At 42.9% G+C, this 144,179-nt stretch overlaps 2 long non-coding RNA genes and 1 other non-coding gene across 9 annotated transcripts; 2 read left to right on the top strand and 1 right to left on the bottom strand.

The window, feature by feature from the left end:
- Window positions 1-29,366: 29,366 nt before the first annotated feature.
- On the top strand, window positions 29,367-40,029 carry LOC140456941 (uncharacterized). 3 transcript variants are annotated; one of them, XR_011953240.1, is made up of 5 exons: window positions 29,367-29,435; window positions 30,074-30,180; window positions 32,922-33,004; window positions 36,113-36,199; window positions 39,928-40,029. It is a non-coding gene; the product is annotated as an uncharacterized lncRNA (long non-coding RNA). The 3 variants fall into 3 exon arrangements; XR_011953241.1 differs by lacking the exon at window positions 39,928-40,029 and adding an exon at window positions 37,214-37,443; XR_011953239.1 differs by lacking the exons at window positions 36,113-36,199; window positions 39,928-40,029 and adding an exon at window positions 35,086-35,217.
- A 3,544-nt stretch (window positions 40,030-43,573) lies between these two features.
- LOC140456940 (uncharacterized) lies at window positions 43,574-85,542 on the top strand. 5 transcript variants are annotated; one of them, XR_011953236.1, is made up of 5 exons: window positions 43,574-45,112; window positions 47,834-47,916; window positions 57,393-57,499; window positions 77,956-78,025; window positions 80,229-85,542. It is a non-coding gene; the product is annotated as an uncharacterized lncRNA (long non-coding RNA). The 5 variants fall into 5 exon arrangements; XR_011953234.1 differs by having other exon boundaries at window positions 43,575-45,064; XR_011953237.1 differs by lacking the exon at window positions 47,834-47,916 and having other exon boundaries at window positions 43,581-45,064.
- An 8,609-nt stretch (window positions 85,543-94,151) lies between these two features.
- LOC140457245 (U2 spliceosomal RNA) lies at window positions 94,152-94,342 on the bottom strand. Its single transcript, XR_011953349.1, has one exon. It is a non-coding gene; the product is annotated as a U2 spliceosomal RNA (small nuclear RNA).
- Window positions 94,343-144,179: the final 49,837 nt, after the last annotated feature.

The raw sequence follows: 144,179 nt of genomic DNA on the forward strand, positions 1-144,179 counted from the left end.
ATTAAGAGGGGGCACACACACACAGCGAAAGAGGACATGCACAGACACGGCAAGGGTGGGACACACACAGCAAGGGGGGACATGCACTCACACAGTGAGGGGAGATGCGCACACGCAGTGACGGGGATATACACAAAGAGCAAGGGAGGGACACACATACACACACACACACACACACACACACACACAAGGGACGGACACACACACACACAGCGAGGGAGTGACGTGCACACACAGCAAGAGGGTCTCACACACACAAAGCAAGGGAGGGACACACACACATACACACAGTTAAGGGGATACACCCAGACACACAGTGAGGCAGGGACACACACACACACTCACACAGCGTGAGAAGGACACACAGATCCACCGTGAGGGAGTGACACACACATACACAGCGAGGGAGGGACACTCACATACACTGCAAGAGGGACACACATACTCACAGCAAGAGGGGGACATGTGCATGCACAAGCACACAAATACAGGCACACAGCGAGAGAAGGACACACAAATACACGGCAAGGGAGGGACGCGCGCGCGGACACACACACACACAGCGAGGGTGGGACACACACACATATACACATAGCGAGGGGGCAACACATGCACACACAGCGAGGGAGGGCCACACACACACACACATACAGTTAAGGGGATACACGCAGACACACAGCGAGGGAGGGACACCCAGACACACAGTGACGAGTGAGACTCACATACATATCAAGAGAGACACACACTCACAGCAGGAGGGGGACACGCGCACACACACACAGAGCAAGGGAGAGAAGGACATGTACACACAGCATGGGAGGGACACGCACACACAGCAAGGGGGGACATGTACTTACACACGCACAACAAGAGACACACACACACAGGGGTTACTGACACATACACAGTGAGGGACATGCACACACACACACAGCGAGGGAGGACACACACATACACAGAAAGGGAGGCACACGCACACACACAGACAACGAGGGATGGACAGACACACACACACACACACACACACACACACACACACACACAGCGAGGGAGGGAGACACACACACAGCGAGGGAGGGACACACACACACACACACACACACACACACACACACACACACACAGCGAGGGAGGGGACACACACACACACACACAGCGAGGGAGGGGACACACACACACACACACACACAGCGAGGGAGGGGACACACACACAGCGAGGGAGGGGACACACACACACACCCACACACACAGCGAGGGAGGGACACACACACACACACACACAGCGAGGGAGAGGCACATACACACACAGAGCGAGGGAGAGGCACATACACACACAGAGCGAGGGAGGGACACACACAGACACAGCGACGGGAGGGACACACACAGACACAGCGACGGGAGGGACACGCACACACACGATGAGGGAGGGACACGCACACACACGATGAGGGAGGGACACGCACACACACGATGAGGGAGGGACACGCACACACACAGAGCAAGAGAGAGAGAGTGACACAAACACACAACGCGAGGGAGTGACACACACACACAAACAGCGAGTGAGGAACACGCAGTGAAGTGGGGACACACAAACACATACTGTGATGGTGTGACTCGTACACACATACAACGAGGAAGGGACATGCGCGCGCGCACACACACACACACAGCGAGCGAGAGACACGCAGCAAGGGAGGGCCACGCATACACACAGCGAGAGAGGGCCATTCACACACGAGTGGGGGACACGCACACACTGCAAGAGTGAGAGACATGCTCACACAACACAACGAGGGAGGGACACACACTCACAGCGAGGGAGGGACACGCGCACTCACAGCGAGGGAGGGACACACAAAAATACACTCACAGTGAGGGACACACGGACACGTGCACTCACAGCGAGGGAGGGACACGCGCACGCACAGCGAGGGAGGGACACGCGCACTCACAGCGAGGGAGGGACACACAAAAATACACTCACAGTGAGGGACACACGGACACGCGCACGCACAGCGAGGGAGGGACACGCGCACGCACAGCGAGGGAGGGACACGCGCACTCACAGCGAGGGAGGGACACACAAAAATACACTCACAGTGAGGGACACACGGACACGCGCACGCACTGCGAGGGAGGGACACGCGCACTCACAGCGAGGGAGGGACACGCGCACTCACAGCGAGGGAGGGACACGCGCACTCACAGCGAGGGAGGGACACGCGCACTCACAGCGAGGGAGGGACACGCGCACTCACAGCGAGGGAGGGACACGCGCACTCACAGCGAGGGAGGGACACGCGCACTCACAGCGAGGGAGGGACACGCTCACACACAGCGAGGGAATGACACGCTCACACACAGCGAGGGAATGACACGCTCACACACAGCGAGGGAGGGACACGCTCACACACAGCGAGGGAGGGACACGCTCACACACAGCGAGGGAGGGACACGCTCACACACAGCGAGGGAGGGACACGCGCACGCACAGCGAGGGAGGGACACGCGCACGCACAGCGAGGGAGGGACACACAAAAATACACTCACTGTGAGGGACACACGGACACGCGCACGCACAGCGAGGGAGGGACACGCGCACGCACAGCGAGGGAGGGACACGCGCACTCACAGCGAGGGAGGGACACGCGCACTCACAGCGAGGGAGGGACACGCGCACTCACAGCGAGGGAGGGACACGCGCACTCACAGCGAGGGAGGGACACGCGCACTCACAGCGAGGGAGGGACACGCGCACTCACAGCGAGGGAGGGACACGCGCACTCACAGCGAGGGAGGGACACGCGCACTCACAGCGAGGGAGGGACACGCGCACTCACAGCGAGGGAGGGACACGCACACTCACAGCGAGGGAGGGACACGCACACTCACAGCGAGGGAGGGACACGCATACTCACAGCGAGGGAGGGACACGCACACTCACAGCGAGGGAGGGACACGCACACTCACAGCGAGGGAGGGACACGCACACTCACAGCGAGGGAGGGACACGCACACTCACACAGCGAGGGAGGGACACGCACACTCACACAGCGAGGGAGGGACACGCACACTCACACAGCGAGGGAGGGAGCAGCACACACAGCAAGAGCGACGCGCAGACAGTGAGAGAGGGACACGCACACAAACGCTCACACAGCAAGGGAGGGACACACAGACACACAGTGAGTGAGTGATACGCATACAGACACCCTCACACACTGCAAGAGGGACACGCACACACACAGCGAGGGTGGGACACGCACACACACAGCGAGGGAATGACACGCTCACACACAGCGAGGGTGGGACATGTGCTCAGAAAGCGAGTGGGGACACACACACACACACACACACACACACATACAGCAAGGGGACAAACACACACACAAAGTGAGGGAGGGTGACACGCAGATATAAGCACACACAAACACACACACACACAGTGAGGGAGGGACACGCACACACACAGCGAGGGAGGGACACACACACACACACACACAGTGAGGGAGGGACACGCACACACACAGCGAGGGAGGGACACGCACACACACAGCGAGGGAGGGACAAACACACACACTGAGAAGAGTTACACACACACACAGCGAGGGAAGTGGACATACACACAAACACACACAAACACAGAACAATGGAGGTACACGTGCACACACAGTAATGTGTCTCCTCGGACGTGTAATCATCCAGCTCTCACTCCAGTCTGCTCCCTCACAGGGTCACCGTCTCTGTGACTCCCAGGTACAACTAGGCCTCGATCCTCAGTGCGGATTTATATTCTCCCAGGTGGGGGTCAGCCTCAAGCTCCTGCTCCAAGTTGCTCCCTCACACAGTCACTCCGTCTGTGACTCGGTGCTGATTTTGAGCCTCCTGCTCTGCTTTTTATCCAAATCCAAGTCCCATTCGGCCTTGACCCTCCCTACTGATTTATATTCTCCCGTTTTGTGCTGCTCTCTCTCAGGTTCCCTCCCTTTGTGACTCTCAAGTAATGGTAGGCCTCAAGCCTCAGCTGAGATTTATAACACCCCATTCCGCACTGCTCTCTTACAGGATCGCCGTTGTGCCTGGAAGACAGTGGGAAAGAGGAGGATGAGACAGAGCAGAGGGTGTTACAGTGATTGAGGGAGCTGTAGGGGATGGAACAGGTTATCGGGGGAGCGACGCAGACCTGCAGTAACTAAAGAACGTTACTGAAAGATACAGAGAGTGTTGCAGACACTGAAGAGGGCAAAGGAAATAGAGAGATGGTGGCTTGTTCATGACGGAGCTTTGTAGAGTCTAAAGGGCTTCAAAGTTTGTGAGAAGATTTGTAGCTCGGGTGCTCGTTGTTGTGGTTCTGTTCACCGAGCTGGGAATTTGTGTTACAGACGTTTCGTCCCCTGTCTAGGTGACATCCTCAGTGCTTGGGAGCCTCCTGTGAAGCGCTTCTGTGATCTTTCCTCTGGCATTTATAGTGGTTTGTATCTACCGCTTCTGACTGTCAGTTCCAGCTGTCCGCTGCAGTGGCCGGTATATTGGGTCCAGGTCAATGTGCTTATTGATTGAATCTGTGGATGAGTGCCGTGCCTCTAGGAATTCTCTGGTTGTTCTCTGTTTGCCTTGGCCTATAATAGTAGTGTTGTCCCAGTCGAACTCACGTTGCTTGTCATCTGCGTGTGTGGCTACTAAGGATAGCTGGTCGTGTCGTTTCGTGGCGAGTTGGTGTTCATGGATGCGGATCGGTAGCTGTCTTCCTGTTTGTCCTATGTAGTGTTTTGTGCTGTCCTTGCATGGGATTTTGTACACTACGTTGGTTTTGCTCATGTTGGGTATCGGGTCCTTCGTTCTGGTGAGTTGTTGTCTGAGTGTGGCTGTTGGTTTGTGTGCTGTTATGAGTCCTAGTGGTCACAGTAGTCTGGCTGTCAGTTCTGAAATGTTCTTGATGTATGGTAATGTGGCTAGTCCTTTGGGTCGTGGCATGTCTTCATTCCGTTGTCTTTCCCTGAAGCATCTGTGGATGAAATTGCGTGGAGTTTGACCCCACCCCGCAGCTCACCAATAGGATAAACAACACACTGAGAAACCTCCAAAAAATAAACGGGCAGATAACCAGGTTTGACCTACAGAGAATGAAACCTGAAAGCAACAACACCCCCAGATTCTATGGACTACCTAAAGTGCACAAACCAGACATCCCACTCAGACCCAGAGTATCACTACCAGGGACACCATCACACAAACTGGATAAAGAACTACATCAGAAACTGAAACACCTGATGGGCGGATCCAGACACTCTGTAGAGTCAACACAGGAATTCTTGGACATCATCAGAAATATACACATAGACAAGGAAGAAAATATGGTCTCATTCGATGTAACAGCACTGTTCGCCTCTATCGACAAAACCCTAGCCAGAGAAACAATAGCCACCCTGCTGGACATACAGAACAGACAACAGGACGGTGAACCTATCAACAAAGACGGCATACTCAAACTACTGGACATGTGCCTCACAACACACTTCACATTCAACAACCAAATATATGAACAAATCAACGGAACACCCATGGGCTCACCCATCTCTGGACTCATAGCAGAAGCGGTAATGCAAAGATTAGAACAAACAGTCTTACCGCAAATTCAACCCAAACTCTGGGTCAGATATGTGGATGACACCTTTGTAATCATTAAAAACACAGAAATAGAGAACACACACCGGATCATCAACGCCACACTCACAGGAATCCGATTCACGAGAGAGGAAAAAAAGGACAACCAACTCCCATTCTTAGACGTGACTGTACAGAGAACACCAAATGGAGAATTCACCACAAAGGTTTACAGGAAAGACACACACACAGACCAAGTCCTAAACTACGAAAGCGACCACCCCAACACACACAAAAGAAGTTGCATCAAGACACTGTTCAAAAGGGCCACAACACACTGCAGTACACCAGAACTGCAAAAAGAGGAAGAAGAACACCTATACAATGTATTCGCCAAAAACGGATACCCCCGCAATTTCATTAGGGATTGTCTGTATGGATTTGCGAGACGACTGTCCTCTGATATTGATGAGGGCAGTGCAGATGGTGTGGTTTATATGGAGTTCATTAAGGTCTTTGACAAGATCCCACACGGAAGGCTGGTCCCAAAGGGAAGATCCCATGGGATCCAAGGTAAGTTGGTAAATTGGGTCCACAATTGGTGGAGGGTTGGTTTTGTGATTGAAAGCCTTTGCCCAGCAGGTGTACCACAGGGATCTGTGCAGGAGCCATTGCTGTTCCTTATGGACATTAATCACTCGGATGTGTAAGCAGAAGGTAACATTAGTAGGTTTGCAGATAACATGAAAGGTGAGGGTATTGTCCACAGTGAGCGGGGTGGTCTCAGGCTGCAGTCTGATATCGATCAGATGATAAACTGAGCAGGGTAATGGGAGACAGAGTTTACTTCTGATCACTGTGAGGTCATGCACTGTGGGAAGTCTAATAAACAAATGATATCCATCATGAATGGTAGGTCCTCCTGGTGTAGTGAGGAATACAGGGACCTTGGTGAGCAAGTCCCTGGATGTCTGAAGGTGTCAGCACAGGTAGACAGGGTGGGGAATACACCTGAACTGGGAGCAGGAGGGGGACCCACATCCTGGTGGGGAACGTTGCTGGAGCTGCTCGAGGGGATTTAAACTCATCTGGCAGGGCTGTGTGACCCCAAAGATTCGTAAGGCCAGAAAGAAAGTTGAGGCTGGTACAAATGTTCGAGAGAGCAATGCAAGTAGACAAGGCAGGCAAGAACATAGCAGACAATTAGGGAAAACTGGTGGATTAAACTGAAGTTATTTCAATGCAAAGGGCCAGATAGATAAGGCAGATGAACCCAGAGTATGGATGGGAACATGGGATTGGGATCCCATAGATATTACAGAAACACAGCTGAGGGAGCAACAGGAGCAGCAGCTCAATGTTCTGGAGACAGATACTACAGGAAGGATAGAACAGGAGGCAAAACAGGAGGAGAGCTGGTGGGTTTGATTGGGGGAAACATCCCAGCAGTACCTAGAGGGAGGATTCATGTAGGATCGCCCAGTTAAACGATATTAGTGGAACTGAGAAATAAAAATTGGTCATTAGTTTTCTACGGTCGTACTACAGCGATAGGCAATGGGAGATGGAGGAGCAAATATGTCAGGAGATTTCAGATATCTCTGAGAATAATAGGGGATCTTAACTGTTCCAAACCTGGACTGGGATTGTTACTGTGTTAAGCATTTGGAAGGAAGGAATTTGTTAAGTGTGTTCCGAAAACTCCCAGTCATTATGTAAGTGGCCCAACTGGAGAATGGGGCTAAACCTGACCTCCCCTTGGGAAACAAGGTCGGGAACGGGACTGAGGTGTTAGTGGCAGAGCCCTTTGGAAAGTTACCACAATTGTATTAGTTTGAAAATAGCGATGGAAAAGGACAGGCCTGGTCCACAAGTTAAAGTTATTCAATGGAGCAAGATAGTATTAGACAGGAATTTTTAAAGTAGATCTGGGGAGGCTATTTGCAGGTAAAGGGAAGTCTGGGCAAGTAGGAATATTTTAAAACCGAGATAAAAGGAGCGTTCAGCGCCAGCATGTTCCTGTTAGTGTGCAGCTCAATGCTGACTGAATTAGGAAACACTGGCTGAGTTTCTGGGCTGTGGTCAAGAAAAAAAGGGGTCACATGTCAGATATAACTGGCTGACTCAAGGGAATCCCTTCAGGAGGATCGGGGCTGTAGGAATACACTTAGGATGGAAATCAGGAATGTAAAAAGGGAACATGAGATCACTTTGGCAGAGAAAGTTAAGGAGAATCCAAAGAGACTCTACAAGTGTATTAAGAGCAAAAGAAGAGCTCGGGACAAACCCGGTCTCCTTAATAATCAATGAAGGCAACAATGTGTGAAACTGCAAGATCCAAAACAAATATTTCACTTTGGAACTTACTGTGGATAAAGACTGGGGCGCTCAGGGAACTAAACAGTGTTTGGCCTGACTACTATTGGAATACTGTGTGCAATTCTGGTCTCAATGCCATTGGAAGGATGTCGTGGAACCTGAAAGGGTTCAGAAGAAATGACCAAAGATGTTGCCAGGGTTGGAGGGTTTGCGCTTCAGGGAAAAGCCTGAATAGGCTGGGGCTGTTTTCACTTGAACATGGGAAGCTGAGGAGTTAACCGATAAAGGGTGTTTAAAATCATGGTGGGCATCGATAGGGTCAATAGACAAGGTCATTTCCCCAGGCGAGGGAAACTTTTCAAAGGGAACTAAAGGACAATGGTCTCCCGCAGAGTGAATGGAATAAGCTGCCAGAGCAAATAGTGGAGGCTGATAGAAATACATTTAAAAGGCATGTGGATGGGTGTATGAATAGGAAGAGTTTAGAGGGATATTGGCAAAATTCTGGCAAATGTGACGAGAAACGTCATGCAGGAGTTGGTCTGAAGGGCCTGTTTCTGTGCTGTACATCTCTATGACTCAATGTCTTGAAATGAGTCCACATTATAGAAAAGGAGGTGCTGGAGGTTTTAAAACACAAAGGTAGAGAAATCCCCAGGACCTGATCAAATGGATCTCAGGACATTGTGGGAAGCCGGTGAAGAAATTGAAGGGCCCCGAACAGAGACATTTGTACCATAGAGAGCTAGGTGTGATAGGCTGTTAGACTGGAGGGTGGCATTGTGGACAGTGAAGAAGGTTTTCTGGGATTACAAAGGGATCCTGATGAAAGGTGTGAATGAATGGCTGAAAAACTGTCGATGGAGTTCAATCTGAATAAATGCGAGGTAATGCATTTTGTGCAACAAACCCGGGTAGGGCTTATAAAATTAATAGCAAGACCTTCGGTAGTGTTGTAGAACAGAGGGACCTCAGGGTTCAGCTACATAATTCTTTGAAGTTTGTAACATGGAGAGACAGGATAGTTTAAAAAAAGGTGCTTGTCTCACTTGCTTTCATTGCTCAGTCCTTTGGATATAGGAGTTGGGAAGGCGCATTGAGATTATACAGGCCATTGGTGAGTCCTCTTCTGGAATACTGTGTCCAGTTCTGGTCTCCCAGTTATAGGAAGGATATTATTAAGCTGGAAAGGGTTGGGAGGAGATTTACTGGGATGTGGCTGGGTACGAAAGGCTTCAGTATAAAGAAAGGCTGAATAGGTTGGTATTTTTCACTGAAACCTGAATGTTGACAGATGACCTCATAGAAGTTTATAAAATCATGAGGGGGATCGATAGAGTTAATGGGAGTTGTCTTTTCCCATGGACAGGGGAGTTTCAAGACAAGGCACTACATTTTTAAGTTTAGAGGAGAGACATTTTAAAAAAAAGACTTGAGAGGCACATTGTTACACAGAGGGTGGGTTGTGTGTGAAATGAACTTCCCAAGAACATGGGGACAATTACAATGTTTAACAGACATTTAGATTAGTACAGGAATAGGAACAGTTTGAAGGGATATGATCCAGAAACAGGCAGGTGGGATGAGATCTGTTTTAGAGTATGGTTAGCGTTAACTGAACAGTGCGGAGTGCGGTATGCCTCCAACTATGATTATAATGTTGTGTCATTAATTAAGAAAGGCTGCAAGAGAAAGCCAGGGAACTACAGACTGATGAGCGAGACATCAGGGTGGGTCAGTTGTTGGAGGTCATTCTAAGAGGTAGGCCTTACATGCATTTGGAAAGATAAGGCCTGATTACATACAGCCAGCATGGCTTTGTGCATGGGAAAACGTGTCCCACAAACTTCACTGGAGTTTGCTCAAGATGTTTCCAAAATGATAGACGAAGGGGCCAAGGAATGAAAGATGGAGTTTAATTCAGTTGTTGGATTTAGTTCAGACAAACCAAGGAGGACTAACACGGGTAATGGTTGGGCCCTGAACAGTGTTGTAGAAAAGAGAGAGACCAAGGGGTGCAGTTACATTGTTCCTTTGACTGGCATCACAGGGTGACAGGTTGTTGAAAGCGGCAATTGGCACACTTGTGAGAGCATTGGTGAGAGCATTGAGTACATGAGTTGGAGATATTGGTAACACTGTCGTCAATATTTTTCCTGGGCAGAGGAGGCCACGGGGTGACCTTATACAAGTTTATGAAACCATGTATGGTCTAAGTAAGGTGAATTGCCAAGGGTAGGTGTGTCCAAAGCTAGAGGCATAAACGTGACGTGAGACAGCAAGGATTTAAAGAGGGAGCTGAGGGGCAACATTATCCACAGAGGATGGTGCATAGACGGAATGGACTGCCAGAGGAAATGGTAAAAACAAGTACAATTACAACATGGAAAAGACACTCGGGCAGGTACATGGAGAGGAGAAGGTTTGAAGGGATATGAGCCAAACACAGGCAAACCCGACTCATTCCATTTAGGAAATCTCAGCCAAAGAGTCATGCAGCACAGAAACAGACCCGATGTCTCCAGTTATTGGAGGAGGAGACTATCGAGACAAGGCATGTTGTAGAGACTGAAGCAAGTTACAGCGATACGGATGGTCATCTGGACTGGAGGTTTCAAATATGTGAAATAATTGGAGAGAGGGGAGGAGATGACAGAGATAGGAACTGTTATAGGAGTTAGAATGATTGAAGACACTGGTCCTCAATACAAGCCATAGATACAATGTTGGAGAGGGAATAGGGAACAGAAAGATCCCAGGCTACATTACCACCCTCTCGTGGGAGGCCTGCTTTCCCCTCAGTTGTTCTGATGCTCCCTAAGAAAGCACAAGCCTGGACTGATAACTGGGAACTCCCGATGCTGTCTCATTGCAACAAAACTTGCAGCAGGCGTGGTGATTATTACTTTCTGCTCTGTGCACTGGAATGATCTTACCTGGCAGCAGGATTTATTGAAGACTCCCGACCTCCCTGACTTTGTCTTTCTGGCTGACCAACCATCATCCCAACCAGCAGTTGGCAAGTCTATTGAGTCTGGAACTTCATGAGTACCTGTAGAGGACACAGAAATGGGCAGAATGGGCAATTAGATGAATGCTTTGAGGGTTACACATATAGAATGGCACTGAGCCCACAGAGATCTGGAAAATCCTGACCTGTGTTGCCTCATCTCTCTGGAGTGGAGAATTCTGTTGGCTCACGATCTGGAGTAGCTTCAAAAGTGAGAGACGCTGACAGAGGCAGCAATTAGACCCACACAGTGAGGGATACCACATGGAGAGGTACCGAGTCACATCATCAGAGTGCCGGGTCAAACAATTGTGCTGGAAGAAAGAGTTTTGATTCATGTTGCACTGTGATATACAAACTGTGAGCAGGCGAAGTGATGGCCTAGAGGCATTATTGTGTGACAATTTATCCAGAAACTCAGCAAGTGTTCTCTGGACACAGGTTCAAATCCCACCATTGCAAATGATTGAATGTGAAGTAAATGCTTCAAAAACGATGTAATTAAAAACCTGTAAGTGAGTATTGAACAATTGCTGATGTTAAGAAAAGTCCATCGGGTGCACTCCTGTCTTTAGTGAAGTAATCTAAGGTGGGACTGGGATATCACAGGTATTACAGAAACAACAGCTGAGGGAGGGACAGGACAGGCAGCTCAATGTTCCAGGGGACAGATGCTGCAGGAAGGACAGAAGGGGAGCTGAGAGTGGAGGAGAGCTGCTGGTTCTGATGGGGTGAAACATCCCAGCAGGACTGAGAGAGGATATTCCTGCAGGACCGCCCAGTGAAGCTGTGTTCGTGGAATTAATCAATAACAATGGGGCTTCCCTTTCCTCTGATTGTTCTACAGACCCCGAGAGCCCCGCCCTCCTGCACCTTGACCTTCTCAAGATGGCGGCCCGGAGCACCGCGCTCCCTCTTCCCTCAAACAAATGGCGGCCGTGACTCTGGGCCACTTCCCTGATCAGAGACCGCCGCCTCCTTACCCGGGCCTGGAGGGTCTTTTTCGAGTTATTTTTAACCTGATTCCAGGACTTGTGAAATCTCTCCGCTCCTTTCTCCCAGCTTGGCTCCCACACAACAACTCTGAGCGCCGCTCTCTGAAGCTGATCGCAGCCGCTGCCGGAGAAAGCAGCTCCATGTCTATCTTTCTCAGTGACCTGATCAATGTGACAGTGCGCATGCTCTGTATGGAAACCAAACTGCGCGTGCGTCTGAGATTGCCAGTGAGTTTATCGACAATATTCATAACTGCACAGGATTATGGGTGAAATAATAGTCATTAACAAATGCTCTGTCGAGTTGCAATCATTGAGTGGTTTATATGCAAATAGATTGATCGATCCAATTTAACCATGCTAGCCAGATATGTAAATTACCAATTGTTCTGGGAGTTTCAAAATAAGTTTCTTACTCGACTTGTGTAAACCGACCTGTGAATTATTCTCAGCTTGTCCCCCTACACTATTTCAAAATCACCCATGTGTTTCTCTCAGGATTGTTTAAATCTCCCTAATGTACGTTATCAGATTCACATCTCAACTATTTCTTAAAAATCTCACATTGATTCATGGGAGAGGTGTCATGCTCCACTGTGTCGTGAGGATGATCAATTCTGCAAAATAGTTTGCTTTCTGACCAATCCTGAAGCGTTCAACCCCGAGAATGCTTTGGTCCCGCTCCTCACTCACTCTGGTTGGCGGACCGGCCGCTGCTCGGTCCTCCAGTCCAGCCCCTTCCTCCCAATTGCAGAGTTGATTCAGGCGTGACTCAGCAGGCTCAGGGACAAGGGAAGTTAGAGTCGATGCCTTGTGATATCTTGAAACTATCCCGAATCTTGGATCGAGAGGCCTGAGAGGTGCAGGTGTCCCGAAGATATTCCCTAAAGTGCTCTGCTCGGAGGTGTCCAGTCTCCCCAATGTAGAGGAGACCGCATCGGGAGCAACGGATACAATAAATGATATTACTGGATGTGCAGGCAAAACTTTGAGGTAATTGGAAGGCTCCTTTAGGGCCTTGGATAGAGGTGAGGGAGGTAGTGTGGGCGCAGGTTTTGCAATTCTTGCAGTGGCAGGGGAAGGTGCCAGATTGGGAGTGTGGGTAGTGGGGGGGCGTGGACCTGACCAGGTAGTCATGGAGGGAACGGTCTTTGCGGAAGTCAGAAAGGGGTGGGGAGGGAAATATATCCCTGGTGGTGGAGTCTGTTTTGAGGTGGCAGAAATGTCGGCGGATGATTTCGTTTATGCGAAGGTTGGTAGGGTGGAAGGTGAGCACCAGGGGCGTTTTGTCCTTGTTATGTTTGAAGGGGTGGGGTCTGAGTGCAGAGGTGTGGGTTGTGGACGAGATGCATTGGAGGGCATCTTTAACCATGTGGGAAGGGAAATTGTGGTCTCTAAAGAAGGAGGCCACCTGGTGTGTTGTGTGGTGAAACTGATCCTCCTGGGAGCAGATACAGCAGAGGCGGAGGAATTGGGAATACCGGATGGCATTTTTGCAAGAGGTAGGGTGGGAACAGGTGTAATCCAGGTAGCTGTGGGAGTCGGTGGGTTTGTAAAAAATATCAGTGTCAAGTCGATCATTATTAATGGAGATGGAGAGGTGTAGGAAGGGGAGGGTGGTGTCAGAGATGGTCCAGGTAAATTTAAGGTCAGGGTGGAATGTGTTGGTGAAGTTGATGAATTGCTCAACCTCCTCGCAGGAACACGAGGTGGCACCAATGCGGTCATCAATGTAGCGGAGGAAGAGGTGGGGAGTGGTACTGGTGTAACTATGGAAGATCAACTGTTCTACATAGCCAACAAAGAGACAGGCATAGCTGGGGACCTTACGTGTGCCCATGGCTACTCTCTTGTTCTGGATGAAGTGAGAGAATTCAAAGGAGAACTTGTTAAGGGTGAGGACCAGTTCAGCCAAATGAATGAGAGTGTTGGTGTAAGGGTACTGTTGGGGAAGTCGGGAGAGGAAAAAATGGAGGGCTTGGAGGCCCTGGTCATGGCGGATCGAGGTGTAGAGGGACTGAATATCCATGGTGAAGATGAGGCATTAGGGGCCGGGGGAACTGAAGTCTTGGAGGAGGTGGAGGGCGTGGGTGGTGTCTCGAATGTATGTGGGGAGTTCCTAGACTAGGGGGGATAGGACAGTGTCGTGGTAGGTAGAGATGAGTTCAGTGGGGCAGGAGCATGTTGAGACAATGGGTCGGCCAGGGTGGTCAGGCTTGTGGATCTTGGGAAGGAGGTGGAACCGGGCAGTGCGGGGTTCCTGGACTGTGAGGTTGGAAGCTGTGGCTGGGAGATTTCCTGAGGCGATAAGGTTCTGCATGGTCTGGGAGATGATGGTTTGGTGATGGGGGTGTGGGGTCATGGTCGAGGGGGCAGGAGGAAGAGGTGTCCTCGAGTTGGCGTTTGGCTTCAGCGGTGTAAAGGTTAGTGTGCCAGACTACCACTGCGCCCCCTTTATCTGCTGGCTTGATGGTGAGGTTGGGATTAGAGCAAAAGGATTGGAGGGCTGTGCATTGTGAGAGTGAGAGGTTTTAGTGGGGAAGGGGGGACAACAGGTTGAGGCGGTTAATGTCCCGGCGGCAGTTGGAAATGAAGAGGTCGAGGGCAGGTAATAGGCCAGCGCGAGGTGTCCAGGTGGATGCAGTGTGTTGGACATGGGCAAAGGGGTCCTCGGAAGGTGGGCCGGAGTCTTGATTGTGAAAGTAAGCTCGGAGACGGAGGCAACAGAAGAATTGTTCGACGTCACGGCATGTATTAAATTCATTGATGAGTGGACGGAGGGGGATGAAGATGAGTCCTTTGCTAAGATCTGATCGTTCGTCCCCAGTGAGGGGAAGGTCTGGAGGGATGGTGAAAACTCGGCAGGTCTGGGAGCTGGGATCTGGTGTGAGTGTGGAGCTGGGAGTAGGGGCGGAGCCTGTAAATGGAGTGGGGGAAATGGAGGTGGAGTCATGAGCAGGGTTCCACCCCCATTCCCCCCATGCTGACGTCATCATCCTAGGAAAAATACCTCCATTGTCTACCTTTCTAATCCTCTGATCATCTTGTATATCTCTATCAAATCCCCTCTCGCCTTGTTCTTGCCAATGAGAAGAGTTTCAAGTCTCTCAGCCTTTCCTCACAAGACCTTCTCTCCAGACCAGGCAATGTTCTGGTAAATCTCCTCTGCACATTTTCTAATGTTTCCAGATCCTTCCCGAAATATGGGCACCAGAACTGAACACAATATTCCAAGTGTAGCTGCACCAGCATTTTGTATAGTTGCAGTATGGTATTTCAACTTCGGAACTCAATCCCTCCACGAATGAAGCCGAACACACCGTTTACCGCCTTAACAGCGCTATCAACCTGGGTGGCAACTTTCAGGGATCTATGTACATGGACTCAAAGATCCCTCTGCACACCACACTACCAAGATTTTTTCCATTGACCCAGTATTCAGCCTTCCTGATATTCTTCTCAAAGTGCATCACCTCACATTTAGTTGCATTGAACTCTATATTTGCCACCTCTCAGCCCAATTCTGCAGTTTATCCAAGTCCGCTTGCAACCTGTAACATTCTTCCACATTGTCCACTACTACACTGACTTTAGTGTCATCTGCAAATTTCCTAATCCATTCACCTATACCTGCAGTGGTCCCAAAACAGATCCTGGTGGCACATGACCAGTAACTGGACTCATCACGTTTGCCTCATACGCGAAAGGTCCCCAGTTTGAAACTGGGCAGAAACTGCTTTGTTATTCAACTGCAGAATTTTACATGGACAAGAACGGAGCTTTCTTGCTTGCTTTCCCATCTGCAAACCTGCCTTCGAATTTGCTTGAACAAATCTGCTCTCGTAGTGAGACTTGTTTCTATGCCTCTGCATTTTCTCCAACAGCCTACCATGTGGAACCTTGTCAAAGGCTTTACTTTTGTCCATGTATACCACGTCAAATGCCCTACCCTTATCTACAAGCTTGGTGACCGTCTCAAAAAACTCAGGGGTTTGTGAGACATGACCTGCCCTTGACAAAACCAAGTTGACTATCTGAAATCAAATTGATGTTTGCCAGATGATTTTAAATCTTATAATCCTTTCCTAAACCTTTCCTACAACAGAAGTAAGGCTCACTGGTCTATAATTACCTGGATCATCTCTCCTGACCTTCTTGAACAAGGACACAACATTTGCAATCTTCCACTGCTCTGGTACGAAATCTGCAGACAATGACAACTCAAATATCCAAGCCAAAGGCTATGCTACCTTCTCCCTAGCTTTTCAGAGAATCGTCGGATAAATCCCATCCAGCCCAGAGGACTTGTCTATTTTCACTCCTTCCATCATTGATAACACCTGTTTGTAACTAACCTTGATAATTTCTAGTCTAATATCTCACACCTCATTCTCCTCCTCTACAATATTCTCCTTTTCCTGAGTGAAAACTGATGAGAAATGTTCATTTAGCATCTCTCCGATCTCCACAGGGTCAACACTCACCTTCCCATTCTGTCTGTGATTGGCCCTATTCCTACCCTAATCATCTTTTTATTCCTCATATACCTATAGAAAGCTCTAGGGTTCTCCTTTATTCTATGTGTTAAAGACTGGTTGTGTCCTCTCTTTGCTCTTTTTAACTCTCTCTTTAAATCCTTCTCAGCTGATCTGTAATTCTCCATCTCCTCATCTGAACCATCTTGCCTCATCAACACTTAAAAGCTTCCTTCTTCTTCGTAACAAGAGATGCAGTTTCCACAGTAAACCAAGGTTCCCTTACCTTATCACTTCCTCCTGCCTGACAGGGACATACCTATCAAGGACACGCAATATCTGTTCCTTAAACCAACTCCACATTTCCATTGTCTGAATTCCCTGCATTTTGCTACCCCATTCTGTGCATCTAATTCTTGCCTAATAGCATTATAATTGCCCTTGCCCGATCAATAACTCTTGACCTGTGGCATGTACTAATTCCTTTCCATCACTAAACTAAACTTAACTGAATTATGGTCACTCTTTCCAAAGTGCTCACCTACAACTAAATCAAACACCTAGTCTGGTTCATTACCAAGGACCAGATCCAATGTGGCCTCCCCTCTTGTCGGCCCTTCAACATACTGTGTCAGGAAACCCTCCTGTACACATTAGATAAAAACCGATCCATCCAACGTATTAGATTAATAACATGTCCAGTCAATTTTGGGGAAGTTAAAGTCCCTCATGTTGACCACCCTGTTACTTTCACTCCTATCCAGAATAATTTTGCTAATCCTCTCTTCCACCTCCCTGGAACTCTGCAGAGGCCTATATATAAAATAAATTCCAAGCAGTGTGACCTCTCCTCTTCTGTTTCTAACCTCAGCCCACACTACCTCAGGAGACTAATCCTCATCAAAAGTTCTCTCAGCCACCGTTATACACTCCTCGACTAACGTGACATGTATGGACCCATTGCAGTGCTTCAAACTCCATGAGGCAGCCATACTCTCTGACAGACAGACTCAGTCTGGAATCTCCTCTGTCCTTAAGACATTATGCTCTGTCTGTGCTCCTCCATTTCCCCTTTGCACATTCCCTTTCCAACCCATCCCACTTGCATCACTCCACGAATGGTGCTGTCAAGGGCAGAAGTCTATGGAATACCCTCCCTCACCTTCTCTATCCTCCTTTTAAGATGTATTTTAAAATCATTCTCTTTAATCAATATTTTGATCATCCATGAAGCACCTTGGGAGATTTGCCATTGTAAAAGATTCCATTCAATGCAAATAGTTGTTGTTATTGCTGTACATTCGGAGAAACTGGAATGATGCATTCAAAATTCCAACAAGAAAGTCACTGACAGATGTTGTGTGCAGGCCACCAAATAATAACATCACATTGGGATGGGCAATAAACAAAGAAATAACTATTGCCGGTAAAATGGTACAGCTATTATCATGGGTGATTTTAATCTACATGTAGTTTGGTCGAACCAGCTCAGTCAGGGTAGCCTTGAGTTTATTAAGTGTATCCATGATAGTTTTCTTGAACAGTATGAAATGGAACTGACAAGGGAGCAATCTATCCAGCATCTGGCCCTGTGCAATGAGACAGGAATAATTAATGACCTCAGAGTTAGGGATCCTCTTGAAAGAAGTGATCACTGTATGGTTGAATTTAGAATACATATGGAGAGTGTGAAGATAAAATCTAACACCTGGGTCCTGTGCTTCAAAACAGGGAACTACAATAGAATGAGGGAGAACCTGGATAAAGTAGACTGGAAACAAAGATTTTATGGTGGGACAGTTGATGAGCAGTGGAAGATTTTCAGAGGCACTTTACAAAGTGCTCAGCAATGATATATTTCAGTGAAAAGGAAGGACTGTAAGAAAAGGCATACTCTGTGATGGGTATCTACGGAAAGCAATCAAATTGAAAGAGAAGGCATGCAAAATGGCCAAAAACAGCCTGAAACTAGAACTGGGAAAACTATAAAGGTCAACAGAAAGCCACAGAAGAGCTATAAAGAAAAGTAAGATAGAACATGAGAAAAAAAACTAGCACAGACTATAAAGACAGAAAACAAAATTTTATATTGAATGAGAAAAGAGTGGCTAAAGTAAATGTTGGTCCTTTGGAAAATGAGAAGGAGCATTAAGTTATGAGATATCACAGTGGAGAATACTAATAGCTTGCCAATAGTTAGCAAAGAGATAAAGGTAGATGAGGATTTGGAAACTGTCATTATTACGGAACAGCTAGTGTTGGACTGTTGGAGTTAATTGAGCTAATGACAGAAAAGTCTTCTGACCCTGATGGAATGCATCCCAGGGTACTAAAGGAGATGCCAGGAGAAATAGCAAATGCACTGGCAGTAATTTTCCAAAATTGACTGGACTCTGTGGCAGTCCCAGCAGATTGGAAAGCAGCAAAAGTGACGGCACGTTTTTAAAAAGGAGGTGGACAAAAGGTGGGGAATTATACACAAGTTAGCTTATTCTCTGTAGTGGGAAAGATGCTTGGGTCTATTATCAAGGAAGAAATAACAGGGAATCTTAATAGCAATTGTCCCATTGGACAACAGAGCGTGGGTTCATGTAGGGCAGGTCATGCTTCACAAATCTTTTGGAATTCTATGAAGACATTTCGAGCAAGGTGGACAACAAGGACCCAGTGGATGCGGTGTACCCAGATTTCCAAAAGGCCTTCAACAAGGTGCTGTGCAAGAGGCAGTTGCATAATATAAAGGTGCATGGTGTTAGGAGTAGAGTATTAGCATGGATAGAAGATTGGTTGACTAACAGGAAGCAAAGTGTGGGGATAAATGAGTACTATTCCGGCTGGCAATCAGTGACTAATAGTGTGCCTCAGGGATCAGTGTTGGGACTGCGATTATTTAGAATTGATACCGATGATTTGGAGTCGGCGACCACATGTAGGGTGTCAAAGTTTGCAAATGACACTAAGATGAGTAGCAGAACAAAGTGTGCAGAGGACTGTGAAACCTTGCAGAGGAACATAGATACATTGAGTGAGTGGGCAATGGTCTGGCATTTGGAATAGAATGTGCATAAATGTAAAGTCATACTGTTTGGTTGGAGTAACATTAAAAAAGAGATTATTACTTGAGTTTTAAAAAGTTGCATCATTTGCTATGCAGGGGCACCTGAGTAACCTTCTGAATGAAGGTTGGTTACCAGGTACAACAATCAATTCAGAAAGCAAATGGAATTTTAGCCTTCATTGCTGAAGGAATTGTGTTTAAAAGCAGAGGTTATGTTCCAGCTGTATTGGGTGCTGGTGAGGCCACACCTGGAGTACTGCATGCAGTTTTTGTCTCCTTACTTGCTCAAGGATGTACCGGCACTAGAGGGGGTGCAGAGGAGGTTAACTAGGTTGATTCCGGAGTTGAGGGGGTTAGCTTAACAGAGACTGAGTAGATTGGGATTATATTCATTGGAAATCAGAAGAATGGGAAACATATAAAATAATGAATGGAATGGATAAAATAGAAGTAGAGGGAATGTTTCCACTGGCAGGTGAAGCTAGGACAAGAGGGCATCACTATAAGACTAGAGGCAGCAAATTTAGGACTGAATTGAGAAGAACTTCTTGACCTCTGTGGAATTCATTGCCCAGGGAAGTAGTTGATGCTAGTTCAGTAAACGTTTTTAAAGCTAAGGTAGCTTTTTAAAAAAGAATTAATTAATTAATTAAGGGATATGGTGAGAACATTTGTAAATGGTTCTGCGTCCACAAAATGATCAGCCATGATCTTAATGAATGGCAGAGCAAGCTCAAAGGGCAGGACGGCCTTCTCCTGTTCCTAGTTCTTTTGTTGTTATATTTTGCATTCTTCCCGCACTCTTGACTTTCAGGTGCTGGTGTTAGATTAGGATGGACAAAATTAAAATTCACAGAACACCAGGTTATAGTCCAACAGGTTTATTTGGAAGGACTAGCTTTGCAGCTTCTTCATCAGGTGGTTGTGTGATTTTTAACTTTGTGTCTCACTCTTGTAACTGATAAACAGCAACAAAAGCCACGAAGCAGTGCGCATGCTCCAAGCAACAATGGGCCCCTGGTAGTTGATGTCAGCGGAAGACCAATGGAAAGGCAGGGGCACAGCTGGAGGACCTGGCGGGGCATTTGGTGCTCCGACCAATCAGAGTAAATGAGGGACGGGACTAGACTATACCACGTGATCATCCTCACGGTGGGCGCGGATGTGCGGGACATGTGGATGGAGAGCTGTTGGTAAGGAAAGAAATAAACAGCAGGAAGCGGGAGGGAAATGGTATTGGTATGGGCTAAGAGGTTTTACAAACATTTGGTGCACATCGGAAAATACAAATTTGAAACTTACAGTCCTGTTTTTGCAGTAAACTGGAAAATAACCTCATTGTGTGATCACCGCCATCTTTATTCGGGGCAAAGATTCACTGGACACGTGCGCGGCCGCCAGCTTTGTTGGGGGCAAGGTTCAGAGTTATGTATGTGCAGCCCTCCCTGGTAGAGATTCATAGGGCAGGATTTACACAGACCACATTCAAACCCAGAGAAATGGATGGTTTTTTTTTCTTGGATTTGTTTCTTCATCCATTTAAATGATTTGATTGTGAATAGAGCCGGTACTGTTCGTAAGTTTGCAGATGACACCAAAATTGGAGGTATTGTGGACAGTGATAAAAGTTGTCTCAGAATACAATGGGATATTGATCAGATGGGCCAATGGGCTGCGGAGTGGCAGATAGGGTTTAATTTAGGTAAATGTGAGGTGCTGCATTTTAGTAAAGCAAATCAGAGCAGGACTCCCACTGAATTGTCAGGTCTTGGAGAGTCTTGCTGAACAAAGTGACCTTGGAATGCAGGTTCATAGTTCCTTGAAAGTAGAGTCACAGGTAGATAGGACAGTGAAGAAATTGTTTGGGATTCTTCCCTTCGTTGGTCAGAGCATTGAGTAAAGGAGCTGTACAGGACATTGGTTAGGCCACTTTTGGAATATTGTGTGGAATTCTGGTCTCCCTCTTATCAGAAAGAGGCACTGAAACATGGAAGGTTTGAGAATTGATTTTTTAAGGATGTTGCCAGGGTTAGAGGATTTGAGTTACAGGGAGAGGCATAATAGGCTGGGGCCATTTTCCCTGGAGTGTCATAGGCTGAGGTGTGATGTTGAAGAGGTGTATAAAATCGTGAGGGGCATGGATCGCATAAATAGACAAGGTGTTTACCCTGGGGAGGTGGAGCCCAGAACTCGAGGATATAGGTTTAGGGTGAGAGGGGAAAATTCAAAAGGAGCCTAAAGGTCAACCAAAATTGTAACATTTAAAAGGCATTTGAATAGGAAGGGTTCAGAGGGATGTCAGTCAAGTGCTGGCAAATGGGAATAGTTTAGGTTAGAATATCTGGTTTGCATACATGGGTTGGACTGAAGAGTCTGTTTTTGTGCTAGACATCTCTGACTGTGGGATCATAAAAGTGAACAGTGCTCTGATTCACCTCTGGGCTCCTTGATGTCCACTTGTTCATTATCTCGCTTCCTCAGTCTCACATGAGTGTATTTTTGCCATGTTTAGTATTTTACTACTGCGTTCACAGACCTTTTCATAAATGGATTGTCCACTGCTGCCCGACTCCTGACTGTATGCTGCTCCATTATCAGGTTATTTTTTCCACAATATCTTTGACAGTCAAGAATTCTTGTTTTCCAATAGGGAGTGGATTTTCCTTCCATTTCTGACAGTCAAATTCTGCACCATTTTCATTCCCTATAATTCATATTGCACTCCCTGAAACATCATGTGTATTTCTCCTTCCACAGAAACCAGTGATCATTGGCAAAGCCCTGTTGCCTGTGGAGAGGGTGATGTTTGACTTCCTTGTACAGCTGCAGTTTGAATGGTGAAGGCGTTCCCACAATGTGGTTGGGTAAGAGACATTACAGACTAATCACTCAGCGATAGTGAAAAGTAGAATATACCTGTACAAATCAACATGTTTTTAATTTCACAAAAATATTGAGAACTTTTGACATAAGGCCACAGCTGGAGAATATTATGTCCAGTGACCAAACCCATTGCCAAATAGGCAATTTTTCAGGAATGCCTTAAAGGAAGAAAGCAGATCTTAGAGGGTGGGAATTCCAGACCGTGTTGCCTTGGAATCTATAGAAAGAGTCACACAGCTGAACTCACAAATAAACACATCATTGGGAGTCTAACTAAAATAAGTTATTGAGATATGAAAGGGTGTGTGGTGCAGGAAGATAGGAATGATTACAGCCAGGAATTAAATAAAGTGTGTGAAAGTAAATTGCTGTTGCTTATAAATGGGAGCCTTTTGATGGATCAGCAAGTTCTGGTACAAGTGAGCTTTTGGGCGGTAGAGTTTTCAATATTCTGGAGATTAAAGGGAGGATGATTGTGGGATGCTGGCCAGGACTGGGTTTAGATAATGAAATCTAGAGTTAACAAAATAAATGAATGAGAGTTTCAGTAAATGAGCTGAGACTGTGGTGAGGTCAGGTGATATCACTGAAGTCGAAATAGTGGCCTTGGAGTGGGACTGGGCTGTCACCCTCACCTCACCTCTGGAATTCAGCTGTTTGTCAGTTTGTGAACGGAGGAACGGAGTGGCCCTGGCAGAACCCAAACTGGGTGTCACAGAAGGTTATTGCTGAGCAGCTGCGTGACAGCACTGTTGATGACACCTTCCGTCACTTCACTGCTGAGTGAGTGTCGACTGATGGAGGGAAATTGGCTGGGTTGGCTCTGTCCTGCGTTTTTGTGTTGAACATCCCTGAGAAATGTTCCACAATGTCAGGAGGTGACAGTGCTGGACTTGTCTTGGTGAGCAGCAATTACTGGAGCACAGCCATCAGTATTATTGCCACAATGTTGGTAGGGCTGACAGCCTTTACACTACTTCTCCATTTCTTGATCTGATTTGAAATAAGTTTTCAACCAAGTTGATTCACGTGTGTGATGTCAGGGACCAATGTAGAAGGCTCATCATTTGGCACTGCTGGCTGAAGATTGTTGCAAATCTGTTGTCTTGTCTGTTGCACGGATGTGTGAGACCCCTCCATCGGTAAGGGTGGGGATATCTGTGATGCTTCCTGCAGTGAGTTGTTTAATTGTCCATCACCATTCCTGTCTCGGTGTGGCAGAACTGCAGAGCTCAGAGCTGATCCATTGGTTGTTGGATCACATAGTTCTATTTGGTTTGCTTGCACTGTTTGGCATGCAGGTTGGGTAGCTTCACCAGGTTGGCACCACCTTTTTCGGTATGCCTGGTATTGCTCCTGTGGAACTCTCCATTGAACTAGGGTTGATCCCCTGGCTTGATGTGAATGGTTGAATGGGGATATACCAGGCCATGAAATTTCAGATTGGGCTGGAGTACAGTTCTGCTGCTGCTGTTGGCCCACAGTGAGGCGGAAGTTGCAGGGTCAAGAGGGCTGATTGTGTTGTTGTATTTTCCAGTGCATTAGTAGATGTAATGTGGTCCATCCAGTTTCATTCCTTTGTTGAGACTGTGCAGTGATTAATACAATGAGTGATTTGATGGGCCACTGTCAGGAATGCAACTTTTGAAAAAAGGTTTTGTGATTTACACATGAAAGAAGTGAAACTATCATGGTATTCGAACAGATGAAAGACTCAACAGACAATCAAGGTATTTTTCAATGGATAATTTCAGTTACATCACACTAAATTTTTGCTATAAATTCTGTGCCTTAGAATTGTGCCCTCCACAATCACCTGATGGAGCGGTGCTCCGAAAGCTAGTGTGCTTCCAATTAAACCTGTTGGACTGTAACCTGGTGTTGTGTGATTATTAACTGAGAATATTACAGCACTACTAACAGGGCAGCATGTAAACAGGCTCAGTCCAGTTAATCAATACATTCGGAAGGATTTCCTCCAAGTTTGAAGATGCAATATTCGTCAAAACCGTCAACTTCAACCTGCAAGGTTGTTATTAACAAAAACTTCAGGCTGACACAAATCTCCTCACCCCACTGCAATGTGGTACCCTGGGCCTGGCCCAGGAATTGGAACTGGGACATTTGTGGACTGTGATCTCAAAGGAAGGGAGCAAACACAATTCTGACAGATTAGTCCTCAAAAATGAGTAGCAAGTTTGAGACAAGGCAGGTGGTATACCATCTTGCACTTAGCTTAATCGCATTTCTTATTTACAGTCATTGTTTGCAAAGTATAAAGAACTATGTGTTTGTTTTCCATGGTTGGGGAGTTTTATCCAAATTGATCACAGTTGCTGCCTCTCGCTCCCCAAGTCAAATCATAGGATTGATAACAAAACAATAAACTGCAGGTGCTGGAGATCTGAATCCCAGAAACAAAGTGCTGGAGAAACTCAGCAGTTGTGAAGGCATTGGTGAAGAGAAAAATAATGTTACATTTCAATTTCAGTGACTCTTTGTCTGAACGGACAAATGATCATGAGACTTGGAGCTTCCAATGTTTTATTCCCCTCAGAGATGCTGCTGGACCTGCAGTTCTCCAGCACTGTGCTTTCTATAGTGAACGTTATTTACAAAACCGATCGGAAAAATACTAATCTCTGAAAGTGAAAGGTTCATTGCAAACATGAGCATAGTTTCCACACTTGAGTTACACAAGCACATCTCAGTTTAAAAACAAGATTTAACTCAAAATAATATTCCATCTCAAAATTAGCCAAGTTACACCAGTAATAAAGCTCCTCCACCCAATGAGGCACTTCAGCACAACATCCTGCAGTGTTTCACACAGCCACCTTTACCAAAGAATGATCACATGTCACAAAATTGAAGGCCAAGAGCATGTCTCTTCCAAGGAGCTGAAGTCAAACTCAATTTTTGGAAGGATTTTTATTAAACCTGATTTAAATCTCAGAGCATAATATTTGTTTAAAAAAGCAAAGTGTGTGGGAAATATCCCACATCTTGCTAAAGATTCAGTTCGGCCTGATACATAGAGCCAAAGGTCAAGCAAACATCACACTTTCCATTCACTTCTACAAAGGGCTGACATCACATTTCTTCAGGATTTAAAGTATTTTATAAATTGTTTGTGAAATCAATTGTCACATTAAAGAACTGGACAATAAATGCCATTGTATACAATCAGAGTGAAGCCTGTGACAGCAGATTTATCTTTGGAGGGCAGTGTGTGTGCTTTCTAAATTCTGGGAGCACTTTGGGAGACTGCTCCCAGATGGTGATCGTGAGCATATCTGGAATGCACTGTTTAGATTTGGGGATCCATGGGAATCAATCTGTGGTTTCACTAATACTTGGCTTGTGTTGTTGGTGTACAGTAAGCAATTCATAAAGTTACTTATGTATTGTTGTTGACTACCCGAATGGTATTCAAATTGACCAGATTGCCTTCAACAGTGTGAATGCATCTATTGTAAATATTTGGAATATTCCAGAACTGCCCAGTGCTTGGCAAATTCAGGAGGGACAAAAAATCACATTGAGTAATTTGAAATTAAGAGTCCAAGAGGACGTAACCACTGAAGTATTCAATTCAAATAGTTAAATGGAGTGCTCACATTTAAAATACCTGTTATCCATAGGAATGGATGGACTGACAGAATTGGGATCAAATTCCTAGCTGGGGAGTGTGAAATGTGCTTTGATAAAGTCACCTGCATTTACCAACAATAATTTGGCAAGCTCGGAAATTTAAAAAACAATACGAGCTTCATTGCTGCTCCAGTCGGGTCACAAACTCTGTGAAAAAAATAACAATGTTCAGGTTTATTGCATACACTCTGAAACACGTGTTTCTTCGACAGATCCTGCAAGTTTCCCTAATGTGCATAATCCATCCAAATGATGTTGCTAACTTTGGCCAACTCATTTCTTTCTGAGCCTCTATAACCTGAAGACTGACCAGAAGCAATTACTCCACATACGTGGGAACATTACCGACGAGGATTTTTTCCTTCAGAATTGACTTCCATATAGTCTGTGCCCAGAACAGATAAAAAGCTTGTTACCTTTTATAGAGCAATGATTCAGTGGGAGTAAAACGCCAACCTTTTCTTGCTTAACAATCATGCTGCCTAAGTTTTAAACATGAACACTTCTTAATAGTCCACCAGATCCTAACAAAATATTTTGTGTGAAACAAATCACATGATACATAGTTATTCAGATAATAAAACAAGTTTGTTCATTGAAGAACTCAGAGGAAAAGGTCATGAAACAATGTGATATACCTCAATCATCATTTCAAGTGCATTCTCTGCATAAATCCTCCTTTTCCTCCTCGAAGTATTCAACTTCTTGAATAATTGAGAGAATGAAGTCACAGTTGTACAACACAAAATCAGATCCTTCAGTCCAACTTGCCCATGCTGACCAGATCTCCAAAATTAATCTAGTCCCATTTGCCAGCATTTGATCCATGTCCATCTTTAACCCTTTCTACTGATTATCAGTTTATTTTACTTTAACAGCAGTTGAAATACTGACTTTTTTTTCTCCCAACATTGGTTAAAGAAATCATAAGTTCATTCATCCAAGTTAATTTTGTAATCTTTCACAAAGAAACAAGTGAGAACAACATATAGCTGAGTGCAAAACAAAATACTGCAGCTGTGCGATATCTGGGAACACTGTAAAGGTGAGGCACTGATACTGCACAGGTTTGTCAGCACGGTTTCAATTACTGACAATAATTTACTCATGTCTTAGCCTTCAGACAGTTAACGTACATGTGAGATATCTGAATTTCATGAATTGGTTCGTATTGCACTTTGAGAAGATTAAACCAAGAATAATTTTTGTTGATCAAAGGAAAAAGTGATGACCAAAGAAGTGGACATCAGAGTCGAAAAGTGTCATGCTGGAAAAGCACAGCAACTCAGGCAGCATCCGAGAAGCAGGAGAGTTGATGTTTCGTGCATAAGCCCTTCATCAGGAATCACAGGCTTCAGAAAAATAACTGGCATAGACTTATGCCAATACATATGTAGAAGGGTCAGAGCATGTTACTATCAGATTAGAGACTAATTTCAGATTTGGTACCATTCAGTGCAACATTTCAGTATGATATTTACATATGTACCTAAAAGAGAAGTTGTCTAAACTTACAAGCTCTAGAATGATTATACAAGTAAACCTGGAAATAAAGCTGGTGAACAAGAATGGCAAAGTGAAGTCCCATCAGTATCGCCTTGGGCAGTGTCAAGTAAGAATTTGACAACAGAGTTGCCACTTTGCTGCAATTTGGCCAGACTGCAGGTTACACCAAAGATCAGTTCAGTTTTATCTGCAACCGATTGAATGCAAAATCCTCCTTGCACAATAATGAGGCAGCATTTTGGCATGTCATTTTTAAAATATATTATTTTCAAAGTTACTCACAATTAAGAGTGATCGCTTGGTGCTGTCTGCATAACACAGTACGAAAAGGAATTAACAAAAAAAAACATTATAACCCAAATTCAGAGTCACTAATTTATTGATATTGCATGGGTCCAGCATTTATAAGTAATCAATTTTTAAAAATAAATACAGATACATTTATTACCTATATTGGAGTACAGTCAAGTTTCTTACTGAACAGTGACAGGATTGGACAGAGTCCGCATGGATTTAAGAGAGGGGAATTATACTTTGCAAATCTACTGAAAGAATCTACAGAGTCGAATATTAAAGAAAGAAATTGCAGGACATTTGGAAAAGCTTATCATTAAACATGGTAGACTGGGTTTTGTGAAAGAGAAACTATATTTGACAAATTTAGCGACAGTTCATTGAGGAGATAACAAGCAGGGCTGATAAAGGGTAATCGAATGATGTTCTGGATTTGGATTTTAAAAGTGTAAATGATAAGGTGCTACATAAAAGTTAATTGCACAATTTAGGAGCTTGTGGTATCGGGGTAATGTATTAGCATGGACTGAGGATTGGTTAACCACACTGGCTGTTGCTGAGTCTTCACTTGGAGTACTGTATACAATGTTAGCTCCCATATTTAATAAAGGATAAACTAACATCGGACACCATTCAAAAAAGATTCACTTAGCTGCTTTGAGGACAAAAGGGTTGACCGAACAAGAATTGATAAGCAGGGGTGATCTAATGGAAACAAGATTCTGAGGAGCTTGACAGGGTAGATGTTGACTAGATCTTCTAGCACCAGTGAAGTCTCAAACCAGGGGACATTACATAAGGGAACATTCATTTTAGAAAAAGGAATGTATTTTTTCTCTCAGTGAATGGCTAGAATTTTCTCGCCCAAACAATTGTGAAAGTTAAATGTGGGAGGGGAATGGTTGGGTTACTCTTCGGAGGGTTGTTCTGGCTTGTTGGACTAAGAGCTTGTTTCCACATAGTAGGGAATCCGTGACTCTGTCTCAAATTATTTTAAAAGAGGGCAGATAGATTTTTGAAATATTGAGCAGTTGAGGGCTATGCGGATCAAGCATAAAAGAGGTGTTGAGGTCTGGATTGGCCAAGCCATGATCTGATAGAATGGGGAACAAGCTGAAGGCGATGAATGCCCTACTCCTGCTCCGTTTCCTTGAGGCTCCGTTTCATGTGTTTTTGTTTCTAAAGAAGAGCGTGATACAATGTGCTAAAGATCTCAGATGTTGTGAAAATGGGGTGTTTATGTACTGATTCAGATGGCATTGACTCATCAATCACAGCTATACAGACATGAGCAGGAAGGCAATTCCCTCCATGAATAAAGGAAATCTACTGCAGAGCTCACACAAAGGGATCCTTCCCCTCAGTGAACTCTCCCATCACATTATCCAACATATCTGCAAAAGCAGGACACACTGCGCATGCTCTAGCCAACAAAGTGACCCGAGGGTGATTGATGTCAGCACCGGACCAATGAAAGGACGGTGGGCGGATCTGGATGACCTAGCGGGATGTTGGTCCTTCAACCAATCAAAGAGAATGAAGGGCGGTGCTAAACTAAACCATGTGATCACCCTCGCGCGCGGTGCAGAGTCGCTGGAATGAATGCTCGCGAAGTTATGGAGAGAAAGGATACGGTAAGGAAAGAAATAAACAGGGAAACGGGAGAAAAACTGTGCTGCTATGAGCGGAGAAGTTTTACAAACAAATTGTGCACGTCGGAAAACACAAATTTGAACGTCCCAGTCCCGTGTTTGCAGTAAATGAGGAATGGCCTCAGTGCGGCTGCAGACCTGAGTGAGCGCCGCCATCTTTATTCGGGACAACGATTCACTGGACACGTGCGGAGCCGCCATCTTTGTAGGGGGCAAGGTGCAGCAAGGCGCATGTGCAGCCTTTCTCTCGTATAATGTCTTTGGGACCATAGCAGCCAATACTGCTCTGATTCACCTCTGGGCTCCCTCATAACCACTTTGTCAATATCTAGTTTCCTCAATCTCGAACCATGGGTGTATTTTTGGTCTGTTTACTCCTGTATTATTACTTTTATAGACCCTTTGTAAATGAGTTTTTCACTGCAGCCCAGCCCCTGACCATGTACTACTCTATTATCAGATTACTTTTTTCTTGAATATTTTTGACAGTCAAGAATTCTTTTTTCCAACAAGCAAGTGTATTTTCCTTCCATTTCTGAATATCAGATTCTGCACCATTTTCATTCCCTGTAATCCATTTTGCACTCCCTGAAACATCAACTGTGTTTCTCCTTCCACAGATACCAGTGATTAATGCCAAAGCCCTGTTGCTTGTGGAGAGGGTGATGTTTGACTTTCATGTACAGCTGCAGTTTGTGTGGTGAAGGTGCTCCTACAATGTGGTTGGGTAAGTGGTATTATAGATTATTCATTCAGCAACAGTGATAATTTGAAAATAATGTCCAAATCAACAACAGTTTGTATTTTTATTATCATGCTAATAATTTCACAAAAGTACGATTGAGAACTTTAGACATAAGGTCATAGATGGAGATATTAGGTCAAGTGACCAAAAGCATTGCCAAAAAGCAGGTTTTGAGGGATGTCTTAAAGGTGGAAAGCAGACCTGTGAGGTTTTGGCTGCAAATTTCAGACCAAGCTGCTTCAGGAACTGTAGAAACAGCCACACAGGTGAAGTAATGAATTATCAAATGGTTGGGAGTCTCGAAGAAAATGGGTTGTCGAGGTCTCAAAGTGTGTGTGGTGCAGGGAGCTAGGGATTATCACAGCCAGGAATTAAATAAAGTGTGAGAATTTTAATTTGAGGGATATTGGCCAGGTGCTGACAGGTGAGACTAGATTGGGTTGGGGTATCTGGTCGGCATGGACGGGTTGGACCGAAGGGTCTGTTTCCTTGCTGTACATCTCTCTGGCTGTATGCTGTTGATTATAATTAGGAGCCTTTTGATGAATCAACAAGCAGAGATTTAGACTTTCTTGAGATTACAGGGAGATTGAATGTGGGAAGCTGGCCCTGAGTGTGTTGGGAAAATGAAATCTGGAGATAATACAAGGTGGATGAGAGTATATGAGCTGATACAAGGGTAGAATCAGCTAGAAATAGTGGTCTTGGAGTGGGACTGGGCTGTCACTCTCACCTCACCTCACCTCTGGGATTCAGCTGGTTGCCTGATTGTGAATCAGGGCAGTAACACAATCAGGAGCTGAGTGGCCCTGGTGGAGCCTAAAATGAGTGTCGCTGAGCTGACTGTTGCTGAGCAGTTGCTGCTTGGTAGCCCTGTCAATGACATCTTCCATCACTTTACTGCTGGTCGAGTGTGCACTGATAGATGGAACTTGCCTGGGTTGGATTGCCCAGTGTTTTTGTGTTGAACATCCCTGGACAATGTTCCACATTGTCGGTAGATGCCAGTGCTGGAGCGGTACTTGGATTGGTGGGTGGCAAGTTCTGGAGCACAAGATATCAGTATTATTGCCAGAATATTGGCAGGGCCCGTAGCCTTTGCACTACTTAACCATTTCTTGATGTTATTCAAACTGCATCAAACTGGCTTAAAACTCGCATCTGTGATGTTGGAAACCACTGGAGAAGGCTGAGATGGATCATCCCGCTTTGCACTTCTGGCTGAAGATTGCTGCAAATGCTGTCGTCTTATCTGGTGCATGGGTGTGTGAGGCCCCTCCATCAGTAAGGGTGGGGATTTCTGTGATACTTCCTCCAGTGAGTTGTTTAATTGTCCATCACCGTTCACAACTGGGTGTAGCAGAACTGCAGAGCTCCGATCTGTTCCATTGGATGTAGGATCACTTAGCTCTGTTGCTTGCTGCTGATGCTGTTTGATATGCTGGTAGTTCTGTTTTATGGCTTCACCAGGTTGGCACTTCAGTTTTAAGTCTGCCTGGTGCTGCTCATGGCATGCCCTCCTTTCCTGTCCATTGTGATGGGTGCGAGCAGGATTTGCAAACCCATGAGAATACAGATTGTGCTGGAGTACAGTTCTGCTGCTGTTGATGTCCCACAGTGCCTCAGAGAGATCCAGTTTGAGATCCTACATCTTTTCAAAGTCTGTCCCATTTAGAACGGTGATAGTGTCACTCAACACAATGGAGGTTTTTCTCAACTTTAAGGCAAGTCTTTGTCTCCAAAATGAATGTGTGATGGTCGCTCGTACTGATACTGTCATGGACAGATGTATCTGCATCTGGTCAATTCATAACAATGAGATCACTCTTGTTTTTCCCTCTTGTTGGTTCCCTCACCACCCGCTGTAGACTCAGTTGAGCAGCTATACCCTTTAGGACCTGACCACCTCAGTCAGTAATTCTATTACAGAGCTAGTCTCAATTGTGGACATTGAAATCCTGTACCCAGAGTACAATTGACACCATTTTATTGCCTCGATGCTTCCTCCAAATGTTATTCAACATGAAGGAGAAGTGATTCATCAGCCAAGCAAGGACAGGATGTGGTAATCAGCAGGAGCCATGAGACTTCCTGGTCTCCGGAGCCAATGCTGTGTACTCCCAGGGCAAATCTTCCCTATCTGTACACCACTGTGCCACCACCTCTACCTGGTATGTCATATCCAGAGATTTCAGGAGAAAGTGAAGACTGCAGATGCTGGAGATCAGAGTCAAGAGTCTGGTGCTGGAAAAGCACAGCAGGTCACGCTGATGAAGGGCTTAGGCTCGAAACATCGATTCTCCTGCTCCTCGGATGCTGCCTGACCTGTTGTGCTTTTCCAGCACAACACTCTCGATATCTATTGGTGGTGATGGTGGTGTCTGGTCATTGTCTGTAAGGGAAGATTCCGTGAGTTTGACTATGTCAGGCTGTTCCTTGACTAGTCTGTGAGACAGCTCTGCACATTTTGGCACCAAAATCCATATGTTAGTCTGGAGGACGTTGCACCATCGAGAGGGCTGATTCTGTGGTTGTAATTTCTGGTGCCGTGTTAGTTGCCAACTGGTCCATCCAGTTTCATTCCTGTGTTGAGACTTTGCAGTGATTAGTACAGTGAGTAGCTGGCTGGGCCGCTATCAGGTTGGCAGGATTTTTTTCGCCATTGACAATGGTTTCATGGAGATCAGGAGATTCCTAATACGTTGTTTTTTTCTTGAATTCAGATTCCACCATCTGCCAAGATGGGATTCGAACCAGGACTTCAGTCGTTTGTTTTAATATTCTGGATAAAAGCTAAATACATCAGGTTTGATCAGTCATTTTAAATATCACTAACCCTGGTTTTGTTTCTTTGTAAAACACTGTCCATCATCCTGTCTCCTCCATCCTCCCCTCCAACAACGAGTGAGGAGCACATGGAGTTTCTCTGTCACTAAGACTGAGATAATCCGATCAGCTGCTTCTCTCCCTCCCACTAGCCCACTGAGCCAAACTGCCTCACGTGGTGTTCCTGGTTTTTGTCCTAAACCTACATCTTTCTCCAGTGTCTTTTCAAGCCTTATCAGAGCTCACCTTGACCCTTTACCCTAATCTCACTAAACTCACTTTCCAACTCTCTTTCCTCCACTGCTGCCTCATCACTCCCCCTCGCCAATTCATAGATATTGTTCCTTGTTCTGTCTGTTGGTCTTTTCTGGTTATGTCCTTCTCTCCCATTCTGTGAAAAACTAATATTTGACCTCACCGTTGTTGGAAAATCCTGCTCCATCTCCACTCTCCCTTTCCTTTCTGAATTCCTTGCATTTGGTGTCCCTCAACGATCTATCCTTGGTCTCTCCTGTATCTCACGTACACAGTGCCAGGAGGTGATATCATCCAAAAACACTGTTAGGTTTGACATGTACACTGACGATGCCCAGCTCTCCCTCCCCATCATCCCTCTCCATTACTCCACTGTTACTCAGTTATCAAACTGCTTATCACATTCTCACTCGTCGATTAGCTGCAATTTCCTCCAATGAAACATTGTCAAGGTTAAACCCATTGCCTTACTGCTGAGCCCCTCCCTCCCACTGGGAACTCTGAGGCAGAACGACACTCAACAATATTGCTGTTATATCTGACCCCAAGGTGACCTTTTGATCAGACATCCACACAATCACAGCACCAGGAAATCCAATCTTTTAAAAGTTGCTTTTCTCCACCTCACCCCAGCTCCATTGCTACTGAAACCCCTTACCCACGTCGGTGTTCCCTTATACTTGAATCCAAAACAGAACTCTTGATTCCGTAACTCAGAATCTGGTTTCAGACTCCCCTCTCAGTATTTACCCTCGGACACATCCTCTCAGTATTTATCCTGTCAAACCCCTTAAGAATCCCATCTGTATCAATGAGATCACCTCTCTTTCTCCAAAATCCAGTGAGTAGAGTTCCAAACTTTTCAGCCTTTATTTAAAAGATAATCCCTCCAAACCAGGGATCATCTCATTGAATCTTCCCTGAAATGCCTCCAATAAAGTGACATATTTCCTTCTCTAAAGGGACCAAAACTGCTCTCATTACTGCAGATATGGTGGTCTCACCAGCACTTCCACACGTTACTCTCAGGTATATACTCCAAACTCTAATACTGAAAACTTTTGAAACAAACATTCGATTCCCCTTCCTGATTCCCTGGTGTAACTGTGTGGTAGCTTTCTGTGTTTACTGAACAATTACCCCAGGTCCCTTTGTGGTGCAGCTTTCTACAGTTTCCACCATTTAAATAGTACTTTGTTCTTTTATTATCTCCTCCAAAATGAGCAACTTCCCATTTTTCCCAAGTTACACCCCATCTGGCAACTTGTTGCCTCCTTCTCCTGTGCATCTCTCTCTTTTCATAATCCTCTTAGACCTTTACAGTTATGCCTTTTCTAGGAGATATCCCCCCTTCCCATTCTTCCAAACATTTACTGGGAGCACTGGGCAGTGGGAAGCAGACAGAGTTGCTATCTTTTTAGGGATACGCTTTGGAGTGATTGGGAGGATCTTCCTACCCATTGGTCAGGATGGAGACAACGTGCCCATCGTTAGGCATTAGCCTTTCACACCCGTGTCTTATTGATGAGGCAGAGCGGCAGGACGGAATGAAAGAAAAGAAAGTCATTCTTGTTCCCCATAACTCACTGACGCTTGGATCATTTTCTCCAATGTGTCAAAGAACAGCTGTGTTCAGTCACATGAGATCTCAAGTTGGAATCTCCTAGAAACCCACAGATTTCCCTCTGAGTTGACTGCTGATGTCCTCAAGGGTAATATGTACAGTAATCCTGGGCCATAAGGAGGGGATGGTGTGAGCTTCTAACTTGAACTGATAGTGACAGATTTTATAAACTTGTATTACAGAATATTACAGGTGGACATTCAGATGGTAATCTCAGTAAATATTCTGCTAAACTCTGATTGAATTACTCAGTATATCAGGATCTGGATATTCGCATTGTGTGTGTGAGTATTGTGTTCCAGATCAATCCCATTTGCTGCTTAAAAATTCTCCTTTGAATCGTCGCATTCTCTCAAAAGGTCTCCCCAAACCTTCAATGTGTCCTGTAATCCTTTTATGATGACCTGATGAGTGTATGGTTTATTATTCGAATGTGTAATTTTTGTATAAGGATGTCTCAGAGAGGGAGCAGAATATTCTTAAAGGGGAGAATAACCATTTTGAGGGGAGGCTGTTGTTTATTGGTATCAATGACATGGGAATAGAAGAGTTCACATTATCGGATCATTGGAATCTCTTGTGGGGTAGAATTGACCTCCATCAGAAGGATGGATTGTACTGGCACTGGAAGGGAACAATTGCTAGTGCTATTAAGGAGGCATTAAACCAGTGAAGGAATGTGGGTAAACCCAGAGAGAGAGTGAGCGAAGAGCTAAGTCTGATGCTTGTACAGTTCAGACATCAAACAGTCAAGGCAAACAAGGGCAAGGAACAGAATGAGCAGTTACACTGCATATGTTTCAATGCAGGGGGCAGAGGAGCTCAGGGTATGGTTTTGAACATCGCACTGGAATATTATAGCAATTACAGAGGCATAACTTAATGATGGATAGGACCAGCACCTTAATGTTCCAGTGTATAGATGCTATAGCAAAGATAGAAAGGGGGCAACAGAGCAGGGGAAGAGGTATTTTTGATTAGGGATAACATTACAGCTGGGCTTCAAGAGGGTATTCCTGGGAGTACATCCAGGCAGAACTGAGAAATAAGAAAGGGATGATCCCCTTATTGGGATGGTACTATTGACCGCCTCTCCACTTCCCCAATAGTCAGCAGGGAGTTGAGAAGCAAATTTACTGAGAGATCACTTATCTGTAAGAACAGTATGGTTGTGTACAAGACTTGACTTTCTTTGTTATTCATTCACAGGATGAGGGTGTCACTGACTGGGCCCAAAGGGCAGTAAAGAGTCAACTTCATTGCTGTGGGTCTGGAGTCACATGTAGGCCAGACCAGGTAAGGATGGCAGATTCCTTCCCTGAAGGATATTAGTGAATCTGATGAGTTTTTTTTTCGCAATATTCAACAATGGATTCATGGTCTTTTAATAGATTCTTAATTCCAAATTTTTATTGAACTCACATTCCACTGTCTGCAGTGACGGGATCCAAACCCTGGGCCCCAGAACATTATCTGGGTGTCTGGATTATCCATCTAGTGATAATCTCACTCGGCCATTTGGCAGGGTGAGTGACTGAAGTATCCGTGGGGCAGCACATCAGCACCAAAGATCCCATGGTCTCTGCAGAAGATAGAAAGGGCTGGGGAGGGAGATATATCCCTCGTGGTGGGGTCTGACTGTAGGTAGCAGAAATGGCAGAGGTTAATGGAGATTAATGGGTGGCAGGTGAGGACCGGAGGATTATATTCTTATTGTGGTTGGAGGGGTGGGGGGAAGGCGGAGGTACAAGAAGTGGAGGATATGCGTTGGAGTGCATTGTTGATCAAGTGGGAGGGAAATGCGGTCCTTGAAAGAGGAAACCTTTCTGGGATGTCCTGGAGTGGAATTGCTTCTTCTGGGAGCAGATATGGCAGAGGCGGAGGAATTGGGAGTACAGGATCACGTTTTTACAGGAATGTACTCGAGGGTAATCAGGAGAGCAAAAAGGGGACTTGAAATATCTCCAGGACATAGTTTAAGGAGAATCCAAAGAGATTCTACAAATACTTTAAGCATAAAATAATAACCAGACAGAGAATAGGACCCCTTAAAGATCAACAAGGCCATTTATGGAACAACAGGATGTGGGAGAAATACTATGCTATTCTATTCTAGAGAGTTTGGAGAAATAAATAGTGATAACTTGAAAAGTGTCTATGTTACAGAGGAGGAAGTACTGGATGTCTTAAACAGTAGCAAGGTGGATAAATCCCTGGGACCTGATCAGGTGTATTCCAGAAATTTGTGGAAAGCTAGGAAGGTGTTGGCAGTGCCCCTCCCTAAGGTATTTATATCATTGTTTGTGACAGGTGAGGTGCTGGAAGATGGGTGCCATTATTTTAAAAAGGTGGGAAGGAAAGGCCAGGGAACAAGAGAACAGTCAACCTAACGTCAGTGGTAGGTAAGTTGTTGGAAGGGATTCTGAGGGACAGGATTTACATGTATTTGGAAAGACGAGGATTGATTAGGGATAGTCAACATGGCTTTGTGTGTGGGAAATTCTCTCTCTCTAACTTAATTGAGTTTTTTTGAAGATGTGACAAAGATGATTAATGAAGGCAGACTGTGGACGTTGTCTATATGGACACTGAACGATGTTCCACATAGCAGACTCGTTAGCAAGGTTAGATAACATGGAATGTTGGGAGAACTAGCCATTTGGATACAAAACTGGCTTGAAGGTAGGAGGCAGAGGGTGGTGATGGAGGCTTGCTTTGCGGACTGGAGGCCTGTGAGCAGCATTGTCCTGGAGGAATGGGTATTAGGTCCTTAAATAAATGACTTGGATGTGAATGTATGAGATATGATCAGTGGGTTTACAGAAGACACCAAAATTGGAGGTGTAGTGGACAATGAAGAAGGTTAGTTCAGAATGCAACAGTATCTTGACCAGATGGGCCATTGGAGCGAGGAATGGCAGACTGGGCTCAATTTAGACAAATGTAAGCTGTTGGAATTTGGAAAGGCAAATCAGAGCAGGTCTTGTACACTTAATGGTAAAGTCCTTGGGAATGTTGCTGAACATAGAGACCATGGAGTGCAGGTTCATTGTTCCTTGAAAGTAGAGTCGAAGGTAGACAGACTAGTGAAGGTGGTGTTTGTTATGCTTATATTTATTGGTCAATGCATTGAGTTCAGAAGCTGGGACGTCAAATTCTGGTTGGACAGGACATTGATTAAGCCATTTCAGGAATTATGTTTTAAGTTCGAAATTCCCTGTTCTGGAAAGGATGTTGTGAATCTTGAAAGAGTTCAGACAAGATTTTCAAAGACTTTGCTCGGGTTGGAGGATTTGGGCTACAGGGAGAGGGTGAATAGGCCAGGGTTAATTTCCCTGGAGAGGCAAAGACTGAGAGGTGACTTCATGGAGATCGATAAAGTCATGAAGGGCATGGATAAGGTGAACAGCCAGGGTCATTTCCCCCCAGTTAGTTGGGTTCAAAACAAGATCACATGGACTAAAGTTGAGAGGGCAAGGACTTAAAATGGATCTAAGGGGCAAAGTTTTCAAGCTGTGTGGTGTATGTGTGGAATGAGCTGCCGGATGAAGTAGTGGAGGCTGATACAATTACAACATTTGAAAGGCATCCGATTGGGTACGTGAATAGGAAGAGTTTCCAATGATACGGACCAATAGCTGGCAAATGGGACTCCGTTTGTTGAGGATTCCTCGTTGTCATGGACAAATTGGACCAAAGGTCTGTTTCTGTGCTGTACATCTCTATGACACTAATAAATGAAAATAAGATGTGTTCCTCTTTTGTGGAGAGCTAGCAGAAGCACAGATAATTGTCCTTGGAGCTGAGAAGGTTAAGCAGTGATTTTGACCAGGTGCAAATTTGTTTCTAGGATATCTAATCTGCAGAGTGAGGGGAATTGTTAACAAAGTCACAATTTTAGTAACTATTTTCAGGTAATTGGCAAATAATGTGAATATGTGAACATTATTTTATTCAGTAAGTTCTGAGTATCTGGAACAGTCTGAATGGCAGCTGGACACAGACTCAGCAGTTATTCATAATCAGATTTAGAATTTTACTTTTTAAGGGAAGATTTGGGGGGCTATGGGCAAAGGGGAAGGGAATTGGGACAGATTTGCAGCATCTCCAGAGGAAGAGGGTACATCCCAAATGGGCTGAATAGCCCCAGCCTCTGTGCTCTGTGATACTGCCCCCATTGACTGTGAATGTTGAAGCTCATCCCAGGGCAGAGAGAGGGAGGATCCCACCACTCACCTCACAATGGGCCCCGAATGATTGATATCAGCGCAGGCCAATAGGGGGCAGAGGGCAGTACTGGAGGACCAGGTTGTACCAGTTTGTCCTCCAACCAATCGGAGTGAATGAGGGCATCCTCAAGGCTGGAACTAAAGAAAGGCACATATCGCAGAGATCTGAGAAACTGGAGGACATGAGATAGGGAGCTTTCTGTGGCTGGTGAGGAATTATATAAATCAGGAAGAGTTGTGAGGCTGGATGAAGTGACAGTGATCGGGAGAGTTGTGAGGATGGAGGAATTTAGAGTTAGTGAGGATTAGAGTCATAATGTTATACAGCAAGGAAACAGGCCCTGTGGTCCAACCAGTCCATGCCAACCATAATTCCAAACTGAACTAATTGTACCTGCCTCCGCTTGGTCCACATCCATCCAAATATTTCCTAGTTATGTACTTATCTGAATGTCTTTTAAATATTGTAATTGTATTCACAGCTACCACTTCCTCTGGAAGTTCATTTCACATGTATAATTTTTTAAAAAACCCTAATGTCTTTTCTGAAATCTTTCTAATTTCTTCTCAAAATGAATGCAACACAGTTTTGAATCCCCCCCCCCTCCCCCCCCCAGCAAAACACTTTCTGATTTTGTAAACCTGTAATAAGGTGACCCCTCAACCTCGTGCACGCCAGTGAAAAAAATTCCCAGCCTATCCAGCCTCTCCTTAGAACACAATCCCTCCATTCATGGCAACATCCTGGTAAATCTCTTCTGAACCTGCTCCAATTTAATATCCTTCCTATAACAGTACAACCAGAACTGGACAGCGTATTCCAGAAGAGGCCTCCCCAACGTCCTGTACATCCTCAACATAACGTCCCAACTCCTGGACTCAAAGGTCTGAATAATGAAGGTAAGTGTGCTAAGCACTTTCTTAACCACCCTGTCTACATGTAACACAAATTTCAAAGACCTGAAGCCCTCGGTCGCTTTGTTCCCATATCACTACTCAAGGCTCTACTTTTATTGAGTGTAAGTCCTGCCCTCGTTTGTTTTGTCAAGATGTTATATTTTGCATTTATTCCAATCAAAAAAATTTTTTGAGTATAAAGGCAGTAGGAGTATAATTAAAAGAGAAATCAGGAGTCAAAAAAGGGCCGTGAGATAGCTTTGGCAAATAGGGTTAAGGATAATCCGAAGGGCTTTTGTAAATACATGGAAAAAAAAAGGCTAACTAGGGAGAAAATAGAGACCCTCAAAGATCAGCAAGGCAGCCATTGTGTGGAGCTGCAGGCGATGGGTGAGATAGGAAACAAGTATTTTGCATTAGTGTTTACTGTGAAGAAGTACATGGGAGATATAGAATGTGGGGAAATAAATGGTGTCATCTTGAAAAATGTCCATATTACAGAGGAGGAGGTGGTGCTGGATCGGTGGCTAAGGAGCTGGTGCAGGGGAAAAGGATTCACGTTTTTTGGATCATTATGATCTCCTCTGGAGTAGAGTTGACCTGCATAAGAAGGATGGATTGTACCTCAATTGGAAGGTGTCTAATATCTAGGCAGGGAGACTGGCTGGTGATACTCGGGAGGCATTAAACCAGTGAGGGAGTGGGTATAAACCCAAGAAGGTAGTGAGAATAGAGGTATGTCTGAGGCTGGTACAGTTCAGAAGTCAAATAGTCAAGGCAGGCAAGGGCAAGGAACAGAATGAAGACGGACTGAGCAGTTGCACTGCATTTACTTCAATAGAAGATGCCTGACAGGGAAAGCAGATGAGCTCAGGGTGTGGTTTTGAACATGGCACTGGGATATTATAGCAATTACAGAGGCATCACTCAGGGATGGATAGGCCTGGCAGCTTAATGTTCCAAGGTATAGATGCTATAGCAAGGATAGGAAGGGGGACAAGAGAGGAGGGGGAGTGGCATTTTTGATTCGAAATAGCATTATGTTTTTGCTTAGGGAGGATATTCCTGGGAGTATGGTCAGTGAAGTTATTTAGGTGGAACTGGGAAATGAGAATGGGATGATCACCTTATTGGGGTTTTCTGCATGGATTTCGTCTGGGCCCTCTGGTTTCCTCCCACAGTCCAAAGATGTGCAGGTTGGGTGGATTATCCAGGCTGAATTGCCCGTAATGTTCAGGGATGTGCAGGCTCTGGGAAATGCAATGTTACAGGGGCAGGTTAAGAGGCTTTCAGGGTCAGTATCAATGTGATGGGCTGAATGACCTGTTTCCACACTGTTGGGATTCTCTGATAATTCTATTTTTAAAATATTTACAGAAAATAATAGACCAGATCGAAAAGTTAAGGTTCTGAATTGGACAAAGGCCAATTTTGATGGCACAAGGCAAGAACGTTCATCTGGCCCCTCAAGCCTGCTCTACCATTCAATAAGATCAGGGCTGAGCTTTTCATGGCCTCAGCTCCACATTCCTGCTCTCTCACCATAACCCTTAATTCCTTTCCTGTTCACAAATCTACATTTTGCCTTAAAAGCATTCAAGTTGATAACGTCAAATGCTGCACTCGGCAGGGAATTCCACAGATTCACAACCCTTTAGCTGAAGAAGCTCCTCCTGAACTCAGTCCTAAATCTGCTCCCCCTTATTTTGAGGTAATGCTCTGTAGTTTGAACCGACCCCAGTGGAAATAGCCTCCCTGCTTCTATCTTATCTACTCCCTTCATAATTTTATTTTTTCCTATCCAACCTCCCATTCCTCTAAATTACAATGATTATAGAACCAGTTTTCTCAATCTCTCCACATACACCAACCCTCTCAACTCCCAACTCAAACTAGTGAACCTCCTGTGCCAGTGCATCCTTGCTAATGTAAGGGGACCAAACCTGGACACAGTACTCCAGGTGTGGCCTCACCAGCATCCTGTACAGCTGCAACATAACCATACCTCTAGCAATGAAGGACAATATTCCCTTCACTGCCATAATTACCTGCTGCACCTGCAAACCAACTTCCTGAGATTCATGCACAAGGCCACCCAGCTCTCTCTGCACAGCAGAATGCTGCAAGATTTCACCATTTCATCATCCAGTTTTCTGTTCGTACGACCAAAATGGATGACCTCACATTTCCCAACATTGAACTCCATCTGCCAGATCATTCACTTAACCTATCTGTATCCCTGTGCAGACTGACAGTGGCCTCTGCAGACATTGCTCTACCTCATCTTTGTATCAAATGTGAACTCTGACACCGGACACTTGGTCCTCAACTCCAAAACATTTGTGTAAATTGCAAACAGTTGTAGTGCCAACACTAATCCAAACACCCATTTATCCCCATTCTTTATTTTTTGCTGGTTAACCGATCCTGTATCTATGATAATACATTACCAATAATGCTGTGCATCTTTACCTTATTCAGCAGCTTTTTGTGTGGCAACTTATCGGATACCTTCTGGAAATCCAGGTACACCACATCCACCGAGTCCACCTTGTCCAACGCACTCGTCGTATCCTCAAATAATTCCAGTAAATGTGTTCTACATGACCTGTCTTTCCTGAATCCATGCTGTGTCTGCTCAATGAGACAATTTCTACCCAGATATCTCACCACTACTTCCTTGAGAGGTTCAAGCATTTTCTCCACTACAGATGTTAAGCTAACGGGTCCTTTTGAAAAATAGTGGCACCACATTTGCAGCTTCCAGTCTGTCAAAACCATTCCAGAATCCACCAACTTTTAGTGAATTTTCACGAGTCTATTTGTTATTCTCCACCCCCCCCCCCACCCCCCCAGCCCCCCCCCCCCCCCCCCCCCCCCATCTCCTTTATTCCCTGGGATGCAATCCATCAGAGCCTGGATACCCATCTACCTTTAGGCTGTTATCTTTCCCAACATTACCTCTTTACTGGGAATGATTGCTTCTGTATCCTCATCTGCCATTGCCTCCATTGGCCTGCGACAATGAGAGTACACAGACAGTATGTTCCTGTTAAGGCCAAGGCTGGTAGGTGTACAGAATGCCGCCTGTTGAAAGAAATTGAGAGCCTGGTCAAGAAAATGAAGCAGGCGTATGGCAGGTATAGAGAGCTGTGTTTGTGTGAATCCCTAGAGGAGTATAGGGGCAGTAGGAGTATACTCGAGGTAAACCAGGAGGGCAAAAAGGGGACATGAGATAGCTTTAGGAAATAGGTTTAAGGAGAATCAAAGGTGATTGTACAAATACACTAAGGACAAATGAGTAACCAGACAGATAATAGGTAACCGCAAATCAAGGCTGTCTGTGGAACCGCAGGAGGTGAGAGAGATTCTGTATGAGCGGAGAGGTTTTACAAACAAAATGTGCACATCGGAAAACACAAATTTGAACATCACAGTCTTGTGTTTTCAGTAAACGGGGATTTTGCCTCTGTGTGGCTGCAGGCATGGGTGCGCGCCACCATCTTTATTTGGGGCAAGAATTCACTGGAAACATGCGGAGCCACCAGTTTTGTAGGGGGCAAGGTGCAGCCAGGCGCATGTGCAGCCTTTCTCTGGTACAGAGTCATTGGGCAGGATTTACACAGAGCACATTCAATCTCAGAGAAATGGATGTTTATTTCTGGATTTGTTTCGTCATTCATTTAAATGATTTGGTATCGTAAATGAGTTTGCAGGTCATACAAAATTGGAGGTGTTGTGGATAATCAAGAACGTTACCTCAGATTACAATGAGATATTGGTCAGATGGGGTATAATTTAGATAAATGTGAGGTGCTGCATTTTGGAAAACCAAATCAGGGCAGGACTTATACACTGAATGACAAGGCCCTGGAGATGTTTGCGGAACAAAGAGACCTTGGACTGAAGGTTCATAGTCCTTGCAAGTCAAGGATAGGATGCTGAAGAAGGTGTTTAGTATATTTTCCTTTATTGATTCGAGCATTGAGTATAGGATGTGGGAGGTCATGTTACTATACAGGACATTCGTTAGGTCACTTTTGGAATATTGTGTGCAATTCTGGCCTACCTCCTATCAGAAGGGTGCTGTGAAACTTGAAAGGTTTCATAAAAGACTTACAAGGATGTTGTTAGGGTTGGAGGATTTGAGCTACAGGGTGAGGCATAAAAGGCTGGGGCTGTTTTCCCTGGAGTGCCATAGGCTGAGCAGTGATGTTATAGAGATTTATACAATCATGAGGGGCATGAATAGAGTAAATGAACAAGGTGTTTTCCCTGGAGTGGTGGTGTCCAGAATTAGAGGGCATTGCTTTAGGGTGAACGGAGAAAATTTCAAAGGGGCCTAAAGGACAACTCTTTCATGCAGTGGGTGGAATGAGCTGCCAGAGGAAGTGATGGAGGCTAGTACAATTAAAACATGTTAAAGGCATCTAACTAGACATATGATATGTTTAGGAAGCGTTTACAGGGATATAGGCCAAGTGCTGGCAAATGGGAATAGACTAGGTTCGGATACCTGTTTGGCAAGGATGAGTTAGACCGAAGGGTCTGTGTCGGTGCAATACGTCTCTATGACTGTGGGATCATAACAGCTTATACTGCTCTGCTTCATCTCTGGGTTCCCTCATGACCACTTTGTCAATATCTAGCTTCCTCAATCTTGAACAATGGGTGTATTTTTGGTCTGTTTGGTTTTTTACTATTATTGTTACAGACATTTTTGTAAGTTAATTTTTCACTGCCGCCCAGCCCCTGACCATGTGCTGCTTATCAATATTTTCCGGAAAATCTTTAATGGTCGAGAATTCCTTTTTCCAATAAGCAAGTGTATCTTCCTTCCATTTCTGACTATCTCATTCTGCACCGTTTTCATTCCCTGTAATCCATTTTGCACTCCTTGAAACATCAACTGTGTTTCTCCTTCCACAGATACTAGTGATAAATGCCAAATCCCTGTTGCCTGGGAGAGGGTGATGTTTGACTTTCTTGTACAGCTGCAGTTTGTGTGGTGAAGGTGCTCCCACAATGTGGTTGGGTAAGAGACATTACAGAGTATTCATTCAGCAACAGTAAAGATCTGAAGGTAATGTCCAAATCAACAACAGTTCATATTTTTATTGTCATGCTTATAATTCCACAAAAATATTATTTAGAATTTTAAACATAAGGCCAGAGATGGTGATATTAGGTCAGGTGACCAAAAGCATTGCCAAATAAGCAGGTTTTGAGAAATGTCTTAAAGGAGGAAAGCACACCTGAGAGGTTTTGGCTGTGAATTTCAGAACGTGTTGCTTTGGCAACTGTGAAAGCAGCCACACTGGTGAAGTAATGAATTAACAGATCATTGGGAGTCTCGAACAGAATGGGTTGTCGAGGTCTCAAAGGGTGTGTGACGCAGTGAGCTAGGGATGATCACAACCAGGAATTAAATCAAGGGTGAGAATTTTAAATTGAGGGATGTGGGCCGGATGCTGGCAGGTGAGACTAGATTGGGTTGGAATATCTGGTCGGCATGGACGGGTTGGATTGAAGGGTCTGTTTCCAAGCTATACATCGCTGTAGCTCTATGTTCTTGATTATGAATAGCAGCCTTTTGATGGATCAACAAGTTCTGGTACAAGGGAGTACTTGGGCAATAGAGATTTAGTTTTTCTTGAGATTACAGGGAGGTTGAATGTGGGAAGCTGGCCAGGAGTGTGTTTGGATAATGAAGTCTGGAGATATGACAAGATGGATGAGAGTATATGAGCTGAGACAAGGGTGGAATCAGCTTAGTGGCCTTAGAGTGGGACTGGGCTGTCACCCTCACCTCGCCTCTGGGATTCAGCTGGTTGTCAGGTTGTGAATCAGGGCGGTAACACAATCAGGAGCTGAGTGGTCCTGGTGGAGCCTAAAATGAGTGTCACTCAGCTGGCTGTTGCTGAGCAGCTGCTGCTTGATAGCCCTATTGATAACATTTTCCATCACTTTACTGCTGATCGAGTGTGGACTGATAGATGGAAATTGGCTGGGTTGTATTGCCCTGTGTTTTTGTGTTGAACATCCCTGGGCAATGTTCCACATTGTTGGTCGATGCCAGTGCTGGAGCGGTACTTGGCTTGGTGGGTGGCAAGTTCAGGAGCACAAACCATCAGTGTTATTGCCAGAATATTTGCAGGGCCCATAGCCTTTGCACGACTTAACCATTTCTTGATGTTATTCAAACTCAACCGAACTGGCTTAAACTCACATCTGTGATGTTAGAAACCACTGGAGAAGGCTGAGATGGATCATCCCACTTTGCACTTCTGGATGCAGATTGCTGCAAATGCTGTTGTCTTATCTGGTGCATGGGTGTGTGAGGCCCCTCCATCAGTCAGGGTGGGGATATCTGTGATGCTTCCTTCAGTGAGTTGTTTAATTGTCCATCACCGTTCACAACTGGGTGTGGCAGAACTGCAGAGCTCCGATCGGTTCCACTGGATGTAGGATCACTTAGCTCTGTTGCTTGCTGCTGATGCTGTTTGAAATGCAGATGGTCCTGTTTGGTAGATTCACCAGGTTGGCACTTCATTTTTAAGTCTGCCTGGTGCTGCTCATGGCATGCCCTCCTTTCCTGTCCATTGTGATGGGTGAGAGCGGGATTTGCAAACCCATGAGATTACAGATTGTGCTGGAGTACAGTTCTGCTGCTGTTGATGTCCCACAGTGCCTCAGAGATACCGAGTTTGAGATCCTACATCTCTTCAGAGTCTGTCCCATTTAGAACGGTGATAGTGCCACTCAACGCGATGGAGGTTTTTCTCAACCTTAAGCTAAGACTTGTGTTTCCAAAAGGAATGTGTGATGGTCGCTCGTACTGATACTGTCATGGACAGATGGATCTGCAGCTGGTCAATTCATAACAATGAGATCACTCTTGTTTTTCCCTCTTGTTGGTTCCCTCACCACCCGCTGTAGACTCAGTTGAGCAGCTATACCCTTTAGGACCTGACCACCTCAGTCAGTAATTCTGTTGCAGAGCTCGTCTCGATAGTGGACATTGAAATCCTGTACCCAGAGTACGTTTGACACCATTTTACTTCCTCAGTGCTTCCTTCAAATGTTGTTCAACATGAAGAAGAACTGATCCATCAGCCAAGGAAGGACAGTACGTGGTAATCAGCAGGAGCCATGAGACTTCCTGGTGTCCGGAGTCCATGCTGAGTACTCCAAGGGCAAATCCTCCCTGTCTTGTGCCATGACCTCTGCCTGGTCTGTCCTGCTGGTGGGGCAGGACATATCCAGAGATTTCAGGAGAAAGTGAAGACTGCAGATGCTGGAGGTCAGAGTCAAGAGTCTGGTGCTGGAAAAGCACAGCAGGTCAGGCTGATAACTGGCTTAGGCTCGAAACATCGATTCTCCTTCTCCTCGGATGTTGCCTGACCTGTTGTGTTTTTCCATCACTACAATCTCAATCTCTTGGGATGGTGATGGTGGTGTCTGGTCATTGTCTGTAAGGGTTGATTTCATGAGTATGAGTATGTCAGGCTGTTCCTTGATTGGTCTGTGAGACAGCTCGGCACAATTTGGCACCAAACTCCAGATGTTAGTCTGGAGGACATTGCACCATTGAGAGGGCTGATTCTGTGGTTGTATTTTCTAGTGCCTTCTTAGATGACGAGTGGTCCATCCAGTTTCATTCCTTTGTTAAGACTTTGCAGTGATTAATACAGTGAGTAGCTGGCTGGGCCACTGTCAGGTTGGGAGGGTTTTTTCTGCCATTGACAATGTTTCCATGGAGATCAGGAGATTCCTAATTCCAGTTATCTTTTCTTGAATTCAGATTCCACCATCTGCCAAGATGGGATTCGAACCAGGACTTCAGTCGTTTGTTTTAATATTTTGGATAAAATTTAAATACATTAGGTTTGTTCACTCACTTTAAATATCACTTACCCAGGTTTGGTTTCTTTGTGAAACACTGTCCATCATCCTGTCTCCTCCATCCTTCTCTCCAACAGCAAGAGTTTGGAGCACATGGAGGTTCTCTGTCACTAAGACTGAGATAATCCGATCTGGAGCTTCCGCCCCCCCCCCCCTCCCCCCTCACGTGGTGTTCCTGGTTTTTGTCCAAACCTACATTTTTCTCCAATCTCATCTCCTGTCAAGCCTTATCAGAGCTCCTCTTGACCCTTTACCCTAATCTCACTAAACCATAGACTTTCCAACTCTCTTTTCTCCTCCACCTCATCAGTCCCCTTCACCTATTCACAGACATTGTTCCTTGTTCTGTCTTTTCTGGTTATGGTCCTTCTCTCCCATTCTGTGAAAAACTGATATTTGACCTCACGTTTGTTGGAAAATCCTGCTCCATCTCCACACTCCCTTTCCTTTCTGAATTCCATGCATTTGGTGTCCCTCATGGATCTATCCTTGGCCCCTCCTGTATCTTGCCTACATACTGTCAGGAGGTGATATTGTGCAAAAGCACCATGTTGGGTTTAACATGTACACTGATGTTGCCCAACTCTCCCTCCCCATCATCCCTCTCCATTACTCCACTGTTACTCAGTTATCAAATTACTTACCACATTCCCACTACTTGATTAGGTGCAATTTCCTCCAATGAAACATTGTCACAGTTAAACCCATTGCCTTACAAATTCCTTTTCCTAACTGCTGAACCTCTCCCTCTCACTGGGAATTATGCAGCAGAACTAGACTCTTCACAATGTTGCTGTTATATCTGACGCGAAGCTGACCTTCTTATTAGACATCTACACAATCCCAAACACCAGGAATTCCAATCTCTAAACCGTTGCTTATCTCCTCTTCACCCTAGCTCCATTGCTACTAAAAACCCTTACCCATGTCTGTGTTACCTTTAAACTTGACGAATCCAAAGCAGAACCCTTGATTCTGTGACTGGCTCAGAATCTGGTTTCAGACTCCCCTTTCAGTATTTACCCTCAGACACATCAGTATTTATTCTGTCAAACCCCTTAAGAATCTGGTGGTGCGGTCTGATTGTTGCTGGTGGAAATGGCAGAGGATGATGTGTTGTATCTGGGTGGAAGGTAAGGACTTGGGGTGGGGGGGGGGGGGGGTGTTCTATCCTTGTTGCAATTGGAGGTGTGGGTTTCAAAGGCAGAGGTGCAGGAAGTGGAGGAGATATAGTGGATGGTATTGACCACATGGGAGGGGAAATTGCACTCCTTGAAATATGGGGCCATTTGGTATGTTCTGGCCTCACTGGAACACTGCAGTAAGCATGAGACAGAGATGTTGGCCAGGGAACAGGCTCGTGTGTTAAAGTGGCAGGCAGCTGGAAGCTCGGGGTCTGTTTTTGCAGCAGAACGTAGATCATCAGTCGCCATTTCCGCCACCTCCACTGAGATGCTGCCAGACACAGGTTCCTGTCCCCTCCATTAACAGCTATGCACCCCCCCCCCCCCCCAAGCCAGATGGTAATCCACTCCTTTGTCTTTCCAAATGTTCGAGTCTCTCTTTGGGTTATGTCCCTGCCTATTATTTACTCTTTAACCCCTATGATCTGCAGGTTAGTTGAATTGGCCAAGCTAAATTTCCCATAATGCTCAGGGATGTGTAGGTTAGTTGCATTAGTCAGGAGAAATATACAGTAATAGGGTAGGTGAATGGGTCTGGGTGGGATACCCTTCGGAGGGATGCTGTGGACCTTTTGGGCCAAATGGCCTGTTTCCACAGCGTCAGAATTCTAATTTTCCCAGCTCCATCGGTTCTGAGGAAGGGCCACTGGACAGATTTGTTCCCAGATGCTGCCAGACCTGCTGAGCTTTCCCAGCACCATCTGCTTGTTGTTCCTGATTGACACCATCCATACACCTTCTGGATTTGATTCAGACAGGGGGAGGATCCCACCACTGACCTCACAATGGGGTCCAGCTGATTGATGGCAGCTTCGGACCAATAGGAAAAGGTGGTGGGACTGGTGGACCAAGTGCAACTAGTTGGTCATCCAAACAATGGGAGTGAATGAGGGGCGTGGCCAGTGGGATGACACGTCACCAGTAACTCTGCTGATGCAGTGCCACGTAACTCGGCCGTCGGTGAATGTGGGAGACACAAACAGGGAAGGGGAGAGTGGCCTTGGAGACGGAGATAATGAGTCACTTTCGACTGGAAAGTTTTAATTACACTCTGTGCGGTTTGAAAGTCTGAACTAGAAACTCTTAATCCCCCGTTTGCAGCAGATGGGAAAGTGGCTGCGGCCCTCAGGCTGTGAAAGGTCCTGGGATATGGCCGCCATTTTTATTGGGGGTAAGGTATAGTGAGGCGCATGTGCATGTCACCTTCCTCGGGTGGTGGGGGGGGGGCGTGCAACTTGAAAAGAGGCATTTACACATCAAGCACATACCAAGAAAAAAGTGTGTCTTTATATTCTTCCTGTACTGACTGAGTTTTGTTTTGTGAATTCATTTCATAGGATATTAAATCAGAATAATTGGGGCTGGGATCTCAAAAGCAAGTTTTTACAGTCAATGGGGTCAGCAGGATCTGAATGTTATTGGCATTTAACTGTGGAAGGAGAAAGGTTTCTCTGCTCTGTTTGTGGGAAGATATCTCCAATATTTTTGTTAAGCAGAAAGATGTACAAATTCATGATTGGGTCACCCTTTGGGTATCTGCTGTGTTCTGGGCCCTACAGCTGAGGAAGGAGATATAAGCCTGAGAGGGAGCACAGATTTATCCAAATTACACCTCGTCTCTTTGTAAGAACACTCAGATTTAGACCCAATCACCCACTTCATGATGTTAACCTGTAAACTTCATATTTTTAATTACCTGTAAACTTCCCATTAAAAATCCTTTTGGACTAAAATTCCATTACCTTTTCAGGTGGAATGTTCCAGCTTCTGACAACTGTCTGTTCATTCCGAAACTGCTGAGGTCCATGTTGACTCTGGGGTTACAAAGGGCTGAATTGAAAGATGAGGTGCTGTCCCTGAGCTCCCATTGAGATGCATTGGAACAGTACAGGAGGCTGAGGGCAGTGTAGGTGTGAGCAGACAATGAAAATGACAGGGCTGCACTGTGAGGGCTGCTTGGCTCAATGAGAGTGTTTTGGAGTTGGGTGTAAACAGAGTGGGGTGAGACAGGGAGAAGGTGAAGCTGAAACTCAGTTTTAGTTCAGGCCTTTCAGAAATTCACAGTCCCAATGGGAACAGCCAGTTTTTAAGTGATACCTGCGGAGTATTTTTTTAACAGTTTTTAAAGTATTTTTTTCCTGAGGGCAGTTGAGAGTTAACCACATTGCTGTGGGTCTGGAGTCACATGTAGGCCAGACCAGGTGAGAATGACCGTTTCCTTCCCTACAGGACATTAGTAAACCAGATGGGTTACTAACAATCAACAATAGTTTCATGGTCATCATTCGCCTTTTCATTCTAGATTGTATTGAATTCCGATGCTGCCATCAGCCATGTTGGGATTCTATCCCTAATCCTCGGAACACTGTACATATCACTCATCTGGCAGGAATACCATTAAGCCATTGCCTCCCTTTTTAGCAATGTTTAAAATAAAGTTCCATCATTCTACGTGTACAATGTGAGATAAAATACTGCAACGTCCATGTGTCAGCCTCTCCAAAAGGTCAATCAACAGAAATTTGTTTGAGGGCGAAATATTTCACTTATTTTTCGGGGGGGGGGTGGGTTATTAAACAAAAATGAATCCAAATAAAAACCTTAAGCCACGGCCATGTAATTTCTGAAGCCGGAGGGAGATTACAGAGACAGGGAGGGTGGTGAGGCTGGAGGGGGATTACAGAGACAGGGAGGGTTGTGGGGCCAGAGGGGGATTGTTGTCCAAACATCACTGTGGTGTACATGGACTGCAGCATTTCAGGGAGGCGGTTAACCACCACTTTCTCCAAGACAAGTAAAGGTGGCCAATAAATACTGGTCTGGGCAGCAAGGGCAACCCCCAGTGAATAAAACCAAGCAGTGACCTCTCTGAGCTGACTTGTTGTGAAGTTAAAAACCTCTCTGGAAATGGAGTGGGCAGAGAAGAGAAACAGTGACATTTCACAGCTGCCCTCAGAGAGACCTCACCCTTGGAAGTACTCAGAGCCGGGGATCAGCTCAGTGAGTTTCAGTCTCTTCAAATATCAATCTTAGTCGGTTTTATTTTATTAAATCTACAATCGTGAGTCAGGTGACTATTTCTTTTTAATGTCTTAGGGTCTCTTGATTAAATGTTTAAGATATAAAACGTAAGCATTAAGTTATTCTCGGGCAGTATTTTTCGAGCAGTAAGACTGTGCCTTTGTCTTGGTCTGTCGATTGTTAAGGCGGAGAGATGGCCTGTTGTAGAGTGGCGTGCTGTTCCTGTCAGATGAGGGAGATTAGGGAGAGTTTCAATGATCCTGATAATTGTCTGCAGGAAGTGTGATTGCAAATCCTATTGGAACGTATGGATTGGTGGAGGAGTGATTAAAGGCAGTGAAGAATTGACAGGAGCCGGGGGTGGGGTGGGCGGTGTGATAGGTGGCAGTCTCAGGAATGCAGGATACTGCAGATACAGTCAGGTAGATGGGTTACCTCCAGGAAAGCTAGGAGGGGTAGGTTGGTACTGCAGGAGTCTCCTGTGGCTATCCCCATCTCAGACAAGTATACGGTTTTGGAAAATGTAGGTGGTAATACACTTTCAGGGGAATGTAGCACTGACAGCCAAGTTACTGGTACTGAGACTGGCTTCTAACATAATGTGAAGTATATCCAGTTCCACACGATCGATGGTGAGAGGGGACTCTCTAGTCAGGGGCACAGTCTGCCGTTTCTGCAGCTGACAGTGAGACATCAGAATGGGGTGGTGCCGCCCTGGTGCCAGTGTCAAGGATGTCTCTGAGGGAGCAGAATATTCTCAAAAGGGAAAATAACCAGTGGGAGGTCATTGTACATTGGTACCAATGGCGTAGGAAGGTGAAAGCATGGGGTCCTGACGAGCAGGGAGATTTGCTAGTGCCACTCGGGAGGCATTAAACCAGTGAGGGAGTCGGGGTAATCCTAAAGGGATAGTGAGAAAAGAGGTGAGTCTGAGGCTGGTACTGTTCACAGGTCAGACTGTCAAGGCAGGCAAGAGCAAGTCACAGAATGAGGTGCGATGGACCAGTTACACTGCATTTATTTCAGTGCAAGAGACCTGACAGGTCAGGCAGATGGGCTCAGGGTATGGTTTTGAACAAGGCTGTCTATGGAACCACAGGGGGTGCAAAAGATATGCAAATATTTCACGTCATTTTTATTGGTGAAGTATATGAAGCTCGAGAGTTTGGAGAAATAAACACTGGTAACTTGAAAAGTGTCCATGTTACAGAGGTGGTGGTACTGGATGTCTTAAATCGCATCAAGGTGGATAAAGCCCTGGAACCTGATCAGGTGTATCCTGGAACTTTCTGGAAATCTAGGGAAGTGATTGTTGGGCCTCTCCTGAGGTATTTGTATCATTGATAGCGACAGGTGAGGTGCCATTATTTTTAAAAACGTGGTAAGGAGATGCCATGGAACAAGAGAACAGTGAGCCTGAAGTCAGTGGCAGGCAAGTTGTTGGAAGGGATTCTGAGGGACAGGATATCCATGTGTTTGGAAAGGTAAGGAATGATCAGGGAGAGTCAGTGTGGCTTTGTACATGCACAATTGGGTCTCACTAACTTGAGTGAGTGTTTTGAAGTGACAAAGAAAATTGATTAAGCCAGGTAGTGAATGTTGTTTATATGAACATTCAACAAGGTTCCACAAAGCAGACTGGTTCGCAGGGTTAGATAACATGGAATGCAGGGAGAGCAAGCCATTACAAAACTGCCTGGAAGGTAGGAGACAGAGGATGATGATGGAGGGTTGCTTTGCGGACTGGAGGCCTGTGAGCAGCAATGTGCTGCAAGGATGGATATTGGGCCCTTAAATAAATGACTTGAATGTGAATATATGAGGTATGGTCAGTAGGTTTACAGAAGACACCAAAATTGGATGTGTAGAATAAAGAAGGTTAGTTCAGAATACAACAGGATCTTGATCAGATGAGCCATTGGAGCAAGGAATGGCAGACGGAGTTCAATTTAGATAAATGTGAGCTGTTGTATTTTGGAAAGGCAAATCAGGGCAGGACTTATACACTTAATGGTAAAGTCCTGGGGAACATTGCTGAACAAAGAGATCTTTGAGTGCAGGTTCCTAGTTCCTTGAACGTAGAGTCACAGGTAGGTAAGGGAGTGAATGCAGCATTTGGTATGCTCCCCGTTATTGGTCAATGCATTGAATGCAGCTGTTGTAACGTCATATTGTGGCTGGACAGGGCACTGATTGAGGCCCTTCTGGAATTCTGTTTTCAGTTCCAATCTCTCTGTTCTCGGAATAACGTTGAGAAACTTGATAGGGTTCAGAAAACATTTGCAAGGATTTTGCCAGGGTTGGACGGTTTGAGCTTATTGGGCAAGGCTGAATAGGCTGTCTATTTTCCCTGGAGAGTTGGAGTCTGAGCGGTGATCTTATAAAATCATGAAGGGCATGGATAAGGTGAGCAGTCAGGGACTTTTTCCCAAGTTCGGTGGGTCCAGAACTAGAGGGTACAGGCTTAAGGTGAGAGGGAAAAGATTTAAAAGGGATCTAAGGGGCATCTTATTCATGTTGAGGGCATTGCAAGTATGGAGTGAACTGCCAGAGGAAGGGGTGGAGTCTAGTACAGCAGCATTTAAAAGGCATTTGATTGGGTACATGAAGAGGAACGATTTAGAGGGATAAGGGTGAACCGCTGGCAAATGGGACTCCATTAATGCTCTCCGTTATTGGTCAATGCATTGAATACAGAAGCTGGGATGTCATATTGTGGCTGGACAGGACATTGGTTAAGCCACTTCTGGAATTCTGTTTTCAGTTTGAATTTTCCTGTTCTGGGAAGGATGTTGTGAAACTTGAAAAGGTTTGGACAAGATTTACAAAAACGTTGCCAAGATTGGAGGATTTGGCCGACAGGGAGAGGCTGAATAGGCTGGGGCTATTTTCTCTGGAGAGTCAAAGACTGAGAGGTGACTTCATGGAGATATATAAAATCACGAGGGGTGTGAATAAGGTGAGCAGCCGGGGTCCTATTTCCTCAGGTTAGGTGGGTCCAAAACTAGAGCACCTGGGTTTAAATTGAGAGGGGAAACATTTAAAAGGGATCTAAAAGGCAACGTTTTCAAGCTGAGTGTGGTGTGTGTATGGGAGGGGTTACCAGATGAAGTCGTGAAGGCTGAAAAATCACAACATTTAAAAGGCTTCCAATTGGGTCCATGAATAGGAAGGGTTTTGATGGATACAGGCCAATAGCTGGTAAATGGGAATCCATTCGTTTAGGATTCCTCGTTGGCATGGACGAATTGGACCGAAGGTCTGTTTCTTTGATCCTAATAAATTAAGATGCATTCCTCTATTTTGTGGCGAGCTAGCTGAAGCAAACATAAATATCCTTGGAGCTGAGAAGGTGAAGCAGTGATTTCGACCTGGTGCAGATTTGGTTCCAAGGTCTTGAATTTGCAGAGAGAGAGAGGAATTGTTAGCACTGTCACAATTTTTAGTAACTACTTTCAAGTAATTGGCAAATAATACAAGGTGAAAATGTGAATACTATTTTCCTCAGTAAGTTCTGAGCATCTGGAACAGTCTGAACGACACAGATTCAGCAGGTATTCTGAAACAGACTTGGAATTTTACTTTTTAAGGTAAGATTTGGGGGGCCGTGGGCACATGGGAGGGGACTTGGGACCGACTTGCAGCATCTCCAGAGGGAGAGAATACAGCCCCAATGGGCTGAATAGCCCCCAGCCCCTGTGCTCTGTGATACAGCCCCATTCACTGTGAATGATGGAGCTCATCCCAGGGCAGAGACAGGGAGGAACCAACCACTCTCAATCGGCGCCAGCTTAATTAACGACAGCTCCAGACCAATAGGAGAGGTTGTGTGGTCCTGCAGCCAATGGGAGTGAATGAGGGGTGCGGCCAGCAAGACAGCGCCTGTCCATGAGCTGTGCAGATGCCGTGTCACTGTTTGGGGTTGGGAGAGACAGCAGAGACTGGGACAGAGGCTGTGGGACCTGAATTACAAACTCCCGGTAAATTAAAACCAAAAGAACTGCAGAAGATGTAAATCAGAAACAACAACCAGGAGGTTCTGGAAAAGCTCAGCAGGTCTGGCAGCATCTGTGATGAGAAATCAGATAAAGTTTCAGACCCAGTGTCCCTTCCTCAGGACAGATATTACTGAGAAAACAAGTCAGTTTTAGTGCAGAAGTTAGTGTGGGGGGAGGATAAAAGGAGTAAACGATAGGTGGGGATAGAGTGAGAAGAACGGTTGGGTAAAGGAGTGGATAACAATCTGTCTGGGGGAGGATGATTAGCTGTTAATGGAGACTGTTCGTGGCTAACTATAGGTAGTGTGTAATGGCAGACTGTGAGAACTGGTGTGTGGGGTAGGGGGCTACGACATGAGGTTGTTAACTTATGGTTAGCATCAATGAAGTAAACACAATGACTGCAGATGCTGGAAAGCAAATAGTGGATTAGTGGTGCTGGAAGAGCACAGCAGTTCAGGCAGCATCCAACGAGCAGCGAAATCGACGTTCGCTGCTCGTTGGATGCTGCCTGTTCTGCTGTGCTCTTACAGCACCACTAATCCAACTTATGGTTAGCCACTAGCTGTCTCCATTGTGAGCTGTTCCCCACCTATATCACTCCACGATTGGAGCTGCCGAGGACACGAACCTTTGGAATATCCTCCCTAACTCCCTTTCTCCGCCTTAAAGATGTATCTAAAAATCGTTCTCTTTAATCAACGTTTCCATCATTCGTGAAGCATTTGAGGAGATTTGTCAATGTGAAAGGCTCCATACAATGCAGGTAGTTGTTGTTATTGTCTGACCTCAGGAGAAACAGGGATGAGCCCTCTCTCTCTCATACCTGATGAACAGCAGTAAAAGCAGGAAGCACTGAGCATGCTCCAGCCCACAGTGGGCTTCGGATTATTGATATCAGCGCAGGACCAATAAGAGTGGGGGAACTGTGGCTAGAGGTGCTCGTTGGTCCTTCAACCAATCAGAATGAATGAGGGGCGGGGCAATACTCAACCACGTGATAAACTTCACTGACAGCACAGTGTTGTTGTGACCAAGGCATTGGAAATGTGTAGAAGGTGCAGGGCAGGGGGAAGGAAAAACATATTGACCAGGAAGAGGAGGAAATTTTCATGGTATGGGATGAGAGGTTTTACAGAACTTGGTGCACGTAGTAAAACACAAATTTAAAAATCCCAAATTCTGCACCATTTTCCCTCCCGATAATGCATTTTGCACTCCCTGAAATATCAACTATGTGTTTCTCCCTTCACAGATACCAGTGATCAGTGCTAAAGCCCGATTGCCTGTGGAGAAGGTGATGTTTGACTTCCTTGTACAGCTACAGTTCGTGTGGTGAAGGTGCTCCTACAATGTGTTTGGGTAAGAGCTGTTATAGATTATTCACTCAGCGACAGTGAAGAATTGACAAAATGTGTGCAAATCAACAACAGTTGTTTTTTTTTATCATGTTTATAATTCCACAGACATATGATTGAGAACTTGTGACATAAGGCCACAGCTGGAGATATTAGGTCAGGTGATCAAAAGAATTGCCAAATAAGCAGGTTTTCAGGAATACCTTAAAGGAGGAAAGCAGGTCTGAGGGGGTTAGGGTGGGAATTCCATACCGTGTTGCCTTGGCAACGGTAGAAACAGCTAGACAGGTGAAGCATTGATTAAACATATCGTTGGGAGTCTGAAAGAAAATGAGTTGTCGAGGTCTCACAGATTGTGTGGTTCAGGGAGACAGGGATGTTCACAGCCAGGAATTACATCAAGGGTGAGAATTTTAAATTGTTGCTTGTTAATAGGAGCCTTTTGATGAATCAACAAGTTTTGGTACAAGTGAGCGCTTGGGCAGTAGGGTTTTAGATACTCTTGAGATTACATGGAAGTTGAATGTGGGAGGCTGGCCAGGAGTGTGTTTGGATCATGAAGTCTGGAGATAACACAGGGATGGACGAGTATTTCAGTAAATGAGCTGAGACTAGGGTGGAGTTGGGTGATGTCACTAATGTAGGAATAGTGCTTTTGGAGTCGGGCTGCTCCTCCTCCTCCTCATCACTCCCCCTCCCCAGTTCACAGATATTGTTCCTTGTTCTATCTGTCTGTCTTTTCGGGTTATGTCCTTCTCTCCCATTCTGCTACAAACTAATATTTGACCCCACCGTTGTTGCAAAAACCTACTCCATCCTGACTCTCCCTTTCCTTTCTGAATTCCTTGTATTTGGTGTCCCTTAAGGATCTCTCCTCGGTCCCTCCTGTTTCTCACCTACATACTGCCAGGAGGTGACATTGTCCAAAAGCACCGTGTTAGGTTTCACATGTACACTGACAATGCCCAGCTATCCCTCGCCATCATCCCTCTCCATTACTCAGTTATCAAACTGCTCATCACACTCCCACTACGCGATTGGCTGCAATTTCCTGCAACGGAACATTGCAATGGTTAAACCCATTGCCTTCAGTTGCTATTACAAATCACTTTCCCTTACTGCTGAGCCCCTCACTCTCCCTGGGAACTGTCTGAGGCAGAACCACACTCTTGACAATATTGCTCTCATATCTGACCCCAAGGTGACCTTCTGATCAGACATCTACACAATCACAAACACCAGGAATTACAATCTCTTAAAATGTTGCTTCTCTCCACCTCACCCCAGCTCCATTGCTTATGAAACCCCTGACCTGTGTCGGTGTTGCCTTAAACTTGACGAATCCAAAACAGAATCCGTGATTCTGTGACTGACCCAGAATCTGGTTCCAGACTCCCTCATGATGAGAAACATCCTCTCAGTATTTACCCTGTCAAACTCCTTAAGAATCCTACATGTTACAATGAGATCCCCTCTCATTCTTCCCAAATCCAGTGAGTAAAGTCCCAACGTCTTCAGCCTTTTCTTAAAAAATAATCCCTGCAAACCAGGGTTCATCCCAGTCAATCTTCTGTGAAATGCCTCTGATGAAATGATGTATTTCCTTAAATAAAGGGACCAAACCTTCTGTCATTACTCCAGATGTGGTCTGACTCGCACTTTATAAAGTTCCTCTCAGGTATATACTCCAAACAACTCCCTTTAAACTTGCACAGATGTTGTTGGAAATGCGCAGAAGATCATGCAGCATCTGTGAAGAAAAATCAGTTAAAGTTTCGGGTCTGGTCACCCTTCCTCAGATACGTTAACTCTAATTTCTTTTCACAGATGTTGCTAGACCTGCTGACCTTTTCCAGAAACTTCTGTTTCTCTTCCTGGTTTACAGCATCTTCAGTTGTTTCGGTTTTCATATCCTTGAAACTTGCCATCTCTCTTATAGAATTTGTCATTTCCACCTTGGAAAAAAGATTCACATTTGTTTGGTCTCCCCTACCCTGAGGAAAAAAGAAACCATGGCTAGTCACCCTATCATTGCTCCTCATAACTTTATAAAATTCAATAAAGCCACCTAAAGTGTCCAGTGCTGCAGGGAAATAGCCTCAGCCGATTCAGCCTCTCCCTATGGTTCACGTGTTCCAATACTTGCAACACCCTCGTAAAACCATTCTGAACTCTTGCAAGTTTCCCAACATCTTTCCTATAACAGGGAGACTGGAATTGAAAGCAGTCTGGGGATTCCAAAAGTGGCCGAGCCAATAAACCGTACAACCGAACCATGATCTCCCAACTCCTATACTCAATGCACTGCCCAATACCAGCTAGCATACCGCACACCACCTTCACTGACCTGTCTACCTTCAACCACACTTTCAAGGAACTGTCAACCCACACTGCATGGTCTTTTTGTCTGTCAACACTTCCCAGGAACTTGTCATTCAGAGGTTGAGTCCTATTCTGGTAACATCTTTCTGAAATCAGGGAGACCACAATTGAATGTAATATTCTAAAACTGGCCTCCCCAATGCCCTACTCAGCCACAACGTGCCCTCCTAACCCCTATACTCAGTGACAGAATCCCTACAGTGTGGAAGCAGGCCTTTCGGCCCATGGGACCATACCAACCATCGGAACAGCATTCCACCCTAACTCTGTACCCTACCATTACCCAAAGCTCATCCAGCTAACCTGCGTGTCTTTGGATTGTGGGAGGAAATTAAGAGCACCCAGAGGAAGCCCACGCAGACACACAGGGAGAATGTGCAAACACCGCACAGACAGTGGAATCGAACCAGAGTCCATTTATTGGTCAGCGCATTCCATTCAATGTTAGTGTCCCAAATGCCATGTTCAGCACCTGATCTCTCTGAAACTCTACTTTCCAAGAACTAAGCAGTTGTTCTGAGCTCTTCGGAGGGAATTAAGGTCAGGATGAGAAAACAGGAACTGGGTTGAGTTTTAGATCTACAAAATGACTCTCCATCTTTCCACTCTGTTTCTCCCCCTCCCCCCACTCTGTCTGTTCCCCACGCTCTGTCTCCCCACCCCCCAACAGTCTGTTCTCTTTCTCCCCCCTGTCTGTCTGTCTCTCCCCCTACCTCTGTTGGTCTCTGCCCCCCCCCCCCCCCTTCCCCCTGTCTGTTCCCCTCCTCTCTAAACCCACTTTCTGTCCCCATCTGTCTCTGTGCCACCCCTTTCTATCCCCCCCCTCTCTTTCCCCACCCATTTCTGACCCACCCTTCTCGATCCAACCACCCTCTGTCTGCCGACCCTCCTTCCCAGTCCCCTAGTTCTGTACTCCCCCACTGCAGGGCAAATATCTTGTCTATTTACCCTATCCATGCCCAGCCTGATTTTAAAAATCTCTTTAGGTCACCATTCAGCCTCTGACGCTCCAGGGAAAACAGCCTATCCAACCCTGGCAACATGCTATAATTCTTTTCTGACCTCTTTAAAGTTTAAGAACATCCACCTGATAGGAAGGAGAACAGAATTAAATGGAATATTGATTCGGCAACTTTTGCAATGTCCTCTACAGTCACAATATGTCATCCTAACCCCTATACTCAATGCTCTGACAGATAAAGACAGGCAGACCAACTGCCGCCTTCACTATCCTATCGACTTGCTACTCTACTGTCAAGGAACTATGAACCTGCACTCCAAGGACTCTTTGTTTAGCAGCACTCACCAGGAACTTACTATTAACTGTATAAGTCCTGCTAAAGTTTGCTTTTCCAAAATGCAGCAGCTCGCATTTTTCTAAACTGAACTCCTCAGCCCATTCACCCATCTGATCCAGATCCTCTTGTACTCTGAGGTAATCTTTTTCCCTGCTACTACATCTCCCATTTTGGTGTCATCTGCAAACTTACTTACAATACCTCTTATGTTCACATCCAAATCATGGATATAAATGGCGAAAAGTAGTGGATCCAGCCCCGATCCTTGTGAGACTCCACTGGTCACAGGCCTCCAGCCTGAAAAGCCCCCTCTGCCTTCTACCTTCGGGCCAGTTCTGTACTCCATGTGATCTAACCTTGCTGAGCAGCCTCCCATGAGGAACCTTGTCAAACACGTTACTGAAGTCCATGTAGATCATGTCCATGCTCTGACCTCAGCAATCCTCTTTGTTACTTCTTCAAAAAAACTGAGTCAAATTCATGAGATATGATTTCCCATGCACAAAGCTGTTATTGGTATCCAGGATTTAACTCTGTACATTGGGGTCTGCGTTGCCCAGTTATAGGTGTTAATATTCTGGATGAAGTTCAAGGACGCCAGCATTTTCTCAGTGAGTCTGTATTGAGTCTTGTTCATGTCACCAACACAGGGGAGTTCCTTTTGAAAGGCAGTCCCTGTATCCCTTGCCCACCAGGAAATAGTGTACGTGTCCTTACCTCTGGATCAGGAGGATCAGGCTCAGAGTTGAGTAACAGCATCTTTGAAGAGGCTGATTAGTAAACCTGCCCAAGCCACCAGGCCATACTGTCTCCCAGCTGTCCCTGCCTGAGCCTCCAAACAGACCCTTCCTGTAGTTTCTCTCCTGTCAGACTCTCCCATTGCTCAGTTTGTCCAGGATCCCCTCCTGCTGCTGCACTGCTCCTGTCCCTCACTGACCTGTCCATCCCCCAGTGTTCACCACATTCATTCATTGTTTACAATCTCGTTGTCCCAGTCCTCCAGCCCCGCCCCCTCCACCCTATAGAGACAGCTCAGTGGTTGGCACTGCTGCCTCACAGCACCAGGTACCCGGGTTCGATTCCGGCCACGGGCGACTGTCTGTGTGGGGTTTGTGCATCCTCCCACAATCTAAAGATGTGCAGGGCAGGTGAATTGGCCATTTGAAATTGCCCATAGTATTGATTAAATTAGTTAGGGGGCATAGGTCTGTGTAAGTTACTGTTTGCAGGGTCGGTATAGACTTGTTTGGCCAAAGGGCCTGTTTCCATACTGTAGGGATTCTGATATATTGGGCAGCAGCTGCTGTCAATCACCTGGACTCCTGTATGATCGGGAGCTCGTGCTGCAGGAGGGGAGACCAGTGCATGGGTGCAGTGCTGGCAATTGTGGGATTATGCACAGTATAGGTCAGTGCCTGGGAAGGAGGCTGTGGGTGTGAGGGATTAATCTATCATTAGCAGCTTCATCCCTCTGGGAGCCGGACCCAGGGGAATGGCCCCTCTCTTGCTACCCTGATATGTGATCAGACTATCAGTGGGGCAGCGTTTTGCAGAAAGTTATCAGAACTCTTTTGTGAAGATTCAGGGTTGTTATGGAAAGGGACAAGGATGGGCCTGCAATTAGAATTCTAATTTGGCTCATTTTAGTCAGATGGGTCTTGGCCAGAGTGTGCAGGAAGCTGTGTATGCAGGATGGTTCTCATCAGGAGCGAGGAAACTGGATTCGAAGAGAGAGTGTGTGAGAACTGGGTGTGGAGGAAAGGAGTGGGGGGATTGGTTTGGATTTCAGTTCACAGAAGAGAGAAATTGTGAGACTGAGGTTTAAAGCTTTGGGGGAAACAAGAAAACTACAGTTTAATACTACAATTGTCTTATGAATTTCCATCCTGTATTAACAGTGGTAACTTGTGTGCTCTGTTGTATGGTACTGAAAGGGTGGATTTGCGGATGAGAAATACAAATTGAACTTCATGGTCAAATCTGATAGTTACTTGATCCGTGCCGATCTGAATATCATTGGCCTTTTCATCTGGATGGAAAGGTGTGCATTCTGTCCGTGGGCAAATATTTCAAATCTCAATGTGACTGGAAAAGTACTGAGACACAGCCAAGTCCATGTCAGCGTGGTGAGTGTGGAGAGAGAGTTCATTTGTTTTTGAAAGTCTGAAAAATCATGGCACATTTCCCAGGAACAATGAAGCCACAACTTTGCTTTGTAAAAGGACAAGTCTTTAATTAACCATGCAACCAGAAAGACACAAGGATACCTGCACCATGGGGAACACTATGAAAACGGGATTGTTGTAAAGGGGTTCATTCTCGATCATGGATTGTAATCCATTGGCATTGTCCCGTCGGTTCCAGCCCCGCAGGGAAACACTGGAAATATGATGGATGTAATGGAGGTTTCAGTTATTAAACTGTAAAAAGTGCAGAACAATTTACAAGGATGTTACCAGGGCTCAGGGGTCTGAGTTATAGGGAGAGGTTGGACAAGGGAGGATTTTATGTTTGGAGCAGAGGAAACTGAGGGGATTCTTTTCTAGAAGTGTATAAGACCATGAGAGGCATGGATAAGGTGAATGCACTCAGTCTTTTTCCCAGGAACTCAAGGATTGGACGACTTGATTGGATCAGTTGAAGGTTAGAGGAGAAAGAATAAAAGGGAAGCTGAGGGGCAACTGTTTTACACAGAGGGTGGTATGTATATGGAATGAGCTGCCAGTGGAAATGGTTCAGGCAGGAACACTCACAACAGGTAAAAGACATTTGGACAAATACATGGATAGGAAAGGGTCAGAAGCAAATGGGCCAAGTGCAGGGAAATGGAGTTAGCGTGGATGGACTTTCTGGTCAGCATGGGCCAAAGGGCCTGTCTCTGCTGTCAGACTCTATGACTCTAAGTGCATTTGCTATTTCTCCCACTAACTCTGTTGGTATCCTGGGATGTATCCCATCAGGGCAATGAGACTTGTCGACCTTTAGCTACATTAGCATATCCAGTTCTAACTCTTTCACGATAATGGTTATCATCTAGGTCCTCACCTTCCTCAGTCTCCTTATCAATTACTGGCATGTTCTTCGTATCCTCCACTGTGAAGACTGACTGCTGTGTGCTCATATTCCTGAACCCTGCTGGATAGGAATAACTAGGCACAGAACTCAGAGAGGTCTTCTTTGAGACTTTATTGATGAGACATGGCAGTTACCTGGATAGTGTACAAGCAAAACACCTTCAGGCAGCATCAAGTAACTCCCCACCTGTCCAATGTACAGCTCCCACTCTTATACCTTTGTGGTTTGGGACTTTGAATAGAGACTGTCTCTCAGTATTATCTCCATGGCAACGGCAGTTAGAAAGTCTAGTTCAGTTCAGCACTTTGTGGTTAAACCACACACCGCTCCCCCACGCCCCTGTGGCTCCCTCAAGTATGTGATAGGCACTTCAGTTTCAGTGGGGCTGTCTATCAGGATTCTGATGTGGAGGAGCTGGTGGTGGGGTGGACAAAGTTTAAAAACCACACATCACCAGGTTATAGTCCAACAGGTTTATTTGGAAATACAAGCTTTTGGAGTGTGCTGTGATTTTTAACTTGCTTAGGATTATCTCTATGGTAACAGTTAAGTGCTTCAACAATTAGAGGCCATATGTTCCCCAAACATCATGTTCCCCTCTAGCAGTATAAACTGTTATTCCAGCCCTGGGGATAGCTATTAATCACTTTTCTCCCCCAATCCCATCTCGCTTTCTGTTGATCTTTAAAGTTTTTCTAATCTCCATGGTCATTGCCAATCTGTATGCATTCTATTTCAGTTTGATAGACTCCCTTATTTCCTGAGCCACCCATGGCAGATTATTCCTTTTTTCCTAAAGTCCTTCCTTTTCCCTGATATATACTTTTGCTGAGCACTTCAAAAAATTTCTTTGATATTCCCGCACTGTCCGTCAACTTTCCCACCATAAAGTCTTTGTTTCCAGTCTACATTAGCCAACTCCTGCCTCATCCTATTGTCGTCTCCTTTTGTTTAAGCACTGGATCTTGGGATTGGATTTAATCTTCCAACTTTTCATCTTTGTTCTAAATTCAACCAGACTTATCAGAATTCTTTTATCAGATTACGTGGTGAGGCGATGTTTCCTGGGTGTTTTGGTTTTCATTGTCAGTGACCTTGGCTTTGTAATAAAGTACAGGATGGATATTCACACTGCGAATGTACGACGCAATCTAAAACCATAAATCACTGTCTCCCCTCAGTTTAAAATTGCAAAATCATTATCTCCTACACGCTTCCTCACTATCTAAGATTGGAATGCTAATCCACCTGACTATCTGTCATTTTCCGAAAATCTCCTTTGGTGAAGGTGGTGATTTTTGGATTCAGCTTTCCAGTTATTACCGCCTCTCCAAGAACACCCTGCTTTATCCTCAATCATAGAATAGCCTTTATCCACAATCATAGAATAGAATCTCAACAGTGTGGCAGGAGAGCATTGGCCCATCAAACCCCACCAACCATCCAAAGAGCATCCCACCTGGAGCACTCCATCCTTTTAACACTGCATTTCCCATGGCTGATCCACTGAATCTGCACAATCATGGAGACTGTGGACAAGTCCACACGACCCGCCGAAGCGCAACCCACCCATACCCCTACATTTACCCCTTACCTAACACTACGGGCACACACAGAAACACAAAAGGTAGCATGTGTACCTGAGATGAATGAACCTGGACTTAGGAAAATGTGACAACAATCACAACTAGTTAGAATTACAGAATCCCTTAGGCGCACAAAGAGACTATTCGGTCCATCGAGTCTACAATGACCTGCTGTCCCACCCTACCTCCATAACCCCACATTTAGCATGGCTAACACAACCCACCTTACCTACACACTACAGGCCATGTTAGCACAGCCAATCCATCAAACCTGCACATCTGTGGGAGGGTCACATATTATGTCTAAGTGCTCAGGATTGTGGATGAAGGCTCACAAATACTTGACTCTGACGCAAATCCTCTTTTATTTACAAAATAAAATCTGGGGGAAATTGCAGCCAGACAGATTTCCAATTATCTCATGAGGAAGAGAATTCACAACTTGTGCCCCTGACCCAGGATGCGCAGTGAAGTCACAGAGGTCTGGGAACCATCAGAAATGTAACAAGTTGTGTGCAAGGTGGGGGTGAGACAAGGACAAAAAGACAGTCTGTCACACGGGGGAAGGCAGGAGAAATTAAATTGCAGAAATGGTAGTCCCTCAAGGCCATGGGGAATGGATTTAGGGCTGGGAAAGAAACCAGGAAACAAGGTGAGCAGCTCTGAAAGAAATACATTGAAAAAACAGATTATAACAACATAGAGGGCAGAGTACACAGTCTGAAATTGCTGCTCTCATTGGTGAGTACATAACGCTGTAAAGCCTGGGTCATTCTATTACAGCCAACACATGCAGGATAGGCCAAGTGCTGAACTTTCTGATAAATTTATTCTGACATTTGGAATTCAGGTCGGATGATGTTCATAAATTCTCAAATTGGACTTGACTTTAATATTCTGGAGAAATGTTAAATCAATCACAATGATCCCATTCTGCAGACTTTAGTCCACAGCCCTGCATGTTCCAGCATCTCAGTTACATCCATGTCCTTTTATTCTAATGTGATGCTGGTTACTGCCTCTGCCAGTCCATCAATGAGTTCCTGCTCCCCACCATCTCTGAGTGAAATGAATTCTCCTCTCCCCTTCTTTCTGGGAATTAGTTTCAATCTAAATCCTCCAGTTTCTGACCTCTCAGTTAATGAATAGCTCCTTCCTATCCACTCGATCTGGATTCCTCAGCATTTTATCACTTCAATTAAATCTCAGCTCATCCTCCTCAGAAATCATCCCCAGACTATCCAATCTCTCCGCAGAGCAGATATTTTCCAATTGTAGAAACATTCTGATCAATCTCCTCTGTACCCTCTCTGGTGTGATCACATCAACCCTGGAATAAGGGGATCAGAAATGTGGGCAGTATTAGATTAGATTAGATTAGATTACTTACAGTGTGGAAACAGGCCCTTCGGCCCAACAAGTCCACACCGCCCCGCCGAAGCGTAACCCACCCATACCCCTACATCTACATTTACCCCTTACCTAACACTATGGGCAATTTAGCATGGCCAATTCACCTGACCTGCACATCTTTGGACTGTGGGAGGAAACCGGAGCACCCGGAGGAAACCCACGCAGACACGGGGAGAACGTGCAAACTCCACACAGTCAGTCGCCTGAGGCGGGAATTGAACCCGGGTCTCCGGCGCTGCGAGGCAGCAGTGCTAACCACTGTGCCACCGTGCCGCCCACTTTAACCGCAGTCAATTTCAGGGTTACCCTTAATTCTGTTTGCTAAAAACTGCTCGTGTCCTCCCTTTGCTTTTCTTAACTCTCTCTTTAAATCCTTCCTAGCTGATCTGTAACTCTCTATTGCTTCATCTGTACCATTTTGCCTCATCAACACATAAGCCTCTTTCTTCTTTTTAACAAGAGATACAATTTCTGTAGTAAACCATGGTTTACAAACTCTGTGCCAGTTGGGTCACCCCACAGACATTGACTTTCCAAAGAGAACAATCCAAGATTTTCTAACCTCTCCCAATCCAGGCAACATCCTGGTAAACCTGTTTCCACCTTCCCAAAAGCCTTCACCTTCTTCCTATAATGTGGTGATCAAAACGGCACACAATCCCCGAAAGGTGGCCTGATCATAGTTTTATTATCACTCCCCTGACTAAAGAAGGCAAGCCTGCCATTCACCTCCTTCACCACTTTCAGGGATCTTTCAGCTTGCAACTGAAGATCCCTCTGTATATCAGTGTTGCTCAGGACCCTTCCGTTTATTGTACAAATTCCTCTTGCTTTGTGTCTTCCAAAATGCATCACCTCACACTTGTCTGAATTAAAATATATCTGCAATTTCCCCACAAAACTTTCTGACTCATCTCTTTCTTGCTGTATCCTTTGACATCATTCTTCACGATTCACAACTTCAACAGTTTGTGCCATCTACAAACTTGCTAATTAAAACGTTTACATTTTCAAACTTTTCATTTATATATATTACAAGCAACAGATGTCCCAGCTCTGACCCTTGTGGAACAGAGGCACTGGTCACAGACCTCCAGCCAGCAACATACCCCTACACAACTGTTACTGGAAGAAATATCAAAGAGGAGCCTTGAGTTCTGTGCTGAGCACCACGACCAATGTTTATTCAGAGCTCCTTACTAATACAGGATGGGAAAGGTCCCTCTCTGGCTCCCCCAGATAAGTCCAGCATTTTGATGTGTTTACTTCATACGATCCCCCTGACCTGAACTCCAGAGTTTGGAATGTCAGCTCGGATATTTCCATGTTTCCTTTCCCAGTCTCTGATTCTCTCAGCTCATGCGGCTGCTTTGCCAGTTCTTTTACAAATGGTTTAACCCTATCCTTGTCATTGCACATCTCCAGCCCTCCCACTACCACACATCTCCGGTCCTCCCACTACCATACCCTGTGGTATCTGCATAGTCCATCCAGTCACTAATTCAAAGGGGGACTGTCCCGTCCCCTTTGCTGGGGTTGTCCTCAGTTTTATTAGGCTGCTAAATAGTACTCTAACCCATCACTGTCCTGTCTCTGAGAGAGCCTTAGTCAGACTAGCTTTCAGTGTCTGCGTCATTCCTTCTACTGTCCCAGAGCTCTGGGGGTGGTATGGGGGATGGGATTTCTGTTCAGTACCAAACAGGGCACATAGCTAAAGAGCTATGTTCCCTGTAAGATTTGTCCCTTGGTCAGAATCTGCAGGGGAATGCTTCCACCCATTGAGTAAACCTATTTACTAAAACCCAGCAGGACTTCCTTCCCTGGGATTGGGTGTGTGTGTAAAATCCATCTGTAATTGTTCCCATGGGCCCCTGGGTCCCTGCTGCTGCCTCCATTTTATTGCTTTCCCTGGCTCACACTGTGAACAGACTACACACCTTCGACAAAACCTTGCTGTATTTCTCCCTGTTCCAGGCAAGGATTGTAGTGGATCATCTGATATTGCATTTTATCCTCCCCAATATGGGCCAGCCCATGATATGTTTTTAATAATGTTTGTCTTATACAGTGTAGTGGCACTGCTGGATCATCCAGACTCTGACGTGTCCTATTACTGCCCCACCCTTTTCCCATTCCTGTTTCTGCTGTTGTGGGACTGTTTCTGGGAATATCTTTAAACCTTCCTCTCTCACTTCTGTAGCTACGGCCATTGCCATCTCCTCAAATGTCTGCACTATTTCAGTCAGTATTTCACATATAAGATTATTAAAGGGTTGGACACTCTGGAGGCAGGAAGCAAGTTTCTGCTGATGGGTGAGTCCTGAACCAGAGGACAAATTTTAAAAATAAGGGGTAGGCCACTTAGAACAGAGTTGTGGAGAAACTTCTTCACCCAGAGATGGTGGGTATATGGAATGCTCTGCCCCAGAAGGCTGTGGAGGCCAAGTCTCTGGGTACTTTCAAGAAAGAATTGGATAGAGTGATTAAGGATAGTGGAATCAAGGGTTATGGGGATAAGGCAGGAGCAGGATACTAATTGAGGATGATCAGCCATCATCATAATGAATGGTGGTGCTGTCTCGAAGGGCAGAAGGGCCTACTCCTGCACCTATTGTCTATTGTCTATTCACCTGCCTTATCCACAAACTTACTGCCCCATTGGTGTGGGGTTTTGACTACCTTGTGAGCTCTAATTCTCATTATTGCTGCTTCACTGGGAAAGTTAGCTGCTTCCACTAACTCTCTGACCTGTCCTTCATGCTCTACGTGCCCACAGACAGGGTGATTTACCCTCACCGAGCCCAGGCTATCACTTGGTCATGAACTATACCAAAGGCATGCTGTCTCTCTGTGTATATGCTGACTGCCTGACACCTGGCTAATGTCCGCGCTTCTGTCAGGGCTCGTGATGGTTCTGCCATTTCTGGGTAATTCTCCAAAAAAGTCCTCCAATAATTAAACAATCCTAAAGTTTGCCTTATCCCCTTCACAGTGTGCGGGTGGATAGTTTTGAAATCATGGTCTTTCGTTTCACTGGGATTGTCCCCCTCCGTTCCTGATTTGATCTTCCTGATGTGATGTCCCAGGTACATCTCTCCCTACCTTCCCACGCTCTGTGGGTTAATTTTAAGCCCGGCCTGCCTGACCTGACCCAATACTCTATGTAATATCCGGATATGTTCTTTCTTCACCAACTGAGGCAATGAGGTGTTGGTAAGATTAAATCGATGCACTCCATCAGCCATATATCGGTGGGATATACTGGAATATTATGAGGTCCCTGAGGTAACTGGATCCAGGTCTACTGCTTTCCTCAGACAGTAAATACTAGCTTATTCTGACCGTTCTAGGTCCACAGTAACCCATTCACAATATCAAGGGCTGAGACTGTATCCTGTTGCAATTTTAATCCATTAAATAAAGTGGTGTGGTTCACTACTGTAGGATACTCTTTAGTGGCAGATTTACTGAGGGAGGTCTAATCAATAGTGAGGTGGGATGAGCTGTCCGGCTTCTGTGAGTTAGTCTGGGATACTGTTGGTCTGACTATTCCCTGCTTCTCTCAATCTGTTACTGTCACAATTATTGCCTTCTCAGCCCCAGCTTTAATGGGATCCAGTTTGGGTGGGGAGTGAGAGGGCCCTCGATCTTTACAGGATCTACAGATAATAACCCACATTCCTGTTTGAGTTACCCGCCCTGCTGTTTGGGTCCTAGCTATAACTCCCCAGATTCTGAGACTGTTCCAGTCTCCCTGCAAGGTAACTACTCTGGAGATGTCGCCTCTCCTTTGCTTCCTGTCCTGGGCCTGGCCAGATTGTACCCATATTAGAGTTTGTGCCTCTACATCAATAGTTGCTCTGAACTGTTCTAAAATGGCAACTTCCAGAATGGTCCCTTCCTCAGTTTCACACTCCCATATCTGAATATATTTTGCCATATCGATGATCTGCATTGGGACAGATTTATTTCATCCAGCTTCCTTGATTCCTTCTCCAACTGCTCTCATTTTAGTAATTGAGGGGTGAGGGGCAAATCCGTTTCGGTAACTGATATAGATGCTCCTTTTATTAATATTTGTTCTGCTGGTTCCCAAACACAGCGTCAATGAATATTCATGTGCCTACGTGAACACAGGCACACACACAATGTGAACATCTATCTCCCTCTCTCTGCCTACGTTCCTTGTCTATGTGCCCTTTCCTGCTTCCCTTGTAACATTGTGGGTCTGGTTACCCTCCCTGTACTGCAGTACCCTCCCTGTACTGTACTACCCTCCCTGTGTTTCTGAGTTTGTCTCAGCTCTCATGGCCCAATTCAGAATGTGATCAGAATGATCTCCCACTGGCAGTCCCACGTTTATAATTACAGTTAAATAGGGTCCCATGTCATCTGTTAAATACATCAAACCTATTTCATCATCACAGGTTGGGGTTTGGTAATCCCCCGTGGTCCTTACACACCTCAGGCTTCCTCTCTGTATGAGCCTCGATAATACCCTTGGTTCCCTGAGACACCAAGGTTATTTTAGCCCATTCAGTCTGTCCCCTCCCCAGTGTATCCCTGTAATATCTGTGAATGCCTGGAGGCACTCATCGGCTGTGCACTGGGGGGGGCTCAAACCCTCACCCACTCATTGCAGAGACAGGTTCTGCTGTACACGTCCGGGCATCTTGGCATCAAGGATTTTGGCCTAACACCATCATCGGTGAGACTGTACCTCAACTAATTCATCCATATTGTCCCAATAAGGCCCGTTATTACCATTTCTCTATCAGGCTGGGTGTTAACACACCAACATCTGTTATTCAGCAGGTGAACGGTTCATGTTTGGTTTCTGTCAGTTCCCTTTGTTGCTCCCTACTGTCTGTCCAAGTTGACCTTTGATGCCCAGTGGTGCCACAGACACGGCCTTCTGGACCTTATAGGGCGGTGGGTCATCCCACCCATTGTCGTCCCTCTGTCCATACGTGGATGCTTTGTCATCTAACCCGTTCCAGTCAGTGTCACCATCCTCACTGCCTTCTGAGGACAGCGGGGCACTCGGTACCTCCCCCACTGTAACTACCACCTGGCCCTTTGGCTTTAAGGCCTCACGTCAGAGAGCCACCACCTTCACTTGTTCCTGTTTCCCATAATAATTCAACACATCCTGTCATTCCTGGAATAACACAGAGCAAAATGTGAATTTGGTTTTACTTGAAATATTAATAATTTGACATTCACTTTACATATCTTTAAAGGTGAAAATTCTACTCTGATTATTTAAGTGAATTTAACATGATCATACAGTGAAAATAACCCTCATAATCAACGATAATGAATGAACTGAATAATATGTGATTATTTGTACAAGTTCTTGCATTGAAAATTCAATTTTATTTAATGTTTGTCACCCATTACACCATGGGCATTGTTATTAGGGAATAAAGTAATGGAAGGATATCAGAGAAAATAAATAGACTTGAATTTTAGCTTCACTGGAATAATGAACCAAAACAATATTTGGAAATATGGGTAAACTACATAACAAAGTTTCCAGTGTCATTATTGACGTGAAAACTATTTTAGTTTGCTAGTTGTTTTGCACTAAGAATAATTGGAACTGAATTGTGATTATGAATTGACCATTTAAAATATATTTTAAAGAGAATAGTCATATATATTTTTTGGAGGAAATTAGGAAAGTAAATAAATATGTATACATTGGTATTAATAGTTTTAAAATGTTTAGAAGTTGACTGGGATTATTTGATTGAGAGAGGCTGCATGATTATTAAGACTAATTCACCTTTTTCATTGCATTGTTGGTTTCACTAGAATCTGTTGTGGTCTAAGCTCTTGTTGTGTGCAATGGACTGTCACTCATAGCTTAATTAACCTGCGAGTCCCTGATCAGGTTTCCTTTGTCTGTAAGACAGTCTGTAAGTTTGGGGCACACCTGCTTTTCTGAGGGGAAACAGAGATTCTTTTCAAAGGAAATAAGTGGCAGTTCTCACTGAGAATGTTTTCTACCACACACCATAAACAGGGAAGGGTTTTTCTGAAGAATTTCATTGTCTATCTATAAACTGATGGTACCTGTGTTTGTCAGTTTGTGGAGGATTCAGCACATTTGTTCTGAGCTGTTTTTATACAAGCAGTTGGCTCATTCTGTCTTTGCCAAAAATGTTGTTTACTTTCCCCTTTTACTGTGATTCTGCAGGTTAGAATATTCTGAGAGTCAATAATGTCCAATAACTGAACATTGAATGATTTTGACTCTAACAGAGCAGTGGCCTTGTTTTCAGCTCATTATTCACTTTCCATTTCCTGCTTGTGTTGAATGTTACAGAAACAGGCTCTGAGCAATGTTTCCATTCACTTGTGTTGGAGTCACTGTCAGCCACGTGGTCAGTCAGTTTCAGGCTGATGGATCAGTTTCTCTGTCCTATTAGATGGTGGTCACTTGCTCAGTTTCCGATGGCTCACCTGAGCGTCAGTCCATCAGCTGCTGAAACCCTGCATCCAGCATTTGTTCCCTCTCACAGTGACTACTCCAATACAGTCCCAGCTTGTCTCCCACATTCACCTCCATATACTCAGGATCACCTCAGATTCTACTGTCTGTGTTCTTGCAGCAAGTTGTGTAAGACACCGACTTCAGTTTTAACCTGATCTATATTATGTTCAGAAAGATCATTTCAAAATGTGGTTCACTGCTTCTTCAGGACCTTCCTGAAGAAGGGCTTATGCCCGAAACGTCGATTCACCTGGTCCTTTGATACTGCCTGACCTGTGCTTTTCCAGCAACACATTTTCAGTTGTAATTGTAGTAACCAGTTAATTACAAGTTACTGACAAAATATTTTAAAAGAAGCTGCTATTGGTGGTGGAAATGCTGCTGGTTGGTATAAAAGAGGGCTGCGGTGAATACTGTACTCTGTTTTGATGAGAAAGTTGAGCAATGTAAGATTCTTTTATCTTTGTTAATAAGAAGAGGCAGAGATTGTAGCTAGGACATCCACAAACATCTACCCTCACCACCACTGATGTTCAGTAGCAGCAGTGCCAATCAAGCGGGCTGCTTTATTCCGATGGTATCAAGTTTCTTGAGTGTTGTTAGGGCTGCACTCATCCAGGCAAGTGGGAGTATTCCATCACACTCCTGACTTGTGCCTAGTAGCGTTTGGACAGGATTTCAGGAGCCAGGAGTTGAATTACTCTTGTAGCCACTGTGTTTATGTGGTGAGACCAATTCCGTTCCTGATCAATGATTATTCACAGGATAATGTTGATAGTGGGTGTTCAGTCATGGTAACACCATCGAATGTCAAGGGATGGTGGTTAGGTTATGTCTTATATGTGATAGCCTGCATTTGTGTGGCATGTATGTTACTTGCCTCCTGTAAGCCCAAGCCTGGATATTGTCCAGATCTTGTTGTACTTGGACTTGGACTGCTTCAGTACCTGAGAAGTAAATTATTTATTAACACTAAATAGTCACGAGATTATGCAAATTCCTTTTTCTATCAAATGTCACGGACTGTATCTTATGGTCACTCTCCTATTCACTTTCATTATCTTTTTATTTTCTTCTTAATTCAGACACAAATGTTTGAACATCGATCAGTATAAAATTACATAAATTAAAATCACATAGCATGTTTCGACAAGTAAACTAATTGAATGAAATACATTACTTCTGTATTGTCTGCATTTTGACAAAAAATAATTCTCTTCAATAACTATTGAATGGCTCATTTATTGTCCTCAATCCATCAATCTAAGTATTATATTTCAGTCTTCAGTTTACCGATCTTAATGTACGTCTAATCAACATCAGAGCAAAGTGATTTTAAAATATTGAGTCAATTTATTTGTTCAGAATACAACATTTATTAGGAATTCACTATCCTTATAATAATTGCAGAATAATTTGTTTGTCTTTCTAATGTGTTTCGTCAGATCCATATATTATTTTAATCCATATTTTAATTTAATCCATTGAAACAATGCGATTGTTTTCAGGTTAACTATCCCACAATGGAACCAATCATTTTGCATGCAAAACGCTTTGTAAACTGACTTTTGCTGTTTTGAATAATCACAGTAATCTCAGCCTTATGAATTCAGAAAACTGGAACGACTTTTCACTGCAATAATTCCTGTTCATGTCTGCACATTGCACAGTCATGTAGCAAAATTAAATTTCTCCTTCTTACAAGTGTACTGATAGATTTTCGAAAATCTAAGTGTTGCTCTATCTAATTATTGTTCAGTTCAGTAGGGGGTATAAATGTGTAATAATGGCTCAGTACATGAAGTAATGTGAAGATATTGCAATGTACAAACTCACAATGATTGTGAATATCAATTTTTATTTTAACCATGGAAACACAGTTGAATTGATTAAATTATATTTCACTTCAATGCTCACATTCATTGTATTTCTAATCACAATAAGAGCAAACTATTTCATGTGACAAAATTATTTAAAATTCATCTCACTTTTTTATGGATACAAAATAGAATTAACACCCGTTTGTTCTTTCCTTGACCAATCACAGTGAAGTTTGAATTGTAGAATGCTAGACTGATACAGCACGGAAACAGGCCATTCAGCCTAACTTGGCATTCCGGCCAAGTTTCCTAAACTAAACTAGTCCCATTTCCCTGTGTTTCTCCCATACCCCTTTGGACGTTTTCTATCCAATAAACTGTCCAAAAGTCTTTTAGATGTTGTAATTGTACCAGCCACTGCCCTTCCTCTCACAGCTCATCCCAATATGTGAAAAACAGTGTGGAAAAGTTGCCCCTCAGACCCCTTTTAAATCTTTCCTCCTCACCTTAAAAATTATTTACACCGTAGAATCTTTAAGACTGCAAAGTTATTAAAAGTTGAGAGGTATTTAGAAGCAGCATAATACTTTATTCATACTTTATCGGTGTTCAAACATTTGTGTCTGAATTAAGAAGAAAATAAAAAGATAATGAAAGTGAATATGAGAGTGACCACAAGATACAGTCCATGACATTTGATAGAAAAAGGAATTTGCATAATCTCGTGACTATTTAGTGTTAATAAATAATTTACTTCTCAGGTACTAAAGCAGTCCAAGCCCAATTCATACTTTAATCAGTGATGTGAAGCAAATAAATTCAAGATGTTGTGATCATTATAATGAACAACAGTTACAAGTTGAGACAATGTTGGTTGAAAAGCAATTCAGTCGACACTTAGATATTTTCTAATCAACTCTGAGGTGTTTTGACACATCTCTGTTGAAGGTGGGAATTGAACCCATGGCTCCTGGTCTACTAGTACACACATTACCATAATATTCCCATGCAGGAAGGGCAGGACTATAATCACATACTTACTGTGTTTATTCACAGGGAAAACTGCTCAGATATTTATTGTTATAATTGGACTAGGATTGTATTAGACAGTTCCATTGTGTAATGGATAAAAAGAATTAGTAATTTCTAATAATGATGGAACGAAGCAACAATGGTCTTAAATAAACATAAATCTCATGATAATCAAGTAAGTCAATTTGTTTGAAGCAGTTATTCATGTGCATAAGTTAAAATTAACCTGCTTTTTAATGCACATGAATTGGAAATAAAGCATTAGTCATTCAATGTGACTACTCAGCGATGGACAACTTCCCTCATTTTCAAAAAAATGTGATTTCTAAGAATTCAAGATTTATTGTAAAAGCATAGAACAAACATTTGTTAATTCTGGTTTATTTACACAAGGAACACGTGTAATTTAAATAATGCTTAACATGAAAAGTACTTAGCTCTTATTGTAATAATCAGAACTGTAACAATGTTAGAATTGAGGTGAAATACAATCAATACAAGATTGTAAACAAAACTGTGGATGCTGGAAATCACAAACAAACTCAGTAATTGCTGGAAAATAACTCAGCAGGTCTGGCAGCATCTGTGGAGAGAGTTGGGCCCAGTGACCTTTCTTCAGACTGCACTTTTTCTTACAACCAATTCAATCCAGCTAAGATTCCACACTTAAAATTATTTTTGCTAAGATTAAGAGATTGTAGAGTGCAATATTGTTTGTATCAGTTGATGTACTGAGACATAGTTCCACATATACAACTGGAGATATTGGATTTCAACAATGATTACCGGTTAGATTTTGGTAATAATTAGTTTTAAAATGGCTGATAACAAATTTAAGAATGATGAGAAAACCCCTATTGCAATGTAATTGTGCAATATGTTGGAAAAAAATTAAATATTTATGTGAAAAATAGTTAGCAATTTCTTAATTGATAAGACTGATTAATGATCCTTCCATTAATACGAGAATTCAAATAAAAGAGAATGAGTGAGTTAAAATGAGTGTTGGGTGAGAGAACTTTGGTTGATTGCAGGTGTGTTGACCTGAAAAGAATGTCAATATTTCATTATGATACTGGCCTTAATAAATAATGGATTGAACGAAAATGTAAATCTCATGATGGTGTGATAATTGAAATGACAATTAAATAATATTTAATGTGAGAATGCAACACTTAAGATGATACAATATTTTCAAAGCAGTTTGTACTGGATAATGAATTAAAATATTGGGTTAATTTTTTAAAAAATCTCACTTTAGAAGATTATTCATCAGAATTATTCTGTCATTGAAAAAACCTCATTTCTTCAAGAATTCTGCATTTACCTCATTTTCTGTCTTTTATCCACAGGGATCTGTACTGGAACCCTTCTGTTTGCGATGCAATTATATAGAAGTGACATGGATTAAAATCTAATTGGGTGAGTTAATAAGTTTGCAGATGATATAACGTTCAGTGCAGTTGGGGACAGTGTAGAGTGTTGTCAAATAATGCAGCAGGAAAAAGAGAAATTGCAGATATGGGCAGAGTAATTAAAGGTGAAGTTTAATCCATACAAGTGTGAGGTGTTTCACTTTGGAAGCTCAAATGTTAAAAAAAAGTAGATAGTTAATGGCAGGACCCTAACAGCTTTATTATTCAAAGGGATCTTGACGTTCAAGACCATGGCTCCCTGAAAGTGACCATGCAAGTAATTAGGTGGTTAGGAAGGCAAATAGCATGCTTGCCTTTATTGGTCAGGGAACTGGTTACAAGAGTCAGGAAGTCATGTTGTAACATTTTAACACTTTGGTTAAGGCATACTTAAAGTATTGTATTCACTTTTGTTCGCCATGTTCCAGGAAGGGTATGGATGCTTTGGAGAGGGTACAGAGGGCATTTACCAGGATGCTGCCTGGATTTGGAGAGGCGAGAAAAATTCAGATTGCTTTTTTGTGAAGTGGCGGAGACTGGGGGAAGACTTGATGGAAGTCTGTACAATCATTAGATACGTAGATAGGGTTGACGGTCAGAAAGTTTTTCCCAGAGTTGAAGCGTCAAAAACTACGTGACATGTGTTTAAGGTTAGGAGGGAAAGTTCAAGGGGCATGTAAGGGGCAATTTGTTTTGTACACAGGGAGTGATTGCTGTCTGGAATGGACTTCCAGGGTTGGTGGTGGAAGCAGATACATTAAGGCTCTTTAATGTTCATTTCGATAATTTGGAAGGATATGAACCAAGGGTAGGCAGAAGGGATGAGTTTCTTTTGCATTATGTTCAGCACAACATTATGGGCCAAATGGCCCATTCCTGTGCTGTACAGATCTTTGAGAGAAAGCTAATGTCTATCTCATATGACATTTAATCTAATCAATATTTAGCCACTGGTGTCAGAAATAGGAAGGAAATAAGTAGATAACGAACTTGACTATAATCTAAAAATATAGTCAATTAAATTTACAGAGGTAATTTTTTTATATTTGTTCTGAATTATCAGATTAGCAACTTTGATGGAGATGTGTTTAAATTGTTTGCAGTTATTGATGTTCTGACCCAAAATTACCCTTGTTAAACTGAAGATTGGACCAGAAACCTGTTAGAAAACTTGAAAATATTCAGAAAGGTGCGATGCACATCATAATTTCTTACTGCCTATACTACAATAACAAAATCTTTCAGGTCTACACCAAAAAGCATTGATTTGCAGCCAATGCTCATTATAAATATCTGAATGCTACTCGTTTCAACAATCAAAGTAATCTCAGCCTCATTTATAAAGAGATATCTTAGACATTTCACTAATAATTACTGTTTATGTTGACACATTGCTCGTTCAAACATTAATGAGATTTCTCATTAATATTCAGTTCAATGATAGCATATTAATAATTTAGTTATTAATATCTAATAATTGATCAATCCAGTAAGGGATATAACAGTGGAATTATGGCTCAGTACATTAACTGATGGAAAGATATTGTTGTGTTCACTCTCCCAATTATTGTGAATATCGATGTGTATTTTGATTTGATTTGATTTTTCTTCAACATGAAGTTTTATTGTATTTCTGATCACAGTAATAGTTAAATTTTTTAAAGCTAAAAAAATTCAAATTTGTGACTTTTTTGTCAACAAGAAAAAAGAATTTACATGCGTATGTTCTTTTCTTTATCAGAGTAAATTTTGAATTGTTGGAAGTTATACATATGTGTAAGGAAGGGGAGCTGCCTGCAGCTGAATAGTCACATTGAATGATTTTTTATTGCGATTACATCCTGCTGCTAATCATTCTAGTTATCTTTTCATTTCAGGAAAAACTGCTTTAAACATATTCCACAGTTGTATTTTGCATGAATTTACAATAAGCGCATGGTATGTGTATTTATCTTTCTTTCATTTCCATGATTTTAATTTTTAAGTAAGAGCATATGTGCTTAGTACCATATCACAGCAAACCCGTTTGGAAATATTGAATCACTTAATGTGTCAGTGTTCTAAAATAGATTACCAATTCATTGTTAGTCCAACAATCACACAGTAATTTAATTTAGGTTTTGTAACAAATATCGTGAGATTCACATTTCAATTTAAATCATTATTTCATAGTGCTAATTTTACTAAGAAAAAATTATCTTTTATTCCAGGTCAACACAACCACAAACCAAGCAATGATCCCTCATCCAACACTGACAGGAAATATCTGATATCTTCTCATTTGAATGTTCACAGAAATCATTGGATTCATATTCAGCCTTACAAATGAAGATACATCTGATTGTTTTCGACTCCAATTCTACATGTTGCGGATTGTAATATGACATTTCTAATCATTTTAAGTTTACAGTGACTAGTTTTAACACTAATTGTTACTTATATCTAATATGTAATCATTGATCAAATCAGTATAGTCGGCTTTAAGTGTGGAATTAAGTCTCAGTGACGTAAGCATATTGCATGGTACAGTTTCCTAATGGTAGCGAATGTTGATTTTTATTTTAATGCTGAAATCCTTATTGATTTGCTGCTGTAGGGAAGCCCTGAGCAGCCTGCCTTGGAATTAAAACACAAAATGGTGGAGGGGAGATAAATAAGACCAACAGTGTGTTTCAGTCTTAAGTTAAAAAAAGAACATTTTGTACAATCCTACTCCAAGTCCATAAGCATGCAATTCCAGACAGTCATACACCAGATAGTGATAAGAGAATGCAGGCACACAGAAAAATGACCAACCCTGACTTTCATTAATGAAAGAATAATTGTCCCAGTGAATGAATAAACACCAACTGCAGGATAGAGCCCAGCTAACTTCCACAGCGGCTGTCAGGGAAACCGGCAGGGTTTGATTGTCAGAAATAGTTACTATTTTAAAATTGCTCAGAACATTTAAAACTTTTCTAATTACATATTCTTGAGAATTGTAAATAAGGCATAGTGAGAGGCCCAAAGGACTGCAGAAATTAATTTTGTAATGTGAGGAAATAAAATGCACAGAGATCCCAAGGCCTGGAGATTATAGCACCTGTAAAACACCATGAACCAATAGGAAATTCGGGCTATCCATATTGATGTTCATCCAAGATTAGGTGTTCTACAGGATTGGGTGTCTGTATCATGATGGAACGACTGTAACCACATTGCATGTGGACATTGTAATACAGAAGGTGTGTAAAAATACTGCTTTTTACTGTACACATTAGTGTGTCATGGACCTCCCTTCCTAGATTGGCCTCGGGGGGATGATCCCTGCATTAACTGATTGCAGCATGAGTAAACATCTTCCACTTGCCTGAGTTCGGCCTATCTCCTCAGTCTTCATTCCCTGTCAGGGGAAATCACTCCTACAGCTATGGTGACATTTAAATTCAATACAAACACTTATTATCTGTGAAATTATTCCTTGCAGAGCGATATCATTTTCATGTTAATTTTTTAAATTTTTGTTTTCAAGAAAACAATGGAGGAACATCCATTTGTTATTTAGTTCAACTTATACTAAATTTTAAATTATTGACAGGACTACACATGGGGGTGGCGGGGGGAAGAACGATTCTTCAGCTCAAATGTCACATTAAGTGACAATTTCCATTTTTCAAATCATGTGACCTCCAAAATGATATTTATTTTAATTTCATTTTGAGGTAGTTTTATTTTCTTCCAACATTAGTTGTCAATGAACAATAATCACACAATTATTAGTTTTTTTTGCTACAAAATGACTCCCTGTACCAAATGTCATTGACTCTATGTTTAGTGCATAATAATACCCACTTTCCCATCCTCATTATTTTCTTCCTAGTTCTGACATTTATCTAAACATTTATCATGATAAAAGTTACATTAATAAAATAGACATGAACCAACCAAAAAAAAGTTGAACGATGTTCAATTGTTGCTGAGATTTTTTAATTATTAAAGCCACGTTTTATATTTTAATTTTCAGTTTATTTATCTTAATGAATAGACAATCGACATCAGAGCAAAGTGCATTCAAAATATTAAGTCAATTTATCTATCAGGATTTTAGAAACAATTATCAATTACAATAATTACGCAATACTTTAACTTAGGCTTTATAACAAGTACAATGTGCTTTTAATACCTTCCATATTTCTTAGTGTGAGTGCTACAACATTAAAACTTGTTTGATAAGGCCAATACGCCCACAAAAGACCAATAATTACCATTGCAACATCATTTGTAAGTATCTGACTTTTGCTCATTTGAAAGATCACAGTCTTCTCAGCCATTGAAATTCAGAGAACACCAGTTAATTTACACTGCAATATTTCTCTTCATTTCTGAACATTACTCAGTGGAATAGTAAGAGGAGATACCTCATTATTCTTAAATTCATTAATAAAATATTTCAAATCGATTTGTTGCCAAAACCTAATAATTGTTCAATTCTGTAAGGGGTGTACATGTGGAACTATGTTTTCATATAATAACTAATGCAAGGACATTGCAATGCACAATCACTCAATCATTCTAAATATTGCTTTTCATTTTAAACTTGGAAACACTTTTGAATTGATTTGATTAGAAATCACTTCAATGTTAACATTTATTGTGTTTTTAATCACAATAACAATTGAATATTTTTCACGTGCAAAATCATTGAAATCCCCATGAATTTTTTGAAGCACACAAAAAAGGGTTGGCATCTCTCTTCTTTCATTAAACAACCACAGGAAATGGTGACTTAGAAATCGTGTATTTTAGAAAGAATGAAAGTTGTCTTCAGCTGAATAGGCACATTGATTGACCAATTCATCATTTTGTTCCAATTTACGTGTAGATCAAAAGCATTGTAATTTGCATTTCTGAAAATGTGGAACTTATGAACATATAGAATAATTATATTCATTTTTATTTATAATGCACAGTAATCACACAATTCTGTCAAGTTGTCGTTCCACAAGTGATCATAAAAATCATGTTAAATTAAGACATTTGTTAACTCCCATCATTATTGTAAATTACTACTGAATTTTCAGAAGATTGTACACAGTATCCAACCATTTAATTCCAATCCAATTATCGCAATAAACATCTGATTAGTTTTCAGCCCTGCCCAGCCTGGTTGGGAATGTTATGAAGGAATCTAGTGCAACTCTGGTCGTGTATCTGTTACCAGACCAGAGTTGTCTGGTCGTGTCTCTGTTACCAGACCAATTTCAATTCCCACCTTGCACAGAGCTGTGCCAGAGCAGCTCTGAATGTTGAGAAGAAAATATCTAAGAATCGAATGAATTGCCTTTCAATTCAACATGAGATATGTTTTCATTTGTTGTTCATTCCAATAATCACAGTATCTGCTATATATATTCTTCAGTCCGCTAATAACAGAATGTATCTAATTACACTCAATCAATATTCTTTGCAAAATATTTGATAATGTTGCATTCACAAAGATGAAATATGCAAAGTAAAGATAGAACTTGATGCTTCAAAGGTATAAATATTAGAAAAAAATTAAGTTATTCTTCAGTTAAATAAACAAATGCCACTTCCTACTATATATCAATTTTTAGTTATTGATCTGTTTGAGTTGTCTGAAATTTGTTTTTAGTTTTCCATTCATCTATTTATATTGAATGTACGATTGAAATGTTCTGAAAATATCCGAGTGCATTCATTTGAAAATTGAATTTGCATATTTCTCTCTAATCCAGTTTATTGCATGATGACTTAACAGTGTTTTGTTCAGCAAACCTCCTGAATTCCGAAAAATTGTCTAATCTTAAATAAGATCTTTCACACCCAGTTATCAGTCTGTTCCTAATTCATGTAAATATCTAAATTTATTGAAATCAATGTTCACACAAAACAGTGCACATAAAGCGACACAAAGATATTCATCATCAGCTGATTACTATTCAGTGGAATAACCTGAGTAAGTATCTTATTGTTCCTAGGACAAATGACAACAATAAACATTTATTTACTATTCTATGCAGTTAATGCAATTGAGGTGCTATATTTCAGCTCAGTCTTTAATGTTGATTTATATTGTTTAAACCAATAATTCTACTTTATCACAGATATTGACTATACTACAATAATGTTGTAAAGCAAATCTTTGTCAATCTAACAATCTTTAAGCTCCTTTTTTGTTGTGTGTGTACAAGAGACAATTCAAATTATAACCATTTTTATTACAAATTGAACAAATACTGCATTTTAAATTTGTGAACTTCCCACATTTTTGCAAAAGGGTTAGCCTTCACTGTATATGTCACATTTAAAAACCTGCTATTTCAAATAATGAGTGCTACAAAATGATTATTGTTTTCATTTCATTGTGAGAAAAGAACTGCTTTGACCATGTTGATTTTTTTGGCATTTCTATTCCAACATTATTCATCATTGTACAAAAATGACAATATTATTAAAATCACATATACGCTACATGTCATTGACTAGATTGTTCAGTTTCAAGCTCACTTTCATGACTTACGAATTCTCTTCCTAATTCTGACACAAATCTTTCAACATTGATCATAATATTGATCATTTAATTGATGTAACATATCTCTACAAGGAATCCGTCTAATGGAAATTCACAATTCTTGTATTACGTACATTTTTTACTTAAAAAAAGAATTTTGCTCAATAATCACTGAATGGCTCATTTTTCTTCAATCCATAAAGCTAGGTACAATGTTTTATGCCTCAATTTACTGATCTTAATAAATATCCAATCAACATCACAGCAAAATGCTTTTGAAATATTGATTCATTTTAATTCTTCAAAATACAGCATTCATTATCAAGTCATTGCCATTACAATAATGGCACAATTATTTTTAAATAAGTCTTTTGAACACATACAATGAGATTCACATTTAGATTTAATCTATTATTTCTGAGTACTAATAGTACAGTATGAAAATGCCTTTATTTTTCAGGTCACCTACCCCACAAAGGAACCAATGACTTCCCATCCAACGTCATTGCAAGTATCTGATGTTAGCTCATTTGAATGATCACGGTCATCTCAGTCTTAAAATTCAGGAAAATGTAATTACTTTTAACTGAATTAATTCCAGTTCATTTCCAGACATTGCTCAATCACTTGCAAAAAGAGATTATTCATTATTCTTTAATGCATTGACAGACTTTGATAATTCAATTGTTGCTGATTTAGAATAAAAATAATAATTATTCAATCTAGTAGGTCGCGCAAATGTGGATTTACGGCACAGTATATGAACCACTGCAAATGTATTGCAGTGCACAATCTCTCAATCATTGTAAATATCAATTTTTATTTTATCTGTTGAAACATAGTTGAATTCAATTGATTATATTTGACTTCAATGCTCACATTTATTGTGTTTGTAATCATAATACAGCTTACGGATGTTTCATGCAACAAAATCAAATGAAAAAGAATTAACATCTCTATTCTTTCATTCAACAATGGCAATAAATTTTCATTTTTTAAATTTTGAACATTTTGGAAAGAAGGGATGTTGTCTTCAGTTGAATTCTTGCAATGACTCAACTAATTCACAGTGTCCGCTACTTATTCTCTTTGGGTTCCTATGAAAAGAAGTTAACTAGTTATTCTGGTTGTAATTTCCTGGAAAATATTTGACAAATGTTGTGGTTTTAAAGCTGACAAGACTAAGTGCTCGTAAGTCATCAGTTATTTTGTTAGAAACAGCTTGATTCAAACATTTCGAACACAGACACACACATACACACACACACACACACGCACACACACATTGTTATTCTGCTGTGTAACAAGAGGGAAAACAAGTCGCTTTCTTCGGCATTAAGTGAATATATGCCACTTCCAATTATTCATTAGTCAGCTAATTACCGACATTTGTCATTAAAAATTGCAATTCGTCGAAACATTGTTATGAACTTTGATCAAATTAAACTTTTAATTATTGTTTATTCATGAATTGGCGGGATTTTGTATTTTTTATTTTCATTACACCTATTCGTATTGAATGCAAGATTGACATTCTTTGACAATGCCGGAGAGTGTTCATTTGAAACTTGTTTTTGACGTATCTTTCACTGATTTTACTTATTGCAAAAGATTACATGGTACCTCAGTGGTTAGCAATACTGGCTCACAGCGCCAGGGACATTGGTTTGATTCTCTCCTCGGGGGACTGTGGGGACTTTGCACGGTCTCCCCAAGTCTATGTGACTTTGCTGTGGTGTCCTCCCACAATCCAAACATGTGCAGGTTAGGTGAGCTGGCCATGCTAAAATGCACATTGTGTTCAGGGATATGTGTATTAGTCAGCAGTAAATATGAAGAAATATGATTGGAAAAAGTGTTTGGGTGGGTTACTCTTTGGAGGGTCATTTTATTCAAACAAATGGCCTGTTATCGCACTGAGGTAACAGGGATGCTTTCGTGGCATCGCTAGTATTAAGGTGCAGCCCGAGATATAAGCCATGTTGGAACTGAAACGGAGGAATCTCCAGAGAGGCTGCAGAATGACATCGCATCCATTTGAGTTTCTTTAAATCACTGACGAGCAGGAAAATGTAAACGGCGAGGGCGAGTGGGGAAGTGAGGAAGTTGCAGCTGTGGTGAAAGTCCAACGGTCCTTCTGAGAGTGTAATTTCTTTCATTGCTGTTGCTGATTGAATGAGCCACTAACGTGCGAACTGCTCCAAAATATGATTCAGAACCTCTGGTGCCAATTCTCGCAAGTTGAATAACGACAGACACCTTCCAAATGAGGTCTTTCACAGACGACTTTGGGGTACATTTGACAGACAGACAAGTTCAGGAATCCGTGGTGCGCTGTGACACCAGCGCATCAGCTTCTTCCCTGTCTTTGAACCGGGCCGCCTGCGCAAGGAATGCGAATGCGGTAATGCTTTTCTTGGACGGATCAGAAGGGGGTAACTACACTCTCAAACAGAATGGCATATGATCAGAACCAGGTTGGAGAAAAACTTTACAATGCTTTGCACTGTTAGTAAATGGAAAATGGAATTGCATTGCATTGCACTACGAGAGAAGATTTATTCAAGCAAACTCGAAAGCAGGTTTGCACATGGGAAAGCAAGCAAGAAAGCTCCGTTCTTGTCTGTCAAAGGCTGCAGTTGAAGAGCAAAGCAGTTTCTGCCCAGTTTCGGACTGGGGACCTTTCGCGTGTAAGGCGAACGTGATGACCACTACACTACAGAAACAAGCCTCGGTCAGCCCCGCTGGAGGTCAGTGGCATACAGCACTGAAAGTTGAAGCCATTCTACCTTTCACCTTTCTGTTTCCATGAGCTCGTTGTTTAATGGGACTTGTTTAATTTTGGCTATGTGGTGAGCATGGACGAGATACACCGAAGTATCTGTTTCCACGCGGTGTACCCCAATAACGTTGTGTTGCTTACACCTGCTTTAAAGAATTTCGTGTTTGCGGAGCTTACCGTCGCAGTCTGTGGCAAAATCATTTAGTCTGTTCGACTGCTCACGGGAAAGGTAGTATTGTGAAACACTGCAGAAACGAATGACACCCTTAATTTTGCTCCGACTGACCATACTCCGTGAAAGTTTCCCAGATTCTCAGTTAAGGATTTTTGCAGCTGGAAGTTACCTCAGAAACCCTGTTAATTCGTAATGGATTGAGCGAATCGCAAAACAGAAAGCATTTAACACGGAACACAAACAAAACTGGAAAACCAAATGCATTTTCAGACACAGCGAGCATGAATGCTAAATGTGAGACAGTCCGGGGGCATGAGCCATAAAGTAATCACACAACTAACAACAGGGCAATTCCAAACTACTCTTTCAAACATACTGGAGCCTGAGTGCACCACCACTTCCCAGACAATGCTGCAAAGAGACAAAGAAAGAACATAATAAGAATGGGCCATAAAAAGTGAATTTCACCAATCACAGTCTCGATTAGATTACCTTTCCCTTCCGATGACTCCAGGACGGAAATGATGGAAGTGGGAGAAATTCAATAACATATGACATCGAAATAGATTGGAACGATTTTCTCATTGGCCAGAAAACCAAATAACGACGAGTCGACTCACCGTAGGACTCTGTTTCGCAACAGCGATGAAATAACAGTCTCCATTCGGTTCCAGTAAAAGCTCAACTTGCCTGGAACTGAAAGCAACAGTAGAGCTGCTTGCGATTTTCCTTGCGGGAGGCGAACACGATCATGACAGCACAGACACTTTGGAAAATTCGGCACTTTCCCACACCGCAGTCAATTCCCCGGGAAGCAAATCCATTTTTCTTCTGTTTTAAACAGAAATGCAGCAGGGATTGAAACAGCATTTTAACAAGCTGTGCCTTTGGAGCTGTTCAGCAGAAACAGCAGCGGTGGGATTCGAACCCACGCCTCTGTCGAGGCGGGAGCCTTAATCCAGCGCCAATGTTTTGCACTGTAAGTAAATGGAATTGCATTACATTTCACAACGAGAGCAGATTTGTTCAAGCAAATTCGAAGGGAAGGTTTGCACATGGGAAAGCAAGTAAGAAAGCTCCGTTCTTGTCCATGTAAAAGGCTGCCGTTGAAGAACAAAGCAGTTTCTGCCCAAATTCGAACTGGGGACTTTTCGCGTGTGAGGCGAACGTGATGACCACTACACTACAGAAACAAGCCTCGGTCGTCCCCTTATTAGCCATGTGATTGCATAAAGGGTCTGTACTGAGTTGTAATGGTCCATTTTCTATGATTCTTACTCCCTGTATTATCCGAGCAGTTCCATATTGGGCCTGTACTGCGGTGTAATGTTCTATGTTCTCTGAGACTAACTTCCTTTTTTAGCCGAGCGGTTCCACGAAGGGCCTGTATTGCGCTGTAACGCTACATGTTCTATGAATCTAACTCCCTGTATCAGCCGAGCAGTTCCATATTGGGCCTGTACTGCACTGCAATCTTGTATGTTGTATTTGTCAAACATCCTTTATTAGCCGAGCAGTTCCACGAAGGGCCTGTACTTCGTGATAATGCTCCATGTTCTTTGAATCTAACTTCCTGTATTAGCTGAGCGGTTCCATATAGGGCATGTACTGCGCTGTAATGTTCTATGTTGTATTCGTCTAATGTCTGGTGTTAGACAAGGGGTAGCATAAAGGCCTGTACTGCACTGCAATGCTCCATATTCTGTGAGTGTAACTTCCTGTATTAGCCGAGCAGTTCCATAAAGGGCATGTGCTGTAATGCTCCATGTTCTATCTTCTGGTTATCCTAGACCAGTATGGGCCGAAGGTGCTTTCTTTATGCTGTCAGACTCGATGACTCTATGATTCTATGACATTTCCTTTCCCAGATAATGACCTGATAAGGCACTGCAAAGTGTCAAAGTGGTGGAGATAGGCCTTTTCATGAGTTTTTATGATGTACAACGAGTGATGGTTTCATCTGGGAATCTGTTATTACAAGAACCAGTTTTGATCGGCTCTATCTCAGTATCAAGTCCACACAGTGAGAGGATGGTGAGGACTATATTCATGACGGTCCCCACAAGTTGATCTTGGGGCCTGTAGGAATCCTAACAAGTATGCTGACCAGTGAATGTTGGCTTTCAGTTATTGGAGTTTAAAAACAATTTGGCTGATTTCGCAATGAATGTATCAAGGAAAGGGTACTCCATTTCAGTGGTGAATTTTAGCATCAGGTGGCGATCATCGAGCTTTATAAAGAAACTCTTTAATGCAGATTCAAATGTCGCAAACATGTCATCTACATGTTGAAGATATGCAAATGGATAGAGGCTAGGTATCATGCCATCAGAGATGTGTTTTGCATGGTTACCAATAAAGATGTTAGGAAGAGTTTTCCCTCGAGAATATCCCATGGCAACACTATCTATTTGGTCAGACACGTTGTTATTGGAACTGAAGTCAACTGCACAAGGTGCTCAGTTCATGTGTATCATAGACTCCCAACAACGTGGAAACAGGCCCATAGGCTTAAGAAGTCCACACCGATCTTCCAGACAGTAAGCCACCCAGACCCATTCTCCTATTACTCTACATTTATCCCAGACTAATGCACCTAACCTGGAACACTATGGGCAATTTAGCACAGCCAATTCACCTAACCAGCACATCTTTGGATTGTAGGAGGAAACCCATGCAGACCTGGGGAGAGTATCCAAAGAGACACGGGGGACAATATTCACACAGACATTTACCCAAGGCTGGAATTGAACCCAGAACCCTGGTGCTGTGTTAACCAGGAAGCCATGATGCCACCAGAAAGGAAAAAAGAGATGATGTTTGGTGAACACTGAATCAGACACAAGTGGTATGTCTGAATTTCAATGGCTTATTTGAACTGTAATAATAATAAGCTGGCAATGTTGAAAGAGCACGTGGGCATGTTGTCACTCTCAGAACGTAGCTCTCATGTGGTCTTCGTAATCATGAGGGACTCCTTCACTGTGCATGTGGAAAACTCATTTAGATATGATTATAATAGTTTCACAAAGTATTCAGCCAATTCAGGCTGTGCAGATTCAGTAACAGATATGATAGGACAGAAAAGGGACATCGATTTTACATGTCATGGGGAACCCAGACTTGGTGGGTGCAGTGAACCGTGAGAACAATTTCTATCATTGGCATCATTCGGCAGGTTACCACCTTCAAACACGCAAGATCAACAGCTGGGTGCATCTGCGCATGCGTTAGAAGCAACAAATATAATTCCGCAGGACCCTGGTTCATGTAGGCAAACAGAATTTTTACAGACATTGCACTTATTCGATAAGAAATGCATCATGGAGACAACCAACCACTGCTGTATCCCCATGCTGACACCCCGACCAATCAGAGTCCACCTATCGGGTCTGAGAATTAAGATTGACGGCTAACTGTTTTTGCTGCAATGCCATTTTAATGATGAGCTAGCCAATCAGCATCACCTTTCACATTTCAACTCCTTTTGCAATGTTTTCGAAACAATAGAACTGGTTGCCACCTGTACGTGAGCAATATTACTGATATAGTTTGCTTGAAAGTCTGGGATTACAGTTTGGGATAAGGTTGATCACTTTTTGTTGCCTTAGAAATTCACCGTAAACAGAGTGGCTAGAAATTTGGTGAGTTCAGTGAATCTCTTTCTAAAAGTTCAAATTTGTTTGACTTTGAGACATAACAGCTTAGCTTTAATAAACATTCATTAGTGCACAAAACCCATCCATTCTGCAGCCGAGCTTTGAAACTGTTCTTTTAAGAAATCACCACAATTACAGGAATACTGTGAAGTTCAGAGACACAGAAAAAAACTACACCAACAAAATTTATGCTGGGAGAAAGTGAGGACTGCAGAGGCTGGAGATCAGTGTCAAAAAGTGTGGTGCTGGAAAAGGAACAGATGGTCTTGAGGAAGAGCTTATGTTGGAGACATCGACTCTTCTCATCAGATGCTGCCTGACTGGCTATGTTTATTTAGCTCCACACTTTTTGAACAAAATTATCAATTATAAATTCCACAATTTACATCCCACAGGACCTCAAGTAGTAATCAATGTCATGTTACAGTGCAGAAGGTGGCGGTTTGGCACATCGTTTCTGTTCCAGTTTGTTAAATGTTATCTTTTTTATTAATTTGTGGGATGAGGGTGTTGTTGTCTCAGCCAGCATTTATTGGCCATCCCTAATGGTGCAAAGAGCAGTTCAGATTCCACCACATTGCTGTGGGTCTGGAAAAACATGGAGACCAGACTAGGTAAGGATGGCAATTTCCTTCCCTAAAAGCCATTCCAGAATAAGTTGGGTTCTTCAAACAATCAGCGATGGATTCATGATCATGATTACTCTCATACTTGCAGAATTTTCTGAAATTCAAATTCTATCATCTGCCATGGCAAGATTTGAATCTGGGTCCCCAGCACATTACCTGGGTCTCTGGATTAGCAGTCCAACGATAACATCACTGGGTCATCGCTTGACCTGCAATATTAGATTATACAGAATAGCACTTATTCTCTAAACTGCAGTGAACAGCAGTCCCTGTGTATGCTATACTAAACAGCAATTTCTGAGTATATGAAACAGAAGTCCCTGTGTGTATTACAGAGAGTAGCTGTCCCTGTCTGTATTATAGAGAAGAGCAGATCATGTGCATATTGCCGAGAACATTTGTTCCCATGTATTTTCTAACCCTTTCAAGTTTCATAACATGCTTTGAAGAGAAAGAAAGCCTGATATGCAACACAATAATCCAAAAGTAGCCCAACCAATGTGCTGCACAGCTGCAATATGACCTCTCAACTCCCATATTCAATGCTCTGTCCCATAAAGGAAAACATACTAAACACCTTCTTCACTAACATATCCATCTGTGACTCCCCTTTCAAGGAACTATGAACCGTGTTCCAAGGTCTCATTGGACACTCCCCAGGACCTTACCATTAAGTGTATAAACCCAGTCCTGATTTTCCTTTCTAAAGTGCAGTACCTCTCATTTACCTAAATTAAACTTCATCTGCCACTCCTCAGCTCAGCAGCCCATCTGATCAAGATCCTGTTATACTCTGAGGTAACCTTCATCGCTGTCCACTCCACCTCCAATCTTGGTGTCATCTGCAAATTAATAAATATACCTCTTATGCTCACATTCATATAATTTATATAAATGACAAAAAGCAGTGAACCCAGCACCAATCCCTGTGGCACCCCAATGGTCACAGGGCTTCAGTCTGTAAAACAAACCTCCACCACCACCACCATCTGTCTTCTAATTTCAAGCCAGTTGTGTATCAAAATGGCTAGATTTCCCTGTATTCCATGTGACCTAATTTTGCTAACCAGGCCACCATGAGGGAGCTTGTCAAAGCCTTCATCAATCCTCTTTGGTGATTCTTCAAAATACTCAATCCAGCTTGTGAGACATGATTTCCCATGCACAAAGCCACATTGACTATCCCTAACCAGCCCTTGCTTAACCGGATGTGTGTAAATCCTATCCCTCAGGATCCCTCCAATAACTTGCCCACAACTGATGTCAGGCTCACCGGTCTATAGTTCCTGAGAATAGCAGGGTATAGCATAGAGAACAACAGTCCCTGTGAAAACAGAGAACAGCAGTCACATTGTATAATGCAGAGAACATGAATCCCTGTGTCTAATATAGAGAACATGAGTCCCTATGTATAATACAGAGAATAGCAATCCCTCTGTCTATTATCAGTGCATGGGTAGAATATAGAGAACAGCAGTACCTGTGTATAAGAAAGAGAACAGCAGTTCCTGTGTCTTATCTGGAGAACAGCAGTACCTGTGTATAATATGGACAACAGCTGTCCCTGTGTATCATATAGAGAGCAGCAGTCGCTCTGTCCAATGTAGAGGTCAGCAGTTCTTTTCCCTGCGGTGGGGGGTCCAGAACTAGAGGGCATAGGTTCAGCATGAGAGGGCAGAAAAAAATCAACAGGATGTAAGGGGCAACTTTTTCATGCAGAGGGTGGTGCATGTATAGAATGAGATGCCAGAGGAAGTGGTGGAGGCATTTAAATTAAATTAAACTAAATTACAGCATTTAAAGGGCATCTGGTTGGATATATGAACAGGAAGGATTTAGAAGGATATGGACCAATGCTGGCAAATGGGACGAAATTAGGTTAGGATATCTGGTTGCCATGGACGAGTTGGGCTGAAGGATCTTTTTCTGTGCTGCACATCTCTCTGACTCTGTGCCTTAAATACATCAGATCTTTGCTTCACATTGTTCTTAAAATCTCTCATTTAATACATCAAAGTGACTCTCATCATCATCAAAATCCGAACTGTTGATTACTTCAATAGCTTCATGTTCTCCCTTTTGTTTTCTGAAATGCCGTTTGCCATTAGGTAGAGCTGGTGGGTAACTTTGTAAAACTTCTGTTGTTGGGAATTGGAGTTGGTGGGAAGAGGCAGCATGTACCGGGGATGAAGTGACAACATTAAGAGTGAGTGCTGAACATAACACGCAGAAAGACTCAAACGAATCGGATGGTAGAACAAGCTGATTAGCACGAAGGCAAGTCTGACTTGACTAACCGAAAGCTTTCCGCATTCGGATCATAAAGAATACAACATATAAAAAATAAATCTACTGTTCGCCTTTTTTAGTGGGGACGTGCACCATTCCCCGAAACACTGCAATACTGGGATGATGCGTGAAGTTATCGGAGCAAGCTCCTGACACAACTTCGTCCTGCAAAAATCAGATTAATATTCAGTCCCTAAATCAGGGACTTATCAGATATTAAAACTGACAAGAACAGAACTACACATGATCTTAGCCAAAAGGCTGAGAAGCGATACTTGTCGTCTCCCTGACTACCTTAGGACCCAGCCGCTTCCTACATTTACCATCAGCCTGACTGTGAACAAAGACCTATAGCTCACGGCTGACAGTTTCATTGCTGCCTAGTCATTTCCAGATCTTCTGACCAGAGTAAACGATCCGTTTGTCCAGGTGAATTCATTTAATCTTTTCTATGAAACAGTTTGATAGTGAATGTAGATGACCAGCAATGTACCAATCAGCTACGCTGGGGCCGAGTGTACGTCACTAACAAGCCGGTAGTGTGTCTCTGACAGAGTATCAATGAGATTGCAGCAACCCACTGGAACAGAGCTGGACACAGGGAATGGTGCAGCACAGAGGGATGTACTGCAGCCTCTCATTGTCTGCGTCAGCTGTCACTCTGTATGGGCTCCTTCCCTAGTCCCACTCACCATGCTTTTCCCGATGATTGAATCCGGCTCCAGTGGCCCCTCAGGCAGTGCACAGCCAATAGTAACTACTGAATGAAGATGGTAGGGATTTACCTCCTTACCTTGATGAAATGTGACATTCGTTCAAAAATAATTAACCTCAACTCCCCGCCATCATGTATCTATGCCATGATTTGGAGATGCTGGTGTTGGACTGGGGTGTACAAAGTTAAAAATCACACAACACCAGGTTATAGTCCAACAGGTTTAATTCTGTTGGACTATAACCTGGTGTTGTGTGATTTTTAACTTGATATATGCAATTGCCTGGAGTTTGTGCTGTTCCATTCTCTGGTATAAACAAACTGAGCTGTTAATGGTAACAATTCCTGCCTCTCCACAAGGCAAATCAAGGCAAACAATTGAAACGGGTTCTAATTCTGATCGAGTACTATCACTGCCTGGAAATATTAGGCGACTGTTCTGAACGGAAATCCTTAGACTAATCCATCCATCTTGTATTATGTCAACTCTGATCTCCAAACCATTAAACTCTGCCAACCCCGTCAATTGAAATTAACAGAACCATGGTGGACCTGAAGTTCGATCGAGTGAATCAGCAACAAGTGATTTGGCTTTGACTCCAAATACTCGAATTGCAATTTGCTACATTAGAATTGCAAATCAAGATTCACAGAGTCGTGGAGTTGTACAGCACGGAAATAGACACTTTGTTTAAGTGGCTGGCATCCATCAGATAACTTGGATAAACCTAGTCCCAGTTATCAGCATCTGAATCCAGATGCTTTTCAAGTGTTGTAATTGTACCCGCCTTACAAACATCTACTCCATCCACCACCGATGCTGAGTTGAATCAAGGTGCACTGCAAACGTTTCCCAAAAATCCTTCGACAACACCTTCCAAACTGACAATTATTTCCACTTCGAAGGACACCTCCAATTTTGGTATAATTTGCAAACTTACTAAATATACCTCCTATCGCTATATTGAGACACTCAGAAACACATACATATACACAGACAGACACCCATACACACACACAAAGACACACATATCCCAAACAAACATGCACAAGCAGGCAGTCACACACACATATTCACAGATATTGCCAAGGACAGCAAAAGTGAAGACTTTAATAGAATTCATTTTTTCCTAAAACTAAATGACAAATTGGTAAATGTTCAGGAATGTGTGAGCTTACTGGAAATTTGTGCATAATTTTCGCTGGATATCTTGCCTTTAACAAGTTTGTCAACTAAACAAGCAAAAAGTGGTCTGCTTAGCAGATTGTGAGACTCTTTTGAAAGGATGAAGGCTGTACTGTATTCCCGTTGAAATAAAAACCAGCAATGTGTTAAAAAATACATCCAAAGAACTGTGATTGCTGGAAATCAGAAACAAATTCAGAAATTGACTGAGTAACTCAGCAAGTCTGGCAGCATTTGTGGAGAGAAAACAGAGTTAATATTTTGGGTCCAATGACTCTTCTTCAGTACTGCGTTTTTCCAGCAATTGCAGATTTTGGTTCCACCATTCCATTTACCTTCTCTATTACTCACTGAACTCCAATGTCAGCTTTTTCTGATTCACAGATGTGGAATTCCAAATCCCTCTGTTCTGTAGCTATCTGCAGTATTTCTCCATTTAAATAATATTAAACTCTTCCATTTTTCCTGACTTTCTCCTCCTTATATTCCACATGCCAAGTTTTCACCCACACATTTAACCTATCTAGAATGTTCTGCCCACTTGCCTTCCTACTGATTTACAAACTTGGTGACAGTACATTCACTTCCCTCACCCAAGTCATTATTAATATGTTGTCCCAGGACTGTGGCACTCCACTAGAAACTGGTTGCCATCTATACCAGCTGCTCAGCCATGCATTCATCTGCTCTATCCTCCTATTCCTGTCCTCACTAGCTTGTAACACCGTGAGTAATCCAGATATTATTACTCTCGAAGACCTCCTTTTTAAATTCCTGTCTAACACTCTATTTTCTCCCTTCAGAAAATCATCCTTTTTCCTTCCTATTGTTCCAATGTGTACAATGACCTCCTGCTGATCCCTCTCCCCTGAGAGAATATTCTGCACCCTCTCGGAGACATCCTTGATCCTGCACCAGGGAGGCAACACATAATTATGATTTTTTGTTGCTGGCCACAGAAACGTCCGTCTGTGCCTCGGACTAGAGAGTGTCTGAACACAATCAATCTCTTTTTAGATTAGATTACTTACAGTGTGGAAACTGACCCAACAAGTCCACACCGCCCCGCCGAAGAGCAAACCCACCCATACCCCTACATCTACCCCTTACCTAATAATAAGGCAATTTAGCATGGCCACTTCACCTGAACTGCACATCTTTGCAGTGTGGGAGGAAACCGGAACACCCGGAGGAAACCCACGCAGACACGGGGAGAATGTGCAAACTCCACACAGAGAGTTGCCTGTGGCAGGAATTGAACCCAGGTCTCTGGCGCTGTGAGGCAGCAGTGCTAACCACTGTGCCACCGTGCCACCCATAAACCTGACATACCCCATAAACCTGCCACTCCTGAAACCTGACATACCCCATCTCAATACCAGAAACTTGGCTGTTTGTGCTCAATTAGAACTGTTGAATGAAAGAGTTTTCTCTGCAAGAACGACATGAAGATGTTCAAGGTCCTCTAAATACCATTGAGCACAATACTCTTCATTACGGGTCTTATTGTCTTAAACCGATGATTTTTATGACCTTGGTGTTTTGGTGACTGATGTGTTTTCAAACCATGTGCAATGCATAAGGATTTCTTTCAATTTCTTATAAGAAAAAAAACTGCTTTCCATGTCGATTTCTAATTATTTTTTACTCTCGAGTTATTTGTCGATGTGCAATAATCACAAAATTATGGAAGATCCCTGTATCTTATGTTCACTGCAATGTGCACTTTCACTATCTACTTATTTATTTCATACGTCTGACATGAATGTCTAAACATTGGCCATGAACAAAAAGTTGTAAATTAAAGCTACATCTCAATAAGCAAACCAGTGGATGGAAACATGTAATTCTTGTAATCCTGCATTTTTGAAACAAAAGCAATTCTGCTGAATAATCACTGAATGGCTCATTTTTGTGAATCATAAAGCTCGCTACCATATTATATTTTTCAGTTTACTGAACTAAATGAATACCCAATCATCATCACAACAAAGTGCTTTTAAAATATTGAATCTTTTTTTTAGATTACAACGTAATTTTCCAGTCACTGCCATGACAGTAATTTGCACAGTTATTGGAGTTAGTCTTTCTAACAAATATAGTGCGATTCGCATTTTAATTCCATCAATTGTTTCTTCGAACGAACACTCCAACTTAAAAATCAATTTACTGTTTAGGTGAACGATCCCATAATGGAACCAATGACTTCCCATTCGATGCCTCATTGTAAATATATGATAATTGCTCATTTGAATGATCGTGGTAATCTCAGCCTGAAGCGTTCAGAGAACTGTAATTACTTTTCATTAGAATGACTCCAGGTCGTTTCTCCACATTGCTCAGTGAAATAATTAACTGAAATTTCTCAGTATTCTTAAATGAAATGATATTATTTTGGCAATTCAATTGTTGCTATTATCTAATCATTGTTCAATATAGTTCAAAGTATTACTACGAAATTATGGCTCATAAATTAAATACAGTAAAGATTTTGCAGTGGGCATTGTGAATATCAATTTTTATTTTGACCGTGGAAACAGTTGAATTGATTTAATTATGTTTAACTTCAATGTTAACATTTACTGTATCTATAAACACAATACAAGTTAATCACTTTTCATGGAACAAAATCATTTAAAATTCTCATTTATTTTCCTAATCATTTATGTTGCAAATGCATATTAATTTTCTTTTCATTCTGTGATAAAAAGCATTGAACATATAGAACTATTTGATTGATTAAGTTTCGTTCATCAGTGTACACTGATCAAATGATTCGGTTTTTTCTTATCATGAATAATCACGAGATTCATATTTAATTAAAGTCATTATTGCTTTGTTACATCATTACTGTAAATTACTAATTCGGTTTGTCAGTTCATTACACACAGGACATACGCAATTAATTCCCATTCAAATAATTACAAGAAACATCTGATTAATTTTCATTTGAGTTGCCGCCGTAAATATATGACTATACACTTGCCCTTCCCGGATGGTAACATTATGACGGGTTTTTGTGGAGCTCTGACAGTTTCTCTATGACAACATCAGGAGGAATGATTTCAATTTCCACCTTCAGCGGAGATGTGTCAGAGCAGTTCGGAAATTATAAAAAGGAAAATATTAACAGTCGAAATTCCTCTTCAGCAAAATAACCAAATGCAACTTCATTTTATTCATTGGTCAGCTGATCACCTACATTTGTAACTAAACATTGCAATTCATCTAAATACTGGTATGTGCATTGATCAAATTAAAGTTCTAATTATTAGTCATTCATGAATTGTCAGGAATTTGTTTTTATTTTCCATTCACCTTTTCATAGTGAATGTAAGATTGATATGCTGTGAAACTATTAGCGTGTTTTCATTTGAACATTAATTTCTCTGTCTCTCTCTCTCTCACTCACGTATCTCACTTCATGCATGATGGCTTCAAAGTACCTTGCTAAACTTAAAGATTTTGTTGACTTTAAGTAGTATCTTTAGCACTCACCTATCAATTTAATCCAAAATCATAGAATCATAGAGTCATAGAATCCCTACAGTGTTGAAACAGGCCATTTGGCCCAACAGTCCACACTGACCATCCAAAGATTAACCCACCCAGACACTCCTTTGCTCGATTACTCGACATTTCCCCTGACTAATACACCTAACCTAGGTAAAAACAATGACTGCAGATACTGGAAACCAGAGTTTAGATTAGAGTGGTGCTGGAAAAGCACAGCAGTTCAGGCAGCATGCGAGGAACATTAAAATCGATGTTTTGGACAAAGCCCTTCATCAGGAATACAGGCTGCATTCCTAATTAAGGGCTTTTTCCCAAAACGTCGATTTTACTGTTCCTCTGATACTGCATGCATTGCTGTGCTTTTCCAGCACCACTCTAACAAAATCTAATACACCTAACCTAAACATCCGTGAACATTATGGGCAATTTAGCATGGCCAAGTCACCTCAGCTGCACATTTGTATACTATCACAATGTTATTGAAATCAATGCTCACACAAAGCACGATACATAAAGCCACACAATGGTCTTCATGACCATCTAATTACTGTTCAGGAAATCATCTGAGTAATTGTCTTATTGTTCCTGAGATTAATCACCACAGTAAGCGTCTGGTCATCATTCCCTCCAATAAATACAATGGGTGTCTCTGAAATTTCTGTTCAGTAATTATTCATGATACTTGTTGCTCAAAGCAGTGTCTGTTCTTATTTACGAGTGGCCAATGATTCTAACAGCCATTGATCTTGATCATATTGTTACTGAGCGCAATAACCACAGTAAACATCTGGTTATCATTTTGCGAACAAATACAAGAGCTATCAACTTACTTTTCAATTCAGTAATTACACATGATACTTGTTGCTGAAAGTGGTATTTATTCTTTATGACAATTGGCCGACGACACTTGACAGCAAGACATGTTGATAGTCCTGATTTGTTCATATTTTCAAAAAAGTTTTCAGGCCATGTATTTCAAAAAGAAGTAATTTGACTTCGTCCAAATTTAAATGTAAACGTTTTCAGATATTTTCCATTCAAAGTGTTTATTTGCTTATTCAGATCGAACTTGAATCTTGCCTCTGTAAATTGAATTTATTGTATTTTCCATTCGTGGAAGTACTCATTACTTGGTACTCATTTTCATCTTAAATCTGATGGAAATTTGAAATACTGATTTCAGTGAAAATTGTATGAATTATACATGAGTGGTCTCTAAAAGAAAATCACAGAAGGCTAGATAGAATTCTTGAAAAGCCTGTATATTTGAATAAAAGAAAACATTCCTTCTAAAAAACAAAGTTAAAAATTACTCAACACCAGGCTATAGTCCAACAGGTTTATTTGGAAGCACTAGCTTCCGCCTGATGATGGAGCAGCGCTCTGAGAGCTAGTTCAGCAAAATAATCCTGTTGGACGATAGCCGTGGTGGTGTTGGATTTTTAACTTTGTACAGCCCAGTCCAACACTGTCGCCTCCAAATCACTCCAAATCAAAACAGTCCTAAGTCTGTGGTTTAACAGCTTAACATTCCTGCAACTAGATTATAATTCTCAGTTTATCAATCTTAATAAATATTTAATCAATGTCATTTTTAATTCCCGGAAAACATCCAATCGTTTTGTTTGTGAAAACACAAATTTTAATTGAAAATTCATTGTTATCACAATATGTGAATTATATTTTAACTCTCCAGTGATGTGAAGTGACCCTTGGACTGAAATTGGACGTTCTAAATTCACCGACAGGCAGCGAAATCGGGACAAATACAAAATTAGTTAAACTAAGTCAAACAGCAGCTGGAATCAATCAGCTCCAGGATGAATCAGATTTTCTTACACCTTGACTTCCAGCCAGTGCCTGAGCATTATACACCTCGCTTGCAAATGTCAACAATGAAGGGTTTTCACACCAACACATTGGATTCTTTAAATCCAGCTCATAACCATATGTGGACGTTTGTCACAAAATTATTAATCATTTTACAAATCATGGAAAATATCTCAAAGCTCTTGAAATAAAAGTAATCACTGCACATAAAGCCACACGATGGTATTCAAGGCCACCTAACTACTGTTCAGTGCAAAATCTTTTGTCAATATTGTATTGTTCTCAAGACGAATAGCCACAGCAAACATCACGCTTTCACAACATCTCAAATATATACAAGATACCTTCTTATAATTTACACACTACATCTTCGCCACCCCAATAATCACACTTCATTGTTTACGATGAAGGATGCTGAAAGTAGCATGTTTTGAGGTAAAGGAATTCCTAAATATAGGCGAGTTTTCTGATAGGGTTCCTCAGTCATCATGATAAAAATGTAATTGCGGCTCAGCACATTGTAACAAATCCCCATTAAACTTTTTCATGTATTTAGTCAGAGACAATGTTTAAAAATTTCCTCTGTAAATGCTGCTGTTTTTTGCTATAATTCCCGTGTTCCTTGTCTAATTATTTTCTTTGTAATGCTTACACAAATGTGTGAATATTGATGACAAGAAAATTTGCATGGATTATATATTGTATTTCTACAGAAGAAAAGCTGAGTCAGCAAGTACAGATTGCAGGAGTATCTGAGAATGTTGAATGATTAATAATGACTGCATATCGAATGTATTTTCCAAAACATCATGCCAGCATTCTAATGCTCAGTTCACTGATACTAATTATTATGTAATCCATATCACAGCAAACCCGCTTGGAAATATTGAATCACCTTAATGTGTCAGTGTTCTAAAATAGATTACCAATTCATTATTAGTTCAACAATCACACAGTAATTCAGTTTAGGTATTGTAACAAATATCGTGAGATTCATATTTCAATTTAAGTCACTATTTTGTAGTGCCAATTTTACAAAGAAAAATGGCTCTTTTATTCCAGGTCAACACAACCACAAACCAAGCAATGATTCATCATCCAACACTGACAGGAAATATCTGATATCTTCTAATGTGAATGCTCACAGAAATCATTGGATTAATATTCGGTCTTACAAATGAAGATACGCCTGATTGTTTTAGACTCCAATAATTAATGTTCAATTCTACATGTAACAGATAGCAATATGACATTTCTAATCTTTTTTTTGTTTGCAGTGACCAGTTTTAACACTAATTGTTACTTATATCTAATATTTAATCATTGATCAAATCCAATATAATCGGCTTTAAGTCTGGAAATAAGTCTCAGTGACCTAAGCATATAGCATGGTACTGTTTCCTAATGGTAGCGAATGTTGATTTTTATTTTAATGCTGAAATCCTTGTTGATTTGCTGCTGTAGGGATGCCCTGAGCAGCCTGCCTTGGAATTAAAACACAAATAGTGGAGAGTAGATTAACAAGACTAACAGTCTTTTACAGTCTTAATGAAAAAAAAGAACATTTTGCACAATCCTACTCCAATTCCATAAGTATGCCATTCCAGACAGTCATATTCCAGATAGTGATAAGAGAATGCAGGCACACAGAAAAATGACCAACCCTGACTTCATTAATGAAAGAATGATTGCCCCAGTGAATGAATAAACACCAGTTGTAGGATAGAGCCCAGCTAACTTCCACAGCTGCTATCAGGGAAGCAGACAGAGTTTGATTGTCAGAAATAGTTACTATTTTAAAGTTGCTCAGAACATTTAAGAAGTTTCTAATTACATACTCTTGAGAATAGTGAATAAGGCAGAGTGATAAACCCATAGGACTGCAGCAATTAATTTTGTAATCTGCGGAAATAAAATGCACAGAGAGATCCCAAGGCAGGCGATTATAGCACCTGTAAACACCATGAAACAAGAGGAAGCTGGGGCTATCCATAGCGATGTCCATCTAAGATTAGGTTTTCTACAGGATCGGGTGTCAGTATAAGGAGGGAAGGACTGTAACCACGTTGCATGTGGCCATTGTAATACAGAAAGTGTGTAAAAATACTGTTTTTTACTGTAAACGTTACAGTGTGTCATGGACCTCCCTGCCGAACTTGGCCTCGGGGGATGATCCCTTCATTAACTGATTTCAGCATGTGTAAACATTTTCCACTTGCCTGAGTACTGCCGATCTCCTGAGTCTTCATTCCCTGTCAGGGGAAGTCACTCCTACAGCTATGGTGACATTTAAATTCAATACAAACACTTATTATCTGTGAAATTATTACTTGCAGAGCGATATCATTTTCATGTTAAAATTGTTTTACTTTTTTCGTGTGCAAAAAAACAATGTAGGTACATCTATTTGTTATTTACTTCAACTAATACTAAATTTTAAATTATTGAAAAGACTACACTGGGTGTGTGGGGGGAGGGGGCGGGGGAAAGAACGATTTTTCAGCTCAAATGTCACATTAAGTTAAAGTAAAGACATTTTTCAAATCATGTGACCACCAAAATGATATTTATTTTAATTTCATTTTGAGATAGTTTCATTTTCTTCCAACATTAGTTGTCAGTGAACAATAATCACACAATTATTAGTCATTTGCGACAAAATGACTTCCTGTACCAAATATCATTAACCCGATGTTTTGTTCATAATAATGCTCACTTTCCCGGCCTAATAATTTTCTTCCTAGTTCTGACATTTGTCTAAACATTTATCATGATAAAGGTTACATTAATAAAATAGACATGAACCGACCAAAAATAATTGAACTGTGTTCAATCGTTGCTGAGTTTTTTTAAATTATTAAAGTCACGTTTTATATTTTAATTTTCAGTTTATTAATCTTAATGAATATACAATCGTCATCAGTGCAAAGTGTATTCAAAATATTAAGTCAATTTATCTATCAGGATTTTAGAAACAATGATCAAATACAATAATTACGCAATACTTTAACTTAGGCTTGATAACAAGAACAATTCGCTTTTAATACCTTTCATATTTCTTAGTGTGAGTGCTACAATATTAAAACCTGTTCGATCAGGCCAATATACCCACAAAAGACCAATAATTGCCATTGCAACATCATTTGTAAATATCTGACTTTTGCTTATTTGAAAGATCACAGTCTTTTCAGCAATTGGAATTGAGAGAACACCAGTTAATTTACACTGCAATATTTCTCTTCGTTTCTGAACATTACTCAGTGGAATAGGAAGAGGAGATACCTCATCATTCTTAAATTCATTAATAAAAGTTTTCAAATCGATTTGTTGCCAATACCTAATAATTGTTCAATTCGGTAAGGGGTGTACATGTGAAACTATGTTTCCATATAATAACTAATGCAAGGACATTGCAATGTACAATCTCTCAATCACTCTGAATATTGCTTTTCATTTTAAACTTGGAAACACTTTTGAATTGATTTGATTGGAAATCACTGCAATGTTAATATTTATTGTGTTTTTATTCACAATAACAATTCAATATTTTTCATGTGCAAAATCATTCAAATCCCCATGAATTTTTTGATGCATACAAAAAAGGGTTGGCATCTATCTTATTTCATTAAACAATCACAGGAAATGGTGACTTGTTAGAAATCATACATTTTCAGAAAGAATGAAAGTTGTCTTCAGCTGAATAGGCACATTGATTGCCCAATTCATCATTTTGTTCCAATTTACGTGTAGATCAAAAACATTTTAATTTGCATTTCAGAAAATGAGAAACTTCTGACCATATAGAATAATTAAATTGATTTTTTGTATATAATGCACACTAATCACATAATCCTGTCAAGCTATCGTTCCACAAGTGATCATAAAATCATGTTTAATTAAGACATTTGTTAACTCCCATCATTATTGTAAATTACTACTGAATGTTCAGTAGATTACACACAGTATCCAACCATTTAATTCCAATCCAATTATCACAATAAACATCTGATTACTTTTCAGCCCTGCCCAGCCTGTTTGGGAATGTTATGAAGGAATCTTGTGCAACTCTGGTCGTGTCTCTGTTACCAGACCCGAGGGTACAATTTCAATTCCCACCTTGCACAGAGCTGTGCCAGAGCAGCTCTGAATGTTGATAAGAAAATATCTAAGAATCGAATGAATTGCCTTTCAATTCAACATTAGATATGTTTTCATTTGTTGTTCATTCCAATAATCACAGTATCTGCTATATATTTTCTTCATTCTGCGAATAGCAGAATGTATCTAATTCCACTCAATCAATGTTCTTTGCAAAATATTTGATAATGTTGCACTCACAAAGATGAAATATGCAAAGTACAGATATTCCTTGATTTTCGTTTGTTCTGAAGAGCTGAGTTCAGACTGCACATAGAACTTGATGCTTCAAAGGTATAAATATGAGGAAAAAATCAAGTTCTTCTTCAGTTAAATAAACAAATGCAACTTCCTACTATATATCAATTTTTAGTTATTGATCTGTTTATGAGTTGTCTGAAATTTGTTTTTTGTTTTCCATTCATCTATTTATATTGAATGTAAGATTGAAATGTTGTGAAAATATCCGAGTCCATCCATTTGAAATTGAATTTGCATATTTCTCTCTAATCCAGTTTATTGCATGATGACTTAACTGTGTTTTGTTCAGCAAACCTAGTGAATCATAAAAATTGTCTAATCTTAAATAAGATCTTTCACACCCAGTTATCAGTCTGTTCTGAATTCATGTAAATATCTAAGTTTATTGAAATCAATGTTCACACAAAACAGTGCACATAAAGCGACACAAAGATATTCAGCTGATTACTATTCAGTGGAATAACCTGAGTAAGTATCTTATTGTTCCTGGGACAAATGACAACAGTAAGCATTTATTTACTATTCTATGCAGTTAATGCAATTGATGTGTTATATTTCAGTTCAGTCGTTAATGTTGATTTATATTGTTTAAACCAATAATTCTACTTTATCACAGATATTGACTATACGGCAATAACGTTGGGAAGCAAATTTTTGTCAATCTAACAATCTTTAAGCTCCTTTTTTATTGTGTGTGTACAAGAGACAATTCAAATTATAACCATTTTTATTACAAATTGAACAAATACTGCATTTTAAATTTGTGAAGTTCCGACATTTTTCAAAAGGGTTAGTCTTCACTATATATGTCATGTTAAAAATCTGCTATTTCAAATCATGCGTGCTACAAAATGATTATTGTTTTCATTTCATTGTAAGAAAAGAACTGCTTTGACCATGTTGATTTTATGACATTTCTATTCCAACATTTTTCATCATTGTCCAAAAATGACAATATTATTAAAATCGCATATATGCCACATGTCATTTACTCCATTGTTCAGTTTCAAGCTCACTTTCATGACTTACGAATTTTCTTCCTAATTCTGACACAAATCTTTAAACATTGATCATAATATTGATCATTTAAATTGATGAAACATATCTCTACAAGGAATCCGGTGTATGGAAATTCACAATTCTTGTATTACGTACATTTTTTACTTAAAAAAAGAAGAATTTCGCTCAATAATCACAGAATGGCTCATTTTTCTTCAATCCATAAAGCTAGGTACTATGTTTTATTCCTCAGTTTACTGATCTTAATAAATATCCAATCAACATCACAGCAAAGTGCTTTTGTGATATTGAATTATTATAATTCTTCAAAAGAGCATTCATTATCAAGTCATTGCCATGATAATAATGGCACAATTATTTATAAAAAAAGTCTTTTGAACAAGTATAATGAGATTCACATTTACATTTAATCCATTATGTCTGAGTACTAATATACAGTATGAAAATGCCTTTATTTTTCAGGTCACCTACCCCACAAAGGAACCAATGAATTCCCATCCAAAGTCATTGCAAATATCTGATGATTGCTTATTTGAATGATCACGGTAATGTCAGCCTTAAAATTCAGGAAAATGTAATTACTTTTCACTGAATTAATTCGAGTTCATTTCCAGACATTGCTCAATCACTTGCAAAAAGAGATATTTCATTATTCTTGAATGCATTGACAGACTTTGATAATTCAAGTGTTGCTGATTTATTTAATAAAAAATAATGATTATTCAATCTAGTAGATTGCGCAAATGTGGATTTACGGCACAGTACATGAACCACTGTAAAGATATTGCAGTGCACAATCTCTCAATCATTGTAAATATCAATTTTTATTTTACCTGTTGAAACATAGTTGAATTCAATTAATTATATTTGACTTCAATGCTCACATTTATTGTGTTTGTAATCATAATACGACTTACGGATGTTTCATGCAACAAAATCAAATGAAAAAGAATTAGTATCTCTATTCTTTCATTCAACAATGGCAATAAATTTTGATTTTTTAAATTTTGAACATTTTGGAAAGAAGGGATGTTGTCTTCAGTTGAATTCTTGCATTGACTCACTAATTCACAGTGTCCGCTACTTATTCTCTTTGGGTTCCTATGAAAAGAAATTAACTAGTTCTTCTGGTTGCAAATGCCTGGAAAATATTTGAGAATGTTATGGTTTTAAAGGTGACAAGGCGAAGTGATCGTAAGTCATCATTTATTTTGATAGAAAGAGCTGGATTCAAACATTTCGAACACACACACACACACAGTTATTCTGCTGTGTGACAAGGGGATAAACAAGTCGCTTTCTTCGGCATTCAGTAAATATATGCCACTTCCAATTATTCATTAGTCAGCTAATTACCTACATTTGTCATGAAAAATTGCAATTCGTCTAAATATTGTTATGACCTTTGATCAAATTAAATTTTTAATTATAGTTTATTCATGAATTGCCGGGATTTTGTTTTTTATTGTTTTCCATACACCTATTCATATTGAATGTAAGATTGACATGCCTTGACAATGTCGGAGAGTGTTCATTTGAAACTTTTTTTTTCGTATCGTTCACTGATTTTACTTATTGCATAAGATTACATGGGACCCGGTTAGCAATGCTGCCTCACAGCGCCAGGGACATTCGTTTTATTCACTCCTCGGGTGACAGTGGGGACTTTGCACGTTCTCCCGAAGTCTATGTGACTTTGCTGTGGTGTCCTCCCACAATCCAAAGATGTGCAGGTTAGGTGAGCTGGCACGCTAAATCGCACACTGTGTACAGGGATATGTGTATTAGTAAGCAATAAATGTGAAGAAATATGATCGGGAAAAGTTTTTGGGTGGGTTAATCTTTAGATCTTTCAAACAATTGGCCTGTTATTACACTGAGGTGACAGGGGTGCTTTCGTGGCGTTGCTAGTATTATGGTGCGCCCCGAGATCTAACCCATGTTGGAAGTGAAATGGAGGAATCTACAGAGAGGCTACAGAAAGACATCGCATCCATTTGGTTTTCTTTAAATCACTGACGAGCAGGAAAATGCAAACGGGGAGGGCGAGTGGGGAAGTGAGGCAGTTGCAGCTCTGGTAACGAACTGCTCCAAAACATGATTTAGGACCTCTGGTGCCAATTCTCGCACGTTGAATAACGACAGACAGCTTCCAAACGGTCAGCGCCGTTGGACTGGTTCAGCCGAAACAGCAGTGATGGAATTCGAACCCATGCTTCTGTCGAGACTGCAGCCTTAATTCAGCGATTTAGACCGCGCGGCCACGCTACCAACACGCCCAGCGCGCCATTTTCTTGCACTTCCAATTGTGCTCCTGCATAGCAACAGCTGCAAACTGACGTGAAAACGGTTCTATGATCCCTCTCCGACTCGCACAGTTGCGGGGATGTGCCCGTCTACAATATCAATTTCTCAGCAGATAACGATAGCCCATCAATCCAGACAAAAATCACTGGTAAACTGAGTCTATCTTCTCAGACTGGATTCAGTTACAAATGTATCTGTGAGTGCGTGCAAATATATGATCGGTTATGATTGGGTCAAATTACCATGAGCTACTTGACATTACTGCAATTTCAATTCTTGCTTTGCTAAATGATTTCACCCATTGCTCAAAACAGGACAACTTTCACGTTTACACGGAACACGAAACACACCGGACTACAGAAAAAACGCACGAAGCTGAGCAGGCCGTGTCCCAAATCGTACCGTGTAGCATAGTTTCAGTCACTGTGTCTGTTTTGCAGAATAAGGTTCCCAAAGAATGATCCACCCTAAAACCGGAGGTAGCATTACAATCCGAGAACGCTCTCGGTCAGATCCACCGACGTCAAGCCGGTGTTCTTCTCTGACCACTGCCTCCTGCTGGCCGACTGTCACCTACAGGACGAACAGCGGGCGGGCAAGGGAACGTGGAACACTAAGCTGTTGACCCCGGGAAACATCGAAGAGCTCAAGAGGGATTACGCAGGTTGGAGAACCGTGAAGCCTCTCTTTGAGTCTCCAGCGGACTGGTGGGAAACGGTAAAAGGGAACATCAAGAGGTTCTTTATCCTCAAAGGTGTCCAGGAGGCGAGAGAGAGGCGGGGAAAACTGTCCCAGCTCCAGGAAAGTATGCAGAACCTGCTCCTGCTGCAGACGATGGGGGTCGATGTCACGGAGGACCTCAAGGAGGTGAAGGGCCAGCAAGCCTCGCTCTTTGCCTCGGAGGCCTCCAGGATAATCTTCCGGTCCAGGGTCCGCTCGGTGGAGCAGGACGAGACGTGCTCGCGTTTCTTCTTCCAGAAGGTGCACAAAGAGAGCTCCGTGCTCAGCAGCCTGAAGAAAGAAGATGGCTCGGTAACGTCATCTCAGGCTGACGTCATGAGGATCAGCAAATCCTTCTACGCCAGCCTGTATGACTCGAAGCCAACCGACAGCGCGGCCTCCCAGTCATTCCTGTCCTCTATCACGGAGGTCCTAGATGACGGAACACGAGAGAGGCTGGACCAGCCGCTATCTCTGGATGAACTGACCAAGGCCCTCGAGTCCTTCGGAAAGAATAAAACTCCCGGAAGCGACGGCTTACCGGTCGAGGTTTATTCCGCTCTTTGGGACTTGATCGGCCAGGACCTGCTGGAGGTGTATGTCAGTATGCTTCGGGCAGGTACCATGAGTGAATCCATGAGGAAAGGCATCATCACCCTCATCTACAAGCAGAAGGGGGAGAGGGAGGAAATTAGAAATTGGAGACCGATCTCACTGTTAAATGCAGACTACAAAATCTTGTCAAAGGTCATCGCCAACCGGGTCAGGTCTGCTCTGGGATCGGTGATCCACCCGGACCAAACCTGTGCTGTACCGGGCAGGAAGATCTCTGAGAGTCTCGCACTCCTCAGGGATACGATCGCCTATGTGCAGGACAGAGGGGTGGACACCTGCCTCATCAGCCTGGACCAGGAGAAAGCCTTTGACAGGATATCGCATACATATATGAGGGATGTCCTCTCCAAAATGGGCTTTGGGGAGGGAATCGGAAATTGGATCAGACTGCTCTACACCAACATTGTCAGCGCAGTCTCAATCAATGGGTGGGAATCAGATAGCTTCCCTGTAAGATCTGGAGTCAGGCAGGGATGCCCTCTCTCACCCGCCTTGTTTGTGTGTTGCATAGAGCCATTTGCCGAATCCATCAGGAAGGATGCGAGCCTGAGAGGGGTGACTATTCCTGGCAGCGGGGGCCTGCAGGTTAAGGCCTCCCTGTACATGGATGACGTCGCTGTTTTCTGCTCGGATCCGCTGTCCGTGCACAGACTCGTGTGCATCTGTGACCAGTTCGAACGGGGCTCGGGGGCCAAGGTAAACCGAGGCAAGAGCGAGGCCATGCTCTTCGGGAACTGGGCCGACCAATCCTCTATCCCCTTCACCGTCAGGACTGACCACCTGAAGGTGCTGGGTATTTGGTTCGGGGGGGCTGGGGCGTGCGCCAAGACTTGGGAGGAGCGGATCAGCAAGATGAGACAGGAACTAGGCAGATGGGGGCAACGGTCGCTCTCCATCGCGGGAAAAAACCTGGTCATCAGGTGTGAGGTACTCTCAGTATTGCTATATGTGGCACAGGTCTGGCCTATCCCCAGGACCTGTGCCGCCGCAGTCACCTGGGCCATCTTCCAATTCATTTGGAGATCAAAGATGGACCGGGTCCGAAGAGACTCTATGTACAAAGACCGGTGCAATGGGGGAAAAAACACGCCCAATGCCACCCTCACCCTGATGGCCACCTTTGTGTGTGGCTGCATCAAGCTGTGCGTGGATCCCCGGTACGCAAACACCAAGTGTCACTACGTACTGAGGTTCTACCTGTCCCCGGTGTTGCGAAGGATGGGCCTGGCCTCGCTGCCGCGGAACGCTCCGAGTAGTTGGACCGTTCCGTATCACCTGTCCTTCGTGGAGAAATTTATGAGGAAAAACACCTTTGACCACAAGTCCATCAGGAAGTGGTCAGCACGTAGCGTCCTTGAGACCCTTCGGGAAAAGGAGAGGGCGGATCCTGTCGAGCGGTTCCCTGAGCAGACTGTCAAAGCCATTTGGCAGAATGCCTCATCGCCAGAACTTTCCAACAAGCACCAAGACGTGGCTTGGCTGGTGGTGAGAAGGGCTCTGCCTGTGAGATCCTTTATGCACGCCCGGACTCTCTGCCGCACCGCACGCTGCCCTCGAAGTGGCTGCGGGGGGGACGAGACTGTCACACACCTCCTTCTGGAATGTGCCTATGCAGAGGAAGTCTGGAGAGGAATGCAGTGGTGCTTGTCGAGGTTCGTCCCGAGCAGCGCCGTGACGCGGGACTCCGTGCTCTACGGCCTGTTCCCCGGGACTCGCACCGAGACGAACATTAACTGCGCCTGGAGGATCATCAACTCGGTGAAGGACGCTCTCTGGGCGGTCCGAAACCTGTTGATCTTCCAGCTGAAGGAGTTGACCCCGACCGAGTGTTGCAGACTGGCACATTCCAAGGTCCAAGACTACGTGTTGAGGGACGCGCTGAAGCTTGGGGCAGCTGCCGCCAAGGCGCGGTGGGGAAAGACCACCTTGTAAGATCGGCCTGCCTAAAGAAGAACAGGGGGCCCATGCGGACGTTTTTTGGGCTCTGTTGATGCCTCAGCCAAATATATGTATATGTACAAGATTGAAAAAGGCACAGGATTGTAAATGACAAGGATAAATTTGAATCTGTGTTTGTAAATATGGACATATGTATGGCATGATCAAATGTACAGACCATCAAATCATTTTATGAATAAAGTATATTTTTGAAATATAAAAAAAAATCCGAGAACGACAGATTACATTGTGAGGAAGGTCTGACCTCGGAGCCTGTTCGAGATGCCACTTTCCTTGCCTTTTACCTTAACAGTGCAATTTGCTGCAGAGATGTTCACTCCTGGACACGAGCCACATGGATACCAACTGAGTTGGAAACCTGAGTGGGAATCGATGAGAAAAAGCGACTCAATAAAGTTTAACAAGTTCCATGGTGCTTTTTAGAAATGCAGTTTCTGTTCACCTCAATCCAAAAGGCAGTTTCTGAACATAGTAACAGAAGTCAAAAGGTAATTACCTCACCCCACCCCCACTCCGGAAGAGGTGCTAACTGCCCTTGATTGCTTTTTGTTCTCGATGTGAAGAGCTCTCACGCCTCTGAGTCACCTTCACGTGTCTGGTTGCTGAGTGAATCACAAAGAAGGACTTTCTCCAGAGCTGCAACTGCCTGACTTCCCCACTCGCCCTCCCCGTTTACATTTTCCTGCTCCTCAGTGATTTAAAGAAAACCAAATGGATGCGATGTCATTCTGTAGCCTCTCTGTCGACTCCTCCGTTTCAGTTCCAACATGGCTTAGATCTCGGGGCGCACCTTAATACTAGCGACGCTATGAAAGCACAGGTCCAGAGGTTCCTCTGAGAGTGTAATATCTTTCATTGCTGTTGCTGATTGAATGAGCCACGAACGTGCGAACTGCTCCAAAACATGATTTAGGACCTCTGGTTCCAATTCTCGCACGTTGAATAACGACAGACAGCTTCCAAATGAGGTTTTTCAGAGACGACTTTGGGATGCATTTGACAGACAGACTAGTTGAGGAATCCGTGGTGCGCTGTGACACCAGCGCATCAGCTTCTTCCCTGTCTTTGAACCGGGCCGCCTGCGCAAGGAATGCAAATGCGGTAATGCTTTTCGTGGAAGGATCAGAAGGCGGTAAATACACTCTCAAACAGAATGTCATATGATCAGAACCAGGTTGGAGAAAAACTTTACAATGCTTTGCACTGTAAGTTAATGGAATTACATTGCACTTCACTACGAGAGCAGATTTGTTCAAGCAACTTCGAAGGCAGGTTTGCAGATGGGAAAGCAAGCAAGGAAGCTCTGTGCTTGTCTAGGCTGCAGTTGAAGAACAAAGCAGTTTCTGCCCAGTTTCGTACTGGGGACCTTTCGCGTGTGTGGCGAACGTGATGATCACTGCACTACAGAAACAAGCCTCTGCCGTTCCTGCTGCAGCTTTGTGGCATCCAGCACTGAAAGTTGAAGCCATTATTCGTTTCCAATAGCTCGTTGTTTCCCAGCGTAATTGACATCTTGAAAACGTAAAAAAAAGACACGTGAAATTGATGATAAAATATTGACAAGGATGTCGTCAGTGTTTGGACCGTAGGGCGAGGTCGACTAGGCTGGGACGACTTTCCCTGCAGCGTAACGGCTGCGACATGATCTGATGGAAGGGTTGGAAACTGAGTATTTACGTGTTTTACCCAAGTTGGGGTGAGTTGAAAACTCGAGAGTATAGGTTTAAGGTGAGTGGGCTGAAATTGACAAAGGACCTGAGGCACATTTCCCACACAGAAGGTTGTGCGTGTATGGAATGAGCTACCAGAGGAAGCGGAGGAGGCTCAGAAAATTGCAAAGGTAATCGGATCATTTTCTGGATAGGATGGGTTTCGAGGGTTTGGGGCCAAATACTGGGGAACTGGACTTGTTTATATTTGGCTATGTGGTGAGCATGCTCGAGATACACCGAAGTATTTGTTTCCAAGCGGTGTACCCCAATAACGTTGTGTTGCTTACACCGGCTTTAAAGGATTACTTTTTAGTGGAGCTTGCCGTCGCAGTCTGTGGCACAATCCTTTAGTGTGTTCGACTGCTCACGGGAAAGGTAGTATTGCGAAACACTGCAGAAAGGAACGACTTCCTTACTTTTGCTCCGACTGACCATACTCTGAAATTTTCCCAGATCCACAGTTAAGGATTTTTTCAGCTGGAAGTTACCTCAGAAACCCTGTTAATTCGTAATGTAATGAGCGAATCTCAAAACAGAAAGCATTTAACACGGAACACAAACAAAGCTGGCAAACCTAATGCATTTTCAGACACAGAGATGCATGAATGCAAAATGTGAGACAGTCCGAGGGCATGATTTATAAACTAATCTCACAACTAACAACAGGGCAATTCCAAACTACTCTTCCAAACATACTGCAGTCTTAGTGCACCATCACTTCCCAGACAATGCTGTAAAGAGAGAAAGAAAGAACATAATAAGAATGGGCCATAAAAAGTGAATTTCACCAATCACAGTCTCGATTAGATTACCTTTCCATTCCGATGTCTCCAGGACGGAAATGAAGGAAATGGGAGAAATTCAATAACATATCACATCGAAATTCATTGGAACGATTTTCTCATTGGCCAGAAAACCAAATAACGACGAGTCAAGTCACTGCAGGACTTTGTTTCACAACAGCAATGAAATAACAGTCTCCATTCGGTTCCAGTAAAAGCTCAACTTGCCTGGAACAGCAGAGGTGTTTGCGATTTTCCGCGTGGCTGGCGAACACGATCCTGACAGCAGAGACTCTTTGAAGTATTTGGCTCTATCCCACACCACAGTTAATTCTCTAAAGCAAGTCCATTTTCCTTTTGTTTTCAACATCAACATGCTGTGGGGACCAAAACAACACTTTAACAATGCTGCCGCGTTGGAGTTGATCAGCAGAAATGGCAGTGGTGAGATTCGAACCCACGCAATTAAACATTTATATATATATATACACACACACACACACACACACACACACACGCACACACACACACACACACACACACTCAACCCTCCACCACAACACTATCCCCTGTAACTAAACAGATATACGTAGAAATGCACAAATACACAACTGTTGACCACCACATTGTTTTATGCCATTAAACAGATATTCTCAGAAACACACACACACAAACACACACAAAACCCCCGACCAGCATGTTGTTGCCTGCCATTAAGCAGAAACACACGCACAACCCTCAAGCACCACATCGCCTGCCATGAAACAGATATACTCAGAAACAAACACATACAACCCTCCACCACCACCCTGTCACCTGCCATCAAACAGATATACACAGAAACAAACATACAATCTTCTACGAACACCCTGTCTACTGACCTTAAACTGATAGACACAGAAACATACACAACCCTCCACCACCATCTGTCACCTGCCACTAAGTACACAGACACAGAAACATAGACACTCTACCCTATAACACCACCGTGTCTCCTGCCATTGAATAGAGATACGCAGAAACACACACAACCCTCCATGACCATCCTGTCTCCTGCCATTGAACAGGTATACAGAGAAACACACACACCATCATGTCTCCTGCCATTAAGCACATATACGCAGAAACACACGCACACAACCCTCCACCACCAACATGCCACCTGCCATTAAACAGTTATACACAGAAACACACACAGCACCCTCCACCACCACCCTGTCCCTAGCCCTTAAATAGATATACACATTAACACACACGCACACAAACCAATATGACTACCCTGCCTCCTGACATTAAACAGGTAGACACCGAAACCAACGCACAACCCTGCACCACCACCCTGTCTCCTGCCTTTAAGCAGATATACACACAAACACACATACATCCCTCAACCACTCCCCTGCTTCCTGCCGTTAATCAGATATACACAGAAACACACACGCACAGCCCTTAAACAGATATACACAGAAACGCACACACATCCCTCAACCACTACCCTGTTTCCTGCCGTTAATCAGATACACACAGAAACACGCACACACACAACCTCCACGACCACCCTGCCTCCTACCATTAAATAAATATACACGGAAACACATGCACAACCCTCCAACACCGCAATGTTTCCTGCAATTAATCGATTTTACACAGAAACACATGCATAATCTTCCACCACCACCAGCCTGTCTCCTGTAATTAAGCAGATATATACAGAAAAACACACACAACTCTGCACCACCTCCTAACACCTACCATTAAACATACATACACAGGAAATAAAACACACATGGACAAACATCCCCCCCACCAATACTCTGTCTCCTGACATTAAACAGATATACACAGAAACACACACACACACCCCTCCATCACCACCCTGTCTCCTACCAGTAAGCACATAGACACAGAATCACAGACAACCTACCCTCTACCCCCACCCTGTCTCCTGCCATGAAAAAGATATATGCATAAACTCACATACACACACACACACACACACACACACACCTCCATGAACACCCTGCTTCCTGCCATTGGACAGATATACACAAAGACACACACACACATCAAACTGTCTCGTGCCAGTAAGCACATATACACGGAAACATTACACACACACACACACAGACAAACACACACACATGCGCACACACACACACACACACACTCACTCAAATCTCCTTGACCACCCTGTCTCCTGTCATCAAACAGATATACATGGAGATATACACACACACAAAACCTTCCACGAAATTTATAGCTGAGGGAGCGGCAGTTACGATGCGATTAGGCAAAATTTAGGAAGTATAGGATGGCGAAGGAACCGGCAGGGGATGGGCACATTAGAAATGTGAAGCTTATTCAAGGAAAAGCTCCTGAGTGTCCTACATAATTATGTACCTGTCAGGCAGGGAGGAAGCTGTAGAGCGTGGGAGCCGTGGTTTACAAAGGAAGTGGAATCTCTGGTCAAGAGGAAGAGGGAGGCTTATGTTAGGATGGGATGTGAAGGCTCAGTTAGGGCACTTGAGGGTTACAAGGTAGCCAGGAAAGACCTAAAGAGAGAGCTCAGAAGAGCCAGGAGGAGACATGAGAAGTTGTTGGCGGATAGGATCAGGGTAAACAATAAGGCTTTCTATAGGTATTTAAGGAATAAAAGAATGACAAGAGTAAGATTAGGGACAATCAAGGATATTAATGGGAAGTTGTTTGAGGAGTCGGAGGAGTTAGAGGAAGCACCAAATGAATATTTTTCGACAGTATTCAATCTAGAAAATGACAATGTTGTCGAGGAGAATACTGAGATACAGGCTACTAGACTAGGTTGGATTGAGGTTCACAAGGAAGAGGTATTAGAAATCCTGCAGAGTTTGAAAATAGATAAGTCCACTGGGCCAGATGGGATTTAGCTTGGGATCCTCTGGGAATCCAGGGAGGAGGTTGCCGAGCCTTTGGCATTGATCTTTCAATCTTCATTGTCTACAGGAATAGTGCCAGAAGACTGGAGGATAGCAAATGTGATTCCCCTGTTCAAGCAGGGGAGTAGAGACAACTCTGGTAATTATAGACCAGTGAGCCTTACTTCAGTTGTTGGTAAAGTGTTGGAAAAGTTTATAAGAGATAGGATTTACAATCATCTAGAAAATAATAATTTGATAATGGATAGTCAGCACGGTCTTGTGAAGGTTATGTCGTGCCTCACAAACCATATTGAGTTCTTTGAGAAGGTGACCAAACAGGTAGATGAGAGTAAACCGGTTGATGTGGTGTATATGGATATCAGCAACGGATTTGATAAGGTTCCCCACAGTCGGCTATTGTTCAAAATTTGGAGGAATGGGATTGTGGGAGATATAGCATTTTGGATCAGTAATTGTCTTGCTGAAAGAAGACAGAGGGTGGTGGTTGATGGGAAATGTTCATCCCGGAGTCCAGTTAGTAGTGATGTGCCGCAAGGGTCGGTGTTAGGTCCACTGCTGTTCATCATTTTTATAAACGACCTGGATGAGTGAGTAGAAGGGTGGGTTAGTAAATTCGCAGACAACACTAAGGTCGGTGGAGTTGTGGATAGTGACGAAAGATGTTGTATGTTACAGAGAGATATAGATAAGATGCAGAGCTGCGCTGAGAGGTGGCAAATGGAGTTTAATGTGGACAAGTGTGAGGTGATGCACTTTGATCAGAGGAACAGGAATTCAAAGTACTGGCCTTATGATAAGATTCTTGGTAGTGTAGATGAGCAAAGAGATCTCGGTGTCAAGGTACACAGATCCTTGAAAGTTGCCACCCAGGTTGACTGTGTTGTTAAGAAGACATTAATATAGGGATCGAGTTCTGGAACCATGAGGTTATGCTACATCTGTACAAAAGTCTGGTGTGGTCGCACTTGGAGAATTGTGTACAGTTCTGGTCACCGCATTATAAGAAGTATGTGAAAGCTTTGGAAAGGGTGCAGAAGAGATTTACTAGGGTCTTGCCTGGTATGGAGACAAGGTCTTCCGAGGAAAGTCTGAGGGACTTGAGGCTGTTTTCGTTGGAGAGAAGAAGTTTGACATGTGACTCAATAGAGACATATAAGATAATCAGAGGGTTAGATAGGGTGGACAGGGAGAGCCTTTTTCCAAGTACGGTGACGTCGAACACGAGGGGCATAGCTTTAAATTGAGACGTGACAGATATAGGACAGATATCAGACGTAGTTTCTTTACTCAGAGAGTAGTAAGGGTATGGAATGCTTTGCCTGCAACAGTAGTTGATTCGCTAACTTTAAGTACATTTAAGTCGTCATTGGACAAGCAGATGGACGTACATGGAATCGTGTAGGTTAGATGAGCTTCAGATTGGTATGACAGGTCAACGCAACATTGAGGGCCGAAGGGCCTGTACTGCGCTGTAATGATCTATGTTCTATGTTCTATGAGCACCCTGCTTACTGACCTTAAACGGATATACGCAATAACGCACATGCATACACAACCCTCCACCACCACCTTGTCTCCTGCCAGTAAGCGCATCGATACAGGAATACAGACACTATACTCTCCACCACCATCTGTCTCCTGCCTTTAAGCAGTTATATACACAAACACATACGCACACACATCCCTCGATCACCACCCCGTTTCCTGCTGATTATCAGATATACACAGAAACACACACACACAACCCTCCACCACCACACTCTCTCCAGCCCTTAAAACAGATATACACACAAACACGCACACATCCCTCTACCATCACCCTGACTCCTGCCCTTAAACAGATATACACAGAAACACACATACATACAGAACGCTCCACCGCCACCCTGTTTCCTGCAATTAAACAGATATACACATAAATACACACACACACAACTTTCGACCACCACCAGTCTGTCTCCTGTCATTAAGCAGATATATACAGAAAAACACACACATAGTTTGAAGATATTAGGAGGAAGGTGTAAAGGAGATGTCAGAAGTAGTTTTTTTTAAATATACAGAGTGCTGTGAATGCATGGAATGCGTGACCAGTGGTTGTGGTAGAAGCAGAGTTATCGAGGACATTTAAGCGACTTCTCGACTTGCACATGGATAGCAGTGAGTTGAGGGGTGTGTAGGTTGTTACTATATTTACATTAGGATTGAATCTCCGCACAACATCGTGGGTGAAAGGGTTTGTTCTGTGCTGTACCTTCTATGTTCTATGTTCTTTGACAAGGGTGAGTCGATCTCTGACTACTTAATGCCAACTGTAAAAGATGTTTAAAGACGTCATTGAGTTGCAAAGGTGTCAGCACTATAAGTATGTTTTGGTCATTGTCGATTTCTTTTCCTTGATGGGTTGAAGCTTACCCCACTTCCAATGTTAGTGCTAAAACTGTTGCAAATATTTTACTCAAGGAGATTATTACCTGCTTTGGTATTGGATTTTGTCTACCTTCTGACAATGCCCCCCACCCCCATTTTATTGGAGATATAAATGAGGAATTATGCTCTCATTTTGGGATCCACCACCAACTGTTTTGTGCTTATTTCCCACAAGCTGCAGGGTTCGTGGAGCATGGTGACCAGAGTCTGAAAAGTAAACTTGCCAAATGGACTTCTGATACAGGTCTTTCCTGGGTTAGGGTGGTGCCGCTGGTATTGTTCCACCTACAATATACTCCTGTGGGGAAACCTCGCTTGACCTTTTCAAGCGCTCACACTCTGTATGATCTGAATGATAAAATGCACTGTATCTGATCCGCAGGACGCACTGCAGAAATTATCCCATCCCAGCAGACTGAGCTGCCTCCATTGATCGAGCTGTCTCTATTGGTAGAGTATCATACAGTTACAGAGAATATCCTGTGATGACATCCTCGAAGGTACTTGCTACAAAAAAGCTGAACACTGTGATCAGCGCTAACACAGAGGCCCAGCGGGCCCATAAACCAGAAATCAATGGATAAAGAGATTTTTCTTTTTCGAAGACTCTGATTCAGACCATCATCTTTAACACTTTTTTTTAAGATTAGATTAGATTACTTACCGTGTGGAAACAGGCCCTTCGGCCCAACAAGCCCACACCGCCCCGCCGAAGCGCAACCCACCCATACACCTCCATCTAACCCTTAACTAACACTGCGGGCAATTTAGCATGGCCAATTCACCTGATCTGCACATCTTTGGACTGTCCCACTAACTTTCTGGGGAGAAAATGGATGTGGGCGAGCGGACAGACTCAGCTGGTTCCAACCTTTACACCCATGGTCTGTGTGATAACAAAAGCCGAAACCTGGAATTGTTTATCTTGCTTCTGAAAAACAGGTGAGTAAATTTTGAAGGTCATAGATATTTCTTCCTGGTGTTCATGAAATGATCTAGAGCAGAGTACGGTTCCCTGAGTATGGTCTGACTTCTGGGTTATGGACTGTGATATTCTGCTCACATGATCTGAACACATACCAAGTAATGACTCAGTCACAAGATCTGCTGAATCGGATTCCGTGAAGAACAGAAGCCGATGTAATGAAAAGAGCCATAAGAATGGGAATGCAGCAACTTATTTTCCAGACTCGAGGAGAGTTCATAGTGCTGTTTCCAGGGGTCAATATCTGTACAAGTAGACTGAAACAGCTTTGGGTGTTATTGTACTACATCTTTTGTATAATGGTGCAAAAGCATGGAACTTTTGTGTAGAGGGGATAACTTCAAAATCCTCAATGAGGCAAAACACACAAATGAGGTAAACAACAAAGTAACCACATAATTTGGTGTTACATCATGGGGGGAACTTCCCTGCTCAAATTTTGCTCAAAATCGCGCTCTGTCTAATTCCTAAGACTGAGAATCGAACAGTGAATGGTCTATGTCAATAAAAACTACTCTGATCTCACAACTTCAGCATTTCATACTCACCCCCTTATGTATGTCTGGCAATAGCAATTGATCCCTCACTGTGTAACTTCAGCACACGGAGAGAACAAATTATCATAAGGACAACAGTCATGTATGGGACTGGGATTTGACCCGATTCTGTTGCAACCAATCGATTCAGCTGTAATTGAAATTGCTTCCACCTTTCCTGTGTCGGCAACAAGATTGCATAGCTTAGTGGTGAGTTTTCATGCATTGAATTAGACCCAGCATCCTTTCTCACGTTGAAATATACAGCGATATAAAGACTTGATGAAAGACACGGGCAGTGTTTAATGGACTTTAAAGATGTTCGGAATGATGCGGCCATGATGCCATGTCATTAGAAACGATGGAAATGAGGTTTACTTGGAGATAAAGCCACTAGAAACGAAAAGAAGTGGTTTAATGGGATGGTGGCATAGATAAGGAATAATGCGGGAGAAATCAGGAAAGACTTAATTGTATCCGAAAAGAGGTTATCCAGCTGATATGAAGTTGTTAAGAGTAAATACGAGGGAAATTTCCTCGTTTAGGTGAGTGGAAACTAGAGGTTAGAACTTCAAACCCATCGGGGCACAATCAAGAAATTTAGAGTAGGCATTTTTTATTCTGACAGTTATTGAATTCGGAGATGAATTTTCGGAAATATAATCATTTTAGGAGCTTATTCAAGAATATTTGAAAAGCGTGTGCAGGCAGACAAGAAGTGAATTAGATAAATTAAATTAGATTACTTGCAGTTTGAAAACAGGTCCTTCGGCCCAACAAGTCCACACTGACCTGCCGAAGCACAATCCACCCAGACCCATTCCGCTACATGCACCCCTGCTCCTAACACTACGGGCAATTTAACACAGCGAATTCACCTAACCGGCACATTTTTGGACTGTGGGAGGATACCGGAGCATCCAGAGGAAACCCACGCAGACACAGGGAGAATTAAACAGTGGCAGTGATTCTGGGCTGCCTGGATGGGGATGAAAAATGGAAACATTATCGAATTGGTTAACATTCATAGGAAAGAAATTGCATAACATCTGCAACTGAAAATGTTAAGGATGAGAAGAGCTGGTGGAGTTGGAAGGTGCAGCAACTCATTCAACATGAAATATTATATACTGTAAATGCACTGAGCTGTTTGGTTTAGCTCTACATTAAATGGAAGTCGGTTAGCTCAGTCCACTGACTAACTGGTTTATGAGAAAAGTGAGATCAACAGCGTGGGATAAATTTTCGCACTTTCTCAAGTTTCCACAAGGATCATCATCTCCCCCACTCACCTGATCTGTAATACTGTGGTGCCTCTAGTGAGCAACATTTGGCCTGTCGATGTAAAACATCATTATCGTTGCCATCTGTTGGCTTGAACATTTGGTCATAATCAACCGAAAGGGGAGTGAGTCTCCGCTTGAAAAATCCTGCGTCAAGACTCAACCTTATTCCAGATGGACCCTTTGTTCCTCCCTACAGCAAAACTACTTGCCCAGATCCTTTACCAAGTTTACTGACAACAGGCAAACTCAACAAAGAGATAAATCTAATACTTTCGATTGATTGAATGAGCTGTGCAGCTTGCAGGAAATTGAATGATATGAAACGATTTATACAGACTTTCCCAGGATGTATTCCAGTGCTGGGTCAGCAATTTGAGGAAAGTTATTAAGCTGAAACTTATCCTCTGTTTCTCTATCAACAGATGGATATTCACTGGGGGAATATTTGCAGATATTCTGTTAATAATTGGCATGTTTAACAAAGGCAAATCTTTTCCCCACGTCAGAAACTGGACTTTTCAAATAAGTGCTACTTTACTCAACATTGTTTTCAACTGCGCTTCAGTCTGATGTTTCAATAATCCCTGGTCAATGTCAGTAACAGCATCTTTAGATAAGCATTGAACATAAAACCTTGGCATGTTATGCACCTTTAAGTATTCGGCTCTGACCAATTGCGCGACTGTTGCCGCAGACAGCGAAACTGTCACGTGACCTACACGTACCTGGAGAAGTTTAACTCAACTGCTCTAGTTCTGCTGTGATGATTAGATTCCCTACAGTATGGAAACAGACCCTTCGGACCCAAAAGTCCACATCAACCCTCCGAAGAGTAACGCAACCAGAACCATTTCCCCTCTGACAAATGCACCAACTCACCTGACCTGCACAATCTTTGGACTGTGGGAGGAAACTGGAACACCCGGAGAAAACCCATGCAGACACGGGGAGAATGTGCAAACTCGACACAAACAGTCCACCGAGGCTGGAATTGAAATTTGGACCCTGTTGAGGCTGCAGTACTAACCACTGAACCACAACACTGTGGGAGCTTTGGTGGTGATGTGCTGCCCACTGGTACCTCAGTCACTCACCCTGCTTCATTTCCCTGAACCGTCGTGTTCTGAAATTAAACCTAAGGCAGACAAGGTGAAACTGACATGAATCTGTGATTATTGAAGCATCAGGTTCACGAAAAGGATACAAAAGGGACACAAAAAATGTGAAAAATAGACTACATCGAAAAATGGGTTTCCACTGGTTCCTGCGTTGTTTACAAACAATGTTACATTACCGCTGTCGCAGGGCTTTTCATTCGATCAGCTTCAATCGGCACAGAATTCGAATCAACGAAACATCACCAACTTCCTTCTGAAAGTTCATACAGGTAACATGAACCATATTGCATTCATTTAAATCTTCACCATTCCTACATCCAAGAACACGTTGCACAGTTTGCATGAACATTGAAGATGTTAGAATGTTATGCAATAACAAAAATTCAATTACAGTTTAAATCATAAAGTAGGTAGAATGCACAGAAAGACTCAGCATGTCAGAAATTCATGTGACCAGAACTGCAGCCTAGCAGAGTGGAAATCTGTCCCTGAATCCCAATATCCACACGTTTGCTTGCTCCATGTACCCAGTTGGAAACCTGTGTGGAGGAGCATGCAGTCTGACAGAGCGCCTGAGAGAATCCTTCACTGTCTGATCGAAAGCAACAATAGCAGCTGTCTGTTCTGGCTATGAGAGCGGTGGGGTAAAGGGGAGCACCTTGATATTCCGTAGTGTCGATTCACATTGCCCCCATCATGTTAATTTTGAAAACCCTCTGTAAGAAACAGCACAGAAAGAGAGGAACAGTAGGAGGCTTGTCCAAACACGTGTCCTACTATCCGTTTGATATCATCATGGCTGACCAAACACGTCAATGTCTTTACCCAGCTCATCCACAACAACCTGTCACACAACGGGATAAAGACATTTAAGCAATCGACAATTTCTGTGCAACTTTGAGAGGGAAATGTGTTTACAGACAGTGGGTTTCTGAACGAAGTTTGCAGGTTTTGCGGGTGAGCATCTGATTTCGGTCCGATCATGACTCCGTAAAAACTCACAACCAAGAAGGCAAGGAATTTCCTCTAGTCAGTAGCAGGGACGAGAACTCCAGACGACAGGAATTGGCGATGAATCAGCACAACAATCAATGATTCAGCTGAAAACTGAACTAACCTCCAATTCTGGTGAGGTTCAACCCACAAACTTTGAATAGCAAAGGTACCAAATTTGTAGCAATCTGACACGCTTTTTATTGGGCCACAGAGCTGCAGTCGCCACAATTTTACTGCACCCAAAGTTGTGGTTGTTGGAGAAAATGTCAACAATCACCAGGAGATGCGGGGAATTTTTCAAGGAGTAAACCTTTTATTTGCAAACAAAAACAGTGACATTCAGAAAACAAATGCTTGAATCGCCCCGAACCTCAGGGTCCATGGCATAGAATCATACAGTCATTGATATATGCAGCATGGAAACAGAACCTGCTGTCTAACTTGTCCATGCCGAGCAGATATCCCAACCCAATCTAGTCCCACCTACCAGCAACTGGCCCATATTCCTCCAAACCCTTCCTATTCACATGCCTCTTAAATGTTGCAATTGTACCAGCCTCCACCACATCATCATTCCATTCACGTACCACCCACTGTGTGAAAAAGTTGTCCCTTGGGTCTCTTTTTTAATCATTCCCCTCTCAAACTAAAACTATGCCCTCTCGTCCAGAACTCCCCGATCCAGGGAAAAGACTTTTTTCTATTTATAATGTCCATGCTCCTCATAATTTTGTAAACCGCAATAAGGTCACCCCCTCAGCCTTCGATGCTCAAGGGATAACAGCCCCAGCCTGTTCAGCCTCTTCCTATACCTCAAAGTCCAACCCTGGAAACATTCTTGTAAATCTTTCTGAACCCTTCCAAGTTTCATAACATCTTTCCAATAGGAAGGAGACCAGAATTGCTTGCAATATTCCAACAGTGGTCTAACCAATGTCCTGTACAGCCGCAACATGACCTCCCAACTCCTGTACTCAACACACTGACCAAAAAAGGAAAGCATACCAAACGTTCTTCACTATCTTATCTACCTACTACGAACCTGCACTCCAAGGTCTCTTTGTTCAGCAACACACCCTCGGACCTTACCATTATGTGTATCAGTGCCGCTTTCCCAAAGTGCAGCACCTAGCATGTATGTGATTTTAGATTAGATTACTTATAGTGTGGAAACAGGCCCTTCGGCCCAACAAGCCCACACCGCCCCACCGAAGCAGAACCCACCCATACTCCCTACATTTACCCCTTACCTAGCACTACTGACAATTTAGCATGGCCAATTCACCTGGCCTGCACATCTTTGGACTGTGGGAGGAAACCAGAGCACCCGGAGGAAACCCACATGGACATGGGGAGAACGTGCAAACTCCACACAGTCAGTCGCCTGAGGTGGGAATTGAACCCAGAACTCTGGCGCTGTGAGGCAGCAGTGCTGACCACTGTGCCACCATGCCACGCACTATTTTAATTCCATCACTTCTTACCCTTTCTTTAATCATGTTTTTTAGCTTATCAAAATGCCCAACTGTGTTAGTCAGAATTACCTCACTCCAGCTATACAATAAACCAATAATGTTAGTTCCCATTATCGTTCTACTTCTGCCACTATGGTTTTTCATAATTCTACTTAATATTATTCGACGGTCACTATTACGTATTCTACAGCCACCTGTGCTACAATGAACTTCCATCCCAGACTAACCTGTCATGATTAGATACTTATCTACTCTATCTATCACAATGTTTCCCTGTTCCAAGCTGACTCTACGAACTACTGATTAGATATTTAATGTCATATCTTTCCGTCTACAAGCGTATCAAGCAGGCTGACTTAACTATCAATTAATTATTTAAAGTCATGTCCTTAGTATGTATTGCCAGGACTTGTCCCAAACTGCCATGATGATATTGAGTAGGCGAGGCTGACTTTACTGATTGTTATTATCTCAGCCTGCCATTGTAACCTGTCAGCCCAGTCTGACTCTGCTTATTGGTGTAAGAACATCCCACTATTCTTATTCCATCCTGTCACACTGGCTCCATCCTGCCCCAGTAACCTTTTGACGAGTGTAACTTTCCGCAGACCCCTTGTAATAGATCGCCAGTAGTTTTCGTGCCTTTACCCTTCCCATGCTTTCATGCTCTGTATTTTCTGTACAGTGTTCGGTTCTTTCATCAGACATCTGTTTAGCTTTACCCCACTTTCCAGTACCTGATCCTTATCCATGTATGCTCTAGCTTCTCAAGTTTTCAGCTAAATACTCCTGAAATGTTTTGCTGACTCATACCTTTACGAACGTTCAAACAGTGAATTCCAAATAAACAACACTCTAAGAGTGTAAACGCTCTTCCGAAATCTCGTCTGAGCACCCTCTCCCTTGTGTTTAACGGAGATCCCTGGTTGTTAACTCTTCCCATAAGAAGTTTGTTCCTATCACACATACCGATCCCCTTAATGTGCACCTTAATCACTTCCTCACTCAGCCTTCTTCGCTCCCAGAAAAAGAGCCTGAGCAGAGCTCGTCTGTCTTCGGCAAGGCGATAATGTCGTGCTGGAAAGGTAAAGCAGGTCAGGCAGCATCCGAGGAGCGGGAGAATCGACGTTTCTGGCATAAGTCTTTCAACAGGACTGAGTGTTGTGGGTGTGGGCTGGGAGATAAATGGGAGGGGGTTGGAGTTGGGTGCAAGGTAGCTGGGAAAGCGAATGGTGGTTCGAGGCAGGGGAAGAGGTGATATGTCAGAGGGGGAGAGAGGTGTGGGTCCGGAGGGCGGTGCTGAGTTTGATGCTTCAGACTGTAATAATGTGTAGCGAGGGGTAATGTGGAAGCCATTGAAATCCACATTTGTCCCATGTGGTTGCAGGGTCTTAAGGCAGAATATGAGGCGTTTATCTTCCAGGCGTCAGGTGGTAACGATTTGGTGGTGGCTTATGCCCAAAATGTCGATTGTCCTGTTCTGCAATTCACATGACAGGATAGATGTGAATAACAAAGGCTAAAAACAGGACAAAGACTTACAGATACAAAGTTAATGGAATTAGACACAGTGCATACAGAAACCATTTGGCCAGTTGAGTCTGCACTGTGCCATGGAAGAGATTCACACTCCCCCACTCTATATTTCTAAATCCGCAATTATGATCCACCTATAAAAATGGAAATTGTTCCAAAAGCTCAGCGAGTCAGGGAGCTCAGTGGAGAGAAGTTACAGTTAACATTGCGAATTAAAAACAGTTCCGAGGAAGGGTCTGTTGACCTGAAACGGTCATTCTGTTTTCCTCCAGCTGCAATTCTGACTTTTGACTCTGATTTACACTTACAGTCCATTTAGATTTCCTTTGCCATTGACCTGAATTGCACACCTTTGCATTGTGGGAAGGAATCAGAGCAGCCAGAGGAAACTTACACGAGAGAGAGAGCATGAGAGTGCGAATTCCACACAGTCAGTCAAACAATTCTGGAATCGAATGCGGGTTTCTGGCGTGGAAATGTGCAATTCTACCCACTGATCCCTCCCAATATGCAAGCATTCATCCTGGAAGCGAATTGAACCGGATCTCACGCAGCGACATGCAGTGGTACTATTCAGAAATTTTATGCGAAAAGAAGCCTATTTGGTATTACTGGATATTAACATTCGCTTAACTATCCGAACACTTCATAAAATCACTTGGCCTATAGCCTCGTCTGTCTTGGCATCTTAGAATTCACATCTGAATACTTCTGAAAGTTATGAGGATTTCTGCATCTCCAACCTTTGTATGCACTGTGTTCCATATTTCAACCAATTGCTGTTTCAAAGCATTTGTCTGCGCATTCACTCAAATCTTTCCTCTTGTATACTTAAGTCTATGCCACCTTCCCTTCCCCCCGTGATCGATCTCACCATCAAAGAGAAACGTTGATTTCAGTCTACACCATCCACATTCCTGATTATTTTGTACATCTCAATCATGTCTCCTCTCTACTTCCTCTGCTTTAAGAAAAACATCTCCAGACTATCCAATTTCTCTTTATAATTGAAACTCTTCTGCCCAGACAATATCCTGGTAAATCGCTCCTGCATCATTTCCAGTGCTATCATATCCGTGGTATCATGCGAATTGCAGAATTGCACACAATAGACTAGATAGAGCCAAATGAGCAAGTGAAATAAATGATGTAGAAGTCCATAGAAAGAGGTACTTCCAAATAAATTTTCTTTTCCTCACTGCTACCCTGTGTCCTTTTGCTGAGCCTGATGTTCCAATAATCTATGGTCCTTGTTGTAAAAGCTGCGACATTAGAAATGATCTCACAAACACGGTATTGAAATGGATTGATTGGTTTGAAAGTGGGGACATGGTTCTTATATGATGGTACAGAGGCACATGAAATGCCAAAGCTGGGAGTGTTCCTGGTCAAACGCGGGGAGGAAGGGCATATTTGTCTCCGTTTATTAGATTATTAAGATACAACAGCAGCATTAACCCGCACTGCAGATTGGCTCAGCTGAAGCGTGCTGGAGTCTTAAGCAAGAGTTCGATTAATTGAAAGCATTCTCTGAAATTTTCCTTAACAATGCACTGTTTTGTTACTTTGACAGTAAGAGCTGTTTTTGATCACATCGTCTCCAAATCAGCCTTTTGCTCCTAGTAAACATTCCAATCCAGCATACATCACTTTCATTCCGACACAGCCGCATATCATATTCGAATTCCCTCTGTGATAGTGAATTTACAGGCCAAGAACAGACCCTTTGGACGTCGAAGCCTGAGCTGATCCACTGTCGAAACCTATCACTAAATTCCAAATCAATTCCTTCTGCACCCCATCTACTCATGCATCTGTCCAGATGCACCTGAAATGGATCTACCATGTTTTCCTCTTCTACCTCTGCTGGCAACACTACCCAAGTACCTACCACCCTCTTAAACTTTTCACCTCTCATCTTGAACGTGTGACATCCCATTATTGAATCCCTCACCTTGGGAAAAAGCTTCTCTCTCTCTACCCTGGCTATACCCTTCATGATTTTGTAAATGTCAATCAGGTCCCCCTCAATCTCGTTTTCGTTAATGAAAACAAACATTATCTATTCAACCTCTGTTCAGAACTAACACCTTCCATCCCAGGCAATATCCTCAGAAACTTTCTCTGCACTCTTTCATAAACGTGCACATCGTTTTGGTAATTTGGTGACCAGAACAGTACACAGCATTCTAAATGCGGTTGAAACAAAATCTTGTCCAATTTTAGCAAGCCAGCTCTTATACTAAATGCCCCGTCCAGTGAAGGCAAGCACTCCATGTGCCTTCTTATCCACTCAATCCACCTGTGCAGCTACATTCAGGGTACAAAGTATCTGAACTCCCAATCGCTCTGCTCTTCCGTTTACAGTATATTTGGCCTGAGAATTAGACTTCCCAAAATGCATCACCTCAGATTTGCTTGGATTCAACTCCATCTGCCAATTATCCGCTCAACTCTCCTGTCTATCTATATTCTCCTTCATTCTTTGACACTCCCCTATGATATCTGCTACTCCACCAACCTTCGTTTCATGTGCAAATGTAATGGCGATATTTGGGCCAGCAACCCTTGGAGAATGGAGCATGGCAGCTGGTAGTAATTAGATTTGATGAATAAAATCTGGAATATAAACCCGCTCAGAGGAACAGTGACAAAAAGGTTTACTTTGTTGACAACCCATTCATTCATTTCCCTTCAAAAGTGAAATCTGCCGTCCTGAACGAGACCTGCCAATATATGACTCCAACCACACAATAGTATGGTTCATCCATAAATTCCCTCTGCCTCAGGTCAAGGAGAGTTAAGGGTGAAAAACAAGTGCTGTTCAGATTATGATGGTCACACTCCGTGGGAGAATAAGGAAGGATAAAAAAAATACATGGATGACGGGGATAATTGGGAGTCATCTCAGCTTGGACTAAAATTCAACTGCTTATCTAAACTAAACAGACACAAGGTTACCCACGCCGCAATGAAGTCAGGTCCATGTGGGCAGGGTCTTCAGGAAGGAATTCAATTACCCGCTGAAGTGTAAACTCACTTGCTCAGTCACAACTTGGACAGGTTATTCATCACTCCCACATGTGAGAAGGAATCACTCAGGTGATCAACCTGCAGAGTCACCATCAGGTTTACAAATGACAGCAAGGGCGCGATTCTGATGTTATTTCAGGTATTTATCCCATCCAAAAATGAACCATGTTTGGATGCCTGTTTCCAGTGGAGTACCACTGTTTCCTGATGTAGATCGATAATTCAAACTTAGTTGTAGGAGTCATGGTTTAGAAGTTTACAGAAGATACAACAATTGGTTGTATAGTTGACTATGATGAATAATTTCAGGGACCGCAGGGATGTAACAATCAGGTAGAAAGGAAAAATGGCGAATGTAACTGAATCCAGACCAATAAGTGGGAATGAATTTGGGGAGTTGAAACAATAACAGTGGGGATTCTGAGTGGTGTACCGGAACAAAGAGATCTTGGAGTGGACATTCACAGATCTCTGAAGATTGTTGGACAGGGAGATCAATTGATTGAGAAGGTTTTTGGATATTTTCTATTGTTGACCACAGGCTGAGGATGATATTCGATCTTTAGCAAGCGCCAGTTTAGGAAACAACCAAAGGAATGAGCACAAGTCTGGTCAATGCAATAGTCAATTTTTTAAAAATTGTATGATAAAAGGTGGAGGGCTGAAGTATAACTCTTTGACCATCAAGGCCGCTTCATCACTCAATGAATTTACCACTGACTCCTCTCCAAGTCATGCTGATATGTTCCTTGGAGGGTAATTTGCAAACGGTGACATTTCAGTGCATCTTCAACCTTGTATTATAGTCGGTAAAGTTTTTGAACATTGGAGCTTCTGTCAACAAAACCTGGATGACATACTGCAGTGAATCTTCGAGGTGGTGCACTATGCTGCAATTGTGCCTTAGCAATTAAGGGAATAAATATTCAGGTATTGAAGAATGTGCAGTTAAGTGACTGCATTGTCGTGGATGGTGTCCAGTTCCTTCAGTGGTATAGAAGCAGCAGCCACCAAGGGAAATGAGAGAGTTCTGTTAAAAATCTAATTTGTGCGTTGCGGACAACGTAGGCTTCACGGAGATGAGAATTGAGTTAATAATCAAACAAAATCCACCGACGGACATGTTATTGTTGTCAACTTCTTCATATGGGCGGTCAGGTTCCATTTCTCCTAAATACTCCCTCCCAGGACGATTACACGGAGGAATTAAGTTACAATGAAGCCATTGAATTTCAATCGAATATGATTAGATTCTCATTTGTCAGAGTTATCATTGCTGCATTTGGTCCTTTTGTGGATCAATCCGATTTCAATCGCTTTCTGATTTCAAGTTCCAATTCCCATCTGCTCCTGAACTTTCAACCCGTTTCCTCACCGAAATTTCTCCACCTGTCATATAACTTCGTAAGGACGCTGTAAGAGCCAGCAGAGATTTACAAAATGTTGCTAACTCTGTATAAAATGGAGCTTCGTGGAATGATTGGTTAGGCTGGGATTATTCTCCTTGAAACAAAGGCGGTGGAGGAGAGCTCTATAATCACATAATAACAATTATAAACGTTCAATATTCACTGGATCTTGACAGGATAGTTGTAGGCAGGTGGCTTGCCCTATGGTGTGAGGAGAGCACCAATCGAAATGAACACAGAATTAGGTATTGCCTATTTATTTCAGAAATGATGAATAATTTCTTTGCTCAGGGGCCAGAAAGTCTGTGGCATTTTTGTGGCACCCACTGTTGAGGTTGAGTTGTTGGGTATTTTCAAACTGTGCCAGATAGTTAATCAGAAAGATGATGGAACTTTGTCGAGGTAAGTGAGCAGAATCGAGTTGAAGATTATCAGATCAACCATGAGTTTATTGAATGTTGGGGCAGACTCGATGGGCTGAGTGGCATACTTCCACTTTGTTTAACATTTGGACTAATGCCTTATTTTATTCATAAGCTCAGAATTGTGAGGGGATGAGCTGAAGTGATAGGAAATATTTATGAAACAGATCAGACAGATCAGGAACAAGGCTCATAAACTCAGGAAGAAGAAATGTGCTGAGGCCGGGGTGCAACAAATGACACTCGGACAGCACAGGTGGCTGTGTCCAGAAGCTGTGATTGCTGAAGAAAGTTGGTGGACCTTATACAGTTGGCAACTCAGTGATCACGCTGGATGATGGATCGTTGTATGATTCACACACAGCAGAAAGTTGTGGAAGAATGAAAGGTTCATTCCATTGGAGAAGCTTTCTGCAGTTCCGATTCCGAGTGACTGTTTGAAATACTGATCAAAACATTGTGTGAAGTGTTAGGTTAAAATACTCATGAACAACCCCACTGGATGAACTTGTGCTCCCAATCTCTTGTTATCTGTTTCTCTTTCTTTCGATGTAACTTCACAGAAAGACAAGATGGAATGTGGGGCAGAAAGAAAAATGCGTTCTTTCTTATTACAACAATTTAATGCACAATTGAATAGAATGACTGCTCTCGCTCTTCATTTCGACTTTAATGTGGTACCGATTGCTCGTCAATCTCCCGTGCAGCGAAGGGCAAGAACAAGATTCTTGACCCAGTGTGACGTGCAAAGGAAAACTGCTGGAGCGGTTTGTGAAGTTAGCAACCAGAGTGTGACTCGAATCCGTGAATGTGGAGCACAACAGTATAATAACCCACCACCATACTCGCTCGGTCTCCTCAGCACATTTTGTAAAGCAGTGACATGTGACCTCATCAGGTTACATGCAGTGAACGTCATGGATGAGAAATTTCCAGAGCGGAATCGAATCCACACCATTCTGTTTCTGCTTTCACTAGAATTATAATGACAGCAAATTCCAATAAATAGCCATGCTGGTCAGAATGAATAGCTGTCATTGATACATTCTGAGTCTGAACTGTGTCAGAATCAAACAGAGAACAAGACTTTTACGTCATATTCTCACCTTCATTTGACTCATAATTTCTTCAGTGACTTCCTCTCTCACGTGAAGAAGCAGCCATGGAGAGGTAAATAAAGGCGATGTTGTGGTTCAATGGCCTTTCTGATATGGCGAACCTGAATTGGATTAAATCGCAAGAAACGCTGTTTGCTCGTTTCATTTTTATTTTGCTGCAACCTGACAATGTTCATTGTAATATCGGAAGTGAATTAGATTTATCTCATTGGAACGATTAATGTTGTATTCAAATTTGCTCCGACTTTATTTCAGCTTAAGGAGAATACTTCTTAGAAAAGCAAAGGGTTAAAGTGCAGTTTTGTTGCTCGTTACTTTGGCAGATTTCACCGAGTATTAAATGGACCAAACATCATGGTGTTTGTCCTCACATCTTGAACGCATGTGATTAAAGCACAAAGTCGATCTCCAAGCAACTGGTCACTTCCTATTCATTATGCAATATCTTCCCAACGCAATAAAAAAAATCCGCTCAGTTCCATTTACAATGCTTAAAGTGGAATATTATGCCAAATCTTTCTAAACTTAGAGTTTTGGAATCGAATCTTATTCAGCTGCACATCTTCACGAAATGTCTTTACATTTAAAGTCAACCAACTTAGACATTGTTTCCCGCAACTTCCGACCGACTACACCCCAGCTCTGCATCTTTACCGAGCCACACGCTGTCTCTCTTCTTGTGAAATTTATTCCTTGTATGTCACCAAATGTGCCATTTCAAATATTTTGAAAAACAGATTCTCCGAGTGACAGCGATTCTGTTCTCATCATTTCTTTGTCCTTCAAAGGTTTTATTCAAAGTATTTGAATGCCTGACATCTAGAAGTTTAATTACTTGTAAGAGGGAATTTTCCACCCATTTACTCTGTCCAAGCATTTCATAACTGGAAAAAAACCCACTAAGTCTTCCTTGGTTCAGCGATAATTGTTCTCAATTTTGCAAGAAGACAAGTGAATAAAATCTCATCCTCAGTCCACCCCGTCAGCATCTTCTCTAATGGCTTTACACCCCAGTAAACACCAACAGTATCCTCTCCGATAGAATCACAGAATCCTACAGTGCAGAAAGGGCATTTCACTCAATCGAGCTGGTGTCGACTCTCTGAAGGTCATCTCACCCAGACCAAGCTCCCCTCCCTATTCCCGTATATTTCACCTGAGGAAGAGGGAGCCCTCCCCCTTATGATTTCAAATAAACCTGTTGGACTATTAGCTGTCGGCCAGTGACGTCTGAACCTGTCCCCACGTTACCCATGGCTAATTCACCTAACTTACTTAATTCACTTCCTGGACAGGAGACGACAATTGAACTTTGTCAATCAACCTAACCGTCCCACTGAACAGCAGTGCAAATTACTGAGACAACGTTCCATCATAGTGAACAACTGCTGTATCTTTTTAAAATGGCTTTATACCCTGGTAACAGCCTCATCAAAACAAAAGAACCCAAATTCAATGTATCGAAATGCTACCCTGTCCTTTACAATCTAATTCGTGCTGCGGGAAATGTTTCTGCACTCATATTTGAATGCGTTTATGTTGTTTCTTACTCAGCTTCCTGCTTCTAGTAAATAATTCAATCCAGAACAAGTCTGTCAAGTGCTTTTCATTCCAACACAGTCACAAGGTGTAGTTTGCAGAAGTCACGTGTTTGGCCGTTCACTTACACTCTGCCTCCCTGAGAGCTGTAGTCCTCCCCACCTTTATTCAGGCAGCACTGTCCTTCGTGTGATATGCCCCATCGAGAATGGAAGGACAGGTATCCATACCCGCCCTTGGGAATGGAGTGACAATTTTAAAACGTTTACACTGTCCCCAGCGAAAAATTGAGCCCTGTGACAGGCGGGGACACTAACCATTATACTACAGAGGACAAGAGTGTCAAAGGAGGCCCTTCAACCAAATGTGGCCACACTTGTCAAAAACAACTGCCTAATGAACTGAATCCCATTTTAGAAAGTTTACCTCACAGCCTTATATGTCTTGGCATCAAAAGTTCACATCTGAATATTTATTCAGGTTGTAAGGGTTTCTGCCACTCTGAAAAATGCAGACAGTGTATTCCAAATTCCAACCTTCCACTGGCTGATAAAGCTTTTTCGCACATCTTCTCAAAGTTTTCTGTCTTTCTCCTTAAGTCTCTGGCCCTGACTGATCGATCCCTCTATCAGTGGGAAACTCGTTCAGTGAACCCTGTCCATACCCTAACCAAATCATGTCTCCTCTACATCTCCTTTACACTGCGACAAACACTCCACTCTGTCCTGTCTTTCTTCACAACTGAAACTCTTCAGTCCAAACAATATCCCGGGAAATATCTCCTGCAATTCTCTCAGTGTGATCACATCCCTGCTATAATATGACTTGCAAAACTGCACACAACACTCTTGCTTGAGCCTAATGAGCATTTGTTTCAAAATTTCAGTATTAGTATGAGGGCGATTCTGGCTAAGCAGAATGTATTACCCATTCCGAATTGCCCAGAGGACAGTTGAGACTCAACCATATTGCTATGAGTCTGAAGTCACATGCAGACCAGACCAAGTAAGGATAGCAAATTCAATCCCGAAATGACATCAGTGAAACAGATTTTGTTTTCAACAATTGTCAATGGATCTATAGTAGTCATTAGATTCTTCCTTGCAGATATTTTTTGAATCCAAATTTGACGATCATGACATGGTGGGATTCAAGCCCGAGTACCCAGACTATTACCTCGGTCTCTGGATTATCAGTCCTATGAAATTATCACAAGACCAACGCAGAAAGCCATAAAAGCTAATCTTTTCCAATGAAATGTCTTTTCACCAAAACTGCCCTGGGTATCTTCCATGAGCCTGACGCTACAATTGTATCTGGCCTATGTCAGTAAAAGCTGCTACATGGGGATTGATTTCACAACCACGGTATCCAAATGGATCGATTTGTTTGGAGGTCCCGATGGTGGTATTGGGGCACGTTCACCCAACAACAGTAACCGCAGCAGCAGCACAGACAGAACAGTATGAATGTAAAGAGAGTGATAGATTGGGCATTGCCTCAGAGAAATGAGGGGACGGACGGAAAGGAGGTTTAATGATCGTGGGAAGGACCGGAATCTCTGACAACGGGTGCGTTTGAATTCTGATATATGAAACGCAGAGATGCGAGAGAGCGAAACTTGAAGGTAAAACAATTAATTTATTAACGTGTGTCACAAAAAGGACAACGGAGAGAACACTTAGTGCCGTGATTTGGTTTCAAATCGAGGTTGCTGTGGTCACAATGCAAAATACCGACAACCACGATCACAGTAACCACAGAACAGGATGCTTGCAAGCAGCAATATGTATACTAGCAGAGGAAATGTTCGGAAGAACAGCAAATGTACAATATCAGTCCTCAGCGAACAGTGACAGACATGTGGGAACTGAAAATGGCCTGAATCTTTCAGTTGGATGTCCTCAGAGGCTGTGGAGATCCCTTTAATGAGAATGTTGAAAACTGAGATTGATAGATTTTGACAAAACATCAACGACTCAGGGGACAGTACAGGATATTGTTGAAATGTATGCTTCAATAGCATTTTAGCATAACATCGGCGACTTCACCAGCTTCCTAAAGTTGTAATCAGTGTTGCAGATAATCTCACACAATCCCAGTTCCCAGCCTCGGAATCAGAGAAACTGCAGCACAGCCGCCCAGATCCAAACGGAAATGGGATGGGAATGAGTGCGCGGAGTTACTCTCTCGCTCCAGTGATGCAATAGGTGAGCGTGCAGTCCTTTTATGATGGTATAGAGAAGGAAGAAATTCCTAGATTGAGAATGCTCCTGATCAAGGGAATGGTTTTTCCCCGTTTATATTCTCATAGGGATCTACAGTGCATCTTGCTAAGACAGCTGAGTGGCAGAACTGGAGCGTGTTGAGCCCTTAACTTTGCAGTGGTGGGTTTAAAAGATGATTTTGCTATTTGGATCTGTGTTTCCGACACTGGCGGTGGCAGCTGCATTTTCTTGCATCAGCTCAGTATCAGTTTCTTCCACACAGTCAAGACTTCAAACTGGAGAAGGTGGTGTTGGGGTGATATCTTAAACTAGTCATCCTTGGGGGTTGGGACACGGAAATGGGTGATGTTTAAGTTCGACGAATAAAACCTGGAATGCAAGCCTGACGACAGGAACAGAGATCATGACTTTAATTTCCTGCAATCCCATTCATTCATGTTCCTTATGTAGGACATCTACAATCTTCACCCAGTCCTGCCTACGAGAGACTCCAGGACCAGAAAAAAACATGAGCTGACCCTTAATTCAGAAATCCCCGTCATGTGGGGAAGCAGGCTAGTCGGCCCTTCCAGTCCACATGGTCCATCCGAAGCGCATCCCACCAGACCCCACGGCTATTCCCTGTTCCATAAGCCTGCATTTCCCATTGTTGATCCCTGTAACTGGCACATCTTTGGTCAGAGGGAGAAATAAAAACACAAACACACAGAGAATGTGCAGACTGCCCACAGACAGACACCCGAGGCTGGGATCACAGCCGGGTTTGTAGTATAGCCAGACAGCAACGAACGAGGGGCGAAGAATAAATGTTGTCCAGACCAGTCATACTCACACCCTGTGGGTGAATGAGAAATAATGAAAACACATTCACAACATGGAAAACGGAATTTGTACCTGTGTGGACACAATTTGAAAGGATCACAACCACAGAAATCCATCACTTCCTCAGCAAGTTAATTGCGCATGTAAAACACCTTCTCTAGAAAAATGCCTCACATGTCTTTTTTTTAAAATCTCTCTCCATCTTGAACATATGCCCTCTCGTCTTGAAATTCCCCTCCTGGGAAAAGGCCGCTATCGTCAACTCTAACTTCCCTCTCATAAACTTCTGTCAGGTCGCCGCTCAAACCCCGAACCTGGAGTGAAAACAGTCGCAACGAGGAGAACGTGAGAACTGCAGATAAGAGATCAGAATCGAGATTGTTGTGCTGGGAAAGCACAGCAGGTCAGGCAGCATTTGAGGAGCTTGAGAATCGATGTTTCGGGCAAGAGCCTGATGAGTGACACTTGCGCGAAAAGTTGATTCTCCTGCTCCTCAGATGCTGCCTTACCTGTTGTGGTTTTCCAGCACCCCGATATCAAATCTTAAAATAGTCTCAGCCTATCCAGCTTTTCATTAGAACTCAAACATTCCATACACGGCAATATGCGTGTATACCTTTTCTGAACCTGCACCAGCTGAATAATATCATTCCTACAACTGGGCTACCAGAACTGGACATAATATTCCAGAAGAGGCCTCATCAATGTCCTGAAAAACTTAAACCACGTCCCAACTAGTGTATACAAAAGACTAAGCAATGAAGGGAAGTAAGTTAAATGTCTTTGAACCATCCTGTCTGTATGTGATGCAAACTACATGGAATTATGTACCTGCATTCCTAGCTTCCGTGTTCTCCAACACGACGTAAAGCCCTACTCTTTTTGCTGTACCAAAATGGAATACCTTCCACTTATCCAGATTGAACTCCATGTCACATTTTTTTTCAGTCCAACGACTCATTGGATGAAGATCCTTTTGAATCTTAGATAATCTTCCTCATTGTCGACAATACTGATGTCGCCTGCAAACCGACGCAGCATGCCTGCAGTGAGTTCCACTGTTTTCTCATATAGATCAATGATTCATATTTACTTGTACTGGCCGTTATTTAGCAGTGTGCAGATCATGCAACAGTTAATCATGCAGTTAACCATGAGGAAGAAAGTCGCAGACTGCAGGAAGATATCAAACAATTGGAAATAAAAATGGTGAAAGCAATTTATTCCAGGGAAGTGGGTGAAAGTGAAGTAAAATCAAACTTCAAACCAGCCGCCCTCGCTCCAGTTGTGGCACTCAGTTATCTCAGCAAGATGCACTGTCGATTGCTATGTTATTATAAAAGGAAACAAATTTTGCCTTCTGCCCCGCCTTTGACCAGGAGCACTCCCAACCTCTGAATTGCTTGCGCCTCTCAACCGTCATAGAAATGCCATGCATTCACCAGTTGTGTTACTTGAGCCATTGAGTATCTATGCGACCTCATTCCCATCCCGATTTCAAATTGGATCTTCGTGACTGCGCCACTCAGCTCCTCTTATTCTAGGGCTGGGAATTGGGACTCTGTGGCAGCAGTGGTTACTGACTTCTGTGGGAAGCTGGTGAAAGAGCCGATGTTAAACTGCATTGCTATTGCAGCATACATTCCAACAAAAGCTACACTGTCTCCGGAGTCTTTGATGTTTTAGAGAAATCAATTTATCTCAGCCTTCAGCATATTAATGATGGAATCACCACAGCCACTTGGGGCACTGAAGTTAAACGGTCAGCTCATTCTGAGTTCCCGCATATCTGCCACTGTTCGCTAAGCATTGATATTGTGCATTTGGTGCTCTGCCTAACATTTCCTATGCTACTGTACTTATTACTACTACGTTGCGTGCTCATCTGTGGGGTGCAATGATCGTATAGTGGTTAGTATTCTGCGTTGTGGCAGCAGCAACCTGAGTTCGAATCCGAGTCACAGCAGAAATTGCTCTATTTGTTCCAGTCTTTTGTGAAACACAAAGGAATCAGTTACTTTAACATGGTAATTCTCTCCAAAGTGATGACTGTTTTCCTTCAAGTCCTGCTCGCTCACATTTCTGTGCATCTGAATTCAAATCCACCCGTTCTCAGAGGTTTCTTCCCTCCTACGATCACGAACCAAACTTTCCATCCCAAACCCTCATTTCATTAATTTAGGGATGCCAGTGTTGGACTATGGAGTACAAAGTTAAAAATCACCCAATACCAGGTTAAGATCTTACAGGTTTAATTGAAGCACTAGTTTTCGGAGCGCTGCTCTTTCATCATGTGTTTGTGGAGTCATTTCCTATTTCATTAAGGCACTGCAGATTCTAACACTGACTCTCACGTTGATACTGATCAGTCTGTGTGGCTGCAGTCACTGTTGCTGGGTGAACGTGCCACAACCCACCACCGGGACCTACAGACCATTTAATCCATTTGGTTACCACTGTTGTGAGATCAATACTCATGTAGCAGCTTTTACTGATATGGACCAGATATTATTGTGGGGTGGGGTGGGGTGTGTTCGGGGTGCGGTCAAGCTCAGGAAAATGGCACAGGACAGTATTGGGGAAAAGCGACTTCACTGGATAAGATCAGTTTCACTGCTTTTCGACAATGGCCGAGCGCTATTACCACTGGCCACTGTACTGTTTATTCAGACACCACGGACTCGGGTTTGACTCTGACCATGCTAGGTGGTAGAATTTGGATTCAGTAAATATATGGAAACACGAATCTAATAACTCCTGTAAATCTATAGCCAACTGTTGAAAAAAACAAAACCGTCTGACGTCATTTAAGGAATGAAACAGCCATTCTTACCTGTTCGGGCCTCCATGTGACTCCAGACTTACTACAATATGGTTGAATCTCAACTACCCGCTGTGCAATTAGGGAAAGTAATAAATACTGCCGAGCCAGCGACGCCCTCATACTGTAACAGAATCGTTAAAAAAAATGTTCATTCGGTTCCAGCTAGCTTACTGTGTGCAGTCCTGCAACTCACAGAAGAGCATGGATGTGATCACACTGGGAATAATGCAGGAGTGATTTACTGGGATATTGTCTGGGCTGAAGAGTTTCAGTTGTGAGGAGAGATTGGACAAACTGGGGTTGTTTGTCGCCGAGCAGAGGAGATTGGAGAAGACATGACTGAGATGTACAAAATAATGAGGGATATGGATAGGATAGACTGAAAGAAGCGTTTCTTATTGATGGAGGGATCGAACACTGGGGCCAAGAGATTTCGGGAAAAGGCAGAAAAGTTTGAATAGATTTTCGGAAAGGGTCAGAGAGGCGGAAATCCTTCTAACCTGAAAAAAAAGAGATGTGAATTTGTGATGGTAAAACATATAAGACTATGTGCTAAATCATGAAAAACTTGATTCAGGTCGTTAAGCAGTTGTGTTGGACAAGTGTGGCCATAACAGGCTGAAGGGTCTCCTTCGATGTTGTTGTCCTCCACAGTATCGTCGTTAGTGTCCCCGCCTGTCATTGTGCTCAATTCTCCGCTGGGGGCATCGTAAAGGTTTGAAACCTGTCGCTCTGTTCACCAATGAAGGTTATTAATGCTTGGCCTTCCATTCTCGATGGGACATGTCACAGGAAGGACAGTGCTGTCTGAATCAGCTGGGGAAGGACTGCAGCTCCTGGGGAGAGAGAGTGTCAGTGAAAGTGCAAACACGTAACTTCAGCCAACTGCACATTGTGTTTGTGTTGCAATGAAAACCATTACATAGAGTTGTTCCTGACTGATGTGTTTAATTAAAGCAGGAATCTGAGGAAGCAAACAGAGTAAACTCATTCATACCTGAGTGCAGAAACATTTCCAGCAGAACTACTGAGGTTATACAGCGTAGAACCGCGTTTGGATGCATTGAATTCGGGTTGGTGGGCGCAGCTTGCTTTCACTGGGCGGAGTTACCAGTGTGTAAAGCCATTACACATGATACAGATAGTGTTCAATGAGATGGTACGTTTGCTCAGTGGTTCTCACTGCTGTTAAGTCTGTAGGTTAGGTGGATTGGCCATGTTAAACTGCGCTGATGTGTACATGGAGTGAATTCAGTAAGTTAAGTTATGTAGCCATGGTTAACGCAGTGATAAGGTCAGCAGTCACACGATGTCAGATTTTATTCCAGCAGTTTATTTGAAATCACAAGCCAGAAACCTGCGGGGATAGAGACGAGAGCTAGGTCTGGTTGAGATGCTGTTCAGAGTGCCCCTACAGACTCGATTGGCTTAATTGTACTTTCTGCATTGGAGGGAATCTGTGATTCTATCAGAGAGGACACTGCCAGCGTTTACTGGGCCGCTAAGACATTAGAGACGATGCTGATGGCGTTTAGTGGGGATGGAGTTTTATATATTTGTGTTTTGGAAAATTTGAAACTAAAGCAAGGAAAACCGAATGGAAGTTTTCCAGAGTATTTGAGGTTTGGAGAGAGTAAATAGGTGGTAAATTCACTCTTTCAAGTTCATAAATTTCTGCAAGTCAAGATTTCAAAACCATCGATGTAGGACAAATAAATGATGGGAGCAGAATTTCTGTCACTCAGACAATCCGTTTCCAAAATATTTGGAAAGGCACATTTAGAGACACAGAAGCAGTGAGTTTCACCAGGAGAGAGACAGCCTGTGGCCAGGTAAAAGTGTAAAGGAGGGTGTAGGGGGTAGAAGGTGCGAGGAAACAATGTCTAATTTGGACGACTTCAGATGCAAAGAAATATCGGAAACGAATGCTGCTAAGTAAGATTCACTAAAAAACCTCAGAGTTTTGAAAGATTTCTATTAATATTCCACATGAAGCATTATAAATGGAACTGAGCAGATTTGGTATATTGTCAAGGAAAGCTATTCCATAATGAATAGGAAGTGACCCGTCTCTTAGAGATCGATTTCCTGCTTTAATCCCATACCTTAAAGATGGGAGGACGATCGCCATGATGTTGGATTCATTTGATATGCACTGAAATCTGCCAAAGTAACTGAGCATCAAAACTGCCATCTTGTTTTGTAGTTCAACCTTCTGTTTTTCTCATGAGTATTTTCTTTAAGCTGAAATAAATTCGGAGCAAAATTGAATGCAACATTTAACGTTCCAATCATATAAATCCAATTCACTTCCGATCATTGGAATGAACAGAGTGAAGTTGCAGCAAAATTAATAAAATGAAACGAACAAAACTGCATTTCCGGGAATTTTACCCAGTTCAGGTTCAGCGATATGAGAAAGACCATCGAACTAAAACATCACCTTCACTTCTCTCTCCGTATATACTTCTTCACGTGAGAGAGAAACTGCCTGAAGAAATTATGCGTCAAGACGAAATGTGCGTGTGAATGTGACGGGAATTTCATGTTTTCTGGTTCATTCTGAGACAGTTCCGACTCGGAATAAATCAAGGACAAGGTATTCCTTCCAAGGACGACGTCATTTCCTTGGATTTTGCTTGGATCCAGACGCTGTTTCCTAGATAGCAAGATAT

Source organism: Chiloscyllium punctatum, chromosome 31, assembly GCF_047496795.1.
Source record: "Chiloscyllium punctatum isolate Juve2018m chromosome 31, sChiPun1.3, whole genome shotgun sequence".
NCBI lineage: Eukaryota > Metazoa > Chordata > Chondrichthyes > Orectolobiformes > Hemiscylliidae > Chiloscyllium > Chiloscyllium punctatum.